This window comes from Dipodomys merriami, unplaced genomic scaffold (assembly GCF_024711535.1).
Source record: "Dipodomys merriami isolate MVZ:Mamm:240054 unplaced genomic scaffold, mDipMer1.0.p SCAF_437, whole genome shotgun sequence".
In the NCBI taxonomy this organism is placed as follows: Eukaryota; Metazoa; Chordata; class Mammalia; order Rodentia; family Heteromyidae; genus Dipodomys; species Dipodomys merriami.
Genome location: NW_027205999.1, coordinates 745,133 through 889,311, shown reverse-complemented (window position 1 = coordinate 889,311; position 144,179 = coordinate 745,133). Strand labels below are relative to the sequence as shown.

The window sequence follows — 144,179 nt, the reverse complement described above, 5'->3', positions numbered from 1 at the left end:
TCATGTTTCAGTAGTTTTAATGTATATAAATAAAGTTTGATACTTGTCTCACCAAGAAAGCTCATCCTCCTTAATGGAGGCTGGATTTAGTTACTTGTGTTAATGAAGTGAAAAGGGAAGAGTAGTAGTTCTGGAGAGAAGAATCCTGGGATAAAGAAAAGTAACTACAAGTTTGAGTTGTTGTCACTCATTAGAATGCCATATTTCTATCCAGAACTCCTAGATAAAATGTTAGGATAAAGAAAGAGATTTTATTGTAGAAATACTGTACAGAGGGGTTACAGTTACACGAGTAAGGTAATGAGTACATTTCCTATTGAGCATTGTTACCTCCTATTTTGTTTTTCCCCTACCATCCCTTCCCTCCCCACTACCCCGCAATATGTAAAGTTCATTTTCAACATAGTGTCTTGTATATCTCATTGTTACAATGTGTCAATTTGTATCCTTATTTCAGAATTTTGTAACACATTTTTCTAATTTGGGAAAAGAAGGGAAAAAGCAAAATGCTATTTTTCTTAAGCAGCCTTGCTGCATCATAATGATTAGAATTCTCTGAAAGTACTACTCAATATAATTTGAAAGTGTCCAGGTGTTGGGAAAAAAACGAATACCAGCTAACTTTATAATGAATATTGCAAGAGACATGAAGGTACATGTTAGGTGGTTTTCTCAAATTAGATCAAGGAACAGAAAAAGAATATTAGTGAGAAAAGTTGGTGTATTTGATGTTGGTATAATTTGTGGAGGGGAAGGGAAAAAACAAATTGTTTAAATAGAGATACAGGTGGACCCATTGAAACAATGAGATGTACAAGATGTTATGTCAAAAATGAACTTTATAACTTTGGCACAAGGGTGGGGGGGAGACGGGGATGGAGGGTGGAGATGGGAAGGGGAAACAAAGGAGGAGGCAACAATGCTTGATAAGAAATGTACTCATTACCTTGCCCATGTAATTGTAACCCCTCTCTATGGTATTTTCACAATAAAACAAACAAAACAAACAAACAAACCAAAAAGTTGGTGAAATAATAGTCTTCTCATCTTTAGAGTCTATAAATGATAGCTCCTTAGTTTTAATAATGTTATGTCAGGTCAGACAGCAGTATCACAGAAAGAATGTATATGTGTATTTTAGTTATAATTCTTTGTATATGCATTTAGACACAAGTGGTTTTTTACATATTTAGATTTCAAAGATCTGGATATATTTTAAATAGCTAAAATACAAATCTATGGATATACTTTGGTTCCTAAATAATTTCATTTTAGGATTTTTTTTACTAACAAATAAGATGCTTAAAAAACAAACATGCATTTTAAAACATTTTTATCACAAGTGTTAGAAATATTTCAGCAACTGTACATTGTCTTCATGGGAATCTTTATGCTAAAAGCTTAAAATTTTACAAATAATATAAATCAAATTTACAGGATTGTCTAATCTGAGCAGTGATATAAAACATTCAAAATAGTTCAATCTTATGTAAAATTTTAGCATATATTTACATAGAAAGGAAGTTTAATACTACTCAGCAAATCCTTGTAATTCTTTTCTGATCCAAATTTTCTACGATCAAATGTTCTTACCCTAATCATTACTCCAAATACCCAATAAATAAAGTATTTAAAGGTAGAAAAGTTCCACTGTTAATCAACTTGATATCATAGTAATTATTACTTCTACTCTTTGGAAGTCAAGCACTTTACTTAGCCTAGAAAAAAGCTATGCAATTACCAAAAATAGTTGTTTTTAAATGTTAGGTAAAACCTTCATTTCTTTCTATTTACTGACAACTCTGGCATGTTTCAAATTCTTTTTGAGAAACAAATAATAATAACATGCATCACAACCAAGATTCCTTTATGTCTGCCTTTTATATGATTTTCTTTCTTTTGGATCCCTGGCCTCTTTTTCTTTCTGCAGAAGTCATTTTGCACTGCTCAGTGGATATAGTGTAATTTAGATAATGTTCCTTCTTCATTAATTTATGTTCTTCATTTAGGATCAGTGCCCAGTAAATTAACTTTAACTTCTATGTCCCTGTATCCCTTTGCATCTTAGAGGGTGATTAAAGGTGACAAATATGGAAGTAACCTTCCATTTAAGTAATGTAAATAAATAAATTTAAGATTATATGTATTCTATTTTACCAAGTAAAACAAATTCCCACTTTTAATTTCTCCTAGTATCTTCCATTTCATAAGACTTAAGAAGGTATTGTATAAATGAAGTAGTCTGTAGAATTTTAAAATACCTGAAACATCTGGATGTTTAAAAAGTTTTATAATAGGCCAGAGACATTTCAAGTTAATACATAATGAGAGAAGAGAATACATGAACTTACAAGGGCAATAAAGGTTTCAACGAAGGTCATTTCCGAAGGTTCCACATAATTCACTTATTTTTCAAAATGACAAAACTTCCTAACCATACAAACAACCCAATTATCCAATTTTCCACTTTATTATCTTTAGATTTTCTTATTATCTGAAGTCTCGTAAACCCAGAATGTATGGTAATGATTAACTTAAAACTCTAGAGCTTGTTTTTAGTTGTTACTACTGACATGTGAGTCATAGTACTGCTCACATAGTACTGTTAACTGTCTACACCCAAGTCAAAAGCCATATCATGTACTAAAGATACATGTTGAGACTATCATATTTTATTTGTTGGACATTTGATCCAGATAACATGTCAGAAAAATGAGAAGGATATCAATATGGAATATAGATATCTATGATAGCTTTTTGTCTTGAAGGTAATATTTTCATAGACCAAATGAAATTGATCATATTAATGAAATATGGAGAAAAGCAGTAGCCTATAAGTGTTTTCTAGCCTGATGAGTTACAATAAAGAGTCATAGAGGGAGTAATAAAATCTTGTCCTGTATACCACTGTTTATGAGGAATTTAATGTTTTGGTTTTGCATGGATCATCATACTCGGTATATACTTGATGGAATTATGACAATAGAATTTGCAAGACAGACACAGTAAACACCATGTATGGACACATTCATTAATCATATGCAGATCTGAAGGGAAACGTGGAAATCTGAAGCTGTTTAGGGGGTCTCATTTTTCCTTAGATTTTTTATTCTGACATAAACAGCATGCTCATGAGAAAGCAGGACAATTTTTTGTTTCTTACACAATTGCACATTTTTGGTGGAAAATATATTGAAAGCAATATTTTTCATATCTTAGTATTCCATGTAATTCATTTTGCCAGTAACATGGAATCTGAACAAAAGTGTTTCTAGCATTTGTTGTCATTGTCTGTGTGTGTCAATATGTCTTTACTTGTGTGTGTGTGTGTGTATGTGTGTGTGATTGTACCATGGCATGAACTATCCTCTGTCGGCTTTTTCATTCACAAGTAGTACTCTATCATTTCACACACGCTTCCGGTCTAGCATTCACTTTTTACTAGCTACTTGGAAGTGGAGTGTCTTGGATTGTTTTTTGTCCTGGCTGGTTTTAAACTGCAATCCTCAGATTTCAGCCTTGTGATTAGCAAGAATTTCAGTCATGAGCCATTGCCACTAGGCAATAATAGCATTTTTGTAATATTCTAAAATCCTTATGTGATAAGTAAAATGAATTAAAATAGGAATACTATTTGCAATGTTCAAAGTATGCATATAAGAGTCAATTTCACTTTTAATAAAATTTTCATTTATGGTCACCTCATTTCCAAATAAACATAACAGCAAAAGTCCAGTGAAGGGCTGTGTTTTTGCTTCCTTTTCTTGCTTACTTATGTATGTTGGGGAGGATAAAAGGGGGCATAAAATGGAAGACCAAAAGGTGAACAAATGCTGCATTGGTATTGCTCACTAGGTACTATGTTGAAAATGAACTATACAGGAAGGGGAACAATAATAAATGGTGAGACAAAGGACAAATGGGGAACCAATACAACAGCAATATTCACAAGACACTATGTTGGAAGTGATCTGTAGAGCTTGAGGGGCAGGGAAAGAGGGAGAAAAATGAGGGAGGGGATCACAAGTTATGTAAGAAGTGTACTTATTACCTTACTAATGGAACTGTAACCCCTCTGTACATCACCATGGCATTAAAATAAAAAAAAACTTTTGGGTGAGGAAAGGTGGGGCTAGAAACAGAGAGAAGGGAGAGAAAGTGTGATATTGTCCAAACAGAAATGTACTCATTACCTGACTTATATAAATGTAATCCCTCTGAATATCACATTTATAATAACAATAAACTCGTAAAACTTCCGTGTTCCTTATATTTTACATCTCACAGAAGCTTAATGAAAAATTAAAATATTTTATTATTTCTCCTGAGAACCAATGTCAGGAAACTGTTTTAAAGATATTTTTAGTAGGAAAGAAGGAAGAAAATGAGAGATGGAGGGAGGGAAGAAAGGAAAGGAAGGGAAGAAGGAAGAAAGGAAAGAAGGAAGGAAGAAAGGTGATTTCCACTTCCTTGTTTGTGCCCAGTAAACATATTGCTGATAGAACCACGTTTGCTCAGTAAATTGAGGTTATTATGCAAGATAAAATTTTAGACATCCCACTGGTAGAAAGAACTTCTGAGAGCAAAGGCCTTGCCTTAGGTAATTTTGTATATCAACGTATGTCAATGTTTTCCTTGTATAAAAATGGCTTCCGTTATACGGGGAACAGAGAAATGACCCTGAAGTCTTAAAAACAGTTTTTAAGAAATAGTTAATTTCTTTTGTTTTACTTATTTTTTAGTCTTAGTTTTATTTTAAATATGATATACAGAGGGAGTACAGTTCTATAAATCAGGCAACGAGAACATTTCTTTTTGAACAGTGTTACCCCCTTCCTAATTCTCTCTCGGTTTTTCCCTCATGTCTTGCCCCTGCACATGTTGTATACTGCCACGCCTACTCCAGTGGAGTCGGCTTAGCATGGGAAACCATCTTTCAGACCTAAGAAAAGAGCTTCAGAGACCTATCTCTGAGTATTGGGACTTCACCGAAGTCTACCTCAGAGAATAGGGCTTTACAGAGACCTGTCTCCGAGTTTTGGGACTTCACCGAAGTCTACCTTGGAGAATAGGGCTTCTAAGAGGCCTACTCCTGGAAAGGCTGGCAAACCCCTGGGAAAGATGTGTTTCTGTTCTTGCTTTTCTTTTCTTCACTTTGTAAGAGTGCCTATTAATCTTTTACTGTTTCTACTGCTCTTTGTACTTACTCATTGTCAACATTCCCTTATTCAAAGCTCTTTCTTAAGAGTGTTGACAACTCCAATATCTGATGAGTGTCTTAAAAATATGACTAACTCACCATAGTTAAGTGCTACCCTGAAACCCCTCTTATGGAGGCTAGTAGACAAGTCATAAGCAAATATTAAAGTATTGGGGGTTTCACGACTCACTTCAGCAGAAGGAATTGTTTGTAAGGGATTTACAAGAAGCTGTAGGCTCAGCTAGAACAGAAAGAATGTATGGCAATTGCTGAGATAATTATTTAGGAGAAAGAATTTTCTGCTATTTACTAAGAGACTTGCTAGATCCAGGTCTCCTTGAAGTTTACTATTAAAGAAGAAACAGGAAAGATCTTATGGGAAAGTTAAAGCCTCTATAAAGATAGGTAATGGTTAATTGGTGACAAACATCGTAATCGTTGTATTTCTTAGAGATAAGCCGGAAACAAGTGCCTATCAGGTGACCAGCTGGTGACCACCCAAAAATGAAGCCATGCAGCAAGATTGTGTAACCTTTTGCCCTTTCTCATGAAGACTTCTGTTATAAAAGTTTGTTATCCTCTGCATTAAATCGCACTCAGCATCCACTCCTCTTGTGTGTGAGTTGTCTGTTTGCCATCTCCCCATCCTATTCCAGGTTCCTCCCCTAGGTGTCCTCCGTCGTCCCGACAGAACCCGGTCCGCGGCAGTATACTTCCTCAACACAGTGTCCAGTGAGTATCACTAGCACATTTGTTCACCCTTTGTTCCACCATTCCTCTCCTCCACCCTTAGTCTCCCCTAAATAGATAAAATTTACATATAAGACAAAAATTACAGAAAACAATAACAGCAACAAAGGAGAAATACAATTAAAATGAAAAAAGCAATGAAAAATCTCATTTATTTTTATGTGTAGCATTTTAGATGATCATATGCACATATCAATTGTGGCTTTGTGATCCTCTCCTAAAAATCTCCTCCTTTGGTCTCACTGTGGTGTTTTACCATCCAGTGTGTTTACTTGCAGATTTGTAGGCTCTAGTTAGAATAAATGAGGGAAACCAAGCAACCTATGTTTCTGTGGATCTGGTTTACTTCACTTAACATAATTTTTTTCTAAGACAAAAGCTGTGTGAGTGACTACAAATTGTTAAGCAGGTATTCTACCACTTGAGCCATGTCATAAGCCTTGATTTTTCATTTATTCATTCATCTGTTGAATTTTACAATGCTTAGACTAAACTATATGTGATCTATCAACAAAAGGTGGAATTTCTGTAGAACAAAATGTATATGAATATGGTTTCTATTGCACTGCATTCACTCTTCTCTTCATGAACTGAGATGACCAATGCTCATGGGAGGAGATGAAATGAATGATGGAGGCACTGTGACACAGGGACATGAACACAAGCACCTCAATACTGTGAAACTTGGTCTAATAACCAGGAAGAAGATTATGACTAATGAATAATCACATACAGGTTATGAATGTGTTGTACACAGAGTGCTTCAAGCATATGGATTTTTTATTTCTAGACATTACCATGTCATATTTGTGGACAATAATTAAAAGGGAGACTGGCACTATAAAAATTAAAAGCATAAATAAGAGAACTACTGTACTAATATATATATATATATATACACATGTTGCAATATCATATATAAAAGAATATTTTGACCTATCCATTGCACCTATGATAATGTTTCTTAAAAATAGGCATTTATGCCAAGATTTAGTTACAAGGATTTTATTGTAGTATAATATAAAACAAATAAAAATTATCTGTACAACTAGCAGAATTAAATAATTTCTTGCCTTGTAGTATTATATTATTTATATCACATATATATAATATTATGATATAATATATGTGATATACTACATATATGATGTAAAATTATTTATTTATAATTTACACATGTATTAAAAATAAAATGTCTTTATTAATATAGGCAAGTGTGTACGTATTGTTAGTAGAATGTTTCGTGTACTTGTATGTAACTACTACTCTTTGGAGATTGTTCCACGAAATTGAACTCTGGGCCTGAGCACTGTCCCTCAGCTCTGCAGCTCAAGGCTAGCGCTCTACCACATGAACTACAGCACTACTTCTGGTTTTCTGGTGGTTTATTGGAGATAAGAGTTTCATAGACTTTCCTGCCCTGGCTGGCTTTGAAAAACCATCCTCAGATCTCAGCCTCCTGAGTAGCTAGGATTACAGGCATGAGCCACTGGCACCCATCTACGAATTTCTTTTTTGTCTGTATCATTTTCTGTCTGAGCACATGAATCACTTCAATACCAAGAAACCAATTTTTAATATTCAAAATAATTTTTGCTAGACATGTTTATATTTAACACAATTTTTGTTAGACACGTTCATATTTTTCTTTATATATTCTATTGTAGTAAGTAGAACTTACAAAATAAAACTTTTCTTTTAAATAATAACTATTTCAGTTTGGATAATAATAGCTCATAACTATAGTGCTAACTACTCCAGAGGCTGAAATCGGAGGTTTGTGGTTTAAACCCAAGTCAAGCTGAAAATTCTACAATATTCTTTACTTATCTCCAATTTAGTACCACCACCACCAATAAAAGTAACGGAAGTAGAAGTGCAGCTCAAGTGATAGGGAGCCAGCTATAAGTGAAAAGATCAAGTGAAATGAGAAGCTTTGAATCCTCATTCACACACACACACACACACACACACACACACACAAACACACACGGCATGCTATTACAGCATGTGGACCATTTGATGCCCTTCCTTGGACTTATGGTGGACTTTGGAAGAGTAAATCTTAAATCTGGCCCTCTTTTTCATATTCCTGTTGATCATTTTCCCTTTCATCATCCCTATTTTCCCCTTAAATTCTTTCTTGTTCTCCATTAGAAAACAGAGAGAATTATTCAATCTAAGTTTTTTGTTAAAGAATTCAAATTGGCCTCATTAGTCAGCTACAACTTATTTAGGTTCTCAATCTTACCTATTAAAATTTTTGTTATAAAGTATAAGGAAAATGCTGTTAGTGTAGTATGTGTGTATTCTGTTTTTAGGTGGTTTACATTTTCAGTTGTTTCCTTTATGCAGTTAGAGTCGTGTTGTATGTAAAATGATATGTTTGTCTATTTGTTTCCAGTAGAAATGGATAGTAAGAATTTTCCTCAAGCTCCATTTTCTTTAAGAATAGCTGTGGTGTTAACACCTGTTTCATGTACTTTCTTCCTTACAGTACTCTTTTTTTAATGTGTTATGTGTGCCAGTATTGGGGCTTGAACTAGGGCCTGAACACTGTCCATTAGTTTTTCTTTCTCTTTTCTTTTCATTCAAGGCTTTGCCATTTAAGCCATAGCTCCACTTCTGCATTATTTGCATTATTTTAATAATTAATTGGTGATAAGGGTTTCCACAGACTTTCTTAGTATGGCTTGATTTGAACCTGATCCTCAGAGCTCAGATTCCTCAGTAACCAGGATTACAGGCATGAGCCCCTGGCACCTGGCTACCATTACCCTTCAATGCTTACTCCAAGCCTGTTTAGTCAATGCAGAATGTGCAATGATAGAGAAAATTAGCATGACCCCTACCTTTTTTTTTTTTTAGTCCGTCGTGGGGCTTGAAATCTGGGCTTGGACACTGCCCCTCAGCTCTTCAGCTCAAGGTGAGCACTCTACCACTTGAGCCACTGGTTTCCTAGTGGTTTATTTGAGATAAGAGTTTCACGGACTTTCCTGCCCGGGCTGGCTTTGAATCGCGATCCTCAGATCTCAGCCTTGGGAGTAGCTAGGATTACAGGCGTGAGTCATGGGCAGCCGGCGACCCTTACCTTCTTTAATGGTCCTTCCAAGGCCACAAGGGCCTCTGTTTCTTACATATTGCAAAACTCACTAAACAATATAAGCAATAATTAGGAAGTGAGATATAGGTGGTAAGTTAAGCCACACTATCAGCAGTAGCTGTCTTTATTCAACCTTTCATCTTACTCTCATTTAATATCATCTAATTTAATTTATTCTCTCATGGGAAGCAAATAGAATCAGAAAATAATAATTATTGTTCCTCATATCAGGTGAGTCATGCTAAGATGCTTTCCAAAAATAATAATAAGAGTTTACTGAGCTAGAACAGGGAATACATAAGCAGGTTAAGTTCATCTGTCCTGTTACATATTGCACACTTACTAAAACAGAGTGGGGACAGTGCCCAAGCCCAAAGTTCAAGCCCCACGACTGACAAAAAAAAAACAAAAAAGATAAAAAACAGAGTGAAATGGTCTCTTTATATTAAAAATGCCTTCTCAGGTAAGCTGGGCTATTTCTAATTTCTTTTTTTTTTTGTCAGTAGTCGGGCTTGAACTCTGGGCCTGGGCACTATCTCTGAGCTCTTCAGTTCAAGGCTAGAGCTGTACCACTTGAGCCACAGCTCACACTTCTGGCTTTCTCTGTGTATGTGGTTCTGAGGAATCAAACCCAGGGCCTCATTCATGAGAGGTAAGCACTCTACCACTGAGCCACCTTCCCAGCACTATTTCTAAACCTTTAAGGACAGGATAGATAGAAACTGATCCCTAGGCTCCTCCTGGGGTTATGAGACAATCCCTTACTAACCTGGCTGTCAGGTCTGGCAGAGCATCCATGGTAGAGAATAGATGACTGATATGATAGGACATCTAGAAGGTTCACAACATTGACAGTGGGAAATGGTTTCTTCATTTTAGTAACTAGCTTGACAGGCTTAGCACTGGAGGAAATGTATCACAATGCTGCTGTGATTCCTGCTTTAGGGAAAGGCAGGGAGATGATCAGAACCACTGTTTTTACTGTAGAGCCTTGCATATTTTTGATGCTCTCTTAATTTCATGGAAGTAGAAAGTCTAAATCTACTTGGACAATTACAAAAGAAATGATGAGAAATTCCATGAGCTAGCGAGTGATATTTCACATAATAATGTGAGAATGCTGACTAAATATTACACATATCATAGAACCTACAGGAGGGAAGGGCAGAGATAAGCAATAAAAAATCTTTGCATGGGATAATTGTCTTCTTAATAACAATAATAAACAAGAATCATCCTATTAACTACATTTGTGAATGATAATACCTGAACTTGCTATGTATATGGTAATAGTTTTAATAGTTTATTTCCCTTTTAGATTTCCTTGTTGGAAAAGGCTGGATTTGGAGGTGTTCTTCTATATATTGATCCTTGTGATTTACCAAAGACTGAAAATTTTAAACATGACATTTTCTTATTTTATTTTATTTTATTTTATTTGAGAACATACTGTTCAGAGGGGTTACAATTACATGGGCAGGATAATGCGTACATTTCTTACCAAGCATTGCAGCCTCCTCCTTTGTTTACCCTTCACATCCCTTCCCAGCCTCCCTCCTCCCCCCCACCCAATCATACACCCCCTCTCCCCCACACCGACATTGTAAAGCTGGTTTTGACATGACATTTTGTACTTCTCATTGTTGCAACAGGTCCACCTGAATCCTTAAACGACTTGTTTGTCCCCATCTCCTCCACATGTTATACTGACATCAAATATAGTGAAAGCGGGGGTTACACTGTGGGGGAGGGACATACAGAGCAACAAAGAAATAATCGTATAAATGCGTTAGAAACACATGCATGAAAGAAACGAAAACATTAAAATACATATTTAAGGGTTCGTTTTCCTAACATCACATTATCTGACCTTTTCTGCTTGACTCATACCTATACTAGATATTGCAAATAAGGGAAACCATAGGACCTATGTTTCTTTGGGCCTGGCTTACTTCACTGGCTTGGAAAAAATTATAAACATGACATTTTCATGGTGAACCTGAACCCTCGAGGAGACCCTTCCACACCTGGTTATCCGAACATTGGTGAATTTGTTCTTGGACTTTTTGGGTTGTGATTTGTAAGTTGATGCTAGCTAAATTAACCAAGAAATAACAAAATCAAAATTTGCACAACTACACATTTTTAAAGAGACAGCAAATATCTTATTGCACACATGAACAAATACATACATGTGAAATGTCAAAAGTGCCTTAAATCAGCTGTAATAATTCTATGACAGTCTATGTCAGCCATTTCTAAGGCTAGGGAAGCTGTCAAAGGAAATGCTAGAGAAGTCTCCCCAAAGAGAAGGAGCCTTATTGATTCCTCCTGTTTCTGGCAGCATCTGACCACAATCTTAGTATCACATATCCTTTGTCTCAGTAAGCTGTTTTGTTTCGTGGTAGTCGGGATTCTGTGTCCAAGAGAAAAGGACTGATTTTGGAGCAGTTCTCTGCACCATTGAGTTTCTGTCCAATGGCTGTATCACTGACAAATACCCTGTACATTTAATTCGGTTGAGAAAAATGCTCTTTACACTTTTTCTTTTTCTTTTCTTCTTTTTCTTCTTTTCAGTCGTGGGGCCTAAATTCTGGGCCTGGACACTGTCCATCAGCTCTTCAGCTCAAGGCTAGCACTCTACCACTTGAGCTACAGCACCACTTCCAGCTTTTTCTGCTTATGTGGTGCTGAGGAATCCAAACTAGGGCCTTATGCATGCAAGGCAAGTGCTCTACCACTGAGCTACCTTCTCAGCCCTCTTTACACTTTCATTTTTTGTCAGTCGGGGGCCTGAACTCTGGGCCTAGGCGCTGTCCCTCAGCTTTTCAGCTCAAGGGTAGGGCTCTACCACTTGAGCTGCAGCACCACTTCTGGCCTTTTCTGCTTATGTGGTACTGAGGAATCAAACCCAGAGCCTCATGCATTCAAGGCAAGTACTTTACCACTGAGCCACCTTCCCAGCTTGCCTCTTTACACTTTTTATCCAGAGTGATACTTATTGACCATGACAATTTAATTAGTAATTAAACTTATCAAAATAAAATTGTCCATATGTTCTGTGAGTGTTTTTCCTTCTTTCCACCAAATATTATAAAAAAATGTTATTCATCTTTCTCAAATCCAGCTGTCTTTTCTCTATTTGTACTAGCATTACCAATCAATTAGTAACTTTCTCCAAGGGGATAGTACATTGAATCAGATTAAAAACGTTTTTTTAATGTAATTACTTATAGTTTGTGATTTACTGCTTTGTCTATTATAATCCACACAAGCATATATTTTTAGGAACTCACTATACTTTGTGGGCCTTTTATCTGTCTTTCAAATTTTGAACTAAAGATTATTAGTTGTCTACATACAATTTCTAGATTTCATTGTAAATAGTCTAGCTTCTCATTCATTAATCTTATTGTAATGTGCTATAATTACTCTGATTCAGTAGGCTACACTTGGCAGCTGTCTGTATCAAGTTGCCCAAAATAGACTATATCTACCTATTTTGGTAAGTTGTCTAGTTGACAGTATTTATTCTTAATAAATTTCTTGACGCAGATTATTTTTTTCTTTTATTTAATGTGAAAATACTGTACAGAGGGGTTACAATTACATGGGCAAGATAGTGAGTACATTTCTTATCAAGCATTGTAGCCTCCTCCTTTGTTTACCTTCCCATCCCTTCCCATCCTCCCTCCCCCAATCTTACCCCCCCCCACAAGTTGTAAAGTTCGTTTTTGACATGACAACTTGTACTTCTCATTGTTGCAACAGGTCCACCTGTATCCTTATTTAAACGACTTGTTTTTCCCCTTCCCCTCCACAAATTATAATGACATCAAATAAAGTGAAAGCAGGGGTTATACTGTGGGGGAGGGACATACAAAGCAACAAAGAATAATCTTATAATTGCATTAGAAACAAATGCATGAAAGAAAAAAACATTTAAAATACATATATTAGGGCTCATTTTCCTAACATCACCTTATTTGATCTTTTCTGCTTGACTCATACATATACTCGATATTACAAATAAGGGAAATCATGGGACCTATGTTTCTTTGGGCTTGGCTTACTTCACTTAATATAATTTTTTCCAAACCTTTCCATTTCCTAACAAATGGGGCAATGTCATTCTTTCTGATGGAGGCATAGAATTCCATTGTGTATATATACCACATTTTCTTGATCCATTCATCTACTGAGGGGCATCTGGGTTGGTTCCAGATCTTAGCTATGGTAAATAATGTTGCAATAAACATAGTTGTGCTGGTAGCTTTAGTGGGGTATTGTTTGTAAACATTTGGGTAAATGCCCAAAAGTGGGACTGCTGGATCATAGGGCAGCTCTATGTGGAGTCTTTTGAGGAACCTCCATACTACTTTCCAAAGTGGTTGAACAAGTTTACACTCCCACAAACAATGAAGTAAGGTTCCCTTCTGTCCACATCCCCTCCAGCATCTGTTGTTGTTAGAGTTTTGATTTTTGCCATTCTAACTGGGGTGAGGTGGTATCTCAATGTTGTTTTGATTTGCATTTCTTTTATGGCTAGGGAGGTTGAGTGTTTCTTCATGTGTCTATTGGCCATCCTTCTTTCTTCTTCAGAGAAGTCTCTCTTTAGGTCATTAGCCCACTTATTTATTGGGCAGTTGTTTCTTTGAGGATTTGTTGTTGGGGGATTTAATTTTTTGAGTTCCAAGTATATTTTAGATATGAGACCCTTGTCTATTGTATGGCTAGTGAAGGTCTTCTCCCAATCCGTCGGCTTTCTATTGATCTTGCTAGCTATGTCCTTTGCCATGCAGAAGCTCTGTAGCTTAATGCAATCCCATTTTTCCAACCTTTCTTTGATTTGTTGTGTTTCTCGGTCTCTATTAAGAAAATTTCGGCCTGCGCCAAGGACACCGACATTACATTACAGACCCAGATTATTTTATAAAAGCAGAATTCAGTCATAGCAAAATTTTAGCAAAGTCTTAAGGACTTTTAAGATGATTTTTTTCTTTTTATTTGAAAATTCACAAATGTGGTATATACAGACTCTTGGTACTTATCTTCCATTCTCCTGTAATAAGAATGTTAAAATCATCAAATTCACATAATCAATGTAATAAAAGATTTACAGATTTTATTCAAAGCTCCCCAGTTTGCTACTAGTCTTTTCCGAACCTCTGCCCTTCATTCCTCTCTTTCCCTTTCCCTTCCTTTTCCCTTTCCTCCTCCTCTCTCTTCCCCATTTATTCTTTCGGCACATCTGAATGCTAACATGTTTTGTAGAAGGTCCCTCAATTGAGCATGTCTGAAACTTTCTAATGAATAGAGTCAGGAGCAGTAAGAAAATCTTCTGATCTACTGATAGCATATCAATAGGTCCACAGATTTTGCATGTCTCACCTCATGATGCTTATCTTTATTCCTTCTATTACTGTGATGTTGGTTGGGTTTCCTGCTGTGTTGTTTTTCTTTGGAACAGTAAGTATCTCCTGAGAGATGCTATGAGGCTGTGAGCATCCTATTTCTCCTCATACTTTACCCTAGGAATATGAAGAATTATCAATAGCTCCTGTCTGTTGCAACTATTCATATGGTATTTTCAATTGGTGTTTTTCTATTTCTCTTATTTATTTAGAATGTGTAAAGGAATACTTCTAAAATATTGAGTAATCACATTGGCTACATACTTAAACAATAGTGAATGACTATGCAAAAATTTATGCAAAAATTACTAGATGGGCTTCTTAATTCTAATGATTATATACCAGTGAAGTACATGGTAATATCTACTATGTTCTTCAATTCTCTTGTATAGATCTCACAAGAAAACTTACATTAAAAATATAATGTTGATGGAGTGAAAACTTCCTACTTACACATGTAGTTTTATATAGTAGAAAGAAAAGGTAAAACTAAAATTCATTCTATTTTTTGGCCTAGAATAGAAGAAGTTCTGACTAACTACCATGATTTATATTGCTGGCTTTGATTCATTCAAATATTCTCAATATTCTCTGAAACATTATCAATATCTTTAAGTCTTATGGTTTTATTGATCTTTAAAAATATAATCCAATACTTCATAGATTTTTTACCTTAGGGGTAGGAATAAACTAGAATGAACGGTGTGGATTATGAATAAAACCTATAAATAATGTTTTTTTTAACATCAACCAATTAACTGACTTCCTATACTACAATACTGTCAGTTAAATTATTAGATGAACTTAATTTAAAACTATTTTGATTTACAATATTAAGAACTCTATTTCTGTAATTAATTTTAGAGAAACAAAGTTCTAATGAAGATGATTAGAACAAATGAAAGTCCCAAGGGTTATTTTTAAACTGGATCATTTGGTTTTCACTATCAACAAAGTAAATCAAATGGTGTAATGCCTAGTCTATTTGATCCACTTAGATTGTTCAGCCTATTAAAATACTAACATTTTTGTTTTCTCTGTACATTATCTTACATTTCACACTACCATTTACTATTTTCTATGTAAAAGATGCACCAATTAAACATTTGTACCATAAATGACAAATGGATACTTCCTATATCCCCATTCTTACTTAGTTAAGAATGCCTCATCACTTCAAAGAGTTTTTTTATTTATTTTTTATTGTGAAAATACCGTACAGAGGGGTTATAATTATATGAGCAAGGTAATGAGTACATTTCTTATCAAGCATTGTTGCCTCCTCCTTTGTTTCCCCTTACCATCTCTCCCCCCACAAAGTTGTAAAGTTCGTTTTTTGACATAACGACTTGTACATCTCATTGTTGCAATGGGTCCAGCTGTATCCCTGTTTAAAGAATTTGTTTTTTTCCTTCCCCTCCACAAATTATACCAACATCAAATACAATGAAAGCAGGGGTTATACTGTGGGGGATGGATATACAAAACAACAAAGAAATCATCTTATAAATATGTTAGAAACAATCACAAGAAAGAAAGAAAACTTTTGAATACTTATCTTAGGGTTTATTTCATCAACTTATCTGACCTTTTCTGCTTGTCTCAGACATATACTAGTTATTGCAAATAAGGAAAACCATGGGACCTATGTTTCTTTGGGCCTGGCTTACTTCACTTAATACAATTTTTTCCAAGCTTTCGATTTCCTAACAGGTGGGGAAATGCCATTCTTTCTGATGGAGGCATAGATTTCCATTGTGTATATATACCACTTCAAAGAGTTTTGAGTCCAATTACTCACTGACCATAATAAACCTTAGATTATCAAGACTGACTTTTCTCGTGATACAAAATTTTCAAGCTAAAACTTGGAAATAAAACACTTCAAACATAGTGCACATGCTGTCACTGTTTAAGCTCAAAATGTGTCTTATGGAATATTTATTCAGTGTCAGTATCAGTTGTTTATTGCTAGGGAGCATAACCAAATATTTCGATCTCTTCAAGTTGCATTGTACTCATAAGTTGGCATTCTTAATTGAAACTCCTTTGTATAACTATTTAGAGATAATAAAAAATTAAATAAATTGCATAAAAGAGAATATCAGTGTTCATTTCCACAGAATATAATGCAAGTTGATTGTGCTGTCTAAAGGAAACTCCACATGATATCCCATCTTGTTAATACCCTCATAATTATTTGTTAGTATGGAATTAGAGCAGAGAGTAAATTGTTGCTAAATTACCCATCTTCCCATAATTCAGAAAAGAATGCCTTGAGATATTCTGTACATATGTAAAGCTTTATTTTCATTAAGTAGTAGGAGTCAAATCAACGTTTCGTCTCTGGGTACAATGCATTGTGACAATACCACCATTTCCCTCCTTTACCCATATCTTCACCCCACCCAAGTTTCTTGATTCCATTCATATATGTACATTAAATAATATGAAATTCTTTTAACTAAAATAATCTTTTATGTTCATCAGACACATTAATGTATTTTCTTAATCCCTTGATACTTCTCAAATATACAAAAAAATATTCTGCTGTAGCTGTACACTGGTGGCTCATGCCTGTAATTCTAGCTACTCAGGAGATTGAGCTCTGAGGATCGCAGTTGGAAGCCATTGCCACTACCACTAGAAAATTGGAAGTGGAGCCTTGATTCAAAGTGGGAGAGTGCTAGTGTTGAGCAAGAAAAAAAAACCTGAAGGACAGTGCCCAGCCCTTGAGTTCAAGCCCAGTAACTGAAAAAAACCATCTTATTGTTAACTATGTAGAGCAAGAAGGAACCACACAACTTGGTAGTGAATCAAGTTTTGCACTGTGTGAGAGGGGGGTGATTCAAAATAGGCTGCAGGAGACAGAGTAACAAGAAGAAAAAGTGGTTACAACCTCATGCAGAGTATACAGAGGTGGGTGGAAATCCCTGCAGAGTATGTCAAAGGTGGCAGGTGTCAATAAAGTATTTGTTTTTAAATGACAGTGTGGAGAACAATGGGTTTAACCTTTCATGGTCCGCCAATTGTGAGTAGATGTTTTGATTTAGTAAACTTTGTTGTAGAGAATCCTTCCTATGCCTTTCCAGAGTCTAAGCCTGATGGACGGTGAGGGAGATGGGAGGCGCACAGCTTTGATGATCACCTTTGTGAGGATGTCTTTAGTTTCTTTTGCTGTTTCAACTATACCAATGTATGTTTCAACATTGCATATACATGCATACATACCTGTGTGTATATATGTGTATGTGTTTTAAGTGTTTCTATACCAAAAGTATATCCTCAAACTTAAAGCATATAAGCACTGAATAGCTTAGCCAGACACTCAAATAAATGGTGTGTGAGTTACGGTAAAACCATAACTATAACACTATCAGTAACTTCTAGAAGGAGTTGTATATTCTCTAAAATCATTCGTTAGCTACATATGTTAAAACCACAAAGAAAGCTAGAGAGTTGTGGTATAAATATAAAAATAAGAGAATGAGAAATAGAAATGAGAATTATCTTTAATGAACAGTCTTTTGGTAGGGCTAAAATATGTAATAGAAAACCATTCTTCATTTTTCTTACAAATTTTATGCTGGTTATGATGTTAATTTTAGTGCTACCAGCAAGTAACTGCCTGGCAAATAAATCAAAATCAAAGCTATTTCTTTCCATTTGATTTGGTGTTGAAATGTCCTTATACTTTATTTACTGAAATTCGTATAGATTTGAAGCTTTGTGTCTATGAACCATTCTGTGCTCTTATGAATCTTTTTATCCTTTGGTTGAAATTCTGCAGAAGAATGACTTCTCAGTTGTTTTACTCTAGTGAAGTGTATCAAACAACACAGTTTACTTAATATTCCCAGTGTTACAATTCAGTGGATGTGTGTTGTTTATCTACTTCTCATTCCATATTACCCCTGCCAACCAAAACCATTCAAAGAATAAAGAGCATCACTGTAATTTGTGACAAGTCTTCACCAGGAGTTCCTGGTCCAGTTACCAGGACAAATGTCTAAAGACTGACATGAGTTAGTACTAAATCAACTGAGACAATGTTGAACTATGCCCTGACTAGAACAGCAGAAAATATAAATATGTGTCTAGTTGTCAAAGCAATATGTTTGATATTCACAGCATGAAATGCCTTGACACTTGGTTGGGGAAAAATAAAATGTGCCTGCGTTCTTTCCATTTCACTCTCTCTGACTTGTGTTTCTTGGCATGTGTTTTAAAACCTTAGATGTGCATGAAATATATATTTCCACTTGACTGTTAGAAACCGTAAAGAGGATTATTAAGCACCAAAAAATTTCATAAATTTAAGTATCAAGTATGAAAAATATGAGTTATATAAGTTCAAAGCCAGTTTTGTTAACAAAAATTTCATCTTTCTCTGCAAGGAAACTTCCTGTTGATCATTGAAATACCTAAGATTATAGCCTATGGAGAACAATTTTGAGTGGTTATTGTTCTTAAGAGATCAGTGTGTTCCCTAATACATTTGTCATTCAAAATATTCTTTATTGTTGTGCTGGGAAATCTTTACTTTAAACAAGTGGCCAATAATGAGATTTTACTATCAGAGTTCTACATAAATATGTAGTGAATTCTGATAATAATAAAAACCATCTGCTTAAAAATATTTACCAATGAATCCTGAGTTGTTTAACTTGTGTTCTAGCCATATTCTACCAATATGATTTTGTCTTTATCATACAAGTTAAATAAGGGAGGTAAGAAAATAACGGAGACAATGTGATCTGATATCAAATCAACAATTTAAATTTAATGCTGAAGAAGTTGAGATTTCGTTTTACATTCAATATATGCTGGTGGGCAGCATTCAAGGAAAAATATAAAATACAGATAGAAAAATCTAAACCTATAAACTGTACCAATTATAGCATCAAAAATTTGATTGAACTATTTGTGGTAACCATAATCTGAGAGCACGTCTATCACAAACAGTAACCACACTTTGTAAAGTGAATAAATAGAACAATTAATTAATTTTAAAAAAGGAACAATATTAACAAAATTGAGTTTGTTCATCTATGAAATTATGTAGGATATTTTGTTGGAATAAATTTAAAATCTGTCATTTCTCTAGTTATACTTATTGTTGGAAAATGCAGTTATCTTTCTCAAAGACTCACAATGTTCTTTAATAATGAGTACAATTCATGGGTCTTGGCAATAAATGAGGAAATATCCATAAAATAATCTAAAGAATAGGAATAGACCTGAGGAATCAAAAAGTCTGTTGATCAACATATTTCATCCTCCCACTCAATTTTCATGTGTCCAAATCTACAATGTTGAGGGCTTCTTATCTGTAATGTGGGATTTTTCTCTTGATAATCTTAAAAATCCTACAGAAAATATTGCAGGCATGACTAATATGCAAGTATAAAATGACAAAATTCCATATGTTATTTTTATATTCACTAATCAAATGGTAAAACAACATAAAGACAATAGCAATCCCCTTGTAAGCCCTCAAGTTAATAACAACCCCTATTATTGCATTTCATTAACAATCAGGTCTTCTGAATTTTTCCCAAAAATTTGCATAAAATCATTTCAGTTTGTATAACTAGAACAATGCTAAACCATAGTATTATTTGTATTTACCATTCAATATAATGTATGTACTATGTTTTATTTAAAATACATACAATATATAAATATATAACACATAAATAATATATGTAACATAATTAGATATGTATATATTATATGTACATTATATTATAATATTTATGTGAGTATGTATATGTAGAGAAACAGACACAGAGAGAAGAGTCACAAAAGAATGTATACTGGAACTTCTTGTATTTCTCAACAATACTGGTAGAAATAAGAAATTTTTTAGTTTAATTTTTGCAATTTTGAATTTTTCATTTTTATTGTATGTATTTTGTGTGTATTTGTATGTATTGTATGTATTTTATTGTATTTTTATTGTATTTATTTTTATTGTAAAGTTTCCATAGAGAGGGGTTATAGTTACATGAGTAAGGTAATGAGTATATTTCCTATTAAGCATTATTACCCCATCGTTTGTTTTTCCCTACCATCCCTTCACTCCCTACCTCCCCAACACCTTCTTCACCCCTCTAAATTGTAAAGTTCATTTTCAACATAGTGTCTTGTACATCTCATTGTTACAATGGGTCAACCTGTATCCTTGTTGCAGCATTTTGTTATTTCCCTTTCCTTCCCCAAATTAGAAAGATGTATATACAAGGTAGAGGGCACCAGAATCAAATACAGTGAAAACAGGGGTTATACCATGGGGTAAGAACATATGAAAGAAACAAAAAAATCACATAGTACATTACAAGTACATTTAAAACGACAACAAGAAAAATAAAAACCTCTTGTGTCCCTATCATAGGGTTCATTTCACTTAGCATAATCTCATGCGGTCATATGTGCATAGCTTTTGAGGTTTTCTGCTTGTTTGGTAAGATTTTCCTAGACATATGCTAGTTATTACAAATGAGGAAAACCATGGGACCTATGTTTCTTTGGGACTGGCTTACTATACTTATTGTAAGTTTTCCAAGTTTTTCCATTTCATAACTAATGGGATCATATTATCCCTTCTGATGAAGGCATAAAATTCACACACACACACACACACACACACACACACACACACACACACCACATTTTCTTGATCCATTCATCTATTGAGGGGCATCTTGGTTGGTTCCATATCTTAGCTATAGTGAATAATGCTGTAATACACATAGTTATGCTGGTAGCTTTAGTATAGCCTAGTTTGTGATACTTTGGGTAAATGGCCAAAAGTAGGATTATTGGGTCATAGGGGAGGTCTATGCTGAGTCTTTTGAGGAACTTCCATACTGTTGTCCAAAGTGGCTGAACAAGTTTACATTCCGAACAACAAGGAAGTAGGGTTCCTTTTGGTCACATTCCCTCCAACATCTGTTGTTATTAGATTTCTTGATTATACCCATTCTAACTGGGATGAGATGGAATCTCAATGTTATTTTGATTTGCATTTCTTTTATGGCCAGAAAAATTGAACAGTTCTTCATGTGTCTATTGGCCATTTTTATTTCCTCTTCAGAGAATTCTGTCTTTAGGTCTTTAGTCCACGTATTAATCAGGCGGTTGTTTCTTTGTGGCTTTGTTGTTGGGGGATTTGATTTTTTGAGTTCTAATTATATTTTGATATGAGGCCCTTGTCTGTTTTATGGCTAGTGAAGATCTTCTCCCAATTTATGGGCTTTCTATTGATCTTGCTAGCTATGTCCTTTGTCGTGCAGAAGCTTTGCAGTACAAGATTTGCAGTTTAATGCAATCCCGTTTGGGCAATCTTTTTTTTGATTTGTTGTGTTTCTGAGTCTTTATTAAGAAAATTTTGGCCTGTTCCAAGAAGACCTAGGGTTTCTCCTATTCCTTTCTGTAATATTTTCAGGGTGTCTGCTTTGACTCTGAGGTCTTTGAGCCATTTGGAGTTGATTCTGGTGCAGTGTGTTATATAAGGATCTAGCTTTAGTTTTCTACAGGTGTTTAACCAAGTTTGCCAGCACCATGTAATGAAGAGGCTGTCTTTCTTCCATTCTATTTTTTAGCTCCCTTATCGATTAGGTGGCTGTAGGTCTGTGGATTAATTTCTGAATCTTCAGTTCTATTGCATTGGTCCTGAGGTCTGTTCATGTGCCAGTACCAAGCTGTTTTGATTACTATGGCTTTGTAGTAGAATTTGAAATTTGTTATTGGTATTCCTTCCTGTTCTTTCTGCTAAGGATTGTTTTTGCTATTTGGCATCTTTTATTGTTCCATATAAATTTTTGGGTTGCTTCTTCTATTTCCTTGAAGAATGAGGTTGGAATAATGATAGGTATCACATTGAATTTGTAGATAGCCTTGGGAAGTATTGCCATTTTCACAATGATGATCCTTCCAATCCAGGAGCATGGGAGGTTTTTCCACTTCCTAAGTTCTACTGTAATTTCTTTTTTCGAGATTTTAAAGTTTTTGTCATAACGGTCCTTCACTTATTTAGTTAAGTTAACTCCTAGGTATTTTAATATTTGTGGGGCTATTACAAAGAGTTACTTTCCTGATTTCAGCCTTGCTTTTCTAGTTATTAACATACAGAAAAGCCATTGATTTTTGAAGGTTAATTTTATACCCTGCTACTTTGTCAAAATTTTGTATCTGCTCGAGTAACTTGAGAGTGGAGTCAATGGGGTTCTTTCAATGTACATTTATGTCATCTGCAAAGAGGGAGCGTTTTATTTCATTTTCCCTATTTGGATCCCTTTATTTGAAATTTTGAGGTTAAGTGTGAAGATAAATTGCAAGAGTAGTGCAAAGCTTTCTCATAGCATTTACCCAGATTTATCAGTTGTTTGTGTTTGTTCCATCAGCATTACAATTTGTCCTCTGGGAAGGTGGCTCAGTTGTAGAGTGCTTGCTTTGCATGCATGAGGCCCTGGTTTCAATTCCTCAGCATCACATAAGCAGAAAAAGTTGGAAATTGTGCTATGGCTCAAGTAGTAGAGTGTTAGCCTTGAGCTGAAGAGCTCAGGGACAGTGCCCAGGACCAGAGTTCAGGTCACACAACTGACAAAAAAAGAAAGAAAGAAAGAAAAAGAAAGAAGGAAGACTACATATGCTGAGGTGAGCTCATGGATCAAAAGAGAGTGCAACCATGCATGAGACCTGAGTTCAAACCTGAGTAAATTTGTTCTTAACTGTATTCAAAATATTCAAGTACCATTTAATGTACATGTGTATGCATTGTTTGACACTGAGTGGTAGCTATCCTTCCTCTTTTTTTCTGAAAATTTCAGTCTGTAATATGTAAGGACAGATAGAGTCACAGATAATGTTACAATAAAGCCATAGGTGTCAGGAAACTTAATACTAATACAAAAATAGGTTTTCATCATGGTGTACAAATTTCATTAGTTGCAAAAATGAATTTTACAGGTGCTTTTACTCCTAATCCAGAGGCATTCTGTGAGCATGGCTGCTTCATTGCATCTTGATATTCTGTAATCTGGATCAGTTCCTTGATCCAGAATTGGGTTTTATGTCTTCACATTTTTTCAAGAGTACATATCATTTCCTTGGTGAAATATCTCCCAATTCTGGTTTATTTGGTGTTTCTCTCTAATTAATTCAGATTACATATTTTTCTTTAGCAGAAATATTTCATAGTTACATTTTTTTCTTCTCAAGTCATTGTATCAGGAGATGTCAGTCCTGACACTGCTAATATTTAGTTATTTAACATGGAATGTGGCACGTTTCGACAATAGTTTATTTCCTCTCCATTTCATAAATAATATGGGAAGCTATATCTTGAGACTGTATAGGTATTCTATTTTTCCAAACTTTACCCACTAGTTTTAACAATCATTAATGATTCTTGCCTAAGTCATTCATTACTAGGTTGGTTTCCAGATATAAATTTTCTAAACCCAGTTCTTTTAAAATATTATTAAAGATCATAGTACTGTAAGTAAAAGATTTGCTTCCTCTGTTTGTGCATTTATCTTTGTTCTGTTTTATATCAAGAACAATTTATTACTTTAAATATTACTAATTCTTTTCATTTGTAAATAGAAGAGAATTAGTACTATTTCAGTTGAGAAAGTTATTTAGAAATAAATATGTAATTGCTGAGTCTATCGACCAGTGCTGAACTATCACTGTTTAAGTCATTTCAGTTGACAAAGCTAGGGAAGAGGTCTGGGAAATAGATGCTGGAAGACAGAAAGCTGTAAAACTAAGCACTGGTGCATCACATTTGTAATCATAGTAACTACTCAGGAGGCCGAGACATAGGAGTTAGCCTAAGAAGAGAAATCACTGATGTTCTTATTTCCAAGTAACCAGAAACTTGCTGGAAGTGAAGGTATGGCTCATGTAGTATAGTGCCAGGTTGAGCCCAAAACACAAGCAAGAGTGCAATGCCCCAGAATTGCATAGGTAGTACAAATACAGTGCTCTCTATATATACACAGATACTGATAGTTTCAGTTCCAACCAAAGATGTGTAAAGTTGATAAATCTTCCCTTTCCCCTAATTGTATGTTTCCTTTTTAAATAAAATAATACATGTGTATTTTCTATTGTGACCATTTAATTCATATAAACTGTCACACAGGATAAATTGTCATCTCTAATTTTTTCCATACTTTGTATTTTAAAGAGACACAAGTTTTGTTTTGTTTTGTTTTTTTAGAAAGTAAACTTGGCTGACATCTCCAGGTGCAAGTTGTGAGAGTGGATTTGGTTTATAGGACTTCTATTGGACCTTAACATTTGCAGGAAACAGAGGACATAGCTCTCTGTTAGGAACATACCTTGCTCGATGAGGAAGAAGAAAAGCGATCCAAACACAAGTGAATTTGTGATCTAACAGATAGGACCATTAGTGGGCCAAACGCCCAGTCCTTTATATTAATACTTTTTTGTTGTTGTTGTTGGTTGTGGGGGCTGAACTCTGGGCCTAGGCACTGTCCCTCAGCTCTTCAGCTCAAGGCTAGGCCCTACCACTTGAGCCACAGTGCCATTTCCAGCTATTTTCTGCTTATGTGGTGCTGAGGAATCCAACCCAGGGCTTCATGCATGCAAGGCAAGAACTCTACCACTGAGCCACCTTCCCAGCCCATTATTAATACTTTTATATGTCACTGGAATGGAATTTGAACTCAGCTCTTCTCACTGGCTAGGTCATCATTCTCCTGAAGGAGTTAAACTTCTATAACCTCTTTTGTTTGTTGTTGTTAGTTATATTTTGGTCTTGGAGTCTAGTGGTTTTTATGCCTAGACTGATATTGAACCATGATCTTCCAGATTGAAAGCTTCTCAGTGGCTAAGGTTACATACATGAGTCAATATTCCTCTCATAATAAGGTCAAGTCTTCTTTTATTTTTTTTAATTTGGGGCTTGAGCTCACAGCCTGGGCACTCTCACTGAGCTTTTTCATTCAAGGCTAGCAGTCACTGAGCTACAGAACCACTTCAGGTTTTCTAGGGGTTAATTGGAGATGACCATTTCATGGAATTTCCTTCTCAGGCTTGCTTTGAATTGCCATCCTCAGATCTCAGCTTCTTGAAAAACTTGAATTACAGGCATGAGCCACATGCCACCATCATGGCCAAGTCTTGTTGTCCCTTTTGCAACTAGGCATTGAAGATAAGCATCTCCAAGCATGACATCATATTGAGTGACGTAATTTTCTGTACTTAAAAGCAACACTGAAAATTTTAAAATCCGGAGGATCTCTGCCACTAAACATCACAGAAACCATGGCAAGCTCCCTAGTCAGATGAAACATCACCTGATAGCATCTGAAGAGGACACTACTACGTTGACCACAGAAACATTAACTATATCTCTGCTTATGTGTTAGAAAGGCGAGACAGACTGGTATTGGGCAGTATGATAGCCAAAAGCAATGTGTTGCCCTGAATTTAAATTAATTAAAACCAAGTAAAATTTAAAATCCAATCTTCTAGCTAAATTCCAAAAGCTTAGATACCAATGTCACTTCTACTGAGGATTCTTTTCAGGAAGAGACATTTTATTGGTGTGTAAATCAAGTGGAAGTAGACCTCTAAAATTGTGACTTTATGTAGAATGTGATGGTTATCTATGTTTTATATTTCTGTAAGGCCATTTTTGTACACAATCTTCATAACCAAGGACTGTTGTGTGTGTGTGTGTGTGTGTGTGTGTGTGTGTGTTTACCCTTGTATTATGTGAAAACTGAATATACAAAGCAGATTCTAAGAGCCACATGGTTTAGTGTTGAACCAACACATAGTTGAGTGTTCCTAAAGTAAACATTTTCCAATTCCGGAATTCTCTGAAGAGGTATTAAATTTTAAGTATGTGAAAATAAATCTTGTAATGCTACTTTAAAATGCTATTGCATTTGCTTCAAACTGCTGGCATTGTAAATTTTAGTCCTATACAATTTTATTTGAGAGATGTATCCTAGATGAGAGAATAAAAATGAGGTCTACTTTTGTTTTGTCTCTCAACAGCCATTCAGTCCTAAATTTCTCAGAAACAGTTGAAAAATTAAAACTTTGGAATACTAAATTTTGAAGGAAAATCATCTAAGCCTTAGGCTTCAGATATATGATCATATATTAATTTTGCAATAAATTATTAGGTCTTTTGCATGTGAAATTAACTCTGTCTACAGGCAACTGTAACACATGAACTGCCCTTTTCCAGACACCCAAGGAAGAAGAACTAAGGTCATCTTCACATTCACAAACATAGCAGTTTATACACATGTCCACACGCTGTGTGATGATTGCACACCTATTCCCTTCTGTTAGATATATGAGAGCTGGAACCTTTTCTTCTTTCTCCCTCCCATACTCTGCAATTCCCTGGAACCTGTGACTTGATAATATTATCAAGTGTATATTCATTAAAAATTCTAAGAAAGATGAAAGCCAAAGTGGGTTATACAAATTTATTTGTAATGGAAATTTTAGACTTTTTATGGCTGTGGTTAGTTTTGTATGCAATGAATTTTGTATATATTCTGAAAGATCTCTCAAATATATTTGACCATGGAATTAATTTTTTAGATAAATCATTGAATGGATTATTATTCTTTAATTAATTATACCCTGGGTTTGCTGCCCTGTTCCAGCCACAAATTCTGCAGTTTTATGTCTGTACAAAAAATGTACATTCTGCACCTAAGATTGTACATTTTGTAGTATGTTATGTAAGATGTTATGTTAAAAGCAGTGTGGAAAGTAGGAATGGTGGCATGGTGATAGCAAAACTGACATCTCCTGGAGACACTCTTTATGAGACAGGAGGAAGCAAAGGAGTCCAAAACAAACCAAAATCAACAAGCAAACGAAACGCAGATCCAAGTGATTATTAAAAATTAAAGTTGCAATTTAGATTTGTAATTGAATTTGGGGAATAATGTAAAGTCTGGAAAATCTGTGTATTTGAACTAATCTTTTACTCAGCATGCTCTGTTCCAGTCCATTGGTAACCACGTTAAAAAAATCTGCTTTTTAATTTTAAATACAAATCTTAACAAAACTCTTATGCACCTTCTCTACCCATTCCCTGGGGTGATTTTTCAATTCCAGTCATAAAATAGAATATATAATTTTATCCTGGGGAAAAAGTGACAGTTTTTTTAAATATAATACAGATATGTACAGTTTCAACTATTCAGCCTAACAGATAACATAGGCAATTATTATTAGAATGTGTATTAGAAGGTGTATTATTAGAATACACTTTACTGAAATTTTTTCACTTGTTCTACAAACGCACTTAAGTTGTAACCATGGCATCTTTGAAAAGCTCATTCATTTCAATATTGTAAGAGAGGTTTGGAATTCTTCATAAATGTCAACCTGTATATTAGTATGGAGAAACCTTTTCCACAGTTATGTCCCAGGAACCGGAAAAGGCTTTGCCACATAAAATCAACTGAACCAAACCAAGCAACCAGTATTAAAAGTCAAATAACATAATATTATATGGACCAACCAGAACAGTTTATAAGGTAAAAGTTTTCTAAGAGTAATCACAATGAATAACAAGCATTTTGCAGGTGGTATGTTGATCATAGTTAGATTGAGTCTAACATTTACTAAATATGTGACTGTGTAATCTAGGTGATATTCAGCAGAGGTGATCTTGGAAGAAATTCATTTCCCTAAAATTCTCATGCTGAAATACTGACCCCTGGTACCGCAGAATGCATTTATATTTGGCAATAGAGATAATTAAATTGCAATGAGCCCTAGTCTAATACAATTGTTGCTCTTATAAGAATAGATGAAGACACACACAGAGAAAAGACCATGTAAGTCACAGGGAAACTATGGGCACCTGAAAGCCAAAGAGAGAGGGCTTAGAAGAAACCAACCTTACCAGTACTAAATTTATTTTTTATTGTGTTAGAATGGAATTTTCTTTTTGTGCTTACAGATGTATTTTAATTGTTTTATATTATTACCTGTAGTAGTTGACATTCAACAAAGCAGTTTATGACTATAGTATACCTTGATCAATGTCACCCCTTTCAATAGTCTCACCCAGCCCTCTCCCACTCTTTTGACCCTTTTTTTCTTGACTCCACCCCATTCCTTTTGAGTATCTGAATCCTGGTGCTTTATTTTGCTGAACTTTACTTTTGCCTTTCTAAGGAAGTATACTAGTTGAGATTTCCCTTTTACTTTGATCTTGGACTTATAACTTTTTGCAGCTGTGAGGATACAACTTTTTGCTGTTCATGCCATCTCCTCTGTGATCATTTCTGTCATCTCCCTAGAAAACTCATATAAGAAGAAACCTTAATAGCAGCTTCTTTGACTTTATTATTATAAAAAGTGAAAGGAAAGAGGGAAGATGTTTAGCATGCCTCTAAGATAATACAATTTTAAAAATATGCTAGGTTCACCATTGGGGTAGCTTGTGGGTATCTGTTCCTTATTAGGACGTTAACTGTTCATTGTTAACTGTCCTGCTCTGGCTTATGATTTGATACTCCCCAAGCAAATCAGTATTACCGAGAAGAAACTAGCACCTACAACACGGCCAGGTCTGATGAGACAAGTATTCAGAACTTGCACTCCTACTCTAATCTTGGATGCCCTGGCACACAGTTTAGTTCTTATGGCAACAGTGTGGTTGTGTGAGGGAAGACTAACCTGTCATTCCCCAAGAAGTAATGAATTAGGGTGACTGAAGCTAGGAACTGAAAAGAGCTATACTTTTTAGACTCTCTATGGAGAGTCTTAAAAACATAAGTCAAAGTCCAACAAAATAAGCACCAGGAAATGGGCACTTGTAAGAGGTTAGTGTGGGGCTAAGGAAAGAGAGGAAAAAGAATGAAGGGGGAAGAGGGGAAAATACATGAATTTATTTTATTTACCACAGGATTGAGAAATATAAGGGAGATACAAAGATTGAAGTGGGGGTGAAGATGTTGAAGGGCTGACACAGATCGAGATGCATTGTACACATAAACTACTTGGTTAAAAGGCAAAAAAAGTCAATACATAACCTAAAATTAAGATGAGTAAGGGGAGGGGTAGGTTGGGAGGGAGGATGGGTAAGAATGTAGAAAGGGGTGACATTCATCAAGATGCACTGCATTCCTATACTGCTTTGGTAAATGGCAACTCCTTTGTACAACTACTTAAAGATTATTTTTAAAAATTGAAGAGAAAAAAAGAAAGAAATGGGCCAGATAGATCTCAATGATAAGAAGATTTTGATATATTCAAGTGTAATGGTAGTTGATAACACATTTTATGTTTATTACATTTCATTTGTGTATGATTCCAAACTTTACTTACAGCCCCCTGAAAACACCAGCTCTATATTAAAATCTACTTGGTGACTTCAGAAGAGAACAATATTTATAGGAAGTAGGAAAGTGGAGTTATTGGTGTTCTAGCTACATCAGGGTGTTTTTACAATTGGAATATTACAATAAGTATAAAAAGGTCCTAGTTTTATAGAATGAGAGGCAATTTAAGAGGGCAAAAAAATAAGAATACAAAACATCACCAACAGCAAAATAAGCCAACCAGGACTGAATAACTGTGCTGGTATGGAGAGCTGGTATAGAGACCTCCTAGAATGAGACAAAGATGTAGGACTACCTTGTGCTCCCCATAAATGATGAGAACCCCTTAAATGATGCTAACCGGTCCTCTTTTATGTCTGGGATCCTCTAACATCAGATGAAGTAAAGAAGGAGGTGATCATAACTATTGAGCTATTATGATCCTCTGCCAGGACTATCCTAGACATATACTAATTATTACAAATGAAAGAAGCCCTGGAACTTAAGCTTCCTTGGGTCAGGTTTACTTTACAATATGATTTGTATATATGATGGTATAAAATGATGCTAAGAAAAATGAACTCCACGATGTCTCTGTGTGTGTGTGTGTGTGTGTGTTTATTTAATGTACTGTATGAAATTCTTCTTTTCTTTTGTTTTGTTTTCCCCTATGTTTTATCCCTGTTGTCAGTGATTTTTTTTCTTGGCACCCTGTGTCTTGCATATACATATATATGATTTGAGGAAGGGAAGGCAAATCACAAAATGGTGAAACAAAGGGTGAAACCATGCAACAGGGACACTCAAAAAACACTATGTTGGAAATGAACTTTACAACTTGAAAGGGGATAGGAAAGTGGGAGAAAACAAGGGAGGAGTAACACTGTTTTGACAAGAAATGTATGCATCACTGTAACCCCATCTGTACATCACTTTTACAATTAAATTACTTTTTTTTTTTTTTAAAGAGGGAGGTCAGGATGCGAGTCTTGACGTTTATCTGGAGTTTGTACACAGAATGTTGCCTAGAATGAATTCCAGGCAGGCAGCAGAGTAGCCATCTTTGGCGTGGCACCAAGTTGAAGTGGAATAATGAGCTCAGGGCTGGTGTTTGAAAGAGGCAATGAAGTGCAGCCTCTAGTGCAGCCTCTGGCAGTACAGCAGAACACCGGAGGGGCCAGGAGCAGCCCCGGTTGGCAGGCTGAGGGAAACAGACAGTTCTAAGTCATCATTCAGCAGACTGGAGGAGAATAAAGTGAAAGCTCAGAGTCAATGTTGCGAATAATGACAGTCACATCCCACACCGATGACAATCACTAATCAAAAGATAGAACTTTTGGACAAAGAGGAGGTTGGGCTGGATGGTCGTGCGGCAGGTATTGAGTTTCCCTTGGCCGAGAGCCCTTGGAAAAGGTCCAAAGATCTGGAATATTTATGCCCTTTTGTTTATTTTCCCCCCAGTTTCCTAATTCTTCAGTTGTCTATGAGCAATGATTCACAGTTTTAGAATTCTGCCAATGCTAGGAATCTGGGAGATAATTAATCCTCTCATTACTGTTCATATTAAAGATAAAGAAGTAAAATGCTTGACTCTTCAGATGCATGATTAAATACTGTGTCTACAAACTGATGTCTTGCATTTCAACTTTAGTCCTTACAACTTCTACCTAGATACTTGAACAAATCAGTCTTGAGTAAAAGAGTGAATATTATGTTTGAGAAAAAGCAGAAAATGGAACATCATTACTTGATGTGCTGAATGGGTTGAGTAGTATATTTCTTCCCAGAGAACTACAGAAAAATAAAACTTATTTTAAATTTAATTTGTCTATTTTTTGTTTCTTGTTCATGTTTATTTTATTGGAAAGTGATGTACAGAGGGGTGATATACAGTTACATAAGTAAGGTAGTGAGTGGTTCAAGCCTGTAATCCCAGCTATTGAAGAGGCTGACATCTGAGAATTGCAGTTCAAAGCTAAACCAGGCAAGAAAGTCTTGAGGCTCTTATCCCCAATTAACACCAAAAAACCAAAAATTAAGGCGTGGCTAAAGTGGTAGAGCTTCAGCCTTGAGCAAAAAAGAAAGGATAGTACTCAGCTTCTGAGTTAAAGTCTTAACACCAGCACTCAAAGCAATAAGTAAATATGTAAATAAATTATATACCCTTTTGAAGCTCAGAAATAAATAATAAATAAAAGAAAGAAATGCTGAATATTTTTCTCATGGCAAGGGTAAATGGGTAAAGTATCGGGAATGTCATAAATATGAAAATAACTCATTTAATTAAGATTACTGTAACACACATGTAAATGTGAAGTAGATACATGTGAAATATGACTCTTTTCTGGGCCACATTATACAGGGTGACAAACCTAAGTAAGATTTATTTTTTAAGCTGTGCAATATAATCCCGTGCCTTAATGAATCTTCCCCATTGCTAGAACGACTACCCATTCCTACTATCTCACCCTCCCTGTTGAGGAGACCTAGAGCAGATGGACAATTTTCTGTTTCCCAAGTACTGTGTTAAACAGGTCTGGAAAATATACCTTAAGGTTAGGGCATAGTACAGCCACTCTTTAAATGGTCATTAAAGACAACATACTCTTCACAATACTGGTTAGCACTCTTTTGGTTTTACTAAAGAAGCAATCATACCTTTTTCTTTTTTTCATGATATATTTACTCTTGGCAGGGGTACTTTTCTTCAAAATTAGTAAACTCTACCCAAGGGATTCTAAGTGAAACACAAGAAAGTAAAAGGAAGACTCCTCTTCCTCAAGATGTAAGAAGTCTAAAGAACTAAGGCACAGGTGGGAGATAGTCACAGTGCATCTAAAATAGAACAGCAGATAGTACAAGAATAAATTCCTTCCCTACTTTAAAAAGTCAATCACAGGAGATACAAATTTGGCTAATTAGTTTCAGAACAGATACAATGCACATACAATGCAATTCACCATTTTCAACTGTGTGGACCTCACTGATTTTTAAGGTAACCTCAATTTATATGTCAATTGCCTGATCCAATCAATTTTCATCACAATTGAAAAGAGTCCTGGAGGCCCTTACAGTCACTTCCATTTTAACTTCCCTTTAGCTTCTGAGAACAGAACTGCTGCACATTTGTCTCTATAAATTTCCCTTTCTGTACATGTTAAATCAATAGAACCATGTGCTTTGTAAAATCTGGCAATAGACTGTTTTCATTTGGAGTCGTCTTTTCAAGGCTCATATATTTTGTAGTATATATCTATATCATCTTGTTTCCTTTTATGGCTGAGTAGGATTTCATTATTCTTTATCCATTCACAAACTGATAGGAATTTGGGCTTTTCTAACTTTTTAGCTCTTATGAATCATGCTACACATACTCATATACAAGTTTTGTGTGAGCATATTTTTATACTCTCAATTTTTCCCTATACATCTAGGAATAGAAATGTTGGATTGTATGGTAAATCCAGATTTAGCATTTGGCAGAACAACCAAGCCATTTTCTACAGGAGCTACAGAGAGTGTAACTCCTACCAATAATATATTAGAAGTGCAATTTTTCTATATCCTTTAATTTGGAATTTTGTGTCTTTTAAATTGAAATCCTGTTAATGAGAAAAGTTACTGTGGTTTTGATTTGCTTCCTCTTCATTACTTATGATGTTGAAAAACTCCCAATGTGTTCATTGGCTATTTAAGTATCTTTCTTGAAGAAATACCTATTATTAGATCTGTTTTTCATTGGAGTAGAGGTATTTATTTAATTTTCATTGCCTTTTTAGTCTCCAGTTCTGACTTGTTTATTGCTATTTGCTTTTTTATTGTCAAGGTTATGTACAGTGGGGTTAGAGTTACATAAATAAGGTAATAAGTACTTTTCTTGTCAAACTTGTTACACTTTCCTTCATTTTTCTCCTACTTTCCCTTACCCAAACCCCAAGTTGTACAGATCACTTCCAACATATTGTCTTGTGTACATCATGCTGCATTGGTTCAACCCCAGTCCTTTGTCTCACCATTCTGTTGCCCTCCTTACCTTCCCTAATTCAAATAAATGCATATACCACGATATAAAAATCAAATACTGTGACAGCAAATGATATACCATAGAGGGGAAGCACATTCAAAAGAAACAAAAAAATCACATAGTACATTGAAAACAACAAAAACAAAGAAAAACCTCTTGTGTCCCTGTCTTGGAATTGATTTCACTTAGCATTGTCTTATATGGTCATATGCGCATAACCTTTGAGCTATTCGGCTCATCAGCTCAGATTTGCTTTATAAATATTTTTCTTATCTGCAAGTTGTCTCTCTCCACTGCATTTGTAATATTGTTTATGCACAAAATTTTCTAATTTTGAGGAGATTTTTATATGGAAAAATATGTATTTTCACTTTTATTCACAGCTATGTAGAATATTATATATTATAATGTTAACATGACACATTATAAAATATTATAAATATATACTTTCCTAGCTATAAATTCTGTTCAGATTGATCTTTGTCTGTTGTTTTGTTGATTTCTGAAAATTTGTAGAGACTTTAAATTGGAAAATGTGAGTCCTCCAACTGTATTCTTGTTTTCACAGTTCTGAGTCCCTTTTTTTGTTCTTGAACCCTCAATTAAGTTTTGAAAGTTGAAGTGGAAAATGGCCAGTCAGACAAGACATCAAATTTTTTTTCCATGAAAAGATTAAATGCTTCTAGAAAGAGGCAGCAGAGCTGTCTGTATGTGGTAAATAACATTCTAAAAGTGAGATGGTTTACATGCATGAAGATACTTGTACAATAATAAGAACTAAGACCAGAGGAAACCAGAGACTTATGATTATTGTGGGTGGAATAAATGAGAGGTAATAGTCACAGTAGAAATAGAACAGTAAGCAAAATCAGACCACTATCACCTCACCCACTAGGCAGAGGACACCATTAATGATGGCAATACTTACATGTTGCAGCACAAAGGTGAATAATCCATCTTCATAATTTTTAACATTGAGCTTGTGTTGATTTCTATCTCCCTATCATTTCTATCTATCTATCTATCTATCTATCTATCTATCTATCTATCTATCTACCTACCTATCTATCATGTATGTTTATATTTCAGTATAAACCGAATACTCTATCCCTTTATTTTCTCAACATTGAACTTGTGCTAATATATCTACCTATCAGCTCATCTGTATCTATTCATATTACCTATCCTTTTTATCTATCATCTATGTATCTATAAATCTATGTATATATCTATCTATCTACATATCATCTCTTATCTACCTGTTTATCTGTCTTATTAGCCTAGCTTCTCAAATAGTATAGAGGATAACTTACATAAAGTTCAGGAGGTACACGTAATATTTTACAGTTAATTATCCAAGACAAACTCTATTAAATTTCAGTAGTGGCTTTAGCTTTCTTAAGTTAACTTTATAGTCAAAAACTAAGAAATTATCAACAAATAAAAAAAAGCTATCATTCTCATTTTTCTTCAGTCTTCGAACTTCCATTTATGTTCCTTGTGTTTTTCTCTTCTCTGCATAGGCACTTTATCAGACTTCATACCTGATATTGTCTTTCTATATGTCTTTCCATCTTGCTCAAAATTATGCTGTAAACTTTATGCTCATGCAAATGTCCAATATAATATATAACCAGTCTCGTGTCTTTTTAGTGTAGTGAAATTTGACACAATATTAATAACAATAATATTATAAATTTAACAACATTTCCTTTGTCCTATGGTAAATTCTGTTCATTGAGACTATGTTCTGTGTTAGTAAAAAATACTAGTAACATTATTCTTTGTTTTGGGTTTTTAATCTGAAACAGCTTTCAGGTTGGTAAAGGCACTTTGGTGCATAGAATTTCTCATTTCCACATAAAATGATAATGAATGAATTAGGACTTTTTTTCTCTACTTATAATTCACTTCCTCCCTATTGAATTGCACATAGTTGTTTAAATGTTTGCTATAAATATTAGCCTACTTGGTTGACTGGTAACTAAAATAAAGAATTTACACAAACATAAAATATTTTTTATGGACATGGATTGGTACTAGCCCAGTGCTAGTGGCTTACATCTGTAATACTAGCTACTCAGGAGGCTGAGATCCGAGGATCTTGGTTCAAAGCCAGGTTGAGCAGGAAAGCCTGTGAGTCTCTTATCTCCAATTAACCACCAGAAAATAGAAAATGGTGCTGTGGCTCAAGTGGTAGAGTGCTAGCCTTGAACTGAAGAGTACATGGATAGTGTCTAAGCCCAGAGTTCAAGCCCCACGACCGACAAAAAAAGAAAAAAAATAAAACTATTCTGTTTGTGCAGGGAAGTGTTAAAATTACATTTCTGTTAACATGTATTCAATGTAGCTGATGATAATAGAAGGGCAAGGAAGTGATCTAGTGAACAAAAGTGACTTGTGTTTTCATCTGAAAAGAAGAGCATTGAACCAGTTTACTTTTATATTGCTTTAAATATGCCTTCTGTGCCTGCAGGAAGTTCCATTTCTACATCAAAACCCTTTTCTGCAAAACACTGCTTTAGTATTGACAGGCTGAATGGTACTTTTCCTGCCACGACCTCTTGTGATCGTGAAGTGCTTATTTAAAAAATCCAGAAGATTTCTGGTAGTGCCAAAGTAAGAGGTCAGTGTCTGTGTTGGCAGCCATGTAGGCAGATACCAACATAATTGACCATTTTCCTACCAGATGCATACAAATTACTATTTCTCTTTAATATCATCTTTCCTAGTTTACTTAATCGGGTTTACTTTTGCAATTTGCTTACATCAAACTTTGTACTTGCTTAAAGTCAGTAGTGCTAATGGCAGGAAGCCATGATTCATTTCCTGTTGTTAACTCCTCTTACATAACCAATACTGCTCATAAGGCATGCCTACTCAACCTGCTAGGTCTTAGATGTGGTTTAACAACGTGTATGTGAATTTTAATTGGCAATTTAATGGTGTTAGAGTGGAGTCTTAATAAGTGATTAGGGAATTGTAAGGATTCATGTTTTTCTCTTGGGACCTCATTAGTTGTTGGGAGAGCAAATTCTTACTTAACCAGTTGTGTCTATTGTTTTTGCTATTTTGAACATGCTTGCTTGACTTTCCATAATCAGTAGCCTGCTCTTGGTCTACCCAGATCCTAGTCCATGAACCAAAATACACTTCTTATTTTGTCAATTACCCAATCTCAAGTAATCTGTTATAACCACAGAAAATAAAGCATGATATTGTGAAAGCAACCCTATTGATGGAGATATGAGAAACCTGTATTTTACCAAGAGCTCTTCCTTTCCTATTTCCTTTCTCTTTAATGGAAAATCTTTTTGGACACAGTTCAAGAATTTGATAATGTCTATTGTTTGCATTTTGTATTATTAGTTGGCAACTGTGGAATGTTGAAACATTAGTTTATAAAACAATCCTTCCTGCCTAATCCCGAAATGTTTATACAGTAGGCATAGATGGTATATTATAGGCTGTGGTAGTAAAATAACCTAGTTTATAAAACCATCAGAATCACAACTCCCATTTGTTATTTAATATTCAAACAGTTCTGAAAAACAATTGTTTATTAAACATGTATTACGTACTAAAATTTTAATATAAATGTTCATCCAAACCAAGCTGGTCAGTACCTGCCTTATGTTCAAAACTTCCAAGTACCAAAAAATAAATTCCAATTACCATCAAAGAAATAAAAAGTAAAATAACAAAAGAAATGAGCATATATTCTGGTTACAGAAAAGGAGAGCAGAAGTCAAGGTAAGTTCTGAAATGATCTCACCCAGTTATAAAGACTAGAATAGAAAAATTACCTGAGTCCACTGGAGCCCACAAAGTGAGTAGTCTGAGTTGTATTTAGACAAGGAGAAATCTTGGATAGCACTGGAATAGAAGTCATTGAGATATAGGCTGTGCAGGATTGACTTGGTGGACCTCATAAAGTACACCTGAGAATGGTACCAATAAATGATTTAATGGGCAGCGTGAAGTTGTGTGCAAACATTTATAACAGAACAGAGCAATGATGAAGTCAGTTATTAAGTGTGACTGAGTAGCTGCATTGACATAAAAATTTTAATTTAACATTTCTTGCAGATTTAAATATAGAATAAGTATCATTTACATGCAAAGAATGTAGCTGCATTGTAATTTGGGGAATATACACATAAGATACATTAACTATAAAATACTATATAGAGAGAGAGAAAGAGAGAAAGATACTGTATGTATTGTGGGTATGTGTGTGTGTACTAGTTTTAAGGCTTGAACTTAGGGCCTAGATACTGTCTCTGAGCTTTGTGCTTAAGGCTAGTGCTCTACCACTTGAGCCACAGTTCCACTTCTGGCTTTAATGGTTAATTGGAGATATGAATCTCACAGACTTGTCTCCCTGAGCTGTGTTTGAACTGTAATTTTCAGATATTAGCCCCTGAGTAACTAGGTTTACAGGTGTTAGCCATTGGTGTGCAACTCAAATTTCATTTTTATAGAACATTCAATATGAAGAAAAAATTCTGAAACTCTGCCACAATGAGGACATCTCTAAGGTTGTCTTATTTATTTTATTTTAATTTTTATTATCTTTAAGTAGTTATACAAAGGACTTTCAGTTCAAGGTATCAATTTATTAATTCAGTGCTTCTTGATAATGTAATCCTTCTTTCCTGTTGTTTTAATGGTCTTGCATTTATGCTTCTCTATACATACACAGAAAATCCATCTTGACAAATGTATGGATTATTTATGAATCATACAATTGTTACAATGTTTTTTCTACCATCTTCTCTAATGTCAGCACCTCAAACTCAGCCTCTTTCTACCATGTAGAGGAGATAGTTCTAATTTTATTTAAAATATTTTGTCAATAAAAATTGAGGAGACTTTTTAGTTCCTGTCCTGGGACTTGAACTCAGGGCCTGGGCATTGCCCCTGAGTTGTTTTTGTTTTTGTTTTCTTTGCTCAAGGATTGTACTCTATGACTTGAGCCACACAGCTCCACTTCCAGCTTTTTAGTTGTTAACTAGTGATGAGATTCTCCTGGCCTTTTCTACCCTAGCTCCCTGGACTGGATTCAAACTGTAATTCTCAGATCTCAGCTTCCTTACTAGCTAGGATTACAAGCATGAACCATAGGCACCCAATTGAGGATTTCTTTCTATTGTCTTATTAGCCCCCAGAGTGGAGTTAACATTATATATTACATCTGAGTAAAAAAACCCAAAAACTGTGAAAATGGTTCAATGACTGTGAAAGTGAACAATGGAAAGAAAACTGCCATCTTTTTTTATTCTCTCTGAGTTATGGTTCAGGTCATATGAGGTTGGTGCTCTCAAAACCCCCCTCCAACCTTCTCATATCTTAGCTGATAAAGTCTGAGGGTGAGCAGATCAAATGCCTTGACTTTTAAATGCTTGCTAGAAACAGAAACTACATTTGCCTTCTTTGAACCCATCCATGAAACTAAACACATTCTGTCAGTTGAACAACTGCTCCTCAAAACAAAACAATAACAATAACAGCAATAATAATTTTATTATTCTTGAGCAACTATTAAATGACCAGATCCGTGCTGGGGTTTTGTAGAAACTTAAGATGCTGAAGGCAAATGTTCTGGGCATGGCTCAAGTGGCAGAGTATCTGCTGAGCATACACAAGGCCATGAGTTCAAATGGTAGTATTGCCACAAGGCAAGTGTCATTGTTAGCATTTTGAAGAGAGGGAAAATGAGATTTAGAGAAGGCAGTGTGTTAGCTCCTGACCAGCTGCTCCTGACTGCAAAGGCTGAGCTGCTGTGATTGCACTGGGCTGCCATCCAACGCAGCGACACACGAACCAGAAGGCTAGCGTTGCTGTACTTGCTAAGATACCCTCTGCCTTCATTTTCAGCTTTCAGCTGATGCTGCTGACAACTCTCCCTTTTGTCAAGTGCTGAATCTTGCCAAATAGCTCTTGGATTGTCTCATCTCTTCCCAGTTGGCTAGCCTGGGAGCTACCCGGCTGGTAAAGTCAGTTGATGCTTTGTTTTTATAAACAGAATTGATTCAATGTGAACTGACTATAGACTATTCACTTAAAGGAAGTATTTAAAAAATGTACTAGTTCTACCCCTTAAGGCGGTATATGTTATTCAAGATAGGAAAACGTAAAACTGATTAAATTAACTACTGTTAGTTTTTAACAAATATGTGCTACCCAGGGTTGTGCTTAGTTAGGAAAGGACCCTGACACTCTCATATAGAGTGTCAAGCAACCCTGTCTGACCCCCTCCTGCCAACACATTTCTTTAGAGATGAAATTGGTGTATAGGATACACAGACAAATTTAAACACAAACCTGCATACAGATCACAAAGATGTGAGGCTTAAGTCATCAGCCCTGATTTTAAAATGTTAATTATACATATAAAATGCACTGCCTTGTTCAGAATGTTCCAATTGAAGGAAAGATATGAGTAGAAGATTTTCATAGGCCGCTGAATGCTCTGAATGGTTTCCCCAGGACTACTGTAACAAAGAAAGAAACAACAATGTTGTAAAACAACAGAAGTGTATTCTGGCATTCTCAAGTTCAGATGTTTCTGAGAATCTTACTCCCTCTGAAGGTTCTATGGGAGGATTTTCTTTCTTCTGCCTGGCTTATTTTGGTTGTGAGTATAATCCTTGGGGCATCCTGGTTTGCCTCATGTCTTTTATGTTTGCCCAGATTTCCCAAGGCCTTCCTCCTCCTCTATGTGGCCCTGTATTTGTGTCTTTTTTATAAGAGCACCAGAAACTGGATTTAGGGGTACCCTAATCTGTGTATCTTACATCTTAATAACATCTTCAAAGATGCATTCTATCTGAATAAGGTTAAATTTTCATGCTCTGGGTATAGGGCTTTAAAGCATTTGTTTGGTTGCCATGCCTACTCCAGTAGAGTCTGCTTAGCATGGGAAACCTGCTTTCAGACCTGAGAATGGGGCTTCACAGAGACCTATCTCTGAGAATGGGACTTCACTGAAGTCTATCTCAGAGAATGGGGCTCACAGAGACCTATCTCTGAGAATGGGACTTCACCGAAGTCTACCTCAGAGAATGGGGCTTCAAAGAGGCCTACCTCCTGGAAAGGCTGGCAAACCCCTGGGAAAGATGTGTTTCTGTTCTTGTTTTTCTTTTCTTCACTGTATAAGAGTGCCTATTAATCTTTCACTGTTTCTGCTGTTCATTGTACTTACTTATGCTCAACGTTCCCTTGTTCAAAGCTCTTTTTTTTTTTTTTTTTGCTGGTTGTGGGTCTTGAACTCTGGGCCTGGACGCTGTACCTCAGTGCACTTGAGCCACAGCGCCACTTCCGGCTTTTTTTCTTTCTGCTTATGTGGTGCTGAGGAATCAAACCCAGGGCCTCATGCATGCAAGGCAAGTGCTCTACCACTGAGCCACCTTCCCAGCCCCTCAAAGCTCTTTCTTAAGAGTGTTGACGACTCCAACATCTGATGAGTGTCTTAAAAATATGACTAACTCACCAGAGTTAAGTGCTACCCTGAAAGCCCCTCTTATGGAGGCTAGTAGACAAGTCATAAGTAAATATAAAAGTATTGGGGGTTTCACGACGTCACTTCAGCAGAAGGAATTGTTTGTAAGAGATTTGCAAGAAGCTGTAGGCGCGGCTAGAACAGAAAGAATGTATGGCAATTGCTGAGATAACTACTTAGGAGAAAGAACTTCCTGTTACTCTCTGTCATTTACTAAGAGACTTGCTAGATCTAGGCCTCCGTGGTGCTTACTACTAAAGAAGGAACAGGAAAGATCTTAATGGGACAGTTAGGCCTCTATAGAAAAAAGTAGTGGTTAATTGGTGACAAACATCGTGTTGCTTACTACTAAAGAAGGAACAGGAAAGATCTTAATGGGACAGTTAAGGCCTCTATAGAAAAAAGTAGTGGTTAATTGGTGACAATCATCGAAACCCATTGTATTTCTTAAAAATAGAGGTAAAGCCGGAAACAAGTGCCTATCAGGCAACCAGCTGGTGACCACCCAAGAATGAAGCCCTGCAGCAAGATTGTGTAACCTTTTGCCCTTTCTTCTGGAGACTTTTTGCTAGAAAAGTTTGTTATCCTCTGCATTAAATTGCACTCAGCATCCACTCCTCTTGTGTGTGAGGTGTCTGTTTGCCATCTCCCCACCTATTCCAGTTCCTCCACTAGGTGTCCCCTGTCGTCCCAACAGAGCTGGTCCACCACATTTGGTGGACACAATTTTACTCATTGTTATCTCCCCTTATCTTCATTGATTTTATTTTGTCATTGCAGAATAACTTTATAATGTTTCAAAAAGTACAGATGCAAAGAGAAGGAAATGAAGCACCATTTAATCTCATGCTTAATATTTGTCGATTTTTGTCTACATGCATACAGAAAAATGCATGCATACATAATTTTATCTTGTTTTAGACCATCTTTCTGCTAAATACATGGTCAACAAGCACATATAGAGACAATTCAGTTCCACTGAGGAAATGTATGACTCAGTGATACCACTTTTGGGGATATTTATATGAAAGATTTCCTGGCAGAAAACAAGTAAAGCACCTGTATAGCCTACAATGCATGAATGTGGATCAAGGACACATGATGTGTGTGTGTGTGTGTGTGTGTGTGTGTGTGTGTGTGTTTTACTGACACACACAATGGAAATTTATTCTTTTATCAGGAAAGATGTATTCATGTAATTTGTAGGAAAATAGATGGGTTTGGGAAAATCATAATATTGAACAAAGTAATTCAGACCCAGAAAAACAAAGAGCACAAGGTTTCTTTCACATATAGTTCTGAGACCCTAAACATAAACTCCTATATAAACACAAAATGGGACATATGCCTATACATGTGATCATGGCAACTAAAGTATGGTATATGAGGAGTTAATAAACCTTCTGAATAAGTAACAGACAATTAACAAAATGGATATTAGAAAGTTGAAATAATTTGAATGGGAAGATGAGTAGAAGGGAAGCAGGTAAATGGAAAGGAGAACACTGGATAGATATATTTATCATGATTAAAATACAAATTGTTAAGGGGATAAGGGAAAATTATGCTAGGAATAACTTTAAGACACATTGCATCCAAAAATGAATGTTAAATGGTAACTACTTTGTAAACTATTTAAAGACAAAAAAATGAAGAAAAACAAAAGTGGGGTGCAGCCTAACCTGTCGTAGAGACTGAGGGAAACAGTGGAATCCAGATGTGAAATACATGTGGCACTGACTATGGCATGAGGAGAGGCTGAAGTTTGCTGGGCAGAGGAATAGCATGTCTCAAAGCCCTGGAGCAGGAGCTTGTCAGACACAGAATAAATCCTATTGACATTGGAGTGTCTGTGGGAGGATGGAAGTTGAAGCTCTGAGCTCCGAAGTAGGTAGCAGAGGCTTGTAGGCTCTGGTAAGGTTGGGATTACCATCACTTAGGGCTTAGAAAGTCACCAAATGATCTAACTGGTGCAAAATTTTCTTTCGTAAACTATATTTTGTTTTTTGATTTGGTTTTGTGTTTTCCTTTGAGGAAGAAGACCAACTTGCTTATTTTCTTTCTTTTTAAGGGAGTATGTGGGGAAAGGTGAATGTGTATGGAGACCAAAATGCATCATTTCTCTGTTTGGGGGGAAGGACTCTGAATGCAGCATGGCAACCGTGTTCCCTTTCTTTGAAACTAAGCCAGCAGGTTGTGATTCTAAAGCAAAGTGAATGGCTGGGGACAAAATGCCCACTGCTACCTTCACGTCACAGTGGCAGGGATCTGCTGATCATGTGCAGTGGGTCCACTGGACCTGGCAGTCGGAGCTGTTAATTTCCGGGAGTTGAGGACGCAGGCCAGATTCTGTTCTGCATGTGTGAGTACTTGTCACAGTGTCTCACACATCACCGTGGCAAGAATGGAAAGATGATTGACTTTATTATTTTACTCTCAGCCAGACATGACTACCATTAATCCCTGAGTCTTTTCTTATATTCATGACTTCCTTAGGCCCCTCTCATGCTTTTTAGTTACAAATCCAAGACTTGATGGAAAAACACAAGTAAAAATGAATAAGTTTATTATTCAATCAGGAAAGATATCTTAGAACTACCTTCTCTTGTTTTTGAGTAAACTTTCTTCCTTCCATTTCTTTTTCATTTAGTTTTATTTATTTATTTATGAAAATCCTGGGACTTAACTCAGGATGTAGGCACTGTCTATAAGCTTCTTTTGCTCTACCACTTGACTCACTGCTACATTTCTGACTCTTTGGGTAGCTTAGTTAAAATATGAGTCTCATAGACTTTCCTGCCCCAGCTGCCTTTAAACCGTGATTTGCAGGTGTAAGCCATTGGTGCCCAACTCCCTCACTTTGGTACTCTTTCCTTTTTGTTCATTGTGTCTTGAAAAGAGGAGTCATAAAATATGAAGGAATAACATTCACAAAAGTATATTTCTCTCTCAAAAAATTGCTAAGGTAATCTAGACTATTACTCTGGATTTGGATTAGAGGAGATGTATGAGTAGTATGTCTCTGTTTTAGGGGGTAAATGAACAAAGGAGATGTAGCCACACCTTTTCTCCTTTGGTACATCCTGCTTGTTTAGATGGTGTGTGGAGAATGCACTTGAACTTTTAAACTATGGTGAGCAATCACATTCTACAGGGATCAATTGCAGCCCACGTGCCATTCCCCGGGGATGGGGAACACTGACATTTCTCTTACTTTCTTTGTGCATTGCTTGCCTACAAGAGTCTTTTCCTTCTGCTAAAGATTCAGGTGAGAGTTTTTATTAACACCTGGTGGAGTAGGACTTAAAAATTATATCATAAAATTCTCCTAGGAAGGATAGCTTCTCAATTTAAAACATCTGCATGGGAACAACATAAAAAATTAAGAATGTCTCCTTTCCATTTCATTAAAAAAAAATAAATCTAATGGTGTTGTGATGGAAGACTTATTTTCAAAACCTGCATTTCATTGACATTCTAAAATGCTAAAAATAATAAATATACTTTGTATAGTATAAAGTTATATGTCTTGAAAAAAAAGTTAAAAATAATCTCTATGAAAAATTTAATACCTTTTCTCAAGTTGTTTGCTTTCATGAACATATCCAAACTTTTTGGGTTCACTTTTGTATTAAAAATGGAAAAAGATGACCTTAGAATTGATGGCAGTATAGAAATAGTTTTCTTGAAAATAATGAAAAGTAACTCTGAAGGAAAAAATGTATCTGTCTCATAGTTGGAGTGTGAATTAATATGCACTGTAATTGTGCAGTAAACTGCAGTGTTGCTCACTGGATCACTTCCATGAATCTCACTTTTCTGGAAACCTAGCAGATATGTAATAAGAATTGGCTTCAATCTGATAAAAGTCATTTTGTTATACTAATACTATCTATGATACAGTTTATTGTTTAAAAACAGTGGTACATTTTTTAGTCAAATATACTTGTAATTATATATATATATATTGTCCACCAGTGTTTGTTTATAATCATATGTGTAAAGGAAAAACATAAGTACATGTTACATATCATATACTTTTTATAATCAGATATATTATATATTTGTAAGTTTTTGTTTGAATTACATTATAGATATACATGCTGTCATTAAAACAGGCATTCTCTAGACAAAAATATTTTTCTTCATATATAATTAGCAACATATGTAAAAATAAATGGAAATTAAAATAAATGGAGGTATAAGAAGAGGTATAAGGGGAGGGGGGACCAAGATGGCGACGGGGCAGTAGGGAAACGCCACAGCTCTCTCCAACCAAAAAGAGAGTTCGAGTTCCAACGCTTAATCTCCCCAAGAGACCGACAACAACAAAAAGACGAACACTCAGAGAAAAACCAGAGGCGGAGAATAACAAAAAAAGAAAGAGAGGAAAAGAATTTCAAAACAGAGAAAAGCGAAGACCCCTCCCCCAACCTTTACTGGCCACGCGGCAGTGCGCCAAGCCGCAGGCCAGCCGGCCCGGCGGGGGCTGGGGGAGCCCCAGAGAAACAGCAGAGACACAGGGGGCCACTTTCAGAACATCAGGTACTGGTTTGCAGAACAGCAGATCGCCAGGAACAGAGAAACCTACCAGCCGGGAGTCTCCACGAGGATCCCACCCCCACCCCTCACTCTCCACCCGAGCAGAGAGGCTCCATCCCGCCAAAGCCGCTCGGCATCAGCAGAGTGACAAAAGGACCTGCGGCAGACCACCCGGCCCACCTGATCGCGATCGCAATGATCCAGCACTCTCCACCCGAGCAGAGAGGTTCCATCCCGCCAAAGCCGCTCGGCGCGACAAAGGGTCCTGTCTGCAGACCACCCGCCCACCCGATCACGATGGCAACAACCCGGCGGGGTCACTTGGGCCCCAGAGGTACCGAGAAGAAGCTGCCTGAGCGTGGACACTCTTGACCCAACAGCTTCGACAGAGGCAGAGACAGAAAAGAATCACACAGAGCCACCACCGCCCAACCCAGCGCGGATTGCAACAACAACTGACGACCTACACCACACAGAAACAACCAGCTCCAGGGTGAGTACCCCACAGGGGAAGTGTATCCCTCAAGGGAGACCAGAGCTGGAGGGAATCCCCAGACCCTGACCTAGACTCCCTACCCCAGCACCCGGACCACAGGACCCACTAAAACTGGGAACTGTTTGAGAGCTCCACCAGCCCATGGAGCACACTCAGCTGGCCAGGCTAGAGCAAGAGCACCCCTGGAAGGGAGCTTAAATGCCCAAGCCAGGAACATTGCCCCTGGGTCAAGACTACCAACAGTAGAAGAAATTTGAACTGTGTCCCCCAGGCTGTATAACCTAGGTGGTATACACATCAGCACAGGCCTAATGAGTGCGCTCCAGGCTGCATAACCTAGGTGGTATACACATCAGCACAGGCCTAACAAGCGCGCTCCAGGCTGGGGCCGGAACCAGGCCCGGGGATCCGGCGCCTGAACAACACAACCAACTCCTCCCAATTGAAGTAAAAAGCTGAGCATACGCCTCAACAGAGGGGAGAAAACCAGGAAACAACACTCCCCCGGGAAGCACGCCTGTGACAACAAAAGACCTGGAGGCCCAGGACAAGAGAAGCCCAAACCCCACCAAAACTCCACCCATATACCCTAGACTGGGAATTGGGCAACACAGGCTGCCAGCACCTGATAGTAAGCAGGAGCTCAGACTGTTAAGGCGGCTCAGCAATAGAGTGATAGTCTTGGATGTATGAGGCCCTGCATCTGATTCCTCAGCATCACAAAAGCAAAAAGGGTCAGAAGTGGTGCTGTGGCTCAAACGGTAGGGTGCCAGCCTTGAGCTGAAAAGCTGAGGGACAGCACCCAAACCTAGAGTTCAAGCCCACAACCAGCCCAAAACAAATAAACAAAAACACATCAGGAGCCCATAGCAGACTCCAGCATTTGGGAGAGTGCATCCAGAGCATCTGTTCTTCACAAGAGCACCCGTAGGAGCAAACACAAGCAGTCTAGGCTGCTCAACCCTTCCAAAGGCGGGAACTGCCAGCAATCTACAGCAGAGAGCTGAGAATCCTAAGTAAGTCAGAATAGCAGCTGGAAATAGGCTCCCAACAGAACCCAGATCAGGCACAGACTCTCTCTACCAATACAGAATCAGCAACCAAGCAAAGACAGACACACCAAAACAAAATTGAAGAGCAGTCTCCTGAACCTCCATGTGAAAATCACAGAGAAAAATCACAAGGTTTACTACCACCCAGGACAGCAAGCTCACCTCAAAAGCCAGCAGCCACACAGGGGAGAGCCCCAGGGGGAGCAAAGCAGGAATGGAAGACAAAGGCTACTTCCAAGGGTTGCTGGAGGCAATGACTCAAGAAATAAAGTGAGAAATTGATCAGAAATTGAAAGAGCACAAGGATGAACTATCCAAAGAGATACAGGGTATCAAACAAGAGATGCATGCAAAAATAGAAGCTGCACAAACCTCAGTAAGAAGTGAGATAAACGCCAAATTAGAGGTAATGCATACCTCATTGAGAGGTGAGATCAGTACTCTGAGAACCAACATTGAATCCATAAAGGGATCCATTTCCTCCATGCAAACCACAATAGAAGCCACTGTCAACAGAGTGAATGAAATGGAAGGTCGAGTGTCAGATACAGAAGACAGAATACACCAACTGGACCAAAAAGTGACAGATATGGAAAAATTACTCAAATTAAACCAAAGGGATATTCAAGAGCAAGCAGATAATGCTAAAAAATTTAACCTTCGCATAATTGGAGTGGACGAAGGTGAGGAATTCCAGAGCAAGGGAATGCAACACCTATTTAACAATATAATCAATGAAAATTTTCCCCACCTCAAAAACGACCATCTTAACTACATCACAAAAGCTTATCGAACACCCAACAAGCAAGACCCCAGGAGAAACACTTCTAGACACATTATAGTAAAAATGATAGATCTGAATAAGGAAACAATCCTGCATGCAGCAAAAATGAAGAAGGAGCTATACTACAATGGGAAAAAAATAAGAATTACTGCAGATCTCTCCACACAAACAATGAATGCAAGAAAAGCCTGGGAAAGCACCATACGAGCCCTGAGAGCCAATAACTGCCAACCCAGACTGATCTACCCGGCAAAGCTAGCATTCACATTTGATGGAGAACTGAAAACTTTTAATAGCAAAGAAAAACTAAATGAATACATAAACATTAAGCCAGCATTACAAAGAATTCTAAGAGGGGGGACACAACCTGAAAAAGCAGCCAGGAACTGGGGCCTGCCCCAAACAGGCGTTACTCAAAGTCTAACTGAGCAAGCACAGGAGGAAAGGAAAAAAGAAAAACTTAGGAAAACGGAATGGCAGGGACAACAATGCATCTCTCTATACTTTCTCTTAATATAAATGGGCTGAATTCGCCAATTAAAAGAAAACAAACTGAGGACTGGATAAGAAAACAAGACCCATCCATCTGTTGCCTTCAGGAGACCCACCTCTCAGCCAAACATACAAACAAACTCAGAGTGAAGGGGTGGAAAAGGATCTACCAATCAAACGCCCCCAGTAAGAAAGCAGGTGTAGCTATCCTGATATCTGACAAAATAAACTTTTCATTAAAATCAGTACAGAAAGACAAGGACGGACACTACATATTAATAAAGGGAACAATCCAAGAGGAGGATATAACCATCATCAACTTATATGCCCCAAATATGGGTGCACCCAGATATGTCAAACAAATGCTCTCAAACTTACAGAATAAAATAGATCCCAATACGATAATACTAGGAGACTTTAACACACCACTCTCACCAAAGGACAGGTCTACCAACCAGAGGATTGGCAAAGAAGCTACCGAATTAAGAGAGGCCATACTGCAAGCGGAATTAACTGACATCTACCGAGTATTTCACCCTAAAACAACACAGTACACATTCTTCTCAGCAGCTCACGGAACTTTCTCCAAAATAGACCATATCATAGTTCATGCAAGGAACTTAAGCAAATACAAAGGGATCGACATAATCCCCTGTATCCTATCTGACCACAGTGGAATCAAGCTAGCTCTCAATAACAAAGCATACCGCAGAAATTTCTCCAATACATGGAAATTGAACAGCACACTCCTTAACAATGCCTGGATAACAGAAGAGATCAGAGAAGAAATAAAGCATTTCCTACAACTCAATGAAAATGAAAACACCTCACAAAGAAACTTGTGGGACACAGCAAAAGCAGTCCTGAGGGGCAAATTTATTGCCCTCAGTGCCCACATCAAGAGAATGGAGACAGACCAAGTAAATAATCTCATGTTGCAATTAAAACAGCTAGAAAAACAGGAAAAAATGGGACCTAAAGCTACTAGAAGAAGCCAGATAACCAAATTAAAAGCAGAGATTAACCAATTAGAAAATCAGAAAACCATAACCAAAATAAACCAAACAAAAAGCTGGTTCTTTGAAAAAATAAACAAAATTGATGGCCCATTGGCTAGATTAATTAAAAAAAGAAGAGAGGAAACCCATATTAATAGGATTAGGGATGCCACGGGAAACATCACCACACGTACCCAAGATATCCAAACAATTCTAACAGACTACTTTCAAAAGCTATACTCTCTAAAGGAAGAAAATCGGGCAGAAATGGATGCATTTTTAGAGAAATACAAGTTGCCCAAACTGAGCAAAGAAGAAGTTAACCAATTAAATAAGCCAATATCCTATAATGAGATACAGGAAGCTATCAAAAGTCTTCCAACAAAAAAAAGCCCAGGACCAGATGGATTCACAGCAGAATTCTATAAGACCTTCAAACAAGAACTAATACCCATACTCCTCAAGCTCTTCAGAGAAACAGAGAAGGAAGGAGCTATCCCAAACTCATTCTACGAAGCCAATATCACACTCATCCCCAAACCAGGCAAAGACCCAACCAAAAAGGAGAATTACAGGCCAATCTCCTTGATGAACACAGATGCAAAGATCCTTAACAAGATTCTAGCTAACAGAATCCAGAAACACATAAAAAAAATAATTCACTATGACCAGGTAGGCTTCATCCCAGAGACACAGGGATGATTTAACATACGTAAGTCAATAAATATAATCCAACATATCAACAGAGCCAAGGTCAAGAATCACATGATTATCGCTACAGATGCAGAAAAGGCCTTTGACAAAATTCAACATTCATTCATGCTAAAAGCTCTGGAGAAAATAGGAATAGAAGGAACATTTCTAAAAACAATAAAAGCCATTTATGACAGACCAATAGCCAATATTATACTTAATGGGGAAAAGCTACAACCAATTCTCCTAAAATCAGGAACAAGGCAAGGATGCCCACTGTCTCCACTCCTCTTCAATATAGTCCTAGAACCCTTAGCCAGGGCAATAAGGCAAGAAAAAGACATTAAAGGGATCCACATAGGAAAAGAAGAAGTTAAACTATCCCTTTTTGCAGACGACATGATACTATACCTCCAAGATCCCAAAAACTCCATCCCCAAACTCTTAGAAATCATAAATCACTTTGGCAAAATAGCAGGATACAAAATAAACCCACAAAAATCAGTCGCCTTCCTATACACTGATAATGTACAGGAAGAGAGGGAAATAAAGGGAGCAACCCCATTCACAATAACCTCCCGAAAAATAAAATATTTAGGAATTAACCTAACCAAAGATGTAAAAGAACTATTTAATGAGAACTATAAAAAGTTAAAGAAAGAAATTGCAGAAGACACTAGGAAATGGAAAGACCTCCCATGCTCCTGGATAGGCCGACTTAATATAGTAAAGATGGTAATACTTCCAAAACTAATATACAAATTCAACGCAATTCCTATTAAAATCCCAATGACGTACATCTCTGAAATACAGAAAACAGTCCAAAAATTCATATGGAACAACAAAAGACCTAGAATAGCCAAAACAATTCTAGGGGATAAAGACAATATGGGAGGGCTATCCATGCCGAACTTCAAACTCTACTACAGAGCTATAATAACAAAGACAGCATGGTACTGGCACAAAAACAGACCCGAAGACCAATGCAACAGAATAGAAGATCCAGAAATAAATCCACAGGCCTACAGCCAGCTGATATTCGACAAAGGAGCCAAAGACATACAATGGAAGAAACACAGCCTCTTCAACCGCTGGTGCTGGGAAAACTGGGCAGCCACATGCAGAAAACTAAAAGTGGACCCCAGCCTATCACCATGCACCAACATCAACTCAAAATGGATTAAAGACCTTAACATTAAACCTGAATCTCTGAAACTACTGCAGGACAGAGTAGGAGAGACACTTGAACTAATAGGCACAGGAAGGAACTTCCTGAACAGAGTCCCAGGGTCACAACAAATTGGAGAGAGACTCGACAAATGGGACTACCTTAAAATAAAAAGCTTCTGCACAGATAAAGCTATCGCAACCAAGCTAGAAAGACAACCAACTAATTGGGAAAAAATATTTACCAGCAATATATCAGACAAGGGGTTAACATCCTGTATATACAGGGAACTCAAGAAACTAATCCCTCCCAAACCCAACAAACCAATTACTAAATGGGCAAGGGAACTAAAGAGGGACTTCTCAAATGAAGAAATAAAAATGGCAAAGAAACACATGAGGAAATGTTCATCATCCCTGGTGGTGAAGGAAATGCAAATAAAGACAACCCTGAGATACCACCTTACCCCAGTCAGAATGTCCCACATCCACAAATCAGCCAACGACAAATGCTGGAGGGGATGTGGAGAACGAGGAACGCTATTACACTGCTGGTGGGAATGTACACTCATACAACCACTTTGGAAAGCAGTCTGGAGGGTCCTTAGAAAGCTAAAGATTGACCTCCCTTACGACCCAGTCATACCACTTCTAGGCATCTACCCTGAACAACAGGAACCAATATACAAGGACACGTGCACCTCCATGTTTATTGCAGCACTGTTCGCAATAGCTAGGATATGGAAACAACCTAGATGCCCCACCACAGATGAATGGATCCAAAAATTGTGGTATCTATACACAATGGAATATTATGCAGCCATTAGAAATGACAAAATAATGGCATTTGCAGGGAAATGGATGGAGCTAGAAGGAATCATGTTGAGCGAGGTAAGCCAAGAACGAAGAGACAAACAGTACATGGTCTCCCTGATAAGTGGATGATGAATCCAAAATGTTAGGTGATATGACAAAACTAACAGGACTTAAGAAACAAAGAACTCCCACTCATCTGGTTGAACCACTACTAAATATCCCCATGCTGCTGATCACATATATGGTATATAACATATGAGCACCGTTATATATTACAGACTGTGATAGACAATTTGCTCCAGGAAAGTTAGAATGAACTTGTGACTTTAAATGAGCATCATTATTCCACAATACTGTGAATTTCCAGAAATTAAGTAATCACTTAATCACGATCAAAAAAAAAAAAAAAAAAAGAACCTTGGGGAAGGGAGGGAGGGAGGGGATGGTAGGGGGAAAACAATGGAGGGGGTAACAATGTTCAAGAGGAAGTGGAAGTGTACTCATTACCTCACTCATGTAACTGTAACCCTCTGTATAGTATCTCTACAATAAAAAAAATTAAAAAAAAAAAGAAGAGGTATAAGAAGAAAGTATAAGAGGTATAAGATTAGTACTGATGGATCAAGCCTATAGTCTTAGCTACCCAGAAGCTTGAGATCCAGGATTGCCATTCAAAACCAGACAAGGAATACATATTTATGAAACTCCAATTAACTAGCAAAATAATAAAAACAGGCTTGAGCAAGAAAGTCAAGCAAAAGCCATGGTGCTGGGTTTAAACCATAGTATCAGAACATAAATGAACAAAATAAGATATAAGAAAAGAAAATATCAAAAACATCTATAGGTCTGGGATCTGTAGAGAAGTGGGTAAACTCTTCTTTTTTTTAATTGTAAAGATGATATACAGAGAGGCTACAGTTTCATAAAATAATGAACACTTTTTTTTTTTTAGCAGTGTTACCCTCCCATGTTTCCCTCCCAACTATACTTGCAGAGATAGGAAGGTTACAAGAGGAGTTGTGATGGATTTAAAGTACTCACAAATATGGTTAAATTTATCTAAGCAAAAAATCAAATTTGGGAAAATATGGCAGCAGATTAAAATAGAAGGAAAAAATAGGAGAATGGGAAAGTTTTCCAGGAACTTACAAATTACCACTGTGAAAATAAATGGGACATCACTCAGTTTACCACAGCTGTCATAGTGTGGTGGACAGTATAAAACAAAGGAACGGACATTCATACAAAGTTTGATTGGCTACCTAGGACTGAGAATGCTTGCCACCGTGAATATAGTCCAGTGACAGAGCACTCTCTAGCATGTAGGACGAGGCCCTGAGTTTGATCCTCAGAATGACCAAACAACACCAATTAAACAAACAAAAAGCCCCCTGTTACCCGGGCACTGGTGGCTCTCCCCTGTAATCCTAGCTACTGAAGAGGGTGAGATCTGAGGATCACTGTTCAAAGCCACCCAAGACAGGAAAGTCTGTTCGACTCTTACCACCTATAAACTGCTAGAAAACCGGAAGTGGCTCTGTGGCTCAAGCAGTAGAGGGCTTGCCTTGAGCTGCGGAGCACAGGGACAGCGCTCAGGCCCAGAATTCAAACCCCATGACCGACCCAAAAAAAAAAAAAAAACCCACAGTGCTCTCCATTCACTAAGAGAGTATGAAGAGATGTTTTCCTTTATGGGGAAAATCAAATGACTTTCAAGCAGTTCTTAAAATGTTAAAAGTTGTAAGAAAGGGAATTTGTTTGTTTGTTAGCAGTGGTTGTATGATGAAGCTAAGCGTTGGGGTCCTGTTTGTGGCTTGAAGTTTTTCACCAAAGAAGGAGCCTTTACCTTTCTGATCAGCAGGGCATGATGTGGGGTCATAAGGAAGAGGGAGAGTGAGGCTTATCAGAAGTCACATTAGAAATGGGGAGAGAATCTGAACTATACAAAGGGAATGCAACAAATGGTGTACTCAGTCATCATTTCCCCAAAATTCCAATGGCTGATAATTTAGTCCACAGTTAAGGTGGCTTGAAAAAATATCCCTTCAAGTTTCTTAACTTGTTAGTGGAAAGACAAACATGACATCCTCAAATATTTTCTTTTCCACCAGTCTTAAAAGTATAAAGATCTACCCCTAGAAATGAAAGTATAAAGTATACAATCCCTTAATAGACAGTTGTTTAGCAGAATGTGAAGTTCAAAATTTGCTTGTGGATTCTGTTGAAGCAGAGAGAATTAAGGAATAGCCTGAAAGTAAAAAGGAACACAAAGGCATAGAAGGAAAATTCAATAGAAAAGAAAATGCTTTCTTGGGTCGAGAAAACAGTGTGTGTGTGTGTGTGTGTGTGTGTGTGTGTGTGTGTGTGTGTGTGTGTGTGTGTGTGTGTGTGTTACAAAACTAAAAGACAGGGTTTAGTACAAGACATGCTCTCAGAGTTGTCTCAATGGTATCTGTCCCAATTCCTGGAATACTTGGACCCTTACAGATACTCATTAATTGGACAGCTTTTGTTTTCTTAAAATCAATCAGCTCAGAGAGACAAATGTTCAAGTCAAAAGAATGCTGTGAAGCTTCTGCTCTTTTCCTTAAAGCATCAAATTTTGTGTGTCTGTGTATATGTGTGTGTCTGTGTGTCTGTGTGTCTGTGTATGTGTGTTTCTGTATGGCTCATTTGCAGTTTCGTATGTTAATTTCCAGATAAAACAACCAGATCCTTTCCTCTTTTTCTTTTTATGGATTTTAGTAGCTCTTCAGTCTATAGTCACTTCATGTTAGGGGTGTTCCTTCATCCCAAATTATTCAAAAATGTTTAAAAATTTAAAATTAAACAGCATTAGTTTTCCAAATAGTACCATTGGTTGTACCTATAAAGAGTTTAAAAGTTTCAAAGATGAGACATGTTGATTCTAAATGATTTAACCAGGTCAAAAGTAGTTGAGATGATTTCTTGCTTTTTAGTTTCATGTTGTCCTACTATGTATCATGAGCAAAGCATTTCCAGGAAAATTTAGGTTTCTTGATATGAAGGGTGGCTGGAGAGAAAACAAAAACAAAACAAAACAAAAAACCCCAAAAATCATTTCAGATCTAGCAAGCACTGGCTTTGAAACATTTTATCTAGTGCCCTCAAATCTAGTTTCAAATATAACAAGTTTTTCACTCAACATATTTTGTCAAACTTGTTAGGGTATAAAAATAAATTCTGTGTATCTGTGAAACAGGCAAGCAAAAACTAAAACTATCAAAGACATGCTTTCATAATAAGCAAGGCTCATATGGAAATGGTGTCACTTGGAATTGCCCAACAGCTGGCAGGTTGGCATCATCTGGGCAAAACATTTGTTGTTTACATACCTACAAATGTTTCCAGGATGAAGATGATGATGCTGTCTCTCTCTTAATGTGTGTGTGTGTGTGTGTGTGTGTGTGTGTGTGTGTGTGTGTGTGTGTGTGTGTGTGTGTGTGTGTGTGTACCTACTCTGGGTTTCATGCTTTCACTTGGCTCTTTTGTTAAAGGCTGCCACTCTACCACTTGAGCCACATTTCCACTTTCTGCTTTTTATAGGTTGACTGAAGATAGGAATCTCAGACATTTGTCTGCCTGGTCTGACTCCAAACTGTGGTTTTCACATCTCAGCCTACTGAGTAAGCTAGGAGTGCAAGCATGAGTCACTAAAGCCTGGCTTCCCTCTTTAAATCTTTCACTGCAACACTTTTAATACCTATGGCCCATGTTTTCTCTGCCTTTCATTTCTGTTAGCTTGTTAATAGTGTAACAACACATTTTCAAAGATAATTTTCCAACTAAAGTCAGATATATTATCACTGACACTGGGACCTTTGATATAAATTATTTAGAGAATATTACTGTTTAACAAGACCAGAAAGTATCTTTCCATGTATTGTTGTTTGTCAAAAACTCAGGTCAAAATTAAATTCATTGTACAAGATCAGTTTATAAATTTACAACTGAGAGTAGGTAGATAATGAAATCTTGGATCCATTATTCATATTTAATGAATAATAGAACATGGAAAGAACATATTTATTTTTAGGATCTTGCTCTACTAAAATGTTAAGGACACCTTTAAAATGCTCACAATTTATATTCAGCAATGATGGTTATCCAAACATGATTTTCATAATCTATCATAAAATATAGCAATTAGCCAGCCACTAGTGGCTTATGCCTGTAATCCTAGCTACTCAAGAGGCTGAGATCTGATGATCATGGTTCAAAACCTTCCCAGGCAGAAAAGTCCCTGGAAGTGGTGCTGTGGCTCAAGTGGTAGAGTGCTAGCCTTGAGTACAAAGAGGCTCAGGATTAGCAACCAGGCCTGAATTCAAGCCCATAACTGACAAAATAAATAATGTAGCAATCAATTAACTGTCATTTTATTAGCATAAATGAATTATACATGGAAGTTTTGAGACATTTATATACATGCATATAATATATTTGATCAAATTCACCCCATATGTTACTCTTATCTAATTCCTGTTCTTCTCCTTCCTTTTTTATAACTGAATTAATATTATAACTGATTAATAAATATTATTGTGCTGTTTTCATCCCCCATCATTTTTGCTCTCCACCTCCTTCTGGTTATTTATTTATTTTAAGAGAGGGTCTTGCTATGCAGGCCAGGTGGCTTGGCACTTTGAAACTTTCTTCCTTTACCTTCTGAGTGCTGGGATTAAAGGTGTGACTACAATACCCCATTCACAACAGGTGTGAATAATGAGGAAATGTTTATTTTTATTTAACTTAAAGTATTTTACCTTCATGTGTATTATTTTTGAGTATTGTTGACTTAGAAGGGGAAAAAAAACATTGCAGAATGTGATATCCATTTAAGCGGCCATCCAGCAAACTCCTTTGGTTCAATATTTTAGACACTCTGGAAAAAAAAGAGAGAAAACAATATCATAGTAACTGTCTTTAGGTACATTTAGGCTAATGGAGGTGTCAAGGAAGACTTGTACACCCCAGCTTGTGTATCAGAAACCTCAGCTTTGACTCTAGCTATGCTACTTATTATGAAGTTAGAAATCTTATTAAACACAGAAATTCTGAACTTCCTCACCTGTAAAATTGTGACAACTATAATAATATCATTATATGTACTTTGGAAGATGAGGATTTAGTGTGAGCAGTGAATATTACCCAGTACTTTGCCTTCCACCCCCACTCCCCTGAAGTATGCTTTTAGTTATAGTAAATCTTATTTTGTCCTCAATAGAGATGAAATACAAAACAACTAATGAATTTTATTATGATAGAAAAAAAACTAGAAGGGCTGGAAAGGTGGCTCAGTGGTAGAGTGCTTGCCTTGCATGCATGAGCTCCTAGGTTCAATTCCTCAGCACCACATACGCAGACAAAGCTAGAAGTGGCACTGTAGCTGAAGGACAGCACCCAGCCCAGAGTTCAGGCCCAATGACCGACCAAAAAAAATCAGAAAAATAACTAGAAATATTGTCAAATGTGAGTAGAGGAAGTTGAATAAAACCTTGATGGGTGCATTTGAGGGAAGGAAATTGGGAGAAAAAAAATGGAGGGGGTAACAATGTTGGCAAGAAATGTACTTACTACCTTATTTATGTATGTCTAACCCCTCTGTGCATCACTTTGAAATTAAATTAAATTTTAAAGAAGCTTGACAAATGGTTGGACAGATGACTAAAAAATTGTTTCTATGATAAAAATCACATACAAAAATATGATTTAAAAAATGACGTGTGTGTGTGTGTGTGTGTGTGCATATGCACATGCACACTTGAGTGCTAGATGGATCAAGGAAGGCTTGAACTCAGGTCCTGGAGCTTTGGCTTGGCTTGCTTCCTCTTGGCTCCTACCATTCGAGCCACTCCAACATTCTGGTTTATTAGAAATGGGTCTTATGGACTCTTCTGTCCCAGCTGACTTTGTTGCACTGTTCTCTAGGACTCGACCCCTTGAGTAGTTGGAGTAGTAGATATGATGAGCCACCACTGAGAATGAGACTTTTGAGGGTAATAGAAAAAGGTTGACAAGAGTGAGAATTCCATATTTTGGACAGTGGCAGGTAGTTCAGAAAGGTGAGACAGCTCAATTTGACATAGCTTCAACTAATGCAGAGAACCTATTCACTGTATTTACCAAGTACTTTCTCATCCCTGCACTTAGCTGACTGTGAGTGGAATGAGCAATAAAATAAAAGAAAAGAACAATGTCTTTAAGTCTCTGGGTATAGCAGAAATTATAAGAATGTTGCCTAATAATTTTGTGAGAAATGTCAAGAGTGTGTACAGCATTCTGGGCCAAAGAGAGAAAATTCTCTCCATGGAGAAGTCCTTGGGTAGAAGAACTTGTGTTAGGAAAGCCCAAATGAGAAGCAGAATGTAAGATGAAAAGCAAATGAGGATCCAGACATTAGTTAGGAGGAAGAATTGGAAGCTGCAAAACAAAAAGGGACTTAGGTGGCAATGCATGATAAAGACCCATGACAGATGGAAGCTCTTCATCAGGCATTTTGATCATTTGTATCAGCTCTGGATAAGTTTGGAGCCATTAAATTCATGGGAATGGACCTTAATTTCAAAGTAATACACTGACAAATGGAAGAGCAGTGGAAGTGTCTGTGTTCATACTATCATCTTTATCACTATTGTCATTCTTCCTTCCTAAAGGCAACATGCATCAGGGTTAGGTTCTGGGACATGGAAGGTGTGGGTTGAATTATAACATCCACAGTTCAGATCCCTATGTCTACAGTGGAGTCCTTTAGTTTAGATTATTTTCAAACCATATCATTTTCCCGGGCAGTCATCTCTTTTATTCTCAGTGAGTAATCTCTTTTTTAAAGTGAAAAATCACCCTTTAAACATTTTTATATCCTTAACTTGCTATTTTTTATTCCATTTGGCTTACTTTAATAGACATATTCCTTTGACATGGCATCCATTTTCACCTTACTCTTTGAAAAATGAGAAATGTAACCTATACTAAGAAATAGGTCACAAAGATCAATGGAGAAAGAGTGACAGCCCATACTGCTGCATTATTTAGGCTTGACTCATCTTGTGTGTTACATTTATCATGAAAAAGTAGGAAATTACCAAGAATTCACACCAAAAAGTCCCTCTTAAACTGCTGCCAACATTCTTCTTACAGTATTTTGTTTTTCTACTTATTTATTAAAGATAAATATCAGATATACATTAGATGACATAAATACATACAATGTTATTCCTCTTATTAGAAAAATATTGTCCCATAGATGTCTTTCCCTCTGTCTTTTTTTTTTTCTTTTGATTGGTACTGGTGCTTGAACCCAGGACCTTGTAGTTTGGATTGGTTTTTGTCAGTCAAGGCTAGTGCCCTACTATTTGAGTTACACCTTCATTTCTCTCATTTTTAATTAGTTGGAGAAAAGAGTCTCTCAGAGTTGTCTGCTTCAGTTGGCTTTGAACCTTGTCCACAGACCTTAGCCTCCTGAGTAATTAGAATTACAGGCCTGAGACATCAGCACCTGGTTGAATATACTATTTTCAATGTAAATGTAAATTCTAAAGCTAATTGCCCTATGTACTTTAAAAATAAGCCCTCCTTCATGCTAACAATTTGTTGTACACATCCAGATAGCTCACATTACTTGAACTCATTTAAGATTCTGGCAGATGTAAAGTAACATAAATGATTATACATTTTTTGTCTCTTTATGCAAAAATTTTTTTTCTGGTTCTATCAACTACAGCTTTATGGTGAAGATTCTCAAGAAGATGTGCTTTAGGGTTGTAATAAGAAGGGATTATGATGAAGGGAATTAGCTTCTTAGGGACCTTAAGCATTGGCTATGGTGACAACAACCAGAGATTAGCAACAACAGGAAGCAATTGTCACCAGAATCGGCTAACAACATGAAGCAGAGCCTGGCAAAGATAATGTGGGCTCCTAAGGGTGGGTTGGAATATGGGGAGCAGTGGATTTAATTTGCAGATTTTCAAGTTAAGAACTCTAAGAAACAAAATGTATTCTATTGTTGTTATAAACCACAAAAATCCCGGGAAATAAATTTTAAAATAATTGGTTTTCATAAAGTTCTTAGAACTAAGCAGCAGAAGAAATGGATTATTGATTTTTTTCTATTATAAGATTTCCCACTTTTCAGAAGAACTCTCTTTTTTTTCTATCAATGAGCATACATGAGTTGGTTGTTTCGGTTTTGACAAGCAATTATTTTAATCTTTCACCTTTATTACCTTGATTGAGAATATCTAATTTTTAATGTATTTTTATAGTATTTTGTAATTTTTAATTTCTTATTTATACAGAAATAATTAGTGCCTTGGGAAATCTGATGAAATCAATGGGCTAAGAAGCCATTCCATTTTATGCTATTTTATTTATAAATCATCACCCCAACATGACTTAAAGACATCTCTAAATAGGTCTGAGGTGAAGAGCTTGAGATGTTACTTTTAATGTAGGAAATAACAGAATGCCATTCTCTGATAAGAAGTGAAATTCAGCAGTGTTTTAACTTGTTCTAAAACTGGGATGTAAGTTCTATTTTCTTGTTTCATCCTTTGATTTCCTATGTGTTCCCACTCAACATAAGGAAGTAACTGTTCCCCGTAACACAAGATAGGGGACTGACAGCCATACTTTTCATTCCCCAACTTTAAGGGCTATGAAGATCTAGTTTGAACATAGTATAAAACATCTTTATCTTCCCAAGCATGGCACAATAGTTTGAAGTGTTATAAGACTATGCCTTTGGGACAACTGGTCATTGAAGAAAGTTATCATAACTTTCTCTGAGAATGATGATTTAATTTGCTTCCCCTAGTGCTCACTAAATGTATTATATGGACACTAGGAGTTACCACATGCTCCAAAGTAAAGCCTCTGTACTATCGGTTAAACTCAGTACCTTTAAATATCCAATTCTTCCCAATATGGCACTGTCATTGAAAATACTAAATAATCGAACAGCTTACTAAATTATCTTCCTAGAAAGCAAATTGTCTTGGAATTTTTTTTTTGCCAACTTGAATTAGGGATTCTTGCAATTGCATGTTAGAAATACGTGTCATGGATATTTATTTTATTTTAAATGAAAATAGCAATAATACAACCACTTCATTGTATTAAGTGAAGTTGGGGAAATGTTATTAAATTAAGCTGTTAAATATTATATTATTAAATACAATTTTACTGATAACTAAAATTTAATTTCCTCCTTCAGTATAATATCTACCTAATAAATATAGCAAAATAGTAAAATTAGTAAATAAATTTGAACAAGTCATGAAATATTCATGTACACATACCTTGTGCTTCTAGTTTACTATCTTAGCAGTGGAAAACAATCAGCTAGATATATGGAGCAATTAAATAAAACCATCTCTGCTCATCTACACATAATTACAATGAAATGAGAAAGCAATGCCTTCCTTGGAAAGTACACAGTAAATTATTCAAAATATAGAAAGAGCATTAAATGTATAGGAATTTATCTTTTATTTAATTTTTGTTCTTGGTTCAATAGATGTACTTCATTAAGGAGTGAATTAATAATGTAAATCCTAGAATAAGAAAGGAAGGAAAAAAGAAGGAAAAAAGGAGGGAAGGAAGAAATTGAAGGATGGAAGGAAGAAATGAACGAAGGAAGGAAAGAAGAAAGCAAGGAAGGAAGGGAAGGAAGGAAGGAAGGAAGGAAGGAAGGAAGGAAGGAAGGAAGGAACCAGAAAAAGAAAGAATGAAAGAAGGAAAAGAAACAGCAGAGGGAGGTGGGAAAAAGTATAGTCCAAACTCTTCGAAAATTCAGAGCTCATTCCTTAAAGGAAATCCCTTTAAATTATTTAATTCTATGCTTTAATATAAGGCTATGATTTCAGGTACTTTTTTTTCTTTTATTCTTGTGTCAGTTTGGGGGCTTGTACCCAGGACCTCACTTTCTCATTTATCTTTTTATCTCCCTAGGTTGGTTTTGAATGAGGACCCTCAAATCTCAGCCTCTTGAGTAGTTATGTTTGTAGACATGAGCCACCAGTGCCTGACTCAAATATCTTATATAGTTATTTTTGAATGTTGAATTAGTGTACTAAGAATGGACATAATTGCAAATCTTTATTAACAGTCAAGATATTCCAATCCTTTCTCTCTGTCTTTTTATTTTATTTATTCAATACTTTATTCAAGTTTTACATCAAATATTATTTAATAGGCTTATTTTATGACTATGTAAGTATTAGATTCCAAATAGGTACGTGATATAGTCTACTTCGATTAATTAGTTATACATCATTTTTTATGATATTCTGGTTTGAACTTAAGACCGCACACTTGTTAGCACTTGTTCTATCATCTGAGCCATGAATGTAGTTTCCTGTTATCTATCTGTTTGACTGTCTGTCTGTCTATATCATTCTATTTGTCTATCTATATAATATGCCACAGTTTGAACTCAGGGCTTCATGCTTGCTCAGCTTGCTAACTTAACCAATGTTCTACCATTTCAGCCGTACCTCCAGCCTAGATTTTATTTTTGGAGATGAAATCTCATAGACCATTTTACCTGAGCTGGCTGGGAACTGTGATCCTCCAGATCTCAGGCTCTTCAGGAGATAGGATTGCAGGCTGAGCCACTTCTGGTCCTCTTTGAGATAGAGCCTCATTTTTAGAATTTGTTGTCCATCTGTTCTCTTTGACTTTACAGTTTTCTAATTTATATGCTTAAAAATCTGGTAATTCTATTTGTCCCCCACTTCTTGCTTGTTTTCCTGGATCTGGTTTATTTATCTTTATTGTTTCTACCTTCATTATAGAGGAAGCTATTCTTTAGTAATTTCTGAGAGAGAAATTGGGAGTTGAAAATATTGGGATAATACATATTTAAAAATGTTATTCTGTCATACACATGGCTGGTATCTGGGCTAGGTATAAAATGTGAGGTTATATTAGCTTCCTATAGAATTGTCTAATACTTTACAGTTTACAGTATTGACCCTATTACAGTAGGGTTCTTTAAAAATTTATTTGAAAATGCTGAAAACAGAGGAACTACAGTGAAATAAATTAGGCAAAGGGTACCTTTCCTTTTCAATAATGCCAACCTTTCCCTTGCTGTCTCCCAGTTTTTCCCTCCCATTCTACCCACATGTTGTATAGCTCATTTTCAACATGGTGTCCAGTGAGTACTATTGAAGCATTTGTTTACCCATTGCTACTTCTACATGAACAAATGAGGGTCTTTTTAAATAATGAATCTTTTTGTATATAAGATCTTTTCATATTTCTTATGTACAATGCATATTTGCAAGGAACTGTTTTATTTATTGTCCTACAATTGAGCACACATATTTGTACATGTATTTATATTTATAGTATCTGTCACCACTCTTCAAAACAACTAAGAGACATAGTCAACTAAAGAATCCATAAGCCAGGGACTGGTGCCTCACACCTGTTAAATGAATCCGTTAAAAGAGTAAAACAATTATTTACAGATTGGCATACATATGTAAATATATATGTGCATATGTATATAGGAATATGTGGGTGTAACTCAACCCAACAGAGAATTAAAATAATGAACCAAGTAAAATGTAGGAAAAAGGCCAGAATAGACATTTCTCTAAAGGGACAAATAGTAGCCATATATAATAAACAGCAGTCATCATCAGGGAAATGCAAATAAAAATCAAATGAGATTTTATGTATCCAACAAAGAAAAGCTATTGTCAAAAAAGACCAAACAGCAAGCTTTGGTAAGGATATGAAGGAAAAAGGACCCCATACACAAGTTGATATGAATTTTAAAGTAATCCAGCTGTATGGAAAACAGTATGGAGGGTCTTTAAAATTCATTCATCCATATGAGCCAGAAATTCCACTAGGGGATATATATCCAACGGAAATGAAACAAGTATATTGCAGAGACATCTGCATTTTCTTTGCAAATGGACTGTCGTAGTCATAACAATATTATTCAAAATAGCCCATACCTGGAAATTACATAATTGTTTATCAACTTACAAAGAGATAAAGAAAAGGTGAACACATATGGACTTGAATATCTTTCAGTCATAAATAAGCAAGAAATTCTAACATTTTTGGCCACCTGGATAGAACTCGAGGACATTATGTTAACTGAAATAAGGCAGGTGCAGAAAATCAAATACAATATAATCTCACTTTATATGAAGGATTTACAAAAAATCCCTTGTGTAGAAGGCAAGGGAAGAATGGTAGTTTATGGGGGAGATATGGGGAAAGTAGAGAAGAAGGAAGTGTGAGAAGTTGGTCGATGGGTCCCTAGTTATAGATACAGAGGAGAAGAAATTCAGGTGTGCTGTTGTACATCAGGATGTCTATAAACAATAATGGATTGTTTATTTCAATGAAAAATGCTAGAAGGAAGGATTTTTGAAAGTGTTTGCCATATAGAAGTAATTAAGTATTTAAAGATAGACATATTTAATTTGTCTAAATATTACACAGTGCATGCATGTATTTAAATGTTACATTACCATGTACAATTTTGTGATTTAATGTATCAATTAAAATAAATGTAGTCATCCAACTCTTTAGTTAAAATTTTATAATTATTATATAAAGAATTCAAAATTATTCATCTTTGGGACCATTTTTGTGTTCAGGTTTTATGTTGATTAAGAACAAAGCTGGCCTTACCTGTATTATATTGCATCATGTCCTTCCTCATCTTTTTCCCTTCTGTTAATGGGAACTAAGATGTTGGATAGCAGAAAATGTCTTGAACTAAAGTTACCCCAACTCCATGCAGTAAGAAATGAAGCTTTGTTTACATTGCTGAGTTTCTTTGTAATAGTTTCATGAATTAAAAATCAAGGGAAAAGTGTTAAGATCAACATTTAGTTGCGATTAAATGATTTGTAAAGCTGAACTTGGAATAAGGATTATATTCCTACATATAAAAGCCCAAACTGGGAAACTTCTTAAGTAGAACATATGTGAAGAATCTATACATGTTTAGGTAGGCTAAAAGTTCTTGATTGTAATGTAAAAAGCATAAAGTATAAAGAAAAAAATCAGAAAACGTAGACCATCAAAATTAATGTGTCCCTTCTTTGAAAATAATTGATGTAAAAACCAAAATTCCAGCAACAAAATGGAGGTCGTTTTCACAATAAATAATCTGTCAGATAACTTGCATTGAAAATAGAGAAAGAACTTTGTAACTCAGTCAAATAAGTGAGCCAGTTTTCTAAGAATGGTCTAAAACTTCAATAGACATCTTTCACAAACATTTGACTGATTAAGAATTTCAGACAAATATGCTCCACATAATTAACATTAGTGAAATGTAATCTATTACCACAATGTGATAGCACCATACATTTATTCTAAAGGTCAGAATTCAAAAGATCACCAATGTCAAGTTTGGCAAAGGATGAGTAATGTGTCATGTGAGAATGGGCTTGTAAAATGCCTCAGCCACAATGAGAAACTGTGTGAAAGTTACTTATAAACTTAAACATCCATCTTCCAAGCCGAGAAATTTCAGCCATTAGTATTCCCCTCCAAAATAAAGACACATATTTACACTAGGTCTGATACAGACCCTGAACAGCAATAACAATCTTTAGCAGGAAGAACAGTGCTAGAGGAATATCAATACCAAACTTCAAATTCTATTTCAAATCCATAGTATAAAAACAACTTGGTACTAGTACAAGAAGAAGCCTGAGGGCCAATGGAATAGAACTGAAGATCCAGAAATGAACTCACAGGCCTGTAGCCACCTAATCTTTGATAAGGGAGCCGATAAAGAAAAAAACAGAATAGAAGAAAGACAGCCTCTTCAACAAATGGTGCTGGCAGAATTGGTTATGTATGTATAGAAAGTGGAAGTTAGATCCTCATATATCACCCTGCACCAGAATCATTCCATATGAATCAAGGATCTTGAGGTAAAAGCAGATACACTGAAAATATTACAGGAAGAGTCCTTGGCACAAGTCAAAACTTTCTTAATAAAGACCCAGAAACACAACAAATCAAAGAAAGGTTAGATAAATGGGATTGCATTAAACTGTAGAACTTCTGCATGGCAAAAGACATAGCTAGCAAGATAAATAGAAAGCCCACAGACTGGAAGAAGATCTTCACTATCTATACAACAGACAAGGGGCTCATATCTAAAATTTACTTAGAGCTCAAAATAGTCACCCAAAAGCAAATCCTCAAAGAAACAGCCACCCCATTAAACAAGTGGGCTGAAGACTTAAAGAGAGACTTCTCTGAAGAGGAAATAAGAATGGCCAATAAACACATCAAGAAATGTTTGTCATCTCTGACCATAAAAGAAATGCACATCAAAACAACATTTAGATTCTACTTTACTCCAGTTAGAATGACCTTATCAAGAAATCTAGTAATAACAGTTGCTAGTGGGAATGTGGCCAAAAGGGAATGCTACTACATTGTTGGTGGGAATGTAAACTGGCTCTGGTTCAGCCATTCTGGAAAGCAGTACAGAGGTTCCTCAAAAGACTAAACATAGAGCTCCCTCTGAGCCGGCAATCCAACTCTTAAGCGTTTAAAACCCAAATGACCACAAGCAAGACTATGCTAAACCTACCAGCACAACTATGTTTACTGCAGCATTTTTTTTACCATAGGTAAAACATGGAACCAATACAGATGCTCCTCAGTAGACAAATGGATCAAGAAGATGTGGTATATATACACAATGGAATTCTATGCCTCCATCAGAAAGAATGGCATTGCCCCATTCATAAGGAAATGGAAAGACCTCGAAAAATTATATTAAGTGAAGCAAATCCGAGCCAAAGAAACATAGCTTGCACAGTTCCCCTCATTTGTAATAACTGGATTATGTTTATATCATTCGTAGCAGAGGATCATAATAGCCCAATTGCTAATTGCATATAACCACACATAATGAAGTACATCATAATCAACTCCAATAATTGGAGAAACATGTTTCTATAATGTACTGTTTGCATTTATTTCATTTTTCTTTCTTTCTTTTTTTGTGTTTTTGTCTTTTTTTGTTTGGTTTTGTTTGCTGTACACTTTGTCTTATATATAACTTTATTTGATCCATGGAAGGAAACAGGAATCACAGAGCAAGCAGGACAAAGGATAAACTAATGCAACAATGATACTCACTAGACACTAAGTTGGAAACAAACTTTGCAACTTTGGGTGAAATGGAGTGGGGAAGGGCAACCAGGAGAAAATGAGGGAGGGGTAGCAGTGTCTAGAAAGAAATGTACTCCTCACCTAGCTTATATAGTTGTAACCCTTCTGTTCATAATCTTTTGAATAAATAAGAAAATATATTGTTTTTTAAAGTATTAAAATGTACTATTTATAATAAATATGCATATTTATAATTACAGTGGGAAACTACATTACTAAGTTGATAGTTAAAAAATATTAGTCTATTAGTTCAGATTTCAGACCTCAAATCTAGCAAACTTTTTATTGGACCAGGCCATTTATTTTTAAATGTATTTTATTTTTATTTTCTATAATTAGTTGTCAAGGAGGTTTTAATTTAACATGTTAGTTTATGTATAAGTGCATCTTAATCAGTGTCATTCCAGTCACAGTCTTCCAGATTTATCTGAACCCCACTCATTCTCCTCAAGTTACACCTTGAATATGATGGTTATATTTGCCTAGAGAAAAGCCTTTTACTCATGCATTGATGATTTTTTTACTAATATTGGTCATTTTTACTTTATTAGCTATTTGGTCTGTTCTGAATAAATTTCTTCAAAACATGATATATTCTAAGGTGGATAAACACAGGCTTCAAAATTTTCCATCATTTCCCCATAACATCACATTTTTTAAACTCAGAGAATTTCTTGTCTAGAAATGTTTATTTTGCAAACATGAATAATTCTTTTTTGCTTCAGACCACCAGCATGAATTTACCCTTCAAACTTTTCAATTTTTAAGGACATATAAAAGAGTGGCATACTGATTTATGAACCATTTGAAAAGATTTCTTCATGTCTGACTTCATTTATATATCTATTTTTAGCTAGGACTCTTTTCCTTGAACCATTTTCAGTGCTTATCCAAACAGCATGCTTTTATCCTGGAAGGTGGGGAGATAGAACTGTGTTTCACTTCTCTAAGGCACTTGCCTCCCGTGGTACTGATATCCTAAATTAAGAGCTTCCTCTGAAACTGTTTAAGATTTTGTATGGAAGATAGGACAAGACACAGCAGTCAGTCCAAGAGAAGGGCAAGTGAGCAGTGTGGTAGAAAGTGGGTTAATGGGAAAACTAGGGCAATGAGGCCCATCCTTCAAAAGACAGTAATCTCAGCACACTGACAGGTGGCATCAGAATTCTAGCTGTCAGGATTCTGCTGCACTACCTGTGGCAGATTCTCTCCATACAAGCCTGCAGTCCTTTCTTGCTCCAGAAATGAGACAGGAGCCTAGCAGAAAGGCATTCTCTGGTATTCTTTGAGTCCTCTTCACACTTAATCTTACAAATTGGTGTCCTTCTAAGACAAAAAGAAGAAATATCAGCTATCTGTGCCAGACCAGTTACACCTCTATGAATTCTTATTGAGTCCTATACTGCATGATAATAATCAGTAAATAAATGTACTAGGAATTTAGACTATGTATTCGGAATCATCCTTAAACATTGAGTTAATAGAAATGGGTGAATTACATTATTTTTGAAATTGTTATACCTCAAATAAATACAGACTTTTGAGACTCAAAGCAAATATAAAAATTTACATCATTGAGAAATGTTCAAATGCAGAAATAGTTCTAGAAAAGAAAAAGTAATGTCTATTTGTTACTAAATTTATTTGGGGTGAAAAAATATCCAATATTTGCTTTTCCAGTTAGTTTGAATTATTGACTAAGGATAAAAGAATCATTCTGTATAGAATATAATTATGAACAATAATGTTTTAAGTCCTAAGATATAAAAAGAACATCATATCTAAAATATTTTTGAGAATATAAAGAATTTTACCCTTCTAATTATGTTTGTAAAAATAGATATTAACTTACATTTTATTTATCTGACATAAAGTATAAGATGTCAGCCAAGTACTTATATGATACAATGAAATATAATTTGGGGTTGTTAAATATAAAATCCTTTGATTCATTTCAATGTTACAATTGAAATATATTTTCATGAGTAATTACATACAGAAAAGGAGTATTTTTTATTAAATAACCAGCATCTGTATGAATAGGAAAAAAGATACTGGGTATTTTTTAGTGTTAAATTTTTATCAGATTTCATCATCGAAATTCTGACATAGAATTCCTAACTTTGTAAAATGCTACATGTTCCAGGAAAAGACCTGTAGTTAACTGAGGTCTCTACAACCATAGTGTGTTTTCAGAAGTTTCTTACCATATGTAAAGCTTTATAAAAAATCCCTGTTACATTGTTACATGTGTTAATTCTGCATATGTGCTAAGAAGAAAGTGGTTTCTAAAACATAGTGTAGCATTGTTTCAGTGAACAACAATTTTAAATGCCATCTAAATATCATGGGATATGAAAGAATGCTGTAGATAACATACGTAGGAGTTCTATCAAGAATTTTGACATTATTCTTCATGTGGTATCATTAGAGACAAAATGGGGCAAAAAGAGACCAAAATGATAAAGAAATAAAGTGACTTTATATTTTATTGAACTCTGATGTTGAAAAATGTCAAGCTGGAAAAAAAACCTTCTGCTGCTATATTTCCTCCAGTATTAAAAGAGAGAAAAATGCTTATCAGAAACACAAGGTTATAATGTTTCAATAAACATACAGAGCCATTTTGTGGGTCAGATAGGAAAGAGGTGGAGATAAAACAACATGGATGAAAGTAGGTTAAATAATTCCACTAGCTAAGCGTATGTGACTCCCCAACAACTCTGCTACCAAAGTGCAGCATTCTACAATATTTAATTCTTATGATTTTGTAAATATTAATCAACAAGATGATAAATATGAATATAAATATTTAATTCTTATGATTTTGTGAATATTAATCAACAAGATGATAAATATGAATATTCTAAATCATAACTTTGATAATCAAACTTAGCCAGTCAAATGATAAGGAAGATTGACAAAAACAGGGAGATAAACAAAAGTTTGGAGAATTATCACCAGAGGCCACAGGAAAATGCATAAACACAAAGCCCATTTTAAAAGGTAGATTAGAAGGAAGAGCATGGAAACATGAATGAGAATTTAAATGTTAACTCTCTGTACAGATACTGTTATAAACTCTTTCCATGTAAAATGTTCATTCCTTTATTTTTCATAATATGCCTGTAACAAGATGTAAAAAGTAGACTGTTTAGATACAGAAAAGTGAACAATACATGGAAAGGGATCAAAGTCACATACTATAAAGTAAAAAATGTAGAAATTTCCCCACAGAATGCTCACTCTAGGTCGCAGATTTATGCCATTTACTTTGCATCTAACATGACCACTACTCTCCCAAGATTCTGTGGTCTGATAGTAGAAATCTGCTGACCCCTGGGAAACAGGTAGTCAATAAATCCCATGGAGAGCTTGCTAAGGATATGACCAATGGTCAAATAATATAAATGTGTGTGATCCATGATGAAGTAGCTGGTACAAGACAGTCCTTCTGCTGTGAGCAGCTTGAAAATTGAAAAGTAATGGTTTATAGATAGCATTTTATACCTTAAGTAGGACACAAAGAGATGAGACCTATGATGACCACATTTTCAGCCTAGAAATAGTTTCAAGAAGACAAAACAACATGGTACCTATACTAAGCTAAAAAGAAAAATTTTGATTTGAGGAAATAAGACTTCTTGTATTTGAGTCGAGACAGAACGAGTTTGTTCAAAAAGTTGCATAAGACGGCCCCAAGGACTCCAGAGTCTAGATGCACACTAAGCTGTCCTTACAGTGGCTGAGTCCCAACATTGACAGGTAAAATAATTCCATCAACACATATAAATTATAAAACTACTTTTGTTTGCAATTACACCTAGAATGTTAAAAATGAAGATTGAATATAAGTGCTTAGAGGATGGAAAGCAAGGAGGAACACACTTTTGAAAACACAGAATGCCATTTTCTTGTCAAATTAAACATTGACCTGCTACCTGATCCAATGGTTACACATTGAACTATTCACTAATATAAATGACAATTTAGATGTATAGGAAAGGGCTATACATGAAATTCACACTTATTTTATTCCTAATAGCCCCCAATTTGATATATTCTCTATGTCAGTAAGCAAACAGCAGTATAGCTTAATTAACTACATAAAGCAAAATATACTCAGACACAATCAGGAAAAGGATGATGCACTTAATGATATGATCTTTAAAAACAAAAAAACTTGCCAAGCAAATGATGTTATATCAAAGAAGTTGTTACCATATGATTCATTTCTGTGTAGCAATAATAACAGTAAAGACCACAAATACATAGATATGAAGGTTGATTAGATGATACAAGGTTGAAAAGAGAGTACTTCTAAAAATTTTTGTTTGTTTGTTTGTTTGTTTTGTCGGTTGTGGGCTTGAACTCTGGGCCTGGGTGCTGTCCCTGTGCTCTTCATCTCAAGGCGAGTGTTCTACTACTTGAGCCACAGCACTACTTCTGGTTTTCTAGCGGTTTATTGGAGACAAGAGTCTCATGGACTTTCCTGCCCGGGCATTAAACCTTGATCCTCAGATCTCAGCCTCCTGAGTAGCTAGGATTACAGGTGTGAGCCACCCATGCCCGGCCTAATTAACTTTTTAAAACAAATGTCCTATATCTTGTATGTTAGCAATTACACATTTTTTTCATATGATAAATTCAAGTTTTGCTTACTTTTAAAATAGCTAAATTTTATTATATATACTTTCTTTTTTTATTTATTATTAAAAAAAATTATTGTGAAAATACTGTACAGAGGGGTTGCAATTACATGGGCAAGATAATGAGTACATTTCTTATCAAGCATTTTAGCCTCCTCCTTTGTTTCCCCTTCCCCTCCCTTCCCATCCTCTCCTGCCCCCTCCACCCAATCCTCCCCGCGGGCCCACCTCCCCACTCCCCCCACATCCCCCACCCCCGGCACCAAAGTTGTAAAGTTCGTTTTTGAAATAACGACTTGTACATCTCATTGTTGCAATGGGTCCACCTGTACCTGAAAGAAAAAAAAAACCATTTGAATACATATCTTATGTTTATTTCCCTAACATCACCTTATTATATATACTTTCTTTAGTCATATATAATATATATTGTTTTTTTTTACTATCCATTGAGTTCACTTGTAGATTTATAGACATGTTCTAGTTATTACAAATGAGGGAAACCATGCAGCCTATTTTTTTGGGTTTGGCTTACTTTGCTTAGTTTAATTTTTTTCTAAGTCGTTCCATTTCCTTATAAATGGGGAAATGTCATTCTTTCTGATAGAAGCATAGAATTCCATTGTATATATATATATACCACACTTTCTTGATCCATTCATCCACTGAGGGGAATCTGGGTTTGTTTCCATATGTTGGCTATGATAAATAATACTGCAATGAACATGGTCATGCTAGTTGGTTTTCGTATAGCCTCTGGTTTTTGGTCAATTGGGTAAATGCCCAGAAAGTGGGTTTGAAGGGTCATAGGGGAACTCTGTTTAGTCGTTTGAGGAACCTCCACACTTTCCAGAGTAGCTGAACTCTACCAACTCTACCAACAGTGCAGTAGCATTTCTTAGGGCAGTATCCCTACCAACATCTGGTATTATTATTTTTCTTGATAATGGTCATTTTAACTGAGATGAGGTGGAATCATAATGCTGATTTGATTTGCATTTACTCTATGGCCAGATATGACAAACATTTCTTTATGCATCTATTAGCCATTCCTATTTCTAAAGGTAAGTAATTACACCTGAACATGATTAATTAAACATCAGTCTAAACATTCACACAATGAGAACAAAGGAGGATATTCTTTGGAGAGGATTGCAAGGGCTCAATAACTACGTGTATATGGCCATAGAAAATGATCCTTATCCAAATGAACTCCAAGAAATGTAACTGAGATTTTTTTTGTCAGTCGTGGGGCCTGAGATGTTCAGCTCAAGGTAAGTGCTCTACCACTTGAGCCACAGCGTCACTTCCAATTTTCTGAGTGGTTTATTGGAGGTAAGAGCCTCACAGACTTCATGCCTGAGCTGTCTTTGAACCTTAATCCTCAGATCTCAGCCTGCTGAGTAGCTAGGATTTCAGGTGTGAGCCACCAGCTCCTGGCTTAAGAGAATTTCTTTTTATTATACTGTTTGTGGCCCCTTTTCCCCCTTTTCTTCTCTCCTGTTTTCATTATTTTATTCCCTTCTCTCTCTGTTTTAGATTTCTGTACCCCTTGTCTTGTATATAAGTTTATCTGATTTGGGAAGTGATGGGGAAGCACAGAAACAGTGGGACAAGGGGTAAACCAATTCAGCAGTGGAACCCACTAAACACTATGTTGGAAATTTACTATACAATTTGGGGGGGGGGGGAAGTTGGGAGAGGAAAAACTGGGAGAGAATGAGGGAGGAGGTGACACTGTTCCAAATTAAATATACTCATTAACTGTCATGTAACTGTAACCCCATTGTAAATCACCTTTACAATAAAATTAATACACATGTGTGCATGTATATATGTATTATTTTTGTATATATGTATATTTCTCAAAGATTGATTACAATAACTATAAGGCAGTATGTTCATAACTTTAGTTTATTCTATGTAAAATATTTTTGACATGGCTGGTTGTATGTTCAATTTGAGCCACACAATTATTAAAAGTATTTCTCAAACTTTATTTTAAATAAGCTAATGAGACCTCACCAAAACTTGTTGAGCAGTGCTGAGCCAGGTGCTAGTGGCTCATGCCTATAATGCTAGCTACTCAGGACAATGAAATGTGGAGGATTGAGATATAAAGGCATCCTGGGCAGAAAAGTTCATCAGCAAATACATGGACTTGAGGTGTGGCTCAAGTGGTAGAGCATCAACCTTGAGTGGAAAATAATAGTAATAATAATATTAGTAGTGGACATTAAGTAAAAGATGTGGTCAGATAGGTTCCATAATCAATAATAATACAGTATATATTTTAAAACAGTTACAAGAGAACATTTTTGAATGGTTTACCATAAAGAAATGAGAATTATGTGAAATGTAGACTATGTTTATTACTCAAATACAATATGCACATTTAACAAAACATCATAATGTGTTTCATAAATTTGTAAAATCACTGGATGTCAATTTTGTGGTTTTCCTCACATCCTAAAAATGGCATAAATAACTCTGATACAAGTTAAACTCTTTATTTCCTGATAATTTGGAGTTGCTTAAACATGGAAACCCATTTCTGATCTTCTTACTTGTGTGAACTATAGTTCTACTGGTCAAGAATAACAACCATTTTATTTGGATATAAAATTCAATTAAAATCTCTTCACATTCAGCTCAAACAGATATATTCTTCCTGGTATTTTGTAAAAAAATAAAAAGTAATTTTCCCTTTCATGGTGTCATTGATTGGTGTCACAGAACAGCAATATTCACAAGACAATATGTTGGAAATAATCTGTAAAACTTGGGGGGGGTAGGGAGAGGGAAAGTGGGAGAAAAATGAGAGAGGTGTAACAAGTTCTACAAGAAATGTACTCACTACCTTACTTATGTAACTGTAACTCCTCTGTAGATCACCTTGACAAAAATGTGTTGTTGTCATTTTTAAAGACTACTCATCTTCCTTTCTCCTGTTGCTTACCCCCTTGCTTGTCCTATTTCCTCGTTGTTATTTAGTTAGACTTTGACTTAGTCTTTCTAAAAAATTATACTATTTGCTTTCTCCATATATTCTTTTATACTTCAGTTAATTCATTTATACCCACTTGGGTGCTACCCAGTCTGCTTACTTCTAGATTCATAGGCACATTCTAGTTCCCACTAATGAGGGTAGCTATGCATCCTCTGCTTCTCTAGGTCTGGCTTACTTCATTTAATATATTTTTTCCTAGTCTTTCCATTCTTTCTGATGTATGAATAAAAGTCTGCTGTGTATATATGACACATTTTCTTGGTCCATTCGGCCCTTTAGGAGAATCTATAGAATGAACAGGGGAAATGAGTAGAATGCAGGCAAGAACGAATTGTATATGCTAGAGGATTTAGAAAAATAAAAGAAGGAGTGAGTCGAAGGGGAGTGAAGTTGTTGAAGGGATGATGACACAGATTAAGATGCATTATATACATATATATTAATTTGTTAAGTGACAAAAAATAAATAGCAAAAAATAAGAAAAGTGAGGGAAAGGGTGTGGTGGGTGAGGTTTGTAGGCACTGTATTCATTAACCACTCTGTTGAATGGCAACTCTTTTGTACAACTACTTAAAGGAAATAAAAATAATTTTTAAAGGTTGCCCTTGAACCTGACCTCCAGCCAAGGTTTCCCTTTTCCCACCCCATTTTCTAAAGGTTGACTTTTCCTGACAAGCTCTTTCCCCATTTAATCTAAGACTTATATACAAAGACAGGCTCTGTACACAGAGTACCATTCATTCATTCAGTAAAGTTTTCTTTCAACCTAGCTCTAGTACTGACCAATTCTTAGTTCAGGACCAAAGAAAAAGTTCACTTAAGTTATTTTAGTAAAAGTTTTAATTTGTTTGTATTAATTATAATATATTAATTATATTAATATTAATTTAAAATGCCAACTCAACACTTAACTTACAGAGCTAGAGTGATAAAGAAAACAAGACAAGTAAAACACACATACACAAACCCAAATACAGTATCAATGAAAGTAGAGTGTCATGAATTCTTCTTGAATCTAAGGAATAAATTTTGCCAAGGCTGGCTTTCATCAGAAATAGCAGAATATTTAAATAAAATTCAAAGGAAGCAAATCTAGCCCAACATTACTTTGACCTCAATATTAAAGTATTTTATGAAGCCTGGTAAAATTTCATATATGTACCATCATTAATTCCAGTAATTTATAATTTTACAGTTTTTGTACCATGTTGAAAATGTTGTTTATACAAACAAGACCACACTAAAGCTACCAGCACAACTATGTTTATTGCACCATTACTTACTATAGCTAAGATATGGAACCAACCCAGATACCCCTCAGTAGATGAATGGATCAAGAAAATGTGGTATATATACACAATAGAATTCTAAGCCTCCATCAGAAAGAAGGACATTGCCCCATTTGTTAGGGAATGGAAAGGCTTGGAAAAAATTAAATTAAGTGAAGTAAGCCAGGCCCAAAGAAACATAGGTCCCATGGTTTCCCTTATTTGCAATATCTAGTGTATGTCTGAGTCAAGCAGAAAAGGTCAGATAAAGTGATGTTAGGGAAATGAACCCTAAGATATGTATTCAAATGTCCTTTTTTCTTTCATGCGATTGTTTCTAACACATTTATATGATTATTTCTTTGTTGCTTTGTATGTCCTTCCCCCACAATATAATCCCTGCTTTCACTGTATTTGATGTTGGTATAATTTGTGGAGGGGAAGGAAAAAAACAAATCGTGTAAATAGGGATACAGGTGGACCCATTGCAACAAGGAGATGTACAAGTCGTTATGTCTAAAACGAACTTTACAACTTTGTTGGGGGGGACGGGGAGGATTGGAGGGGTGAGGGGAGGATGGGAAGGGGAAACAAAGGAGGAGTCTACAATGTTCGATAAGAAATGTACTCATTATCTCGCCCATGTAATTGTAACCCCTCTGTACATTATTTTCACAATTAAAATTTTTTTTAAATGTTGTTTAGTCTAATTTGCTTATGGCCAATGGTATCTTTAATTAGAAATATTGGTAACCTGTCCTCAAAGCATTTCATTGAGTGCATTTTTACTTCCAGCATTATCATCCTAAAGAATAGAATGATAAGAAATGCCATTAAGCAGAATTGAAATGAAATACCCCTCAGGGAATAAAGAGCGTTTTCTTTATTGAAGAACAAAGTCTGTTTAGGATACAGTTTGGTATTGGCATAAGAACAGACCTCAGGACCAATGGAATAGAATTGAAAACCCAGAAATGAACCTACAGACCTATAGCCATCTAATCTTCGATAAGGAAGCTAAAACAATAGAATGGAAGAAAGACAGCCTCTTCAGTAAATGGTCCTGGCAAAATTAGTTAACTACATGTAGAAAACTAAAGCTAGATCCTTATATATCACCCTGCACCAGAATCAACTCCAAATGGATCAAAGACCTTGAACTCAAAGCAGACACTCTGAAAACATTACAGGATGGAATAGGAGAAACCCTAGGTCTCCTTGGCTCAGGTCGAAATTTTCTGAATAGAGACCCGGAAGCACAACAAATCAAAGAAAGGTTGGACAAATGGGATTGCATAAGATTGCAGAGCTTCTGCAGGGCAAATGACATAGCTGGCAAGATCAATAGAAAGCCCACCGATTGGGAGAAGATCTTTACTAGCCATACAACGGACAAGGGTCTCATATCTAAAATATACTTGGAACTCAAAAAATTAAACCACCCAACAACAAATCCTCAAAGAAACAACTGCCCAATAAATAAGTGGGCGAAAGACTTAAAGAGAAGCTTCTCTGAAGAAGAAAGAAGGATGGCCAATAGACACATGAAGAAATGTTCAACATCCCTAGCCATAAAAGAAATGCAAATCAAAACAACATTGAGATATCACCTCACTCCAGTTAGAACAGCAAAAATCAAGAACTCTAACAACAACAGATGCTGGAGGGGATGTGGACAGAAAGGAACCTTACTTCATTGTTGGTGGGAATGTAAACTTGTTCAACCACTTTGGAAAGCACTATGGAGGTTCCTCAAAAGACTTCACATAGATCTCCCCTATGATCCAGCAATCCCACTTTTGGGCATTTACCCAAATGTTTACAAACAAGACCACACTAAAGCTACCAGCACAACTATGTTTATTGCAGCATTATTTACCATAGCTAAGACATGGAACCAACCCAGATGCCCCTCAGTAGATGAATGGATCAAGAAAATGTGGTATATATACACAATGGAATTCTATGCCTCCATCAGAAAGAATGACATTTCCCCATTTGTTAGGAAATGGAAAGGTTTGGAAAAAATTATATTAAGTGAAGTAAGCCAGGCCCAAAGAAGCATAGGTCCCATGGTTTCCCTTATTTGCAATATCTAGTATAGGTATGAGTCAAGCGGAAAAGGTCAGATAATGTGATGTTAGGAAAATGAACCCTTAAATATGTATTTTAATGTTTTCGTTTCTTTCATGCATTTGTTTCTAACGCATTTATAAGATTATTTCTTTGTTGCTTTGTATGCCCCTCCCCCACAGTGTAACCCCCGCTTTCACTATATTTGATGTCAGTATAACATGTGGAGGAGATGGGGACAAACAAGTCGTTTAAGGATTCAGGTGGACCTGTTGCAACAATGAGATGTACAAAATGTCATGTCAAAACCAGCTTTACAATGTCGGTGTGTGGGGGGGAAGGGGGGTATAATTGGGTGGGGGGAGGGGGGTATAATTGGGTGGGGGGAGGGGGGAGGCGGGGAAAGGAGGTGAAGGGTAAACAAAGGAGGAGGCTGCAATGCTTGGTAAGAAATGTATGCATTATCCTGCCCATGTAATTGTAGGCCCTCTGTACAGTATGTTCTCAAATAAAATAAAATAAAATTTAAAAAAAAAGGATACAGTATATAGAATATAGAATTAAAATCTTCACTGAAATGAGGAACATATTTATGAAATTCTATGACCAGTGAATATTTGCTATTGAGAATTAGTTCTGATAGCTACAGAGTCAGGAATATGGAAAAATAAAGAGTACAAAGAAAGCAATCCATTGGAAAACATTCAAACATTTAAAATACTGAATGATGATTATAATTAATTTAGATTATATAATTATATAAAATATAGTGTATATAATAACTTTATAATTTATTGTTGAAATAAGCTCTGAATTATTATTATTCCTGATTCTCTTGTCAAAACACATATAAAAGTAGGTGGTAATTATTTTCAATCCATATTTTATTTAGATTGTTGTATTTTATGATCAATTTTAGCTTTCTAAAATATTTGTTTTTCCTCTAAAATTTGTTTCCCATAAAATTTTGGATTTAATGGCTCTGACAAATGAATAGCTCCTGGAATTTCAAAGCTAAAGTTCATAATGTATAGCAATGTCTTCAATGGCTATGAAGTTTATTGGGCCAACAATTAAAATAAAAGTATACTAAATATTATTTTAGATCCTATAAGTTTTGAAAAAAAACATAGCCAAAGGATGGTAAATTCAGAGAGATAAAGTAAATCTTTCTTTCTGGCAATAAAAGCTTTGATTCCCAATTCTAATCTTTTCATTGCAGCTCATTGATCAAGTCAAGTGTGTCATTGATTTCTGACATTTTGGGGAAATGTAGAGGAATGAGAAAGCATAGTTTCTTCTCAAAATTTAGTAAATTAGGTAAGCACACATGCACACTGATATATTTGAGAAAAGGCCAAATGCCTGGAGTCTTTCACAGATACCTTGAAGACTTGAAGGTCATGAATTAAACAAGTTGTTACAATAACAATTATTATAGCCTTTCTAAGACTAGATACCCTTATACACCAATTACTCAGTTGATAATAGCCTATAGGGTAAATCATATAAAAGTTTTGGGATATAATATGACAAATGGTCATAAATAAATAAGAGTAGATTTTCTGAAATAAAATTATTAGTAGAGTTTCATGATTTTATTTTATTTTAACAAGTTTTGTATTATTAGCATCCTATAAACTTATTTTTATATATATTTTTATTGTAAAGATACTATACAGAGGGGTTACAGTTACATGAATAAGGTAATGAGTACATTTCCTATTGAGCATTGTTACCCCCCTCCTTTGCTTTTTTCCCCTACCATCCCTTCCCTCCCCATATCCCCAACTCCTCCTTCCCCCAAAGTTGTAAAGTTCATTTTCAACGTAGTGCCTTGTACATTTCATTGTTAAAATAGGTCAACCTGTATTCTTGTTTCAGTGTTTTGTTATTTCCCCTCCCCTCCCCAAATTAGAAAAAAAGTATATACAAGATGCAGGGTACCAGAATCAAACACAGTGAAACAAGAGGTGTACCATAGGGGAAGAACATACAAAAGAAACAAAAAAATCACATAGTACATTATAAGTACATTAAAAACAACAGTAGGAGAGATAAAACTTCTTGTCTCCTTATCTTGGGGTTCATTTTGCTTAGCATGATCTTATATGGTCATATGTGCATAGCTTTTGAGCTTTTCTACTTGTCTGGTAAGATTATCCTAGATGCATACTAGTTAATGAAAATAAGGGAAACCATGGGACCTATGTTTCTTTGGCCTGGCTTACTTCACTTAGTATATTTTTTTCCAGATCTTTCCATTTCCTAACAAATGGAGTGATATCATTCTTTCTGATGCAGGCATAGAATTCCATTGTGAATATATACCACATTTTCTTGGTCCACTCATCTACTGTTGGGCATCTGGATTGGTTCCATATCTTGGCTACAGTGAATAATGCTGTTATAAATATAGTTGTGTTGGTAGCTTTAGTATGGCCTTATTTGTGGTGGTTTGGGTAAATGCCCAAATGGGAGAAGATCTTCACTCACCATACAACAGACAAGGTTCTCAAATCTAAAATATACTTAGAACAAAAAAAAATTAAATCCCCCAACAACAAATCCTCAAAGAAACAACAGCCCGATTAATAAGTGGGCTAAAGATTAAAGAGGAAATAACGATGACCAATAGACACATGAAAAAATGCTCAACTTCTCTAGCCATAAAAAATGCAAATCAAAACAACATTGAGATTCCACCTCATCCCAGTTAGAATGGCTATAATCAAGAACTCTAATACCAACAGATGCTGGAGGGAATGTGGCCAAAAGGGAACCCTACTGCATTGTTGGTGTGAGTGTAAACTTATTCAACCACTTTGGAAAACAGTAGGTTCCTCAAAAGTCTGAGTGTTTTCTTATGTATAACATTCCTCAATATGTACATCTTCCATCTTCTAATATATCTTATTTTGTTTAATTAATTAGTCAAATAGAAAATATATACTGAAAGTAGTACTTGACTCATGCTAGTCAAGTACCACCACTGAGCCATATTTCCAATCCTTTAATCTAGTATTTTTGTTTTATAAATCAAAATTACTTTTCTAGTGTAGATATCATCTTGTTGTAATATTTAGTACAATAAATACTTTCTTAGGGAAATTAAGACAATTAAATCTGACATGTTTCACAGATGTGAATGTGAAACAATCTCTGAATTTATGATGTGGAAATATTAGTCTGTTGAGTGCATTTTGAGATTGCTAGAGACCAAATTTGTCACTCTCAATGGAGGTAAATAAGGAGAAAAAAAACCAAGGATTTTACTTGTCTATACCAAAGGGAAATTTCCTCTTTCTAGAAAAAAATCCTGCTAATATATAAATACATTTGAAATACTACCATTTTCAATTCCTGATGAAGTAATGAATCTAGGTTGTGAGGGATGGGGAATTAGCTGCCACTTAATGGAAGTTTATAACACACCTATGACTACTGTGAAAAAAATTAAATCTAGTGAGCTTTCTTACGATGTCTTCATACATAGACACAATATATTCCTTCATGATTCTCTTCCCCTCAGCCCTCTTGCTTATCCTTTGAATATTCCACATTTGTATTCAGGTAGACTAGTCTACATTCCACATACAAGAGGAAAATCTAACATTTATCCTTTAACACCAAGCCTTTTTCACTAACCATAGTGATCTCCAGTCTCTTTCATTTTCCTGCAAATGGCATAACATCATTATTTATGCTGAATCATACTCACTGTGTGTATCATGGGGGAAGAAAACAATAGAGGAGTATATTCTAATAAACATGAAGCACATGAATACATAAAATACTACAGTGAAGCACATTTTCAGCAACTAATATGCACTCATAGAAATTTTAATCTAGCCACATCAGCATTCTGAGATTTCGAGTTAGTTTGCACAAAACCTATATGAGAATTTGCATCACAATGGTGGTGGAGGCCAAAATAACTATTACTAAACACAGTAATACCCTAGGAATAACCACTTTTTAAAAAATGCATGGCAAATGAGTAAAGGAGAACTGGTTACAGAAATAAAAGTTCTATGATGATCCTTCATTCAAATGACACATAAAAACCTACCCAGAGTGTCATGCAATTCAACAATTGAATAAAAGTATTTAATAATAATAATAACAACAACAACAACAACAACAAGGGACTAGATGTTAAATTTTCCTGATATTACAGAGAGATATTTCTTATTTAAAGATTTACACTGAAGAAGTAGAACTATGGATCAAGTGATAGAATGATAGCCTTGAGTGAAAAAAAATAAGTAAAGGTACAAAAAATGAAAACACTTTTGGAACTGTTGATATGGCCCAAATAGTATAGCACAAGCTTTGAATGAAAAAGCAGATATATTAACCATGAAATATTTACAGTGGAAATAAAAGCAATACTTAGTATTTCTTCAAAATTATTTAGTTAAGGAGAATGTAGATTAAAAATATTGATAAGCTTTTGAATCTGCATGATGAGAATTTGATATGTTACTACTCTGCTCATTTTTATGTGCTTATTGGGAAAATTTGAGGATAAAACTTTTATTTAAGTAACACTAAATTTCACACCTGTCATATTGTCAATAAAGTTCCTAAGACATATAGAATCTTTCTGCATATTTGATATTAGGACAAAGTTTATTTAGAGGGTTGGATCTGTATATAATTTATGCTTGAAATAGGTTTGTTTTGTGAGTGGCTTCCAAGACGGGGCTGACTGAAAGGTTTTTTTACATAATTCAAATTACTATGGTCCTGACTTACGGAGGAATGTTTCTATGTGCAATTTTTTCTTGGTCTATAAAGAAAACCATTAAAAATTCTCTTTGCAAAAAATTATTTGGAGAATTTGTATAAGCAATAATTGACTATATATGTCCATTACGGACAGTTTATATAGATTATGTCTTCTATGGCTAAATTTATAGGTGACTATTGTAAAATATATATATGTTTGAATATGTCCACAAAAATATTAAAATTAGAAATAAAAACACAAATGCTACAGAATTTGAATTTATTATTCATTACTGAAGGCTATTCATTTATACCACTATCCTCTTATTATACCTTTGAATTAAGAGAATAAAACAGAAACTTGAACATAAATTGTCAGTTAGGTTGGTAAATGATATTTCAATATCCATGTTATAAAAGGTTTCAGGCTCTCTGAGAGGACATATAAGTCATGAGAGGAGAGGAGAGGAAATGTCTTGTAACTAAGACTAGTCTTAATAGGCTGTGTTGGTATGGGTAATAGTGGTAGGAGTTTGGTTTTTAATAAGTAGGGTGAAAGCAATGAATATGGTCCAAATATATTGTTTGCACATAGGAAAATAGAACAATGAAACTTGTTGAAATTGTTTGAGGTATAAGGGAGGGGAGGAGAGTGGTAGATGGGATAAGATTATTTAGAATTTTGTGTAAATGTGTATGGAAATGTAACGATGAAATCTCACACTATAAAATAATATAAGCTAAAATAAAGGAAAAGAACAAAAACAAGAATGATCAGTATCCCATGTACTTCATACCTTAGTTACAAAGAACTACCTGTAATTCTTTTTTTGTTTTTTGTCAGTGGTGGGGCTTGAACTCTGGGCTTGGGTGCTGTCCCTCAGCAATTCAGCTCAAGGCGAGCACTCTACCGCTTGACCTACAGTGCCACTTCCGGTTTTCTAGTGGTTCATTGGAGATAAGAGTCTCACGGACTTTCCTACCCGGGCTGGCTTTGAACCGCCATCCTCAGATCTCAGCCTCCTGAGTAGCTAGGATTACAGGCGTGAGGCACCAGCTACTACCTGTAATTCTTAAAGCAATTTATGTTGTTCACCGTTCTATGCCCATTTATTTAGTTTCATATATTGTTCACATTTCATTTACTATGTAAATGATTCCTTCTACATTATCTTTCTTGATTTTGTGTGTATGTGTGTGTGTTTGTGCATTTGTGTGGTGGGAGGGTGGGGGATGGGTGCTGGTGATGAGACTTGAACTCAAGGCTTGAGTACTGTTCCTCAGCTTTGATCCTGTGATTTGCAGTACAATCAAGTGAATGTTAAGTACATTCAAGCATTGTTGGGAGTGTTTCACTTGCACTTTGTTCTTGTGAACTGTCACGTTGGCCCAGTGAGAGAGACCCAGTCATGACACTCATTCCGTCTCTGTGGAAACTGAGGAACTGCCAGAAACTTGCCCCAGTCTCTCATATTTTTTTCTTTTTCTTGTAAATATTTTGTTCAGAAGGGGTGACCATTACATAAATAAGAAAATGAATACTAGTCCTTCATTTTCTAAAAAAAAAAACAAAAGAATCCAGAGAGTCTAGTTGGAAAGCTCCTGCTTCTAGTTATCATGATGTCCTATTTTTGTATGAATTCAAGAAACTTTGTTTAATAAAACAAGAAATCACCTACCCATATGTTAGCACCATTCTAAGGGCATTAAAGCTGAGATTGTCTGGTCATTTTTGTTAGACATATCATTTATTTAAAATATTTGTCCACACACCAGAATCAGACATAGATGAATTAATTTACAAATAGAAGCATTTTAAATTCAGTGGAGCATGCCCACCTTCTAGTAAAATAATAATTCTGCAAATAGCAACCTCTAAACTCACTTTTCTTTCTTGTTCTCTCTCCCCATCTGACATCTATGCCTTTCAAAATAAAATCTACATTCTTTGATGTTATTCGTGAAAGTATGAAAGACCCATTTGTTTTCCTAATGATTTTCTCAACTCTACATGTCCAACATTGATTTCTTCCCCTTTTCTACTTGTAATGGTGCACGAGATGATAGTCTTTCCTGCATTTCCTTCCTTAAACTGTCACCTGCACTGTTGATCTTGCCACGATGACCCAGTGCGACCTTGGAATGAAAACCAATAATGTGCTATGAAAATAAAGACAAGACAGCTTACAAAACTGGTTCTAAATTATAGAGCTGCTTAGTGATCTGTAACCACCCAAATTCCTGCAGCTTGACAGCTGGCTAGTAAAACCAGGACAGACCACCAGCTTGGATTTATGACCTTGATGAGGGCAAATCACACAGTCTGTGGTAGAGTTACCAGATATATATATATATATATATATATATATATATGTATATATATATACATATATATATATATATATGAAGCAAAGTCTTTTAAACTGGACTTATTCTGTTTTCCAAGTTTTTCCTCCTTAAAATGAGAATTAGGACAATGTTGGAATTATTCTAAAAATGAGAACAGACAAATTAGCATTTTTAGAAATTTTATTCATAGTTAATTACAAATGCAAAAGATTTCCTTAAGATGATTATTATTGCCCTTGGAATAATGTTGTTTCAATTTTACTTCTGTGCAAACCTTCCACCTTATAATTTTTCCATTTATTTTATTTATTTATTTTTGTCTGTCATGGGGCTTGAACCTCTGGGCTTGGGCATCAAGGCGAGTGCTCTACCATTTGAGGCACAGTACCACTTTTGGTTTTCTGGTGGTTAATTGGAGATGAGTCTGATTGACATGCCTGCCTGGGCTGGCTTTGAACCATGATCCTCAGACCTCAGCCTCCTGAGTAGCTAGGATCACAGGTGTGAACCATGGGCACCTGGCCTTTTAGTAATTTTTATATTATAATTTGAAATTTATATTTGCAAAACTGATACAAAGTTATTTCCCTTTTATTTAGATTCAGCAATTGTTTATTTGTTTGGTTGTTTGTTTTTTGTTCTAGTTTTTCTTGAGATAGGATCTCTCCATGTAGTACAGGTTGAAGTAAGCCAGGCCCAAAGAAACATAGGTCCCATGGTTTCCCTTATTTGCAATATCTAGTATAGGTATGAGTCAAGCGGAAAAGGTCAGATAATGTAATGTTAGGAAAACGAACCCTTAAATATGTATTTTAATGTTTTCGTTTCTTTCATGCATGTGTTTCTAATGCATTTATAAGATTATTTCTTTGTTGCTTTGTATGTCCCTCCCCCACAGTGTAACCCCCGCTTTCACTTTATTTGATGTCAGTATGACATGTGAAGGAGATGGGGACAAACAAGTCGTTTAAGGATTCAGGTGGACCTGTTGCAACAAGGAGAATTACAAAATGTCATGTCAAAGCAAGCTTTACAATGTCGGTGTGTGGGGGGGAGGCGGGTATGATTGGGTGGGGGGGAGGGGGGAGGCGGGTAAGGGAGGTGAAGGGTAAACAAAGGAGGAGGCTGCAATGCTTGGTAAGAAATGTATGCATTATCCTGCCAATGTAATTGTAACCCCTCTGTACAGTATGTTCTCAAATAAAATAAAATAAAATTAAAAAAAAAATTCAGAGAAGGCTCTCTAGTGAGATCTGGACTTCCTGTGAATTAACTGAATGGTTTTGTCAAAAATATTAAATCAACTTGCCTTTAAATACAAATTGACTAGGTCTGTCTTGTACATGCTGGGAAGTATGTTTGGAGACACCAAAAAACAAGCTCTTGGTCAAACACTAATATGTATTACTTTACCTTTATGTGATGCAGCATTATGTTGTATTTATTCAACATCCTATTGATGAGATACTTTTCTCTTTCCTCTTCTTGATCACATCCAAACTGTTCTAAGTTCTCTATGTGTTGGAAGGGATACAAGGTAGACACAATTGTAACAGGGATGGTGGGGTAGCTTTAACCCATGGCCACACTGAAGAGCACAGTAGGGTCAAAGCTTCCTGGGGTGAGTGCACATTTCTGATCTGATTGATTTTTTTTCTAAGAATCCAAAACCTCAGCTAGAGTAATATTCAGTCATAATGCTGTCACCACATTGCATGCAGGTTCAGTGAACAGAAAGAAGTATTCTTTACTTTCCCACAAAATTAATACACGAAGCAAGTGTGATCTGAGAAAGAGAGATAGATGATCATGATAATTCTTTGAACATCCTCTGTTTTGTTTGTGGCTATCTGTGCACATGTACTTTCTGGGGTAGGGTACTTACATCTTCATTCGACTTACTTATGTATAATTGGCCAATAGTTCAGAGCATGCTGTTCTTGTTTCCCACCTCATAAGACACAGACAATTCATTCATGTTTGGGAAAAATGAGGATGCTTTTTTTTCTCCACAAGAGCACTGGAGTAAGAGTTTCCTTATCCACCCAAGTTCTAATGCCTGTCACATTAAATAACATCAGGCTGTGGAACTGTGGTCAAGCCACTTTATCTTTAGACTATTTCCTTACTTGCAAGGGCCAAGTATTGCTCCTGAAAGTTCCATTGTCCTGAAAACAACCAAACAACCTAATCCACAAAGCTGATTTTCTGTCTTGTGAAAGACTTAATGAAAATAGTTGCTCACTTGGAAAACTGGGATTCCTGTCAACCATGATGTTAGCTTAGCACTGACTCTGGCCAGAAGAGGTCTTCTCTGTACTGTAAATGTATGCAAATTACACTTCTTGGTGCTAGGACAAGGAGGAAACACTAATTAATAAGGGACACAGAAGAAAGGACAAAGATAACCCTGTACCGAGCCATTAGCAGAACTTGAAACTGATATCTAAGAAACTCATTCTTAATTCTTAAGGTATTTATTTTTATTTATGGTTTCTATATTTTCAAAGCATTCATTGGCTCTATCCTCACAATTTCTCTCCTCAGCAAATCAAGAAAGAACTTTGTAAGCTCACTATGTATTGCTTTAAGCTCTATTACCTGTGGTGGAGTTAATATATAAGAGAGTCTTCAAAGGAAATCATAAGGAAGTTTTTGCAAGTCTACTAAGGTTGACTTTTCTAAGAGGAACTGCTTGGTGAGGTGCAGTGACTTCCACCTATAATCCCAGCTTCTCTGGGGCAGGGATTAGAAAATCATGTTTGAGAGCAGCTCAAGCAAACAGCAATCAATAATGACCGATCAACAGTTACCATGTCAATCAAATAAACTGGGCCTGAGGATACATGCCTGTACAGGAGTGAAGGCCAGCTTCAGACATAAGCAGAAGACCCTAATTGAAAAAGAACAAAAACAAAAGAAGCTAGGATATGTGGCTCAAGTTTTAGAGTATCTTCCTAGCATGCGAAAAGCCCTGTGTTCAAATCCCAGGGCCATCACCAAAAAGGAAAAAAAAATAGGATAAGGAATTGCTAGGTCAAAACAGATAACACTTAAAACTGATCTCTAAATTTATTGGCCATTTATATTTTTTTCTTCTGTGAATAGATTTTATTCATTATTCTGTTGATATATCTTTTAGTTCTTTAGAGTAATGCCCAGCAGACATTGAAAGCATTGAACATTAAGAGTGATGAATATCTGAAATGAAATTATTAGTGACATGCTGCAGAAGATACCAGACATGTGGGAACAAAATCCACTTTTATTGTGGTTGGGACATTCAGTGTGTGGTACCACACTTTGACCTTCAAGTGTTTTGAAAGGATATATTTGAATTTATTTTCAGAATGATACCATGGTAAAGGAACATGCAAAGTTACAAAGTCAGTGTAATGATTCAGTGTCAAGATGCCATGAGCCCCTACCTCATGCCCAACAGTAAATGTTATACCCATGACCCACAGCAACTGCCTGGAAAACTAGGTTTCTTCTGTCTGATGACTAGGATGCCTGCATTGTGCATAGACTCTAGATTTCAGAACAACTTAAAGAAGGCATTTTTAATAATGCTAGCTATAAAAAACTTGTTTTTACAGTTTAATAAAAAATGAATAGTAGGAAGCCAGAGCATGTGTTTGGGGGCAAAGTTATGGGAAGGGGAATAGACAAATGGAGAGAAGGGTGGGTGAGTCATAATATTCAATGTACATATGTGAACATGGATGAAGTAACTTGGAGGAATGGATGAGGTTGGAGGAGATAGGAGAGAATGAAAGAAGGGGAGATATTTGATTAGGATACATTCAACTCATACACTGACATGTAGAATTAAAACAGTTTGTACCACTACTTAAAGATAACAATTAATCATAAGAGGTTTCTCTTTGTTGCTGTTGTTTTCAATGCACTATGTGATTTTTTTGTTTCTTTTGTATGTTCCTCACCCATGGTATAACTTCTGTTGTCACTCTATTTGATTTTGGTGAATGCATCTTGTATATACATTTTTCTAATTTGGGGAGGGGAAGGGAAATAACAAAATGCTGAAGCAAGGATGTAGGATGACCCACTGTAACGATGAGATGTACAAGACACTATGATGAAAATGAACTTTACAACTTGGCGGAGGGGAGTAGGATTTAGGGAGGTGGGGAGAGAGGGATAGTAGGGAAAAAACAAAGGAGGGGGTAATAATGCTCGATAGGAAATGTACACATTACCTTACTCATGTAAGTGTAACTCCTCTATACAGTAACTGTATAATATAAAAATATTAAAAAGATAATAAAATAGTAATCCTTTCATAGTATTTAGTGTTTTAATTAATTTTTGCAAAGTAAAATATTTGTTTTTATAAGCTAGACAATGCTACTTAGGCAAAAGACAAAGTGTGAACCAATGCAACAGTGATAATCACAAGACACTATATTGGAAATGAACTTTACTACTTGGGGAATAAATGGAGTCAAGGGGAGGGAACGTGGTAGAAAATTAGGGAGGAGGTAACACTGTTGGATAAGAAATGTACTCATTATGTAGCTGTAAACCCTCTGTACATCACCTTTACAATAAAATAAAAAAGAAATACCTAGCTAAGCCTGAATGGCTCACAGTTGTTATTCCAGTCACTCAAGAAACTAAGATCAGAGGAGTTCTGTTCAAAACCAGCCTGGGAAGACTTATTTCCTATTAGCCAGCAAAATGCCCAAAGTGGAACTGTGACTCAAATTGTAGAATGCTAGCCTTGACTGTAAAAGGCTAAGGGACAGCGCCCAAGACCTGACTTCAAGGCCCAGAGCTGGTATACACACACACATACACAAACATACACATACACACACACATACACACACACACACACACACACACACGCACGCACCCGTGTGTGCGCGCGCACACACACACACACACAGAGGCACAAACTTAAGTTTCCCTTCTCTATGGCTGCTTCTCTGCATATATAACTTAATGAAGGATTTCTTTCTGTAGGCTCTTTCAAAAATACTTATTTATCATTTATGTTTTTGGTTATATTAGGATTTGCATTTATGAGGTAGTTGGGCTACTACTTGTATCATGCTTATAGGCTTTTTTGCTTTGGTGCCTTTTTTCAAATAGAGTCTTATATTTTTACTCAGACTACCCTGAACTGAGATCCTACTCATTCTTCCTGCATAATTATGACAATAGAACAGAGGTCAGATTTATTGGTTTAGATGGAGTCTTCAAAATGTTATGCCTGGACTGTGCTTAAACTGTGATTCTCTAGATAGCTCTGAGTAGCTGAGATTATAGGCATGAATTTCCTTGCTTGGTCTATAGTTTGGGGAAAAATATTTTAAGAATAGAGTTACATGCTACTTTTCTATCCTTTAATAGAAAAACTTCTATGTATAACATTTATGAGTCAAAATTCCTTTTATAAAAAAAATCAAGTTAAACTTGTTCTAGTCAAAATACATGAACAATAAAATACTTCAAAAACGAAATCAGAAACCATGAGTGGCCAAAGCCTGTCACAATTTGGTGATATCAGGACCTCAGAACAGGGTTTCAATAGTCCTGCCTCCAACTCCAAACATGCCCACCACACACAACACTGAGCACTTGCATGTTTCCTTAGTCATAAATTTTATTTATTATTATTAGCATCAAGGGGGATTCATTTTTTTTTTTTTTTGGTCGGTCGTGGGGCTTGAACTCTGGGCCTGGGCACTGTCCCTCAGCTCTTCAGCTCAAGGCGAGCGCTCTACCACTTGAGCTACAGCGCCACTTCCGGTTTTCTGGTGGTTTATTGGAGATAGGAGTCTCACGGTCTCTCCTGCCCGGGCTGGCTTTGAACCGCGATCCTCAGATCTCAGCCTCCTGAGTAGCTAGGATTACAGGCGTGAGCCACCAGCGCCCGGCTGGGATTCATTTTTAATATGAGCATTTATATATGTGCATATGTATGCATATATATGTATATAAACACACAACTTGATTAGAGTCCCCCCTTATTTACACCTACTCTCCCCTCTCCCAAACCAGTTTCAGCCAGCTTCACAGTTGCATTTCCACACATGTATAGGAAGTACTGTGACCATATTCCTCTCCTTTCTTCTCTCTTGTCACCTACCGCACCTGTTAGCTCCTACACACCACACAGCTGTCCACTCCCTCACAGTCATTCTTGTTCTACTACAAGTTGTCTCAAGGGATCCTATCAGGTTTCTTACCTGCATAGTCTGTACTCAGAACGATATGTGATGTTCATGTACATGCGTGTCCATAGGTTTATATATGCTCATATGTCACGCTTAGGTGTGAACGCGCATATTTCTGCTTTAGGTTTAGTGTTTCTAAAGGAGAAAACACCTACAATATTTTCTTTCTGCCGAGCACCGGTGGCTCATGCCTGTAATCCTCGCTACTCAGGAGGCTGAGATCGGAGGATCGCATTTCAAAAGACAGCCCAGGCAAGAAACTCCGTGCGACTCTTATCTCCAATAAACCACTAGAAAACCGGAAGTGGCGCTGTGGCTCAAGCAGTAAGCACTGGCCGTGAGCTGAAGAGCATAGGGACAGCGCCCAAACCCAGATTTTAAGCCCCACGACCAACCAAAAACCAAAAAAAATTCTTTCTGAATCTGGCTTACTTTGCTTACTATAATGGATTCCATATAATATATTCCAAATAATATAATGGATGGCAGACCCATCTGTTTCATATTTTATTCTTTCTTGGTTAATAATATTCCTTTTCTGTGTGTGCATGTTATGTAGTAATATATGTATCATATATTATATATATATATATATATAAATTTATATGTGTGTATATGTCCCATTCTTGATACATCACCCAGTTGTGGCTCATCCGGGCTCTTTGTATAGCTTGGACACTATAAAGAGTATGGTACATTGTTTCTATCATTTTCTGACTTACTCTTCTGTGGATTGATGCCTGAGTGTTCTGAATGTATGTTTTAAGTATTATACTCCCGCGCTACACTAATGCTCTGAACCATGGACCATATTGAGCAGCAATGACTTAGAGATTGCCTGCAAAACATAATACCAATTAAACATTTAATTTTTTCAGAAAATTAAGTTCAACTGTACCAGAAGAGCACATTGCTGGGAGAACAATGTCAGTTCTGTACAGATCCAAGGTGATGCCCAGTACTTCATCAACGATCTTGGAATTCCCACTGTGCAGTTCTTTTATGAGGACAAGAAGGCCTTGGAGGTGATTGTTTCTAAGCAATGTAACACAGTCATAGGCAGTGAAGCTGTTGGGAAGAATTCAATTTCATTATGGCTTCTGGTCTGTCATACCAAACAGGTCACTCTAGAAAGTGGCTTCAATGAGAGAGTTATTCTTGTTCAGAGACTTTTAATAGTATTTGAAAACATCAGCTCTTTCCAATTTTGTCGAATTCAATTTGGAAAAGATTTATGCTGTCACTCACATTTTCACGGTATGCTTTGCAACCAGAAATTTGTAGTTGTTGGATTAACATCAAAACATAATTGTAATCTTTGGTATTCACAGAAACAGATGACATAGGCCATAGATCTTCCATTCTTGGCCTGAGGAAAAATGCATTTCATCAGCTTTATGTTATGGGAGCCTGGTGAATGAGCCACCCAAGATCTGTCAATAGTTTGCCTGCTTGGAAAAGAGCTGACAGTTTCTGAAGAAGGAAACCACCCTCTTAATCCCAAGAAATATTTCAAAAGTATGATTTATCTTAATTAGCTTGTGTTCATCCATGGGATAGATGTCTTTACTTTTCATCTCAGAATTATATCATTGTAGAGTATAAATATAAATCTTTTGGGATATTTTATCTTTATTTACAAATTGGTCACACATTATTGAGTACTATTTGAAAGTATAGAGAATAGTCAGTTTGAAATAATTTTTACATTAAAATAATTATGACTATTTAACTGAGTGAAGCCTACATTGCTCTTGAAATAGTGATGGGCCAAATGTCTTTCCATGATCTGTGGAAAACTTGATTCTAGTTACATAGTAGCTTTTTAGCAACTTTTAGTTCACATTTCTCTGTAGCGATCCTCTCAGCCCTCCCCTTTTAAATGCCATGGAAATAGTCAATCCTCACTAACTCTAATACATAACATATAATACATAATAATGACAACCCAAACTCATGAAACAGAGAAACTATGGATGAAACCTGTTGTGCTGAGATGAAATATAAGAAATGGGAAAGATCATTTTTTTGGACTTGTCTGGTTTTGTATGTTAGGATTTTAACATGCCATTGGTTAAAAACAAGCACAGTTGGAGAAGTATTTCTTCTCCTGTGAAATCTCCAGTGAATTCAGAAATCAAGTCATTTTCCATTTTCCTGCCTGATATATCTCTAATACCTCATATCATTTCCTCCATCCCAATGTTTCAGCTCTTATCTCATTAGCAAGTTGAACACCAGCAGTTTTTCCATGTTTCTAATTCATTTTGCTATACTTTTCTGCCAAGAATTTAGAACTAATCTAGTATAGCCTTGGGAATTGGACAAAATTCTGACTCTGACACTTTGTAGGCAAAATATTGGACTTTGCTCAGCATAATTTTACAAATGAGATTCTTAGGTGTACTTAGGAATCTACTTCATAGAACTATGGTGAGGTTTAAATGAAACTGAACATTAGATAATGTTGAGCTCAGATTGTGGCTCCATCAGCTATAACTATCACAGTAGTTATTATTTGACTGCAGGACAACGTATTGGTGGAAAATTTCCAACTTTTAAGATTGGGACACTTCCTGGCAAGGGAGGAGCTTATTAACAATTGACAACTAAAAAATTTCCTAGGATGTCATCTGATGAACAACAGTGGGTGGATCTCAGGTGTGAATAGGAGAAGATGTGGAAACAAGGCCTGGTGATGTGGTGAGAACTCACAACACTGTGCTGATCTGGCTTAGTCTGAAGGAGCTAATCAAATATTCCAGTGACACCCAAACATCTAACTCTCAACATCAAAAATATTTTTATTACCATTCTGTAAAAGTAGCTAAAAAGAGACCCAATCATTTATGAAAATTAACTTTGCTCATACTGATTTTGTAGAGAAAATTGTGTGTGTGCGTGTGTGTGTGTTTACTGGGTACTGGGGCTTAACTCAGGGCCTTGGTGCTGTCCTATAAGTTTTTTTGGCTCATGGCTGGTATTTCACCACTTTAGTCAGATCCTCATTTCCCATGCAGGTTAATTGGAGAGAAGAGATTCACAGGTTTATCTGCCTGTGCTGGCTTCAAAGTTGGTCCTCAGATTTTAGCCTAATGAGTAGCAAAGATTGAGAGAATTATTTAATGGATTTTTCCCTTACAAAATGTGAATGCTTAGGATGAGAGGATTTTGTGTGAAATCCCCAAAGAACAAATACTAACCTTTATTTCTGTGTTAGCCTATAGCAAAACACTTGGATACAGCTTTAATGAGGAATTGTAACTATAGAAGAGTTTTATCTGTGGTAATAATATTTATATTATGTCAATTAGTAAAGAAGTTAAGGAAATTAGAATCCCATCATTAATTTGCTTGAATGTTAAAATACATTTTTTTCAATTCTTTTATAATGCACATTGTTACAGGTAATTTTTCCAATATGTCGCAATAATACAGGAGCAATAACAATAAAAGCAATAACAATATTTCTTCTTGTAAGACACTTAATGAAACTTTCATATTTGTTCTAAATATTATTTATTTTTAATTTTCACTACTGCTGAGATTTAAGTATTTTCTTTTTTTTTTTTTTAAATTGTATTTTATTTTATTTGAGAACATACTGTACAGAGGGGCTACAATTACATGGGCAGGATAATGCATACATTTCTTACCAAGCATTGCAGCCTCCTCCTTTGTTTACCCTTCACTTCCCTTCCCCGCCTCCCCCCTCCCCCCACCCAATTTTACCCCCCTCCCCCCACCCAATTATACCCCCCTCCCCCCCCACACCGAAATTGTAAAGCTGGTTTTGACATGACATTTTGTACTTCTCATTGTTGCAACAGGTCCACCTGAATCCTTAAACGACTTGTTTGTCCCCATCTCCTCCACATGTTATACTGACATCAAATATAGTGAAAGCGGGGGTTACACTGTGGGGGAGGGACATACAAAGCAACAAAGAAATAATCTTATAAATGCATTAGAAACACATGCATGAAAGAAACGAAAACATTAAAATACATATTTAAGGGTTCATTTTCCTAACATCACATTATCTGGCCTTTTCCGCTTGACTCATACCTATACTAGATATTGCAAATAAGGGAAACCATGGGACCTATGCTTCTTTGGGCCTGGCTTACTTCACTTAATATAATTTTTTCCAAACCTTTCCATTTCCTAACAAATGGGGAAATGTCATTCTTTCTGATGGAGGCATAGAATTCCATTGTGTATATATACCACATTTTCTTGATCCATTCATCTACTGAGGGGCATCTGGGTTGGTTCCATGTCTTAGCTATGGTAAATAATGCTGCAATAAACATAGTTGTGCTGGTAGCTTTAGTGTGGTCTTGTTTGTAAACATTTGGGTAAATGCCCAAAAGTGGGATTGCTGGATCATAGGGGAGATCTATGTGAAGTCTTTTGAGGAACCTCCATACTGCTTTCCAAAGTGGTTGAACAAGTTTACATTCCCACCAACAATGAAGTAAGGTTCCTTTCTGTCCACATCCCCTCCAGCATCTGTTGTTATTAGAGTTCTTGATTTTTGCTGTTCTAACTGGAGTGAGGTGATATCTCAATGTTGTTTTGATTTGCATTTCTTTTATGGCTAGGGATGTTGAACATTTCTTCATGTGTCTATTGGCCATCCTTCTTTCTTCTTCAGAGAAGCTTCTCTTTAAGTCTTTCGCCCACTTATTTATTGGGCAGTTGTTTCTTTGAGGATTTGTTGTTGGGTGGTTTAATTTTTTGAGTTCCAAGTATATTTTAGATATGAGACCCTTGTCCGTTGTATGGCTAGTAAAGATCTTCTCCCAATCGGTGGGCTTTCTATTGATCTTGCCAGCTATGTCATTTGCCCTGCAGAAGCTCTGCAATCTTATGCAATCCCATTTGTCCAACCTTTCTTTGATTTGTTGTGCTTCCGGGTCTCTATTCAGAAAATTTCGACCTGAGCCAAGGAGACCTAGGGTTTCTCCTATTCCATCCTGTAATGTTTTCAGAGTGTCTGCTTTGAGTTCAAGGTCTTTGATCCATTTGGAGTTGATTCTGGTGCAGGGTGATATATAAGGATCTAGCTTTAGTTTTCTACATGTAGTTAACCAATTTTGCCAGGACCATTTACTGAAGAGGCTGTCTTTCTTCCATTCTATTGTTTTAGCTTCCTTATCGAAGATTAGATGGCTATAGGTCTGTAGGTTCATTTCTGGGTTTTCAATTCTATTCCATTGGTCCTGAGGTCTGTTCTTATGCCAATACCAAGCTGTTTTGATTACTATGGCTTTATAGTAGAGTTTGAAATTTGGTATTGATATTCCTCCAGCAGTGTTCTTTCCGTTGAGGAGCGTTTTTGCTATTCGGGGTCTTTTATTGTTCCATATGAATTTTTGGATTGCCTCCTCTATTTCCTTGAAGAATGAGGGTGGAATTTTGATAGGTATCGCGTTGAATTTGTAGATAGCCTTGGGAAGTATTGCCATTTTCACGATGTTAATCTTGCCAATCCAGGAGCATGGGAGGTTTTGCCATTTTTTAAGTTCTGTGTTGATTTCCTTTTTCAAGATTTTAAAGTTTTCATCATAGAGGTCCTTCACTTCTTTGGTTAAGTTAATTCCTAGGTATTTTATTTTTTGTGGGGCTATTACAAATGGAGTTGCTTTCCTAATTTCGGCCACACTTTTCTCATTGTTGGCATATAGAAAAGCCATTGATTTTTGGGGGTTAATTTTATATCCTGCTAGAGATTTAAGTATTTTCTTACCCCAACTTTCTAGTGAGAAAATTAAAACTTTTAGAATTTAACTTATTTTCCAAGTTTACACAAGTAAGTCTAGGTTTCTGGACACAAGGTCTGTGGTAGTCATTTTTTTTAATCCATTTCCTTAGTTTTACAAAATATGTCCTGAAACATTCTGTGGAAATGCCATTGAAGAAAACATCATTGTTCTTGTAGCTACTTTTTACAAAGTTTCTTATCAAACAACATACATATGTAATAAATCATTTAAACTCAGCTTTTCAATAGTACATACTTGCAATTTCTCCTTTTAATGGATTACTCTTCTCAGTTTACATTTGTGTTGGCAATTCAGAGCTAATAACATTTCTGTCTCAAATTTTATACCCCTACAAATCTCTGATGTTATTGATGCATGGCTGTGAGAAGAATGTATGCTATAACACAAAGATAACCACAAAAATGCTAATTCAATAAATACAAGCAACAAAACATCAACAATACTTACTGGTTGTGGTAAATTGTCCCCAGACACTAAATAAATATCTACCAGGACACAAAGGTCACCAGCTACTAACTTACAGAAATCCTTTTACTCTCTGACTGTACATTCTTCAAAGCACACCTATGCCTCAAACTTGGAACCAGTCTATGTATTTAGTGATGGTACTGGTGCTTGAACGGAGAGCCTGGGATTATCCCTGAGCTTTTTGTGTTCAAGGCTATCACTCTTCCACTTGAGCCACAGCTCCATTCTGGCTTTTTTGTTGATCGATTGGAGATGTGTCTTTTTTTCCTGCCCCATCTGACTTTGAGTATTATATCTCAGCCTCCTGCATAGCTAGGATTACAGGCATGAGCTACCAGCCCCCAAGTGTTTCTCTATGTTCATCTAGGAAATGTCTACCATTTATTGAGAGCTTGCTATTATAACAAGGTATACCACTTTTATAATTTAATCTTTTATAAGTTATAATCCAGCTACTACCATTAACTCTTTTTTCACTGAAAATGAAATGGAATTTAATATCAAAGTCACAAAGACATTAAACAGTCAGTACAGAAGCTCCCTTCAGATCTGTTTGGCATTCAGGCCACATTTTAAACTATTGCATAAAGGTTCCAAATTAGAAGCCCAACGGCAAGATTAAGTCCACCAATTTAATTTCCTTATTAAAAATAAATTTTTGGAAATATTGGGGTTTTCCTTTTCCATGGAAATAATCAGCTGACTGAACATTGCTCTCTCAAGTTTGCCATGATCTCTCCCAAAGAATCTGCCATGGTATTTGTCTAAGAGTTCAGTTAATAGACTGGAGGTGAGGCTCAGGTGGTAGGGCAACAGCTGTGAGCAGATAGTCACTAGCTGTGAGGGAGACTATAAGGCCCTCAATTCCATCCCCAATACTGATAGTCCTCCCCCAAAAATAGAAAATTAAACTTTAGTTAATAAGAGTAATTGTTCAATTCCTCTTTCTGTAAAATAAATAAATAAATAAGAGAGAATAGAGTACAGAGAGGCTATGGTTTTACAGATTTATATCACATTCAATATTCACTTGGCTTCTCTATATTATCTATGACATTTTTGGGGGATGCCGGTTCCAGGATTTGAACTCAGGGTTCTTATTCTATTTGCTGGATGATTCCTGCTGATGTTCTGCCACACCTCTGGTGTGGCTTTTTGCTATTTATTTTCGAATGGGATCTCATAGATTCTGCAGACCAAGTTTGTTTTGCACTGTGATCCTCTACATGTCAGCCACCTAGTAACTAGTATTACAGACATGAACCACTGAAACTCAGGTTATGTGTACTCATTTTAAACAAATATCTACAATGAACAATTCTCTTGCTTTCACACACAAAAGTATATGTATTCTAAATTAACCAAATTTCATCCACATTTTGAAGGAATAACCTAAAATTTAGCCCATGTTGCTATGTTGTATATATTAGAATTTCTGAAAATATATGCTCTTTACCATGTAAGAACAAATATGAGACTATTACCCTTCTACTGGGGACACTTTCCAGAACCCTAATGCATGCTTGAAATGGCAGAGACCCCTGAGCTCTGTAAGACTGGTTTCTCCATACAAACTGGTGCCAGGTAGTGAATAACAATGGTGACAAATGATAATTGTTTTCATAATATGCTGTAATACAGCTCTCAATTAAACTATTGTACATTTAGGACACAATGTTAAATCAAAGAAAGGCTACTTGAGCTCTTTTGCAGTGAGAGCATCAGTCAGCCTGATGACTGACAGAATTAGGTAATCAATAGGAGAGTAGTGTAGGCTGTACAGATACACTGCAGAGAAGTGAGCTACACTGTGTGTCAGGATGAGGAAACCTGGCTCCCAATCTCACTATGCTATCAGTAATAAAAGGATGCAACTTGAAACTAATGAATTGTTTATTTCTGGAATTTTTCACTGAATATTTACAGATTATGATCAATTATATGTAACTGAAGCTGAACCGCAAAACCATGGATAACAAAATAAACCTCTTTTTAATGATTAAATCTTGATAAGAGGAAAACTATACTGTAGGGAAAAAGTGAATGATATAAAAATAATTTTTTACAGGTTGGCAGGACATTATTTGTTCTATTTTTAATGGACCTTGACATTTTAAACATCTTTTTCCAATATTTTATGTGTGTCCCATTCAGATATATTGTTTCTCTAAAATTACTTAAACTCCAGTCTTCTTTAGCTCCTTGTGGCATCTGTACTCTTAATTTTCTATTAACAAAATTTCACCAGTGCAAAACAAGGTTTGGATTTGCACAAATGTTAATGTGATTCCTTTTTCTAAGGTATTGTACTGTTAATTGAAACATCTCTGGTTGTAAGCTTCATTTAAATAAGGGTTTAAATTTGTAAACACTAGTGCACCTGTTAAGAGAAGCATTTTGCATCGATTAAACGTGAGGCAGAGATGGCTGGGAAGGAAATAAAAAGACAGATGCTTTCTGATTAAGAGTGCAATATTTATGACAGTCTGGTAGTCCAAGGCACAGTTCTTCTGTCACTTACCAGCTGTTTCACACAATCCTTGTTCCAGATTGCTCTAGTTACTCCCTGTAGGCCAGGTCAGAGGGCCTCCCTCTCTTAGTATATCAAGAGATCAATTCATAACCTATCAAGCTTCATGCCACAGACAGAAGCTTTGGTTCCTCACTCTGCTTAACCTCATATTTCTTGCTCTTTTGTTTGAAACGTTCTACTTTAAACCAAATTTACCTCTAGAATAGAACTTTGACATTTAAATAATAATAGGCTGAATGGGTATTATAGCTTTTATATATTCGAAGTCATGATATCATTATTTCTATATCATTTAGTAAATCATAGGTATATATCTAAGTAGCATTAGTGTATTGAAAGTCTTTATTAGCTTTTCCTTACATGCTAGATGGCCTGAGTGACAATTGAGATTCTTTTTTTTTTTTATTGTGAAAATACCGTACAGAGGGGTTACAATTACATGGGCAAGGTAATGAGTACATTTCTTATCAAGCATTGTTGCCTCCTCCTTTGTTTGCTCTTCCCATCCCACTACCCCCCAATTGAGATTCTTGAATCAATATTCAACAGAATGTAGGAAAGTATTTGTGTGTATGCATCTATGTGTGTGCATGCATACGTGTGTGTGTGCATATGTATGTGTGTGACTTTGACGTGGAAAATTTTATGGAGTAAAACCAATAATTTATATTTGCAGATATAGTAAAATACAGCTCAGTAACAAATATATACATATTTTGGATTAAAGTAATAAATAGTTTACATGTTGATGCATCATGCTTTATTCCAAATAGAAGAAGAATTTGTACTTTATTTGGTGATCACTATTTTCTGCTTGGAATTTGCTCCTGTCCCTGTTTAGTTACTAGATATTGTTAGTATAAATGTCAATTATAATAACCAGAAGAGTTCTGCTTCACTCTGTGTTCTACAAGTGATTTGCAGTATATGATAGAATGTGCTCCATACTAAGTGCTAAACATACTTAATCAATGCTACTCACTCTGAGATGAGAATTTCTTGTTTCATTTTTTATTAATTTGCAGGTAGTGCATTCTCACTCCAGTTTGTTTGATTTTCTGGAACTCTCATAGCTGAACCATGCCACCAGTCCAGCTTTTTGCTGGACTGATCCTATGTACCTCAGATTCCTGGGCAGCTAAGATAATAAGCTTGAGCTACTCAATACTCAGATCTTTTCTACTTCAAATTATGCCAACCAGAAAGAAAGGTTCTTTAGGCATGTCTCTGGCCTAGTCTTTGTAGTTTATTTTAGCAAAACTACTGAAAAAATTGTACCAAGATACATGGCATTATTATCTCCTGATCAAATTTGCTTCATTTGAGGAAGTTCTTGCCCATTTTTGATCTGACCATCTAAAATTCTGAAGATTGATTCCCCAAAATAGATTTTGTTTTCTGAATAATATGTACAAATATTTATCATATTAGGAATTAATTTTTATTTAACTTTCATTTATCCACTTTTATTTAACTTTCATTTATCCACTTTTATTTAACTTTCATTTATCCACTTAAATGACAATAATCCCTAATTTATTAATGATCTATTGTTAAATTTATGAAACTTAATTAACAATGATAGTAAAATTTAATATGAAATATGGAAAGAACTTATTTTACAAAATATAACCACATTTGTAAAGACAAAAACAAATAAATTAGAAGAGTGGTTTTGTTTCCCATCTTTGCAAATTTCTTACAAAAGACTTTTGCAAGATGCAGCTGGATTTTCCTGTTTCTGCATCTGCTTTCTGTAATGTCTTGTTTTGGTGAATAAGCAGTTGTGGTAAGTTTCTCTGTCTGATACAGAAATCAATAAAACATAAATATGGAAAAAAGAACTTTGCCTCTTAGTAGCCAACAGCCTAGATTAGGAATTACAGATATAAACCATCAAGTGAGTTACAAGGTAAGAGCATGTTGTTGACTCACAGGCTGAGCAGACAGTTCTCACTCATAAGGATCAATACTCAAGGATCTCTTCATCTTCCCCTTCATGATTTAGTCTCACAAAATATTATTCTTTCAGGCTTAGTGCAATAGCTTTGAAGTTTCCTACAATTTTATTCCACATGAATTACTTTTCCTCAGAGTACTAATTCAGCTTGTACCTTGTTATGTCCTATCCAATGTTTATATTTGTTTTTCTGATCTTGCTGACTCAACCTGCTGAGTATAAAGCTATGGAGTCAGAAACATCTTGGACTTGTTCTGCTGCTATGCTTTGTTGTTAACTTTTAATTCTATTGCTATTTTTTGGTTAGGGAATTCTTCCAGTATGATATTGGGAATCACAATTCTTGAGTTGTAAGATACAGTAATCATATTCGATATGGACAACATCCACTGAAGTGGTGATCTTATGGCCCTACGAATTAATTCGTTGGAACTGGCTGAGAATTTTTATGTTCTCTGTGGACAGAGATTACATATGTATTATATAATAAATTTATGAATTATATATAACTTTTTATTTACGTTCTTATGACCTAAAAACTTGAACATAATGCTTCAGTTGCTCTGTTATTGATTGTTGCTTGTCCAATCTCTCAGTTTAATTTCTCAAACTCAGTTTTGGTTTGCTTTTTTTGGTCTCTAGTGTCTTGATTTCTTTCCATTATTATCTCTCTATCTACCTCTGTTTATATAGAGATAGATAGCTTTCTCTAATACATAATTTATATATGAATATATACATAGAGATAGGAAGACAGAGTAAGATACAGAGAATGAGAGAAATAGATAAACACATCCTGGGCAAGCACATGGAGCAGGCCAAGGGGATGAGATCTTTCTTCATAGGATGATTTCATATAGAACTCTGTATCTATAAAATTAGGTGATTTCCCAGAAGTCCCAGAGCAAATGCCTCAAGGCTAGGCATGCATATTAAATGTTTACTTAAATAGTAAACAAGGGCTGGGAAGGTGGCTCAGTGGTAGAGCGCTTGCCTTGTATGCATGAGGCCCTGGGTTCGATTCCTCAGCACCACATAAGCAAAAAGAAAAAAAGCTGGAAGTGGCGCTGTGGCTCAAGTGGTAGAGTGCTAGCCTTGAGCTGAAGAGCTGAGGGACAGCTCCCAGGCCCAGAGTTCAGGCCCCACGACTGGACCCAAAAAGAAACAAAAACAAAAAACAGTGTGTATGCTTTTATCATTGGAAAACTATTCTAGATGTAGTAGACATACCTAGTAGACATGCATACCTAGTAGACATGTATGTCTATTACATCTAGACACACCACCTAGTTGACATGTATGTCTACTACGAGATGTAGTAGACATACATCTCGTAGTAGACATACATGTCAACTAGGTGGTGTGTCTAGACATTGTATGTGAATTGCCCTAAAGTTCCTCTGTAATTCCTACCTGTGCCTGAAGCCCTGCTTCTCTGACTGGATCTCTTGGTCTGTCTGAGGATTTCTGGAAGTTCAGGAAGTAACAACCCTCTGTTACCTTTTCCTTTTCATAAGAGTTCTGATGAATAAGCAAAATTAATTTCCCTGAGAGGGGCTGTTTGTTCCAGAAGATGGAATAATAGGATTCCCCATTCCCATACAAACAGTCTAGGGTCACAGCCTCCTTTTCCACCAGCAGAATTGAAGTTTGAGCTTCAGCTACCTTCTGGGCCATGCTGGCTCCTGAAATAAAGAGGACAGGGTCAGACTGACATTTTGTTTTATAACCAAGGAATGAAGGAATTTAAGGCTTGAAGCTGTGATTCCTTCCCTTCTGAGTTTCATTAGAAAACAAAGCTCCTCTCACTATCACATGCATGACTGAGAAGAACCTGAGCCCTGTGTTTTTGGACATCCTTACCAAGGCAGATAGAAGCAATGGCTGTCCCCAGCAGGCTAGTGATTCTTCCCCTGATTTAGACACTATAGGTATATAGGGACTTATTGTAAGACAGAGATGACTGTACAATGAGGTTGAAAGGGAATGGAAAAGATACACATTCAAAATCAAAAAAGAGCTGTATAATTTATTTTTAAAGGACAAAATACTTTTTCAGGAAAGAATTAATGAAACTGAAAAAGATGAGATTTTATGTGTCTACCTGGATATGCCACCATATGCAAGTATTTGTAACAGTACTGTATGTGAGTTTGAGGTTTCTTTTTAGAAGATCAGTACTTTAACCAGTACGCTTTGGGTGAAATAAATCATTCCATGCCTCCATGTTGAGGCAGACTTCAATGTGTGTGGAGTCTAGCAGCCTCCTGAAAAGTTGGACTTAGGAACAAGTCACACAACTCCATGAACTAATTCTTCAAAATAAATGTGTATATAGATAGATGAAGTGATGAATAGGTTCATAGCAATATGAATGCACATGTCTAGTTCCATAGCTGCAGATACAGAGAATTCTGCAATCATCACCTTTCATAGGCACATGCCCTTTCCAGTTCTTTACCATCTTTTTTATTACTTTCTAATGCTGAGGTTTAAATTTTGGGACTGGTGCTTGCTAGGAAGGTGCTCAACCACTTGAGCAATGCCTCCATTTTTATGTTTGACTTATCTTTAGCTACCATTTTATCCTTTTATCCCCTGGAGCTAAGCTGAGACTACAATGTTCCTACTTACCCTTCAGGCATAGCTGAGGGATCACCTACATTATCTCATACTATCATTAAATCTTACTGTGGCTGATCTTGAAACTCATTTCATGCTGGGATTACAAATATTTATCACCAGTTCTGACCCCTTGCTATCTTTTAAAAATAGAGTTGATGGTAATTCAGGATGAATTACCTTCCACTGGCTAAGTTAACTACCTTGCCTACATTTTGTAAGAGGGCCAGCATGTATGGAACTGACTGGGGACATTTATCTCTTTGACTTTAATTGCTTTTGCAATTATATTTTTCCTTCCTCTCTTTCTTTTGATCATCAGGATGTGTCTTCCTGATGCAATAACCAGGCAACCTTTCCTCTACATGATGAAAGCTCTTTCCTCTCCATGCACTGTTAGTACATTTGAGGCTTTCTTCATTCCTTCTCATCTTCTTTATTCTTCATTCTTTCTCATTTTCACCCTTCTTTTGCTAAGAAGAATTCTGAGTAGAACTATGGGCTGTGGTCCTCCAATGACCTCTCCTGCTCTATACTTTTACTGGGCTACTGTGCAAATTCCACCTTCTCCATCACTTGTGAAATCCTGAAAATAAATAGGATGGAACAATGTGGACCATGGTGATCTGGAACAAGATTGGAGTTAGACTTTGCAAGAATGAGCACAGAACAGAAAAAAGCATTTGACATGATTAAAAACCCCTTTATGAGGGGCTGGGAAGGTGGCTCAGTGGTAGAGCACTTGCTTTGCACACATGAGGCCTTGAGTTCGATCCCTCAGCACCACATAAGGAGAAAAAAAAGCCGGAAGTGGTGCTGTGGTTCAAGTGGTAGAGCAATAGCCTTGAGCTGAAGAGCTTAGGGACAGCGCCCAGGCCCAGAGTTAAGGCCCACGACCAGACCCCCTCCCCCCAAAAAACCCTTTATGATAAAATATCTGGAGAAGCTAGGAATACATACAACATTCCTCAATATAGTAAATGTTTACATGACAAACTGAAACCAGCATTTTACTTAATGGTGAAAAGTTAAAACCATTTCCTCTAAAATCAGTAAGAAGGATGTCCACTCTTTCAGTATCTCTTTAATATAATACTGGAATTCCTATCAAGGACTATAAGGCAAGGGAAAATCATAAAGGTAATACAAATATGGAAAGAAGTTAAACTATCCCTCTTTGCAGATGACATGATCCTGTATTTAAGGAATGCTATAGATTTCTCCTCCAAGTTAAATGAGTTGACCTGAAACTTTGGCAAAGTAGCAGAATATAAAATGTGAAATGGATTATTATTTTTCATAGTTTTAAATTTTATTGTAAATATACTTTTTATACCTGTTTTATCCTAAATTTATTATTTAGTTTTATGTTTTAAATTTTTATCTTTGTAAATTTGTAGAGTTTTATTTTATTTAGTTTCATCCTATTCAGAGTTCCAATTTATTGATATGCCATAATCCATTTAGGTCTCATCTTCAAAGATACAATCATTTTCAATATCATATACTCATTCTTTTTGGAAACAGATGTGAATTTTTAGCACATATATTTAAAATAGAAATAATATAAAATATCAAGTGATTACAAATATTTTTGACAAGGCATACCTTTGAAAAAAGAGAGGAAATTGGGGCTGAGAAGGTGGCTCAGTGGCAGAGCGCTTGCCTTGCATGCATGAGGCCCTGGGTTTGATTCCTCAGCACCACATAAGCAAAAAGAAAAAAAGCCGGAAGTGGCGCTGTGGCTCAAGTGGTAGAGCGCTAGCCTTGAGCTAAAGAGCTGAGGGACAGGCCCCATGACCAGACGCCCCCTCCAAAAAAAGAGAGGAAATTATACAATGGACAAGACAATCTTTTCAAAAATTGGTGATGGAAAAACTAAACTGGTTTTCTATATGAAGAAGACAAAATAGGACATAATCTCCTAGGCGCTACAAAATTCAAGTCAATATCAAAAATTTTAAACTGCATAGCTTTAGAGGTAAAAAAAAACATAGGAAACTCGTTGAAAGTTATTGACATTTGTATCTACTTATTATATAAAAGTTTAACTGAGTAAAAATAAGAGCAAGAATTAAAAATAGGACTGCATCAAATTAGAACTATTGAGTAGAGAAAGAATTTTTATGTAAAACACACAAAGCTCAAAAATAGATCTCAAATTAAAAGCTATTGCAATTCATAAATGTGTAAATGAGTTGATAGGTTTCAGAAAATACAAATTGTGAACACGTGAAGAAATTGCCAACATATTACAGACATTAATGTAAATTAAATAAATATTAAAAGTAAGGTTCCATTAAATCCCAATCAAACTGGAAAGCATTAAGAAAATAAGTTATAACATGCTGGAAAGTATATAATAAAAGACATCATAACATAATAATAGTGGAAATGTAAGCTAGGGCAACCAGTAAAGATAAATTACCCAATTTGATATTTAGCACATATTGGTCAGTATCTCTTGCAGTTAGTATATAGTGGTATACTTAAGTTACTTCATCTAAACTGACTGGTTAGACAACCTTGACAAGAATTAATGAACTGTATTTATGTAATGTTAATATTTTTTGTGGTCTTATATCACACTGTTCAGAACATAATCACTCTTGAAAATAAAACTTGAATCTAATTATATAAAGCTATAGATCAAGATTCCAAATAAATATTACATTTCCTCTTATATGTGGAATCTAGAGAGATAAATATATGATACAAATATAAAAAGACTATTTGAGGGTGGTTAATAGGAGGAAAGAGGAAGGAGACAGTGTTGAGAACACATGATCAAAGTATACTATATCTATGTATACAAATGAAGCCAATTAAAATTGTAAACAGAAAGCTGAACATGACATAGGAAAGAGTAATAAAGTGGGTAAACAGCAATGGTATGTTCTATGTATGCATAGAGACAGCAAAACAAAAATATAGTGTACAACTAATACATACCAATTAAAGAAAACGATAAAAGATTATAGAAAATATGATCTTAGTAGTTATTGGTAGATAAATAATTTTTAAAACACTCATTTAATATTTTATGTATGTATATGAGGTTTTTCTTTTCTCCATGTTCTAATTTTGAAAATATAATTCTATAATTAGTATCATTCTAAAGAAGCACATTCTCAAGAGATACTCAATTTATTTACAAGATTTTTATTTTTTTCAGTCACAGAATTGGTAATTTTACCCAAGACACAGTTTCAGAAGGTGAATGTTTGTAAAGTCCAAAGACAGTGTCCCTACCCAACATGGATATCATCATGTGTACATATCAAAAGGCAAAACTGAAAGAAAATCTGGTCTAAGGAATTTTGCAGATAAGTCATCTTACCCTTTAGGAGGTAATTCTTGAATATTTTCATGTCTGTTTTAAGAATGTCCACTAGGTATGGAGTTGAGATATTTAGATATTTTCAAAAGAAACAATGGGGTTTTTTTTTACAGATTTAATTTATTCCCTCTTTTTTAATTTTTTATTTTTTAATCATTTTTTCTGGATTGGTTCCATACCTTAGCTATGGTAAATAATGCTGCAATAAACATAGTTGTCCTGGTAGCTTTAGGATGGTCATGTTTGTGATCATTTGGATAAATGCCCAAAAGTGGGATTACTGGGTCATAGGGGAGCTCTATGTGGAGTCTTTGGAGGAACCTCCATACTGCTTACCAAAGTGGTTGAACAAGTTTACACTCCAATCAACAATGCAGTAAGGTTCCCTTCTGTCCACATCCCCTCCATCATCTGTTGTTATTAGAGTTCCTGATTATATCCATTCTAATTGGGTGAGGTGGTATCTCAATGTTGTTTACATTTCTTTTATGGTTGAACATTTCTTCATGTGTCTATTGGCCATCCTTCTTTTCTCTTCAGAGAAGTTTCTCTTTAAGACTTTAGCCCACTTATTTATTGGGCAGTTGTTTCTTTGAAGATTTGATGTTGGGGGATTTAATTTTTTGAGTTCCAGGTATATTTTAGATATGAGACCCTTGTCCATTGTATGACTAGTGAAGATCTTCTCCCAATCCGTGGGCTTTCTATTGATCTTGCTAGCTATGTCCTTTGCCATGCAGAAGCTCTGCAATCTCGTGCTATCCCATTTGTCCAAACTTTCTTTGATTTGCTCTGTTTCTGAGTCTCTTTAAGAAAATTTTGGCCTGTGCCAAGGAGACCTAGGGTTTCTCCTGTTCCATCCTGTAATGTTTTCAGGGTGTCTGCTTTGACTTGGAAGTCTTTGATCCATTTGGAGTTGATTCTGGTGCAGGGTGATATATAAGGATCTAGCTTTAGTTTTCTACAAGTGATTAACCAATTTTGCCAGCACAATTTACTGAAGAGGCTGTCTTTCTTCCATTCTATTTTTTTAGCTCCCTTATCAAAGATTAGATGGCTATAGCTCTGTGGTTTCATTTCTGGGTTTTCAATTCTATTCCATTGGTCCTGAGATCTGTACTTGTGCCAGTACAAAGCTGTTTTGATTACTATTTCTTTGTAGTAGAGTTTGAAATTTGGTATTGATATTCCTCCAGCACTGTTCTTTCTGTTAAGGATCGTTTTTGCTATTGGGGTCTTTTATTGTTCCATATGAATTTTTGGATTGCCTCTTCTATTTCCTTGAAGAATGAGGTTGGAATATTGCTAGGTATCGCATTGAATTTGTAGATAGCCTTGGGAAGTATTGCCATTTTCACAATGTTGATCCTTCCAATCCAGGAGCATGGGAGGTTTTTCCACTCTCTAAGTTCTGTTTTGATTTCCTTTTTCTTGCTGCTCTTTTTCAAGGAGGTTCAGATGTCTCATTAAATTGTTGGTTTCAGATTCTCCAATTTGTTGATGTAGGAACTCAGAGCTATAAACTTGCCTCTGAGTACTGCCTTTGCTGTGTCCCAGAGGAGTTGGTAAATTGTGTGTTCATTTTGATGAATATCATGATCATTTGAATTTCCTTTCTAATCTCTTCCGTGACCCACTGGTGATTCAACAGTGTGTTGTTTAGGCTCCATGTGTTACACGGCTTTCTTTGGTGGCTTTTGGTGTTGAGTTCTACTTTTATTCCATTGTGAGAATGCAGGGCATAACTTCAATGTTTCTAAATTTGGACAGGTTTGCTTTGTGGTCTATTTTGGAAAACGTTCCATGTGATGCTGAGAAAAACATGTATTCTGATGGGACTGGGAGAAATATTCGGTAGATGCCTGTTAAATCTAGTTGATCTGGGCAGTTGTTTAGATTTGCAGTTTCTCTGTTGAGTTTTATCCCCTAGTGGGGATAATGGTGTGTTAAAGTCCCCAACAATTAATGTCTTTGGATTTATGTGAGATTTGAGGGAAAGTAGGGTTTGTTTGGTGAATAGATATTTAGAATTGTAATATCTTTCTGAAGGAGAGATTCCTTAATTCGTATGTAGCAACCTTCTTTATCTCTTCTCAGTAATTTTAATTTGAAAGCTATTTTATCTTATATTAGAATTGCAAGTCCTGACTGTTTATGCTTGGTAGATTTTGTTCCAGCCTTTCACTTTCAGAATATGTTTGTTGGGGCTGGGAAGGTGGCTCAGTGGTAGAGTGCTTGCCTTGCATGCCTGAGGCCCTGGGTTTGATTCCTCAGCACCACATAAGCAAAAAAGAAAAAAAGAAAAAAGAAAAAAAAACAGAATATGTTTGTTTTTATGGGCAAGGTGTGATTCTTGAAGGTAGCAGATAGTAGGATCTTGCTTTTTAATCCAACTAGACAGTCTATGTAACTGAAATGCAGAGTTTAGTCCATTAATGTTGAGAGTTAGGACTGAGTGGTGTTTGGGAGTTCCTGACATGTTATTCACCTTCTTGGGGGATGCAAAAGTTGGGTTCTTCCTATACTTCTTGGATTCTCAGTTTGGGTGTGGTTTCTTGGTCTTTATTGTGGTCTTGTTGGTTTTCTATGTGTAGAACATTTTTAAGTAGCTTTTGTAGGGCTGGTTTGGTGGAGATATAGTTTCAGTTTTTCTTTGCTAAGGAAGATTTTCATCTGACCTCCTGTTATGAGGAGAGTTTAGCTGGGTACAGCATTCTTGGTTGATAGTTGTTTGTCTTTAAGGCATGACATACATTATTCCACTCTCTTCTTACTTTGTCTCTGCTGAGAAATCTGAGGTTATTCTAATTGGTTTCCCTTTATAGGTCATTAATGTTTTCTCCTTGACAGCTTTAAGAATCTTTTTTATCTGAATTGATCCTGTGTTGATTCTAATGTTATGGTAGGATGTCCTTTTCTGGTCTATTTGGTGTTCTAAAAGCTTCTTGTATCTGCATTGGCTTATCTTTTTGCATGTTTGGGAAGTTCTCTGCTAGGATCCTGTTAAATAAATTTCCTAGACTATTAACTTCTGTCTCTAGATGCTCACCTACACCAATTATCCTCAGATTAGGCCTTCTGATGATGTCTTCCAAATGTTGAATAGATCTATCATATCTTGGATAGTTGTATGTTCTTTCTCTATAATATCTAGGCTATCTTCAATCCCTGAAATTCGATCTTCTGCATGGTCTAACCTACTGTCAAGAATTTATAATTTGTTTTTATTTCCTTTTCCCCAACTGATTTGTTTAGTAAGGCATCAAAAATACATTCTTGAAAAGGTCAAAAGCTATGTACATATGACCATATAAGATGATACTAAGTGAAATGAACCCCAAGACAGGGACACAAGTGGTTTTTTCTTTCTTGCTATTGTTTCTAACATATTTATAAGGTACCATGTGATTTTTTTTGTTTCTTTGTATGTTCCTCCCCCATGGTATAACCTCTGTTTTCACTGTATTTATATTTGCACTGTATTTGCATCTTGTATATACACTTCTCTAATTTGGGGAGGGGAAGGGAAAAAACAAAATGCTTAAATAGGGATACAGGTTGACCCATTGTAACAATGAGATGTACAAGACACTATGTTGAAAATGAACTTTACAATTTTAGCAGGGAAGGGGGTCGGGGGTTGGGGGTGGAGGTAGTTGTGGAGGTGGGAGGGAAGGGATGGTAGGAGAAAAACAAAGGAGGAGGTAACAATGCTTGATAGGAAATGTACTCATTACCTTGCTCATGTAACTATAACACCTCTGTACAGTATTTTTACAATAAAAATACATTCTTGAATTTTCTGAGTTCTGGTCACATGCATATAAGTATGTACTTTGTTAAGTGTGTTAGCTTTATGGTGGTAACCATTTCAAAATGTTTATTTAATATGAAAATATTGTCTAATATTCCTTCAAAATATATAATTTTCTGTGTAAAATTGACCTAGCTAAGGATTAAATATTTTGAAAATTATATCCATGCTTCCATAAACTTATTTTTGGAGAGTTATGTGTTTTAGAAATGTGTTCAACAGATTCTTAGTCGAAAGTATAATAAAATGCACATTTTAAAAATAGGAAATTCACTAATTGTTGTCACAGTCATGAAATACCACTAAAAATTCTCAATGTTTAGAGAAGCCAAATTTCCTGGTACAAGTCATACATTAGTAAGATTATTTGTGATCTTTCATTTCATGAAAGTGACTGTAGTTTTCAATTATATCAAATCAATATTAAGTTACTGACTTTTTACATTCTCATGAGAAATAGAAAATTTACATAAGTGCTAGTCAAAAAGAGTTCAGCATAAGAAACTGTAAATTCACTATGAGTAAATAAGGATGGCATAAAATTTTATTTGTAATGTTTAAGTTTACATTCCTTATATATTTATGTTGAATAATAAAATGTTAGAAAGGAAAACATTGTTTCTTTTCTTCATGATATTTATCAAAGGGCTTTTCATCTGAGCAGCTTTTCATCTGAACAGCACAAATTGGTCTCTGTAGGAAACTTAGTCATAGGGTTTGGCTTTGAACCTCAACACAGATTCAATCCTCCTTAGTAGGGGACATGATTTGTCCTGTTGTTGCTATGTTTTATTAATTGACTTTGTCTCCATTCAAATGGAAGTTGTCCTGGATCCTATTTGCATTTATCATTCACATAGTTTCTGTATTATACCACACCAGTGTACTATACCATGTCATAGTCCTTTCATCCCTGACTCTATCAAACATATTTACCTGCACCTTCACCTGGTCATGACCTACAGGACTAGCTGTTGGTGGCCATCACACTTGTATTGCTCAATTGAACACATAGTGCACAAGGCTGTCTTCAGAATCACCTCTCTTATGCAGGAGTCCAACATTACCTGTCAGAAGTATTTCTACTCAGCACTGTAAGGGACTCCACATCTCTCACACTGTCCACTATCACAACTCAGGCATTCTACCTCACTAGGTGTAGAACCTCTTTTCCAGTGATTGAACAAACAGGCTTGCATAGCTCCTTCATGTCTTTGCCAAGAGGCTAAATCCAGTGCCTCAGGAGGGGCCTCTAGTACATAAACTTCCTGTCCCTTCTTTATTTCTGCCCTTAGTTGTGTACTTTCTGCACATAATCCCAAGCAAACCCTCTGGCTCCACCTCATGTCTTAGCTGAATTTGTACCTTCTGCTCACACAGCAGGCATAGAACTTGCCTGACTCAAGTATCTTGCAAATCAGTCCTTGTCCAGCAGCCTCCAAATGATGAGAGGGCAAGTCTCTGGGAGTGAAGGAAATGTAGGAATTGCTCCCAATCAATAAGAGCTACTTCTGCAGTCTCAGACTCAACAGGAGAATTACTGAATCAAGATTCTCAGGTACTTGTATTCAGGTGTCCTCATTTTGTAACTCAGAATTTTGTTAGTACTGAATCAGGGCCCTGACACTAGCAATAAAATATGCTCATGGGTGCTAGCCTTGGACAAATAGGCTCAGGGACAGTGCCTAGGCCCTGAGTTTAAGACCCAAAACTAAACAACAACAACAAACTTTTCATGGACAATTACTCTTCTAATCTCTGTTACTCCCAAGATGAAGTTGTGGGTTGCAGTCCTCCTCATCCTCTGTCTGAAAAGATGTAAGGTTTCTTATTTTACTGTAAAGAAGTTGAAAGTATACCAGTCTGATATATTTACTATGCAAGAAAATTGTGCCTGAAGAAAACAAGTGGAAAATGTTCTTTATGGCTTCTTTTCCATTTTTCAAAATCAAAGCCTTCTCATGGAAATACTTCCTAATTCTAGAACGTAAAACTTGCCTTCAAATTGCCTGAAGTGACAGGATTTTATAAATCAAATGGGAAAATTTGTATTTTCCATTTCTGTCCTTATGCCTTATGCAATCTTTAGGCATATTAACAGAGGTAGGACCACCATCCTGTCCGTAAGAAGCTGAGTGTATCCATACCTAGGTGGGGGTATCTGGGTTTCTGATACTCATCAAAATAGTGGGTGATAGAAAAAGCTAAAGTTCTGATTTTTGGCTAGTTGAAAGGTCGACAAGCTTTAGCTTCAGAAAACCATGCTTATCAACCATTTCTTTACAATCTCTTGGCTTAATTACTTTTGAAATGTATGACAGAAATGACTCCATTTGGAATCTGACAACATCCCCTGTCTCAATGCTTACTTCCATACTATTAGAATCTGAATGGTTCTTCATCACTGGAATAAGCTTTGTCCCTAGAGGCCTTTTTCGTTGCCTGAATGTGATGTCCCAGTAGTTCTTATCCGAAGTTGGAGTGAAATGACAGTTTAGAAGGGACTCGGTGCTAAAAAGACATCTTATGATCTAATTGGGAGAAAAACAATTTAGAAGGAATGTCTCTTATACTAGTCTTGAAGTCTATTAGGGTAGTTTTCTTTAAATACATTTTTTATTATAAAAATACTACAGAGGGGTTACAGTTACATGAGTAAGGTAATGAGTACATTTCCTATCAAGCAGTGTTGACTCCTACTTTGTTTTTCCTCTATCATCCCTTCCTTCCCACCTCCACAATTACTCCCCCGACCCCCCATGGCTCCCCGCTGGGTGAAGTTGTAAAGTTCATTTTCAACATAGTGTCTTGTACATCTCATTGTTACAATGGGTCAACCTGTATCCTTATTTAAGCATTTTTTCCCTTCTCCTCCCCAGATCAGAAAAGTGTATATACAAGATGCAGGTCACTGGAATCAAATACAGTAAAAACAGGGATTATACCATGAGGGAGGAACATACCAAAGAAACAAACAAAAACAAACAAACAAACACACAGTACACTTTAAATACATTAAAAACAATAGCAAGAAAGAAAAGACCTTTTGTGTCCCTGTCTTGGGGTTCATTTCCCTTAACATCATCTTATATGGTCATATGTACATAGCTTTTGACTTTTTGTGGTTGTCCTAGACATACTTTTTTATTGCAAATAAGGGAAACCATGGGATTTATGTTTCTTTGGGCCTGGCTTACTTCACTTAATATAATTTTTTCCAAGTCTTTCCCTTTCCTAACAAATGGGGCAATGTCCTTCCTGATGGAGGCATAGAATTCCATTGTGTGTGTGTGTGTGTGTGTGTGTGTATCACATTTTCTTGATCCATTCATCTACTGAGAGGCATCTGGATTGGTTCTACATCTTAACTATGGTAATAATGCTGTGATAAACATGTTATCAATCTCACTCTTTCTTCCACTGGGTTACTTTTTGTGACTGCTACTTCACACAGACATTCATCTGGACCTTCCTGGCAGGTCTTAATCACCTCCTCCATTTCTTGGACATCTAAAATGTGTCAAAGAAAAAAAAGACAAAAACATAAATGAGATCCAAAAATTCCGTAATATAAAGATGAAGATATTTTCTCCCATTCTGTTACAGATTTTCAATGATCAAAATAGGAATTAATTTATGATACATGATTTCTCCCTAATGTATTAATTAAAAATAATACTGATATTTAGCAATGGAAAATGTTTTTCTGTGTTTCAGTTTTTCTTTTTATATCAGAAGAAATATTTACTCAAATTATTCAACTAAGTACTGTGAAAGTTTTAAGCTGAACACTTAAAATTTGCCTTTAGTATTCTTGGGGTTGTTTCAAATATTGTTTTGTTTGACCATAGGGGAATAGCTGCTTTGTGTTCTTTAATTTTCTTGAAATAATTTATATATTGTGCTGCTTTGCTTCTCAACCATTAGGTGAGGAACTGGAATATTTTCTAGATTTGGAGACTATAATTGTGTTTTATATATTCCTTTGCCTTTCACCTAAGCAGGGATGGTTCCTGACAGTAGGCATTAATACCTACATCTCTTCAATTCTAACTTCTCATAAGAATTACTTTAAGTATCTGTGGGAATTTTAAAGTTCATTTCTCTCCATCTTATACAGTCTCATCAAAATTCCTTTTTTGACACTCTTGCCCCGCAGAAGCATGGAAGATCAAAGACACTCCAGCTCACGACCTAGTTAATCATCCTCTCTACACTAAAAGATCTAGTTGTGAACTCCAGATCTGTGCGTGGTGTGCGCACGCGTGTGTTGGTGGTGTGGCTGTTACCACTGTGCCATGTGCTGACACAGATCTGTGCCTGTTGTGTGCACGCGTGTGTGGGTGGTGTGGCTGTTACCACTGTGCACAAGTGCAGATGCAGATCTGTGTGTGGTATGTGCACGTGTGTGTTGGTGGTGTGGCTGTGGCTGTTACCACTGTGCACACGTGCAGACCCAGATCTGTGCGTGGTGTGCGCATGCGTGTGTTCGTGGTGTGGCTGTTACCACTGTGCCATGTGCTGACACAGATCTGTGCGAGGTGTGCACACGCGTGTTGGTGGTGTGGCTGTTACCACTGTGCCATGTGCTGACACAGATCTGTGCGAGGTGTGCACACGTGTGTTGGCGGTGTGGCTGTTACCACTGTGCACATGTGCAGACGCAGATCTGTGTGTGGTGTGCGCATGCGTGTGTTGGTGGTGTGGCTGTTACCACTGTGCACATGTGCAGATGCAGATCTGTGCGTGGTGTGCGCACGCGTGTGTTGGTGGTGTGGCTGTTACCACTGAGGGATCATCCGAGGTAGGTGGGAAGGGGGCGCTTGTAGGAGGATTGCCTTCACACGTTGGGGCGCACATGGAGGACCCTGTGGGGGGCCTGAGGGTGCGCGTGAGCGTGCGTGCATCTAGAGCCCCACCCGGGAAGCTCGAGGTCCTGAGTTCAAATCCCACCCTCCCAGCTCTGGTCACAGAGGCCCGCGGGGCCCAGGGGGGTCGGGCCGGGCCGGCCTTCCCCGCAGGAGGGCGGTGCGAGCGCGCCCAAGCAGAGGCCTGGGCCGGGCAGGCCCAGTGGGCGCCGCGGCCCCCGACCCCCGGCGTCCGGGCCGGGTCTGACTCCTTGCTGTTTTCGGCAGGACCCCGCCATCCAGGGGCCGGCGCGGGCCTGGGAGCGCTCCCTCCCACACGTGCGCGGCCGGGGGCCATGGGAGGAGCGGGGAGACCCCGCGGGGCCTGGCCAGAGCCGGCGCACCCGGACAACCCTCGGGGTCGCTGCCGGGGAGGGAGGGGGAATGGGGACCTGCTCAGGCCCTGCCCCTTCCTCCCCTCCGCCCCAGCTCGCTCTCTCGCACGCGCCGCGCAGGCACAGCGTCGGCTGCGCCAGGGGTTGGCGGGGTTGTTGTTGTGGCGCGCAGACCCCGCCCCTCCGCGTGGCGGCCCCGACCCCCATCTGTTTTCCCGGGCGCTGAGTGGATTATATTGTGCGGGGACCAGGGGCGGCTGCAGCGCCGCCGCGGGACAGGGGGAGCGCGGACCCTGCCGACAGCCCGAGCCGCGGCTGCCTCGAAGACTCGGCCCCGCCGCCGTCGCCGCCGCCCCCACCCCCCGGCCCGGCCGAGCCGCGCACCTCAGCCGCAGGTCGCGCGGAGCCGCGGGCGCCGCGGCGGGAGCCGGGGCGAGGCGCTGAGGCGCCGCCGCGGGGCAGGAGCCGGAGCCGGCGGCGCGCGGGCTCGACCGGCCCAGCCGCGGCGCCTGCCCGGCCACCGAGCGAGCGAGCGGGCGTGGGCTGGCGCGGCAATGTGCCCGGAGGAGCGCGGCGCCACGGGGCTGGGCGAGCTCCGCTCCTGGTGGGAGGTGCCGGCCATCGCGCACTTCTGCTCGCTCTTCTGCACCGCCTGCTGCCTGCCGGACTTCGAGATCGAGGTGAGCGGCGGGGCCGGGCTGGAGGTCAGGAGCGGGGCGTCGTGAGGGAGGGGGCCGGGGCCGGGGCCCACGGGGAGTGCGGGCGGCGCTTCCCGTACCGCCGGTACGTCTGGCGGGGCGCCCGCTTGTGGTCAGGGGTCGAGCCTGCTTTTGTCAGGGCCGCCAGGGAACCGGGCGGGCGGGCGGGAGGCGCCGCGAGCCTCCTGGGGGCCGGGCCAGGGCCGCCGGGAGCTCGTCCCTCCCCAGCGAGGCGGCGGGGTCGGGCCGCCAACTCCGGACGGGGGGGGGGCTCCCGGGGCCTCGGGGAAAGTCTGGCGCCACGTCTTCCCGCCGCGCCCGGCCCAGTCGGGCCGGGGGGGGGGGGTCGGTGGGGAGGGCGCGGGGCTGGAAACTTGCACGGCTTTTGTGTTGTGGTGGTTGTTGTGTTGTCCTGTTGTTGTGTTGTTGATGTTGTTGTGTTGATGTTCCCCCCTACCCCCCCCCCCCCCTGCGCCCGGCCCGGCGTGGGAAGCCGCGCTCCCGGGGCTGGGGAGGCGAGCTCCGGCCGGGAGAAGCGGGGTATATCTTCCGTCCTCCGATTTACTTCCCTCAAGTCCTGTACTGGACGGTAGTCTCCTGTCCCAGGCTTTTTGACAGGCAATAAGGGGGTGTTCCACGGAGATTGGCATGGCTTTAAGATACCCAATTGGAGCAGTTTTTGTATATGTGGTCTAATTCCATTTTTAGCTTCCCTGCTTAATGGATACTGACGTATCATTACCGGGGTAGCCGAAGCTTTAAGTTCAATAATCACGGGAGGCTGGTTTGTAGCCAGTCCCATTCCTGCAGTCTCTGCCCAAGCCTGGGGATAATCTGATAACCATTGGGGGTCGATTGGGCTGACTGAGGGCTTTCATGTAACCGATGTTCATCCTCCAGGTGTAAGGTTAGGACTTGGAGGGGCTGTCCTTGGGGGTCCCTTGACGGAGGCCCCTTTTCCTTGGAAATAAATCTGGGCCCCTACCTTTTGTAAGGTCCGCTCCTGGATGGCGAGCAGACTCCACCCTCCTCGCAGCGAAGTCTCCACCCAGTACCTGCGTTACCTAGGCAACTGGGATACCTGGAAGAGGTCACGTCCGCATCTGCTGAGGTCACATCCTAACCTGATGTGGCCACACCTTTCTCCCACCTGATCCCACTTCCCCTTACCTGGCCACACCTTTCCCCGCCCATACCCTAGATAAGGGCTAGCCCAGGCCCAGACCTCTCTCTCTTTTTCTCTCTCCCTCTCTTTTTTCTCTCTGTTCGTTTCTAGCTCTTGCTGCTCTTTTCTTGCTCTCTTGCTCTCTCTCTTTCCCAGCCACGTGGAGTGCCAACCTTGCCTGGTCCCAGCAGGTCTACCCCTTACCTGAATACCACGTGAGTGCTACTGTTCTTACCCCTCTCTCTGCTCTTTTCTCTCTCTTTCCTCTCTTCCCAGCTCTCTCTCATTCCCAGGCCTTTCCCAGCCACGTGGAGTGCCACCCTTGCCTGGTCCCAGCAGATCTAAATAAACCTACCCCTTATCTGAATACCACGTGCGTGCTGGTGCTGTTCTTACTCGGCTTCCTCTTTTTAAAAACCTAACATAAATGGTGCCGTGACTTGGATAAAGGCTTAAAGTCAGGATAGCTGGGATTTCTCTGTTTTTTTCTTCTTTTTCTTTTTTTTGTTCTTCCCTTTTTGCTCTGAGGAATACCTGCAGTTCTGACGGCCTTTTGCAAACCAGTCTGTCTGCGGCGGAATCAACGCATCGATACCATTGCTGCCTTCACATCCATGTCCACACTTCTCTACTCTGGTGAGTGAAACTACTCTACGGCTCTCTGTTGCTCAGTCTCTGTCCAGACGTGGCGCCACGCCAGAGAGCTCCTACGGTCTTTAGCTGAAAGGCGGTCACCTCTGAAGCTGAGGATGCTTGGCTTTGGGGGCTTGGCCATTTCTCTCTAGAGGGCTCTGGGGGAAGTCGGGACGCCGCTTCTGCCTGGTCAGCTCTCCTTCACTCACCAGACTGACTCTCCTACTCATTTAATGGGGTGCTGCGAATCACGCCTGAGCCGTGAAACCCCTTTGAAATGTCTCCCGCGCTCCCTGGAAAGCCAGAGAGCCTCATTTTTATGCCATTCTCAGAAGTACACAGTTTTTGCTACTGCAATGGTAAATGATCAGAAGTCTGTTTACTTTCGGGCTCTCTTTGCTCTCTCTCTGCCATTCATGTCCAACTTTCCCTATCTCTCCCTTTCTCTTTTCTACAACTTTTTGGCTTGTGCCTTGAAGAGTGCGACGCAGGCTGGGTCCCAGGGACCCCCCTCTAGGTTCCCTCTCAAAGGCTAGCCAATGTAGGCTTAATCTATTCAGGCTTTCTTTGCATTCTTTCAGAAATTCGCCATCTTGAATCCGCCATCTTGGCCACGTGGTGGGTTAAGGGTTTGGCCCCATCTGACCCTTAACCTTCCACTAAGTTTACTATTCCATCTATTCTAAGGTGCCTTGCTAACAAGTTGCTGTTTTCACAGGCCCTAGTAACTGAGGCCCAACCATCTGATGTGCTTTGTTAGCAAAGATGTCTAAATGTTGTCAAAATTTTAGGTTTTGAGTTTTGCCTTTTTTGTTTTGTGTTGTGTATTCTACTACTGACTACATGGTTCTAAAATACTGGGCATATCTATGCTAAAATTTTCATCACATCTGATGAGTTTTGTCATTTCAGAATATTTGTTGGCAATTCTTGATAAGAACCAGGTAAGCTCTACTTATTCTACTTGATCTCCTTGTTGCTTTAATTGAAAATAATAAAGGGCTTTTGTGGCAAAGATTTCAGTTCAAAGCCATCTCGGGCTAAAAAATCCCTAAGACTCCGTCTCCCAGCTAAACTCTGCAAGTGGTACTATAACTCAGTGTGGCAGAGTGCTAGCCTTGAGCAGAAGTGCTCAGGGACAGTGCCCAGGCCTTGAGTTCAAACCTCCTTAAATACTAGTGGTACTATAACTCAAAGTGGTTCAGTGCTAGCCTTGAGCGGAAGCGCTCAGGGACAGTGCCCAGGCCTTGAGTTCAAATCTTGAATACCAACTGGGACAAGCCATCCCAGCAACGAGCACCTAGACTCAGCCAGTCTAGGGAACAAGGGAACGTTGAAAGGAGTAAGAGGAGATGATGTCACATCAGCTACTTTGTGCCTGCCCTTTCAAAATTAACCTGAGCCAGGAGGTCAGTAGATGTAAGAAGCCTGCCCATCCAATGTCTATACCTGTCTACCTATTAACTGAACAGGAATTTATATTCTTGCCTTTGTCACCTGACTTCTCTACCTAGTCGCCAGATGTCAGAAGTAACTAGGGACATTTCTACCAACATTTTCAGCCCCAAGTCCTTCCTCTTGCCATTTATTTGCTCTCTAGTATTTTTTTTCCAGCCCCTCAATGCTCATGAGACTTCTCCAGATTTCATCTAAGGACTCACACAACCAAGGGACAGCTGCTGTTCACTGCCTTCTCTGGGAGGAGACCAAATTCCAGCCTTTTACCCCTATTGTCGACGCCCCTTGTCAGCAGGAAGTAGCCAGAGAGAATCCTCGCCCTATTTCATGATTATTAAAAGGCTGGAATGTAAGGTCCGCTCCTGGATGGCGAGCAGACTCCACCCTCCTCGCAGCGAAGTCTCCACCCAGTACCTGCGTTACCTAGGCAACTGGGATACCTGGAAGAGGTCACGTCCGCATCTGCTGAGGTCACATCCTAACCTGATGTGGCCACACCTTTCTCCCACCTGATCCCACTTCCCCTTACCTGGCCACACCTTTCCCCGCCCATACCCTAGATAAGGGCTAGCCCAGGCCCAGACCTCTCTCTCTTTTTCTCTCTCCCTCTCTTTTTTCTCTCTGTTCGTTTCTAGCTCTTGCTGCTCTTTTCTTGCTCTCTTGCTCTCTCTCTTTCCCAGCCACGTGGAGTGCCAACCTTGCCTGGTCCCAGCAGGTCTACCCCTTACCTGAATACCACGTGAGTGCTACTGTTCTTACCCCTCTCTCTGCTCTTTTCTCTCTCTTTCCTCTCTTCCCAGCTCTCTCTCATTCCCAGGCCTTTCCCAGCCACGTGGAGTGCCACCCTTGCCTGGTCCCAGCAGATCTAAATAAACCTACCCCTTATCTGAATACCACGTGCGTGCTGGTGCTGTTCTTACTCGGCTTCCTCTTTTTAAAAACCTAACACCTTTGAGAGGAGGTCCCTCCCCAACAATGGATAGGGGCAGTCTGGAATTAGGAGGAACGAGTGGGTGACTAGCCCCGTTCCGAGGTGCACTTTTCGCTTAGTTGTCCACCGATAGAATTTTCCTCCTGTGGCTCCCTGTACCAAGGATGTCTTAGAACTCAGAGGACCTCCTGATCGAGTTAAGACCGAATGTTGGGCGACAGTGTCAACCAGGAAGGTTACTGGCTGGCCCCCCACTTGAAGGGTTACCCGGGGCTCAGGGGGGGGCTCCTGGCCCTGACTGCCCTAATCTTCATCCTGTAGGGACAATACTTGTGCTGGTCTTCGGGGTCCTCTCATCTGCCCCCTTTTCCTCGGACAGTTTCTGACCCAGTGTCCTGTTTCCTTGCAATACGCACACTGGTCACGGCTCACTAGAGGTTTCTTTTCGTCCCCCAGGTTTTTATCTAACCTAGCCTCTCTCTCTCCTGGCTGTTGTACTACAGTGGCCAAGATCTTACTTAACTCTTTGGTACGTTTCTTGTCTCGCTTGTCCTCTCTATCCTCCTGCAACTTACGTAATCTTTCTTCTTTCTCTTCCTGAGTTTCCCTCTTATTAAAAATTCTTTGTGCTTCCTTAACCAGATCCTGTAAAGTATACCCCTGAAGCCCCTCCAACCGTTGTAGCTTAGTCCGAATGTCCGGGGCCGACTGCCCGATAAATGACATAATGACATCGGATTGTCTGTCTGCAGCAGAGGGGTCAAAGGGCATATACAAACGGTACCCTTCCATTAGTCTCTCTAAAAATCCCGCAGGCGTTTCCTCAGAACCCTGCACTATCGCAGGCACCTTAGCCAAATTGGTGGGGCGCCGTCCAGCCCCCCTTTGAGACCCGCCAACAGAACCTGGCGATAAAGACGGAGTCGCTCCCTACCGGCTGCGATGTTGAAGTCCCAATTTGGACGGGTTAACGGGAACACTTCATCGATCTCATTGGGCAACTGGGTTGGCCTGCCATCCTCTCCTGGAACATTTTTGCGAGCCTCCAGGAACACTCGCTGTCGCTCCTCCGTGGTGAGGAGAGCCTGCAAGAGTTGCTGACAATCGTCCCAAGTGGGCTGGTGGGTTAACAGAATGGATTCAATCAGGCCCGTCAGGGCCTGTGGGTCCTGAGAAAAGGACGGGTTATGGGTTTTCCAGTTATATAAGTCGGAAGCAGAAAAGGGCCAATACTGATACTGGCCGGCCACTGTCCGGAGGGGAAAGGCATGGGCCATCCAGCCTCCCCCTGTCTCTCCGCTTCGATCACGGCAGAGGCGCAGACGACTGCTGGGAGGTGACAAGGGCATCTGGGGCTCCACCTCCAGCTCAGTGGAGTCCGGAGAGGGAGCAGATGGGGAATGGGAGACCTCTAGCGGGCCCCTTTGTTCTCCCATCGGAGCAGGTTGGGCATAAGGTGGCGGGGGAGCTAAGACTGGCGGGGAGTCTAATAGTAATAGATCCGCCTGGTCATCTGGTAAAATAGAGGGAGCTTGGGAGGAGGAGCCCTTAGTTTTAGACTGAGACACCTCTTTTATGGGATAAAGGGAAGATGAGGGAGGGGGAAGAGGAACAAGGGGAGTGGGAGAAGGTGGGGGAGCGGGTAAAGCTACTGGTGTCTGGGAAAGGAAAGGTTTAATCCACTTCGGGGGTCTCGGGCCAGATTTTCCCACGTGACTATGTAGGGGACCTGATCGGGGTGTCCATGGGAGCCCGGCTGAAGAACTTGAGCCTTTACCTGTAAAAGAATATCAAGATTGAAAGAGCCCTCCTTAGGCCACCCCACGTTAAGAGTGGGCCATTCGGAGGAACAGAAACTGATCCACTTTTTCTTCTGGACCTCCAGCGACAGGTTGCGGGCCCGGGTCACGACTTCTGTCCAATGATCTAGTGTAAGGCTTAAGGGGGTTGTTAGTCTTTGCCCCATTTCTTTAAAAGTTACAAGACAGATAACAAAGACGATCAACGCTAAACAGAAACAGACGAGACTAGACAAACGCCACGCGGTGCCCGAGTGAGTACAGATGAGGAAGGAAACTACAGATGGGAGTGGCCGGCCTCGCCTTAACTCCCCAGAACAGAGACACTCGGATCTCCTCCTTCCTCCAGACGACCCTGGAGCAGAGCTCCAGGGCGGGACCAGGGTACTGGGCACGTCTGCTTTTCCCTCTGGCCCAAATACAGATTCAGACGACCCTGGAGCAGAGCTCCAGGGCGGGACTAGGGTACTGGGCACATCTGCTTTTCCCTCTAGTCCAAGTACAGATTTGGATCCCAGAACATAAAACAAAAATGACAGACACGGGAAACATGAAACGTTAGAGCTCTATCTTACCTCCAACTGGCCTTGGAATTTGGGTCTAGGGGCGCCGTATCCCGGACGAGCCCCACGTTGGGCGCCAACTGAAAGACCCCAGACTCACTGGGATACTTTCTCCAACGGGAGGGCACCCCAAGAACCAAGACTTCAAGCCAGCAGATGCAATAAGCAAGAGGAGTTTATTTGGCGTTTGCGCAAACGGACTCTCTGTCCCAAGCAGACAGGGAGTCCCGAGCAAAGGTTACAGACATTTTTAAAGGCAGAAAACCATAAAATCAGCATAAAATGTCTTCCGTGATATAATTGGCTCATGGTTGGTCTATAATTGGTTGACATTTGACCCGGTTCGTGGTCTGATCAGGTTGTCGTTGTCAAGGTTTGTCCAGGGATGGCTTAATTAATTTGGAACTGAAGAACGTATGCTATCTATAACCGCTGTCCTTGTCCTGGGTGGGCTGATATCCGGACATCTGGATCGGCCAATACTTTGAGTTACTGCCAATTTTATCTCCCAGGTCAAAGGGGGTCTGAATGCAAGCATATTTACAGAAGCAAAGTCAGCAGTTAGCAAGTTAATAATGGTAATGGTGAAGTGAGGTTCCTAATTTTTAACTCTTCAGTACCAGCGCTTGAACTCAGGGCCTAGGCATTTTCCTTTAGTGTTTTTGTTTTTGGTGCAAGGCTGGTGCTCTGCTACTTGAGCCACAGTTTCACTTCTACCTTTTTGAAAGTTAATTGCAGATAAGTGTTTCATGGCCTTTCTGCTTGAGCCTCCTGAATAGCTAGATTACAGGTGTGATTCATGGGTTCCTGGCTTCAAAATTTTTTTGTATTTGCTATCAAAATGTAATTAAGATTATGTCCTATTTCCATTTTGCATATAAAACACTTTTTGTAGGCCATTTGAAAATGAAACATTTCTAAGAGAAAACCATAGCCACAGCCACCATAAGGTGTTCCTTGGTAACTAGCGGTGCGGTCTCTAGGCTAATTTATGTACTATTCAGGAATCTTAGGGGATTGTACCCCCATGGACAGTTCTTTTTTATCAGCTTTGTTTTTGACTTATCAGTCTTGAACATATCCTTTACCCCACCTATACTTGGAATTGATTGTGAAGATCAAACATTGAACAGTATATTTACTGTTACAATATTTATTTTATTTTATTTTATTTATTTATTTTTTTGTTGTTGTTGGCCGTGGGGCTTGAACTCTGGGCCTGGGCGCTGTCCCTCAGCTCTTCAGCTCAAGGCAAGCGCTCTACCACTTGAGCTACAGCGCCACTTCCAGTTTTCTGGTGGTTTTTATTGGAGATAGGAGTCTCACGGTCTTTCCTGCCCGGGTTGGCTTTGAACGGCGATCCTCAGATCTCAGCCTCTTGAGTAGCTGGGATGACAGGCGTGAGCCACCAGTGCCTGGCTTCTACTATATTAGCTCTCAGACATTTCCATACATGCATACAAATAATTGAAAATAAGTTTTATTCTATTTTCATATGTGTGTAAAGTACTTAATTTGCCCTCTACTTGGCCTTCTTCCCTCCTGCTAGTACCTGATCACCCAGAAGAGCCTCTATTACTTTCCTATCATTCATTTTTTAAGTGTGTATTACACAAAGGAATTTTGCCATGTTATTTCACATATATACATATATGCTATGTTCAGTTCAGGATATTTTTTGGAGGGGTCGGTCGTGGGGCTTGAACTCTGGGCTTGGGTGCTGTCCCTGAGCTCTTCAGCTCAAGGTGAGTGTGCTCTACTGCTTGAGCCACAGCACCATTTCCAGTTTTCTAGTGGTTTTTATTGGGGATAAGAGTCTCATGGACTTTCCTGCCCGGGCTGTCTTTGAACCGTGATCCTCAGATCTCAGCCTCCTGAGTAGCTAGGATTACAGATGTGAGCCACTGGCGCCCAGCTTCAGTTCAGGATTTTCTTTTTCTCTTTAATTTTTCTTTTGGGGGGTCTGGTCATGGGGCCTGAACTCTGGGCCTGACTACTGTCTCTCAGCTCTTCAGCTCAAGGCTAGTGATCTATCACTTGAGCCACAGCACCGGATTTTTTCTTTTTGCTTATGTGGTGCTGAGGAATCAAACCCAGGGCCTCAGGCTTGCAAGACAAGCGCTCTACCACTGAGCCACCTTCCCAGCCCCTGACACTTTTTTTTGCCCAATTTGTGTTTTTTCTCATGCAATAGGAATTACTGTGTTTCTCTTTATTTTTTTTTTTCCTGTCCTGGTATTGATGCTATTTTAAACATGTTTTTCTCTATTTTGCCACTTAGACTCAAACTATGTAAATACTGTCACATGTCACATGGGAGTCCCAGAATTCTTACTATGTATAATCATCATGCCGGTTTTTCTAATAGGGCCAAAGAATTATGAGAGGTGGTCTTTTTTTTTTTTTTTTTTTATGGGTCCGGTTGTGGGGCCTGAACTCTGGGCCTGGGCACTGTCCCTCAGCTCTTCAGCTCAAGGCTAGCGTTCTACCACTTGAGCTACAGCGCCACTTCCGGCTTTTTGCTTATGTGGTGCTGAGGAATCGAACCCAGGGCCTCATGCATGCAAGGCAAGCACTCTACCACTGGGCCACCTTCCCAGCCCTGAGAGGTGGTCTTTATGAAGTTTAGCTTCTCACTCATCAATAAAAGTCCACTTATTAAGACTTGAGATATTAAAAATAAGGAAGAACATGAATAAACCTAAAAATGGACGTAGCAACAAATTGGACATTCTCTTTTTTTTTTTTTTGGTTGTAGGGTTTGAACTCTGACCCTTAGTTCTTCATATCAAGGCTAGTGCTCTACCACTTGAACCACAGGGCCACTTCTGGTTTTCTGAGTGGTTTATTGGAGATAAGAATCTCACAGCCTTTCTTGTCCAAGATGGCTTTGAACTGCAATCCTCAGATCTCAGCCTTCTGAGTAGCTAGGATTACTGGTACCCAGCTGAACATTCTTTAATCCTTTAATTTACCCTTTTTTTTTCTCCCATTTTGACAAATCTGCTTTTTCTCACCTTTGAGAACTTTTTACATGCTATGTTATCTTTTCATTGTTAAAATGTATTATATAATTCTTTTGTACTTTTTATCTGTAATTGCCACAAACTATTATATTCACTCTGTGAATAAAGAAAGTCCATGTTTTATGTACCCAGCACTGTTACATGTGTGGGAAAAGTTATTAGATGTTTAATGGACACATTTCCCATCATGAGTGTCTTGACATGGATGTGAAAGCATCTGTCTAAATAGATAAAATTGTACCTTGAAACAACATTTTATTCTATGAGATCATCTGTCTATGACGGTTGCACTCGAGAGCTTCAAAGTCACCTATAGATCCAACTGGTATCAGGTCTATAGGTGACTGAGCATGTCAGCCTTTGCGTTCTGTGCTTTTGTTCCATTAACATCTTACAATTCCAGGTGACGGACCAGGGGTTGTGTGAGTGTGTGGTGTGTGTGAGTGTGAGTGTGAGTGGTGTGTGGTGTGATTATGTGTGGTGTGTATGGTGTGAGTGTGGTATTAGTGTGAGTGTGTCTGTGGTGTGATTGAGTGTGAGCATGTGTGTGTGGTGTGATTGTGAGTGTGAGGGTGTGTGGTGTGAGTGTGGTGTATGAGCGTGTGTGGTGTGTGTGTGGTGTGTGTGGTGTGGTATGAGTGTGATCATATGTGGTGTGAGTGGTGCATGTGCTGTGTGGGTGGTGTGATTGAGTGTGAGCATGTGTGGTGTGTGTGTGAGTGAGTGTAGTGGGTGTGGTGTGTTTGGTGTATTGTGAGTGTGAGCGTGAGTGGTGTGTGTGTGTGGTATGACTGAGTGTGTCTGTGGTGTGAGTGTGTGTAATGTATGAGTGTGGTGTAGGTGTGGTGTGGGTGGTGTGATTGAGTGAGCATGTATGGTGTGTGGTATGAGTATGAGCATGTGTTGTTAGTGGTGTGTGTGATGTGGGGGTGGTGTGATTGAGCGTGTGTGGTGTGTGTAGTGTGATTATGAGTGTGAACATGTATGGTGTGAGTGTAGTTGGTGGTGATTGAGTGTGAGTGTGTGTGGTGTGTATGGTGGGAGTGTGGTGTTAGTGTGTGTGTGTGGTGTGATTGAATGTGAGTGTGAGAGTATGTGGTGTGAGTGGTATATGGTGTGTGAGTGTGAGCGGATCCAAAAAAAAATAGACTTACGTGATTTAGCAATTGGAGTAGCTAGGATTACAGGTGTGAGCCCCCAGTGCCTGGCCCCAGGGGCTTTTACCTGTCATTTTAGCTCTTCAGGGGTGGGGTAGGAGAGCTCAGGATCACCATTAGGAATCAGCCTGGACAGGAAAGTTCATGAGACACTTACCTTCCATGAACTACCAAAAGGCCTGAAGTGAAGCTGTGGTTCAATGGTAAAGTACTGGCTTTCAGGAGAAAGGTAAAGCACAGTGCTCTTGAGTTCAAGCTCCTGCAGTGGCACAAAGCAAAACAAAACAGAGAGCAAAGTAAAATAATAAATAGTGGGAAATGTGTGCTTATGTAGACCTCTGACATAAGGGCTGGACAGGCCTATGACAAATCTTGGCAAAGTCACCTATGCCAATACACTGGCAGGGCTGACCATGGCCAGTGCATGGTCCCTGAACTAAAGGCAGAGGTCCAGAAGCAGAGGTCCAGCTTCTGAGTAGCTAGGATTAAGCACATCAAGCTAGGAAATAGACTAGGATTTGAGCCAGAATTAAATGCAGCAAAGGGGTTAAATGCAGCAAATCTGTCTGCCCAGCCTCTCAGCCTCTAGGATGATAACCTTTTGTCCTTCAGGGTTATGAAAGGTCAAACTTTCAGAAATTTGCTTCCTATGCCTTATGTGATAAGAAGTTACTTGTACTTTAAATGCTATTAGACTTCTTAAGCATCCAGAAGTGTAAAAGAGACATCAATAACCAACCCTGGGTTCAAATGAAGTTTTCAGGGTCCATCCTACAGCTGTGTTAGCAGGAAGAACTCTTCAGTGTAACAGTTTATTTCAAGAATAGAGTAGTTGGGCTGGGAAGGTGGCTCAGTGCTAGAGTGTTTGCCTTGCATTCATGAGGCCCTGGGTTCGATTCCTCAGCACCACATAAGCAAAAAAAAAAAAAAAAAAAAAAGGCTGAAGGAGGTGCTGTGGCTCAAGTGGTAGAGTGCTAGCCTTGAGCGGAAGAGTTGAGGGACAGCGTTCCCAGGCCCAGAGTTCAGGCCCCCAACCAGACTGAAAGATTAAAAATTAGAGTTACATTTTACAATTGCTAACTTCTGGTTTTGCTTCTGTAAACTTGCTTGAGCTAGCACTGACCTTTTCACCGCCCTGGAGATAAATAAAAAGCTTCGGAGTCTAGATGTTGGCCCTGGGACAAGCTCTGTAGTCGTAAATAAAAAAAAAAAAAAACAACTAACAGGTGGCCAAATGGGACCCAAGATAAGGAACAAAGAGTATGTTCCTCCGCATTCCTGTGTAAAAAATTCTCGGTTTAGGGGGCTCAAGATAAGGACCATCTGGTGAGCCCAACAAATTAGACCAAATGTTAATCGATCACAAGCCTGTAACTATGTAAACTCCCCTCCAGGGTGACCGCTCCCCCTAGACTTGCCCTGAGCCAACTGTTATTACAAAGAGTGTTATAAACTTCCCCGTGTAGTAAACTGAGCCAATCCCGGGGAACCTTGGGTCTTATGCTAATCCTGGGGCTTTTGTCTTTAAAAGTGCCTGTAAACGCTGCTTGGGGCTTCCTGTCTGCCCTGGACAGAGAGCCCATTTGCGCAAACGCCAAACAAATAAACTCCTCTTGCTTATTGCAGCTGCTGGTTTGGAGTCTTGGTTCTTGGGGTGCCCTCCCGTTGAAGAAAGCACCCCAGGGTGTCTGAGGTCTTTCACAGACCCCCCCCAAAATAAAGAATAGAGAATTTTCACAAAGGCAGAATGGGTGCATAGATCTAGGTCTGCAAGATGAGGGGGCAGAATTTCAGGTTCAAAACAGAAGCAGGCTGTAAAAGCAACTTAATTGGTTACAAGGACAGCCAGCATTGGCAGGAAACTGAAAAATTTGTTACAGAGTTGCACAGGAAGTCAGGCTTTTTCTCAGCCTGTTGAAGTAATGACTTTAATTAAAATGCCTCCCTCAGGTTCTGGGAAAGCCTCAGGCTATCATTAGGTTAACAATAGTGAGGTAGTTCACTGGAGCAGAAGCCTACAAGGGCCCTGCTCTCTGGCCTTTGGGAATTGGTGTTTTACTCTGAGTCAGATTTGAAGGCCTGTCCTCTAACTGTGCTAGTACATTTTCCTTCCTTGATCCTGTAAACCATTGGAATTGTTGGGAGGGAGCCAAGTAAACATTCTCAATGTAATTTCCCACTCCAAGTAGAAGAGCAGGGCTCTTTCTCTGCTGTCTCCATGTATTTAAATTAGAATCCTGGCCATGCCCTCTTGGCTCTGGTACCTTAGGCTTAGAGGCAGTCTGGCTGATCTGTGGTTGTGGGAAGGTGGTGCTGGCAGCCAGGCACACTGCCCAAGGCCTCAGCACTGGGAAGTGATCCCTTCTTTCCTCCTGAGGTCCTTGAACCATTCTATGTGTACTTTCTCCAAGTTTTCAAGATGAATGACAATTTTAACTCTACCTCTAGAATTAATGTATATATATATAGATGTATATAGATATACATCTATATATATTTCAGAAATAATTTATCAGTATACACTCTAGTACATGGAAAGATAGCTTTAGTTATAACATGATAACAAACATTGTCTGGTACATTTTATTTAATTTTATTTTTTAATTTAATTTTATTTTGTGAACATACTGTACAGAGGGGTTACAATTACATGGGCAGGATAATGCATACATTTCTTACCAAGCATTGCAGCCTCCTTTGTTTACCCTTCACATCCCTTTGTCTGGTACATTTTAGGTAACAGTTGAATAATGTGCTACATTTTTATAGGATATTCTCTCTACTAATAATTCATATATATAATATATATTACTTGATTTATTTTTTGACAGTTGTGGGGCCCGAGCTCTGGGCCTGGATCTTGTCCCTCAGCTCTTCAGCTCAAGGCTAGTGCTCTACCACGTGAGCCACAGCGCCACTTCTGGTTTTCTAGTGGTTAATTGGAGATGAAAGTCTCACAGACTCACAGACTTCTGTGCCAGGGTAGCTTTGAACTGTGATCATCAGATCTCAGCGTCTAGTATGACAGCTGTTAGCTACCTGTACCTGGCATGAATCTATTTCTTTTTGGACAATGTTATCACTACCCTTTCACTCTACCAGTTTTTCCATTCATCCCTTCCCACAAGAGGCTTGTCTTTTGAGCAAAGATTTTCCATATTAATACCTTGCATGAGTTTATTGTACAGTATGAATTCTCTGTGGTTGTATAAAATGTGTAATTTGAATAAAGGATTTAGCACATTATTTACTTTGCTAAGGTTTTTATCCACTATGAATTCTATTTTTTTTTTTTTGTCGGTTGTGGGGCTTGAACTCTGGGCTTGGGCGCTGTCCCTCAGCTCTTCAGCTCAAGGCGAGCGCTCTACCACTTGAGCTACAGCGCCACTTCCGGTTTTCTGGTGGTTTATTGGAGATAGGAGTCTGGCTTTGAACCGCGATCCTCAGATCTCAGCCTCCTGAGTAGCTAGGATTACAGGCGTGAGCCACCAGCGCCCGGCCACTATGAATTCTATTAAAGGGAGGCTCAGTAACTATTCAGGGCTTTGCTCTTTACATGTGTAGGGATTCTATCCCACAGGAACTCTGTAGGGGTGGAGGAATGTTTCTATTAAGATAAAGAAGCTTTAAGGTTATGTATTTAGAGGGCAGCTGTAGAATCAATGGCTTCTGTTCTCTAAGGCTTCCTTAGTTAGAAAAGGCTTTGCCCATTTTACAGTTTTGCAGGCTTTCTCACTAGTATGAGTTTGATGTTGTATAGGAATGTCTGAATGGTGCTTAAAGGCTTTGCCTCAGTCTTAACAGGTTTAGAGATTCTCACCAATATAAGCTATCTGTTGTCTATCATTTGAATCTTCCTATAGGGCTTTTTTAGATGGTTTATGGTGATAAACCTTTTCTTGAGGATAGAAAATTGATGGATAAAAATGTGAGGGTGGATGAAGTATGTTCTGCATTTGTTGACTTTGAAATCATTCTCTGGAAAACAAATGCTGATTTACACCAGGACATCACCAGACCAAAAAAGATGGTCAGTGTGGCCTGATGCATTCACATGAAACCTGCAAAGCAGAGGACAACAGCAGTGAGTCAAATGTGGCAGAAGAGGAAGGAGAGAAGTGCAGCCCCGAGAATTGTTTGCCATGTTTTGACAAGGACAGGAGAGGCCTCTAGAACTAAGGGTGGTCCCAAGCTTCAAGCCAGTAAGGAAACAAGAACTTTGTGGGAACCTCCCTTCCCATCCCCACCCCCCACTCACCCACAGGGAATTAGATTCAGAAAGCAAATTGACTGTGCTTAGATTCTGCCCCCAGGCTCAAACTATGCAATTTTAACATTATCACTGGGATTAATGAATAACATATTAGCTACAGAGTGGTGCTGTGGCCCAGACTAGATTTTTTTTTGGTCCAGTTGTGGAGCCTGAACTCTGGGCCTAGGCGCTGTCCCTCAGCTCTTCAGCTCAAGGCTAGCACTCTACCACTTGAGCCACAGCGCCACTTCTGGCTTTTTTCTTTTTGCTTATGTGGTGCTGAGGAATCGAACCCAGGGCCTCAGGCATGCAAGGCAAGCGCTCTACCACTGAGCCACCTTCCCAGTCCCCCACACTAGATTTTTGCCCAGGAAACTCATGTAGGATTTCTGACCAACATAGACTATGAGATAATATGTTTGCATTGTTTTGAGCCTATTAAGTCTGTGGTAATTGAGAACAGCATCAATTAGAAACTAATTCAGTCATCAAATTCCCTACAGAATGGCATGACATCTGCCTTAACTCCTGGCCAGAACATACCCAGAAATAGAAATAGTCTCTCTACTGGATGTAAGGGGAGGTCCTTCATTCACTGAATTCTAGATAAAAGGCAAAAAGATTGCTATGATCTGCAGAGAAACCAGAATGTCAAGTGAATATTTGGATACTTAAATGTTTAGGCTTATAATGGACAATATTCAAATATTTTCTTATGTGTGTGGGGAGAGGGGTCGTCGGATTTGTACTCAAGGCCTCAAGTCTCTGAGACTTTTTGCTCAGAGCTTATGTTCTATCACCTGAGACACTGCCACATTTCTGGCTTATTTGAGGGTGCTTCATTGGAGATAAGTCTCAAAGCCAGGAGCTGGTGACTCATGCCTCTAATCCTAGCTACTCAGGAATCTGAGATCTGAGGATCATGGTTCAAAGTCAGTCCAGGCAAGAAAGTCCATGAGAGTCTTATTTTCAATTAACCCACACCAGATGTGGTGCTGTGGCTCAAGTGGTAGAGCACTCACATTGTGCTGAAGAGCTCAAGGCAATTCCCAGGCACAACGTTCAAGCTGCACAACTGACCAAAAAAGAAAAGTCTCAAGGATTTTCCTGCCCAGGCTGGCCTCCATCCTCAGGTATCAGCCTCTTGAGTAGAAGGGATTACAGGTGTGTGCCACTCTTTCCAGCTTCAATTAATTTTTAATGGAGTATTTAACTTTTCCTAACCCAATGTGTTAGTGAAATGAGCTCCTTTCTCATAGCTTAGTCCACTCCTTCCCATCTCCACAGCTTAGCATGCTCCTTTCCTAGGCAACACCAGGCCCTTGTAGTAAAGGCAGTAAATAATCATCTTCCAACCCTTTTAACCTTGGGATGGTACTTCTCTGGGGGAGCTACCACCATATAAAGCAACACAAGCCCCTGAGAGTGACCCCAAGTCTGGGCAGTGCAGGACCCCTTATCTACTATTTGGACAGCAGCCATAAATCCTAGTCTGCCATGATGAAGCTCCCGGCCCACACTTCCACACCAGGGTCTCTGCCTCCTAGCCCCTCCTAGCCCCTCCTAAACCTCCTAAGTTATATAGGTCACCTCAGACAATAGCTGGGGCTGCTTCTCACTTCTCCCCTGTGAGAAGGGTTCTTGCTGGCCCCTTTCCTGGCAATAAACCTTTCTTTATTCTCTGTACCTGGATGTCTGCATTGTTTTTCCAGGAAAGTCTAATAATCTAACATGGACTTTCCTGACCAAGCTGGCTTTGAAGTATGATCCTTAGATCCCTGCCTCCTGAATAGCTAAGATGAACAGATGTGAGCTATCAGTGCCCAGCCTGGATATATTTCTTTCTTTCTTTCTATCTTTCTATCTTTCTTTCTTTCTTTCTTTCTTTCTTTCTTTCTTTCTTTCTTTCTTTCTTTCTTTCTTTCTTTCTTTCTTTTGGTTGTTGTTGTTGGGGGTGGGGGTGGGGGACTGGGTGCTGTCCTTCAGCTCTTCAGCTCAAGGCTAGCACTCTAGCACTTGAGCCACAGTGCCACTTCCAGTTTTCTGAGTGGTTTATTGAAGGAAGAGTCTCACGGACTTTTTCTGCCTGAACTGGCTTTGAACCATGATCCTCAGATCTCAGCCTCCTGAGTAGCTAGGTTTATAGGTGTGAGCCACCTGGTGCCCAGCTCTGGATACATTTCTTAATCTCTTTCTTCCTGGCAGTAAACCATTCTTTGTTCTCTGTATCTGGATGCCTGCGTGGTTCTCTGGCAAAGTCTAATTAATCTTTTTTTTGAAGCTTTCACAAAGGCCTGTCTTTTACTTAAGTAATAATGTTTTCCTGACTGGCCAAGTTCTATTTTGAATAGAACAATATCCTTGCAGGTGTACCAAAGGATTATATCTTCAAATTCTAGCACTATAGTATGATTTCCCCTACCCCCTAAAAAAGTGGAGTTGGAGAGACAGAGTATAGGAATTATTTACAAATTATCACTAAAATCATTTTCTGCCAGGACTTAATTAATCAGGCAACATTTTATAATTCATTCTCAATTAACAAATATATAGAGCTGATGATAGGAATATTGTGGCGTGATACACTTGTTTTCTGCAAGCAGAAAACAGTTAATGAGACACTTATATTAAAGAGCAAGTTGGGCACAGTGGCACAAGCCCCTTACAGGCTACGTGGGAGAAGTAGGTAGGATCATGGACAAAAGCCAGCCCAGGTAAAAAGCACAATACTGGGTTAGGAAGGTGGCTCAGTGGTAGAGTGCTTGCCTTGCATGCATGAGGCCCTGGCTTCAATTCCTCAGAACCACATAAGCAGAAAAAGCCAGAAGTGGAGCTGTGGCTGAACTGGTAGCAAGCTAGCCTTGAGCTGAAGAGCAGAGGGATATCTCCCAGGCCCAGAGTTTAGCCCCCACAACTAAAAAAAAAAAAGCACAATACCATATCTGGAAAGGATATGGGAATGGAGAAATCAAATGGTCTATTAATAAAGGAATAAGGGCTAAAAGCATGGGAGAAGTGGTAGAGCACTTGTCTAGCAAGCCGGAGCCCTGAGTTTAAACCTTACCACTACCAAAGAATAAAAATGACACAAAATATCCAGCCAAGTGCCAGTGGTTCTCACCTGCCAGCCAGATCTGAGAATCGTGGTTCAAAGCCAGCCCAGGCAGGAAATTCCATGAGACTCTTAGAGAAAATGGAAATGGCATTATGGCTTAACTGTTAGAGTGTTCACCTTGAGCAAAAGAAGCTCAGGGACAGGTACAGAACTTGAGATCAAGCCCCAGGACCAGCAAAAAAAAAAAAAAAAAAGAAAAAGAAAAAATCAAATCCACATGACATAACTTCATAAAACACATTTCAGAACACAATAAGATTATATCCATTATCTCTGGTCTTTATCTATGCTACTGATACAGATCTGTAAGGTTCAAAATAATATTAAGTGAGAAGAAGGGCTCTATTCCAAGAACAACTATCAAAAAATGAAGAAGAGAGCCGGGCTCTGGTGGCTCACGCCTGTAATCCTAGCTACTCAGGAGGCTGAGATCTGAGGATCGCAGTTCAAAGCTAGCCCGGGCAGGAAAGACCGTGAGACTCCTATCTCCAATAAATCACCAGAAAACCGGAAGTGGCGCTGTAGCTCAAGTGGTAGAGTGCTTGCCTTGAGCTGAAGAGCTGAGGGATAGCGCCCAGGCCCAGAGTTCAAGACCCACGACCGACCAAAAAAAAAAAAAAATGAAGAAGAGATCAAAACCCAATAAACTACTAACTTAACATGGAGGTGAATATTGACTCAGAGTTCTAGGCCATGTTTTAAGCCAAGTTGTAGGAACAGTTCTATAACTGTTGCTCAAACTCAATTTCATATGAATCATAAGGGAGAAAACTCATAACCATGTAACTGATGGGGTAATGCCTTTATTTGAATTTAACATTATTCAACACCAGAGACTGCATACAGTACAATAAGCACATATATAAATGAATATAATTACACATATTACATTTAATATTATACATATATACCGCATATCGATCATATATAAATTTGGAACATATACCAAAATAAAATAATAAATAATTTCTTCCTATTTAGCTAATTTGCTTGACTTTTTTTGTCTGTCATGGGCTTTGAACTCAGGCCTGGGTGCTGTCCCTGACCTCTTTTGCTCAAGGGTAGAAGTCTACCACTTTAAACTATAGCACCACTTCCAGATTTTGAGTGGTTCATTAGAGATAAGAGTCTCACAGGGACTGTTATACCCCCAGCTGGCTTCAAACTGCAATACTCAGATCTCAACCTCCTGAATACTAGGATTATAGGCATAAGCCACAGTCTCTCGGCTGGCTGTTTGATTATTTTGCTTTTAAGGATTACTGCCAACGTCTGGGATATAAAAAGAAAGAAAAAAATCACAGCATGCCTATAATCCTAGCTATTCAGTAAGATGAGAATTACAGGATTGTGGTTCAGTACATGCAGTAAAGTCCACAAGACTCCATCTCTAAAATAAGCAACAAAATAAGCAACAAAAAACTGACTGGAGACATGGCTCAAGGGGTAGAGTACTAGCCAAGCAAATAAGTTGAGCAAACACAAGGCTGAGTCCAAACCCTTGCACCATTAATAAAAAAAAAAGTGTTATAGGCCTGACGCCCATGGCTCACACCTATAATCCTAGCTACTCAGGAGGCTGAGATCTGAGGATCACAGTTCAAATCTAGTCTGGGCAGGAGACTCATGTCTCCAATAAACCACTCAGAAACAGGAAGTGGCACCGTGGCTCAAATGGCAGAACGCTAGCCTTGAGAAGAGCTGAGAGCCAGGACCAAGCCCACCACCAACCAAAAAAAAAAGTCAATTATGTGCCTTTCTTGCAATGTAACTTAGATTACATCTGTTATCTAGCTTGTATCACATCTGCTGAGACTGACCTAACAGACTGACCTAACAGCTATGAAGATCTTCTGAGAAGGTAACTTATTAACTGAGGAAAGATTTCTTTAAACAATAAAGGTGTGGTCTGGGAAGGTGGCTCAGTGGTAGAGTGTTTGCCTTGAATGCTTGAGACCCTGGGTTCGATTCCTCAGCACCACATAAGCAGAAAAAAAGCCAGAAGTGGCGCTGTGGCTCAAGTGGTAGAGTGCTAGCCTTGAGCTGAAGAGCTGAGGGACAGCGCCTAGGCCCAGAGTTCAGGCCCCATGAACGTACCCCCCCCCCAAAAAAAAAATAATAAAAATTTTAAAAAAGGTGTATGGTTTAGTATCTAAAAGATTCCCTGCCTTACACCTAGTTTTCTGCTGACCTAAAAAGGGGGGGGGAAGCTTTTGTTTCCAATAATGCATTTATATTCTTTTTTCCCCATACTGAGTCTTGAACTTCAGGCCTAAAACTCTTGCTCAGCTTTCTCACACAAAACTGGTGCTCTAACACCTGAGCTACAGCAGTTTCTCTATTTGTTTGGAATATCCAAGTTATTATCCTCTGACATCATCCATGCTGACACAAAAGATCTAAAAGGCAAACCAGAATGACAGCATAAAGATATTCAAAACAGCAAATGGAGATGGGTGGGGTGGCTCATACCTGTAATCTTAGCTACTCAGCAGGCTGAGATCTGAGGATCACGGTTCAAAGCCAGCCTGGGCAGGAAAGTCTGTGAGACTCTTACCTCCTATAAACTACTAGAAAACTGGAAGTGGCGCTGTTGCTTAAGTGGTAGAGCACTCGCCTTGAGCTGAAAAGTGCAGGGACAGTGCCCAAGCCCAGAGTTCAAGCCCCACTACTGACCAAAAAACAAAAAAAATAACAACAACACAAAACAGCAAATGGACACCTGTCATGTCTGTGGCCAATGGGCAGAGCAATTTATTAAGCCAGCATAGGTAGTTTAAGTAAGGCAGTGTAAAGGAAAGATCTCTGGAATCTGGGCTACAGTTTTCTGATGTCAGCTAAGTCCTGGCTAAGCTCTGTAACCTGACTGTATGACCAAGGACAGCTCTGTGACTATCTTCAATAATGGCCAACAACAGAGACTGACCCATGACCTCACGGAGCATAGGGAAGACAGCCTCTAGGCTGTGCTCTTTCTGAGGACTCTTAAAGTAGCTTTTTTCAAGGGATTCACTGAAGAGCTGCTCTGTACAAATCTTTGTCTAAATCTTGACAAAGATTAGAGAAAAATAGAAACATGAAGATGCCTCTATCATATTATAGATACTTAAGGCTGGGGACACAAATCACAACTATTAGATCATTTTACAGGCAAAAGGAATGATACAATAGAATGAAGACCACTCCAGCTTTCAGTCCTCTTGTCCTGAGACAGTAAATGGGCTGCAAATTGATACTATGAGACAGAATTGGCAAGTTGTACTGACATTTTCTCCCAATTCCTGTGACAGTCATTTCTCCCATTTAGTTTGAAAACTATTACCAAAGTGAAAGATGAGGTGAGAAAATCCTTCTCAGAGAAAGTAGCTATAAAAAACATGGGGTAGTTTATTTACAAATTCAAAACATTGGAATGACACTGTTAAAGCATTCACATTTTCAAAATTAAAAAATAAGAAAAGAAAGCCAGGTGTCAGTGGCTCCCACCTGTAACCCTAGCTTCTCAAGAGGCTGAGATGTAGAGAATCCAGGTTCAAATCCAGCTGGGGCAGCAAAGTCTGTGACACTCATTTCCAATGAATCCCAGAAAAAAACAGGAGTGGGGCAGTGGCTCAAGTGGTAGAGTGCTATCCTTGAGCCAAAGGAGCTGAGGGACATTGCCAAGGCCAAGTGTTTAAACCCCATGACATGCAAAAAATGGCAATAACTCCATGTCTGTGTATATATGGCTGTATTTTTATTGGTGAAGCTCCTGAGTAGTAGCTATGATGAAAGGTACTAAACTAGGAAATGTACTTGGAATATAATTATTTTATATGACAGTGGATGTTCCAGGGCTCTCCTAACTGTTCCCCATTTAGCCTGAGGGTTTCTCTGTACCCCAGGCTGTGGAAGGAAGTCTGACTCATTGTTTGAACAGTGGACCAACCAAAAGGCCACTTGGGTACAACTATGCAACAAATATCTCCATCTGGGCCAATGGCTATGGATAAGTGTAGGTGGCCACTGAAGGCCAGGAGATACACGCTTCTTTGTACTCCAAGCTATATTTTACCCAGTCCTCTTTTTTGACAAAAATCCTTCAATTCTGCCTCATCCTGTGGCAGGTAAAGTTCCATGCACTTATCCTGCCTGTGTGAGATTATACTCCAAAGTTCAAATGAACTTCTAAATTTAACTCAAGAGTCTAACACAACTAAGGAACTGAACCCAATAAAAAATTTCATTATGGGCGATGATGAGCCAATGATGCTTCTTCAAGGATTCCAAAGGCTCTGGTGGCTCATGAAGGTACTGCCACCTATGCAGAGTTCTATATCTCTTCCTAAGTATAGAAATATGAGAAAACATCAGCAAACATTCATCTTAGAATTTCCCCATAAATATTTACAGTGTCAGAGCTTTTTATCTCTGTAGGAACCTTACTCAAACCCATAGAGTTTCTACTGGAGAGAAAAGTCCTACCCATGTAGGGGCCCAGCCTAGAGCTGTTGCTCAAACTCAATTTCATATGAATCATAAGGGATAAAAACCATAACCATATGGGGTAAGGCCTTTATTTGAATTTAACATGTTATTGAATATCAAAGACTTCATATGGTACAATAAGGACATATAAATTAATATATTAAACATATATTACATTTAATATTACAAATACATATTGCCTATCTATCACATGCCTATTACATAGCTATTGCATATTTACTCCATATATTACATATCTATTCCATGTACATGTATAATATATTGTATATTTTAATGGACATGGGAAAGCTTTGTAATACTTATGTTCTTTGTCATTGGCATTAAAATAAAAAAGAATTCACTGGAAATTCCTTCATTCAGTTGAAGTTTCTAGTCATCATTCATTGACATAGGATCCAGATTCAACTGGGTGACTAGGAAACACTGAGCGCATGAGTGCCTGAGGGCCTGGAAGGGAGAGAGTCCTGAGGCTCTATCTATAGAGGAGGGTAATAGGTTTCTGATATTTATCTCTGTAACCTGTCCTCTTCTCACATTCCTTCACCTTACATCTAGCCATTAGCTTCTGTCACTCCTCATATCTGCATCAGTTGAGTATTCACCCATAATTCTGCATGAAAGCAGCAGTCTATAATCCCTGGACTCAGTGTTTCTGCAAATCCTGGAGGATGTGACACAAAGTAAGGGAACAGATAACCCCAAGCCAGAGGGGTCTGTCCAAATCTGGTACTACTCTGCAGTTTCAGAATGTTCATTGGCCACTATTAATTTGTTCAATTTAATCATCAGCCCAAGGCCATCCAGGGCAGGAAAAGATGAGACTCCATGTCTAAGTAACCAGTAAAATGCCAGACTAGAAGCATGGCTCAAGTATTTTAGTGCTATTCAAACAAGCCAAGCAAATCTGAGCCTTGAGTTCAAACCCTACTATTGACAAAAATAAGTTTATTAATTCATGAAGATTTTATATTGGCCTAATTCATTTCTCATAAATCCAGAACTTAAATGAATGTGTGATTGTGTACAAAAACCCCCTACTATGTACATGGGAGTGAGTGAGCTTGTAAAGTAAAATAAAAAGTTTTGATGTAACTGCATAATATATGTATATTATGCATAATATATGTATATTATATAATATCTACTCAACTTGATATGAAAAAGTATCATATTTATAAATATTAGGACAAATCAGTTTTAATATGATTATACTGTTCTAAAGGTGCTAAAAATGAACTTTCTAGTGTTTGTCCCATTCCATGGTTTTCTTAACATGATAAATCTAGTATATATAGCTTAATTAGTCTGAGAAATTAGTAAAAGCTTAGAGACAACATTAAAAAATACCAGAAAATGAGATTTCATGAAACATACCTTTTAGACATATAAGAGACATTCAATGCCAAAAGTTAATTCAATAAAATAATGCAGAGGAATACACACAAAATAAAAGTATTGAAAGACCCCAGACCCCCTGGGGTGCTTTCTTCAATGGGAGGGCACCCCAAGAACCAAGACTCCAAACCAGCAGCTGCAATAAGCAAGAGGAGTTTATTTGGCGTTTGCGCAAAAGGGTTCTCTGTCCAGGGCAGACAGGGAGCCCTGAGCAGCTGTTACAGGCACTTTTAAAGACAAAAGCCCCAGGATTAGCATAAGACCCCAGGTTCCCCGGGATTGGCTCAGTTTACTACACGGGGAAGTTTATAACACTCTTTGTAATAAGACAATTAGTGCAGACAAAGGTAGGCACTCTGGGAGATAAAGGGTTAGGAGATTTACAGTGTTACAGGTTTGTGATTGATTAACAATTTGGCCTAGTCTGCAGAGCTCACCAGATGGCCCTTATCTTGAGCCCCCTAAACTGGGAATTTCTGCACAGGAATGCCGAGGAACATACTCTTTGTTCCTTATCTTGGGTCCCATTTGGCCATTTGGGGAAATTATTTGTTAGCTCTTTATTTACGACTACAGGGCTTGTCCCAGGGCCGACACCTAGACTCCTAGACTCCGAAGCTTTTTCTATATCTCCAGGGAGGGGAAGGGTCAGTGCTAGCAAGTTTACAGAAGCAAAACCAGCAGTTAGCATTTGTAAAAATGTAACTGTAATTTTTAATCTTTCAGTATCAGAGGTCTAATACAATTTGTTTGTGCCTTGCAGCTGTCTAGGTGTTTAGTACTGCTCTGGCAACAAATACTAAACTTTAAATACATAACATATATTAATATTACATTAAACATATTAAATGTGTATTAATTAATATATGACATAATTTAATATATTTATATAATTATGTTGTATACATTTATATTATATTATAATATACTTCATTTTATTAAATATATTTATGTATTGTGCTATACATAAATATATATTTAGTATTATTTTATAATTATTATATATATATATATATATATATATACACACATTTTTTTTGGTCAGTCGTGGGGCTTGAACTCTGGGCTTGGGCCCTGTCCCTGCGCTCTTCAGCTCAAGGCAAGTGCTCTACCACTTGAGCCATAGTGCCACTTCTAGTGGTTTATTGGAGATAATCTCATGGGCTTTCCTGCCAAGGCTGGCTTTGAACCATGATCCTCAGATCTCAGCCTCCTGAGTAGCTAGGATTACAGGTATGAGCCACCAGCACCCAGCTTAATGATTATATTTTATATAATATAAAGTATATATTAATTTGTTCACTATATATAATTAAGATTATATATCAGTGCCCTCCTGGCTTGACAGTACCTTCCAAACCTCAGGAAAAGTTTATCATAATAACCTGGCTCTAGACTGACATTTACAATTCGTTTTAGCTATAGAGAGTGCACAACCTCTTCCATATTAAATTAAAATCTATTTAACATCCAAATACCTCACTCTGCCTGACAATCATCTTTTACTTTACAAACCAGAGTATCTTTCTGGACATGCATGTCCCGACTGAAGATGGATGGAGTCTGCTGGACAGAGGGGTGTTCATTTGTTTCCTCCTCGAGTCTCATTCATATTTTTTGTATGTTTTTGTATGTGGGGCACTGGCACTGGTGCTCACGTCTCAGGATTGGCACAAAAATAAAGAGAAAATGAAAAAGGAGGAACATGGAGGGGAAGTCCAACAAACTTTTTGTGTGTTTTTGTTTTTGTTTGGTTCATCATTTATGGGGCAGTGGTGCTCATTCTAGCTCCCTCAGGAAGCTGAAATCAGGAAGATCTCAGTGGGAGTCCAGCCCTAGAAGGAGGA

The 144,179-nt window shown here is 37.9% G+C and overlaps 1 protein-coding gene across 4 annotated transcripts; it reads right to left on the bottom strand.

The window, feature by feature from the left end:
* Nucleotides 1-40,126: 40,126 nt before the first annotated feature.
* Nucleotides 40,127-129,369, bottom strand: LOC138807852 (uncharacterized). 4 transcript variants are annotated; one of them, XM_069993645.1, is made up of 4 exons: nt 129,240-129,369; nt 123,472-125,423; nt 115,820-115,920; nt 40,127-40,338 (listed from the first exon to the last, which is right to left on the bottom strand). In XM_069993645.1, exons 2-4 carry the CDS (start codon nt 123,971-123,973, stop codon nt 40,336-40,338), a joined length of 606 nt encoding a protein of 201 aa, XP_069849746.1. In that variant the 5' UTR covers nt 123,974-125,423; nt 129,240-129,369; the 3' UTR covers nt 40,127-40,335. The 4 variants fall into 4 exon arrangements, 2 of the variants coding, with proteins under 2 accessions (XP_069849746.1, XP_069849745.1); XR_011366308.1 differs by lacking the exons at nt 40,127-40,338; nt 129,240-129,369 and having other exon boundaries at nt 113,935-115,920; nt 123,472-123,634; nt 124,912-125,443; XR_011366309.1 differs by lacking the exons at nt 40,127-40,338; nt 129,240-129,369 and having other exon boundaries at nt 113,935-115,920; nt 123,472-123,622; nt 124,912-125,442.
* Between the last annotated feature and the right edge of the window lie 14,810 nt (nt 129,370-144,179).

What these genes read in the sequence shown, in the direction of transcription:
- LOC138807852 (XM_069993644.1), bottom strand. Translation starts at nt 123,973, where the DNA reads ATGGGAGAACAAAGGGGCCCGCTAGAGGTCTCCCATTCCCCATCTGCT. An exon ending in GGACTTCAACATCGCAGCCG is followed by an intron (nt 115,921 to 123,471) that starts GTAGGGAGCGAC and finishes GACACATTTTAG; the next exon opens with ATGTCCAAGAAATGGAGGAG.